Here is a 119,608-nt window from a genome sequence, read left to right on the forward strand (position 1 = left end):
CTGGCCATTAGTTCAACAGGGCCGGCAGCAAGGTACAACTACGTAGGAGCTACTGGTCACCAGGACCGCAGGGCAGGCACGTCGCCGGGCCTGTTGAACTGGCCACCACATCTGCAGTGCGGGAAGCAAGACAGCAGACTGCTATAAGAGCTGGCCACCTGGTCAGCAAGGCTCACCACGAGGCTGCTAGGACAGCGGGCAACAAAGTCTGCATTACACCAGGCTGGCGGAGAACAGCTGGTCATTGAATCTGCAACGTGGATAGGAAGACACCGGACCACTTCAACTGGCCATTAGTTCAACAGGGCCCGCAGCAAGGTACAATTACGTAAGAACTACAGACCACCAGGACCACAGGGCAGGCAAGTCACCAGGCCTCCTGAACAGCTGGCCACCACATGTGCAGTGCAGGAAGCAAGACAGCAGACTGCTATAAGAGCTGGTCACCTGGTCAGCAAGGCTCACCACCAGGCAACTAGAACAGCTGGCAACAATGCCCGTAATACACTAGGCCGCCAGAGAACCGGTGGTCACCAGGTCTGCAACGTGCATAGTAAGACACCAGACCACTTCACCTGCCCATCAGGTCCACAGGGCCGGCAGCAACATAAGATACAAGTACGTAAGAACTCCTGAACCAAAGGACCGTAAGGTGGGGACCAACACACCGAGCCGCTAGAACCACCCAGACAGCCTAGTTGCTGTGAAATGAATAACGGCGCATACCAGTTGGCACATACACTGACTCAAGATGGCATGAAAGGTCATTGAAGAGCGTCACCTAACATTACAAACTTTGCAACAAAAGTTGGCCTGGAGGTTGGTAACGAACCCTGATCCTTCAGCACAGCAACCCGAAGTTATGTACAGTAGACCTTGGAATATCCGATGACCCAAATTGGCGTGAAAGACATCAAATGCGGATTAACAAAGCAGGGCGAAGTTTCCAAAAAATGATAAGCGCAGTAAGTAGGAGCGACAATATTAAACTTTCGCGCACAGAACTATGCATAATATTATCGTTGTAAGCTTTGCGTTGTGATCGTATTCTTTTAAAACGCCCTCACTACAAAAATGCTCTCTCACGAAAAGGCATTTGGTTCAGTAGAGAAAGCAGCAGTCATAAAGGCACTAGGTAACCAATGAGTACAGGTCGCTTGCGTAAATAACTTGGAAAATATCTACCGAGATTCCACAGCTACCTTCATTCTCCGCAACAAAAGTAGGAAGATACCTATAAAGAAATGGGTAAGACGGAGACAATCTCTCCAATGACATTCACTACGTGCTTGGACGAAGTATTCAAGCTATTAAACCTGGGAAGGCTTAGGAGTGAGGATCAACGGCGAATATCTCGGCAACCTTCGATTTGTCCTGTTTAGCAACACTGGGGGGCGGGTTATAACAAATGATTGAGCACCGTAAGAGAGCGGGTGTAAGAGTGGGCTTGAAGATTAATGCGCAGAAGACAAAGATAATGATCAATACCCGGGCAAGGGAACAATAGTTCAGGATCACCAGTCAGCCTGTATAGTCTACAAAGGAATCCGTTTACCTAGGTCGATTACTCACGAGGGACCTTATTCATGAGACGGAAATTCAAAGAATAAAATGATCGGAGCGCATTCGGCAGACGTTGTGGATCCTGATAGGAAGCTCACAATTATCACTAATAAGAAAGGTGTACAAGCAATGCATTCTAGCGGTGCTAGAATATGGGACAGAAACCTGGAGGTCAACAGCGAAGTTCGAAAACAAGGAGCGCGCAAAGTGCGATGGAACGAAGAATGTTCAGTGCAACATTAAAAGGCAGGAAGACAGTGGCGTGGGTCAGAGAGGAAAGGAGGATAGCCGACATTCTAATTCACAATAAGAGAAAAAAAATGGAGCTCGGCAGGATGTGTAATACATAGGCTAGATAACCGGTGGACCATTAGGGTCACAGAATCTGTGCCAAGGTAAGCGCAGTCGAGGACGGCAGAAGACTAGGTGGGTTGTTGAAATTAAGAAATTCGCGAGCGCTATTTGGAATTGCTTGGCGCAGGACAGGGTTAATTGGAGATCAGAGGGAGAGGCCTTCGTGCTGCAGTGGACATAAAATAAAATGATGATGATGATGATGATGATGATGCTGATGATGATGGTGGTGGTGGTGGTGGTGGTGGTGGTGGTGGTGTGGTGATGATGATGATGATGACAGAATGTGACCCTAATAATTTCAGATTCGTTAACCCAAACTAATTATGCCCAACGTAGTCAAGTCTCATGATATTAGCTTGTAGCGCGAAGGAAACGAGGACACAGAAAGAAGTAGACAGGACGAGCGCTCGTCCTGTCTGCTCCTTCCGGTGCCCGTGTTCCCTTCGCGCTACAAGCTAAAATCATGTTACCGTACCAACTCGCCCAACTGTATCTTTTTGTAGTCAGGTCTCTAATCATTCTCGTCTCGTTTGCAAATGTGCGGATTCTATTCTATAATGGCCAATGGCAAGCCGGTGCAGCAGCTTTGCGCCGAATAGGCTTGCGTCACCACCGACCAGGCGAAGGCATGGAAAACTGCAATGTGCTTCCTTTTTTGCAGCTGCTTTAAATTATTCGGTACAATAATCTACTGCCACTCCGGGAATATGAGGGGCACCATATTGAGTAGCTGCGGGCAAATGTTTACCTAGGATTATATGGTAAGTTAGCGTAGTACGTCGAGAAGACGGGTTTGACTGCAGGGATGCTGGTGTGAAAAGTTGTTGTTGTTGTTGTGTTGTGTTTTATGGCACATAGGCAACTAAGGCCATCATGCGCCAAGCTCAAGGTATAGAATTTTCCGTGTAATTTTATACAAATATAACTAATCGTCGGTGCTGTTTTGTGCTTCAATAGTTAGAGTTATCTCATGATGGAGTAAGAAAAAGTAGGAACAATCGGTACTGATAAAAACTTTTAAAGGAGGTCGGGTAACCTCAGCGGCCATCCTTGCCAGAGCAAGGATCTCGAGGCTCCTAACTAATCAAATAAAATCCTCAGCCTTTTTCTCAGGAATGAGAAATGGCTGTGGTGTATGAGGTGAAATACTGCGTCATGATTTACATACTTTTAAGAAAACCAGCTTCTGTTAAAAATCTAAAAATGCTAGACATATCCACAATTGCATTATCACTCAAGAGCAGTGCTGGGTGAAAAGGGATGCATTGGTTATAAAATGGGGAAAAGCACTTTTTCCGTAGCGTTTCCAGATTACAACATGAAATTAAAATGTGATTGATTGGAAGTTCATCTCCGCAAGTGCAGATTGGTTTGTCTTCTTTCTTCAGCAGAAAGTTGTGTGTAATGTGTGTGTGACCTATACGGAGACGGCAGATAATGACTTCCTTGAAACGCTTCTGGTGCACGCATGACTTCCATTCACCTAGAACTGGTTTTATTAATTGTAGCTTGTTATTTAGTTCGCTGTTCCAAGTGGACTGCCATTTTTTCCTTGCATTACTATGCAGTAAGTTCATGCAATCTCTATAGGGCATATTTACATTCTTAATTTGCTTGCCGTAAGCTTGAGCAGCGCACAAATCCGCTCTTTCATTGCCTTTTATGCCGACATGACTTGGTACCCAGCAGAGCCTGATGTTTTGGCCTTGAGCTGTGGCTGCTGTAATGCTGTGTATTAGGTCTCCAAGCAGAGGAGCCATTGCATTTCTAGAATGAAAGGCCGTGAGTACACTCAGTGAGTCTGTGTAAATAACACTGTTGGCGAGTCTCTCATTTACTATTTTTTCTATGGCTACACAGATGGCATAACTTTCCGCAGTGAAGATGGAAGCACACTGTGGAAGTCTTACTATTTTATTCCAATTCCCCTGTACTGCTGCGCTTCCTACATAAGCATCTGTTTTTGAACTGTCTGTGTAAAAAGCTGCAAAGTTACTGTACTTTTCTTCAAGTGTGAGGAATTCTTGTATTATATGTTGTTGCGGAATTTGTTTTTTACGGAAGTGTGTTAGAGTGAAATCACAGATTTCAGGAAAATTGTACCATGGCGGCAGTGGACCTCGCCTTTGGGCAATGTTTGGCAATATGTCCAGCATGTCGAGGTTTTGGCATATCTCTTCGAAACGTAGGAGGAGTGGCCTAATAGCTTGCGGTTTGTTGTTAAACAGTGTTCTTGATGGGCACTTTGTGGCTATGGGGTAACATAGGTGTTTAGGAAGCGAACGGATTTTTAGAATGTACGAGCATGTGAGCATGGCTCTTCTATCTGTAAGTGATGGCTCATTGGTTTCTACATGGAGACTGCTTATGGGTGATGTTCTGTATGCACCAGTGGAGAGACGCAAACCTGTATTATGTACTGGATCTAGCCGTTTCAGGTACGATGGTCTTGCTGACCCATACACTATACATCCATAATCCAGGGTAGAGCGTACTACAGAGCGGTAAATTTGTAAAAGACAAGTCCTATCGGCTCCCCAGTGTTTTCTTGACAGCACTTTGAGTATGTTCAGCGACTGTGAAGCTTTCTTTTTCAAAGCATTTATGTGAGGCAGGAAGGTGAGCTTCCTGTCAAATGTTACACCTAGAAATTTATGTTCATTTTTACGGGTAGATTTATTTCGTTCAGGTGTAGGGTGGGATCTATTTGTAGGCCTCGTCTGAGTGAGAAAAGAATGGCCACCGATTTCTGTGGGGAAAAACGGAAACCATTTCTGTCTGCCCATGTTGCTAGTTTGTTTATTGTTAGCTGTATTTGTCGTTTGCATGTTGATATGTTCGAGGATGTGCAAGCTATCTGGAGATCATCTACATAGAGAGAATACATAACGGATCTTGGAATTATTTTCCTGATAGAATTCATTTTTACAATGAAGAGTGTTGTGCTCAAAATACATCCCTGAGGTACTCCATTTGCCTGAATAAAATTCCTTGAAAGGGTTGAGCCAAGGCGGACACGAAATGTACGGTTAGACAAGAAGTCCTTCAGGCAGTTCAACATCCTGCCGCGGATGCCTAGTTCAGCCAGGTCCTGAATGATCCCAAGCCTCCATGTTGTATCATATGCCCTCTCTAAATCGAAGAAGACAGATAGACAGTGTTGCTTGTGTATAAAAGCTTCGCGAACAGTGTTTTCAAGACGGACAAGGTGGTCGGTGGTGGAGCAAGCCTTCTTAAAACCGCATTGATGGACATCTAGGAGCTCCCGGTCTTCTAAGACAAATGTTAATCTGATATTCAATAGACTTTCAAAAGACTTTGCTAGACAGCTAGTCAGAGCTATGGGCCTATAGCTGCTAGGAAGGGTGAATGGTTTTCCGGGTTTTAATAAAGGAACAATAATGGCCATCTTCCAGGCTTCGGGAAGTTTCCCCGATACCCAAACTTTGTTAAAAAAATTTAAAAGTGCTTCCACAGCCGGTTCAGAGAGATGAGCTAACATATGATAATGAATTTCGTCTGGGCCAGGTGAAGTTTGCTTACCAGCGGACAGCACTCTATTTATTTCCTGAACTGTAAGTAAGTTATTATAGGGTTCATTTGTGCCGCCACTTGTCGGCAGTCTTTGTCTTTCAGCTGTGTTTTTGTATTTCAGGAATGATTCTGAATAGTGAGATGAACTGGAGACCGCAGAAAAATATTCACCCAGAATATCTGCCTGCTCTCCTATATTTGTCTGTGTGCCAGGGTCAGAGAGAAATGGAACCGTGAATGGGGAGTAGCTGCCATTTATCTTTTTTACCATCTCCCACATTTGTTTTGACGTAATTGTGCTATTTATTGAGGACACGTAACCTTGCCATGAAGTTTTTTCTGCATTACGGCGGATATACCGGGCTTTTGCTCTGAACTTTTTGAACTTAATGAAATTTTCCTGCGTTGGGTACCTACGAAAAATTCCCCAGGCTTTGTTTTGTCTCCTTTTTGCGTCTCGGCATTCTTGTGTGTACCAAATTTTGTGATTCTCTTTTACTACACCTGAAGACTGAGGAATTGCCAGGCGTGCAGCGGTTAAAATACAGTTGGTGATAGCTTCATTCAGTTCGTCTATGGTTAAATCATCTGAAACTATTTTATCTAAGCTGGCCCTTTCTTTAAAAAGTGCCCAGTCGGCTAAATGTAACTTCCACCGTCGTGGTTTTGTTGGGATGACTTGTGGTGGAGAGGTTAGGCTGATTAATACAGGCAGGTGATCGCTGCCGTATGGGTTGTCGATGACATCCCATTTAAAATCACTAAAAACAGAGGGTGAACTAAAAGACAAATCTATGCAACTCATTTTTCCCGTGCTCGGAGAACAGTATGTACTTTTGCCGGTGTTTAGGAGGCAAACATTATTACTTAAAATAAAATCTTCTAAAATACGGCCTCTCGCATCAGTGTGTGCACTTCCCCAAAAACAGGAGTGGGCGTTGAAATCACCAACAAGCAGGTACGGCTCTGGTAGTTGTTCTAAAAGGGTTTCTAAATCATTAAGTGTTACTGTTAGGTGTGGCTCAAGATATATATTGCATATTGTGATCGTCTTAAAATGGATGACAGTGACAGCAACAGCTTCGTATTTGGTTTTAAGTTTGATTTCTTGGGTTGCAATACCAGTCCTAATTACAGTAGCAACACCTCCAGACAGTCTACTTGCGTGTTCTCGGTCAGACCGAAAGACATTGTACTTGTTTAAAATGTTTTTTTGTTTGGGACCTAAGTTGGTCTCCTGTAAGCATAAAGCCACTGGGGACAGTGTGTTTAACAGTTCTTTTATGTCACTGTAGTTATTTATTAGTCCTCGGCAGTTCCACTGTATAAGGAACGACATGTTTGATGAGTGTAGTTAAAATTAGGATGCTGGTTTTCGGGGTGCCAATACTGGGGTTCTTTCTTCTTTTTTCGCTCCAGGGAGCTGTGCTTCTGCTGCAGCAGAGGCGAGTTTTGTGTTATGTCCATTGCCTCACTAGAGGCTCTGGACTTCCGCGGTGAACCCGCGGGTGTACGGTTTGTAGGCCTCTCTCGACTGGGGGAAGCCTTGCGGGTGGCCGACTGAGAGGCCGGCGCGTTTTTTTTTTCAGAGGTGCCAGAGCAGCCTTCGCTGCGTCTGTCGGGGGCGGGAGTGGCCCTGCCTCAGGCTTTGCCTGGGCGGTGGCCGAGGCCTGGTGTGGTGTGCCGCCCCTGCGCACCACATCGGCGAAATTTGTTTTTGCTCTGAATTGAAATGTTGAGGAGAGTCGTTTTCGTGCCTCTTGATACGTTATGTTTTCCTTGGTCTTGATCGTTATGATTTCTTTCTCTTTCTTCCAGGTCGGACATGATCTCGAGTACGCGGGGTGGTCCCCTTCACAGTTCGCACACAGTGGTGCAGCGGTACAGTTCACAGATTCATGAGCATTTGATGAACATTTGGCACATGTTTGGCGGCCACGACAGCTCTGAGAGCCATGGCCGAATCTTTGACATTTGAAACATCGTCTCGGATTTTGAATGTATGGTCTTATAGTTATTCTAAGATAGCCTACTTCTATGGATTCGCGGAGTTGGCTGGAGGCAAAGGTCAGGACTATCTGTCTTGTAGGTATTTCCTTGTCATCCTTTCGGATTTTGATACGATGGACTTCGGTGACATTCTGGTCTTTCAGACGCTCCAACATCTCTTCTTCAGAAAGGTTCAGGAAATCGTGCTCAGATATTACTCCTTTGACTGTGTTTAGTGAACGGTGTGTAGTTACAGTAACCCGGACGTCTCCAAAGGACACTAGGGTTGGGAGTTTCGAGTATTGTGCTTTGTCTCGGATTTGGAGGAGTAGGTCGCCACTGGCTAGCTTCGTCACCTTGTAGCCAAGGCCCAGGGCGTAAGTCAGAGATTTTGATACTATGAAAGGGGACATTTGTCGAGCTGGTTGATCTGGATCTTCACTATGTATGACATGATACCTGGGGAAATGTTCGGTTGTTTTTTGGAAGCATTGGGAAGTTATGTCCTCGGTCCGCACTCTTTTTGGGGTGCGATCATTTACTGAAAGAGGTGGAGCCATAAAGTGCGTTTAATGTTCGGTCATGATGCCAGCCGCCCACCATGGAGCCCAACAAGGGGACGGGACAGGAACTCGCAAGCGAGTCCGGACCACGCCAGCTGTACACCTCAACTATAACCAAATATGACACAACTCAGGGTAGTTGGTCAAACAAGGTTAACCCTCGCCGCCTATGAAAAGTGAAAAAACTGAGAAGAGAGGAGGACACAGGAAAGTTGTAAGAAAGAAGATAGGAAAGTGAAAGGTGGAGGGGAGGATAGGAAAAGACGACTGCCGATTTCCCCCGGGTGGGTCAGTCCGGGGGGGCCGTCTATGTGAAGCAGAGGCCAAAGGGGTGTGTTGCCTCCGCCGGGGCGCCTTAAAGGTCCAAACACCCAGCATCGGCTCAACCCCCAGGATCCCCTTTTCCCCAGACACGGCTAAGCCGCGCACGGCTACGCGCGGGAGGGTCCAACCCTCGTGTGCTCGGGTACGTGGTGTCGCAACACACCAAACGCCTGCTGGCGCAGATGCCCCTGCGGGGTGTGTGAAAAGTGTAGCCATTGAAGCAGTGCACACGAATCATTTATAAGTGAAAATTCGTTGGAAAGCAGCCTCAAATACGCGCGCATACTGTGAAAGATGGGATAGGATATCCTTCTTCGATGACGCGTAGCCATAGTGGGGGATTGGCCAAGATACAGATGGTATTAGGAAGGTGTTGGTATTTAAAAAACTGGCAAAAGTGCCAATTGAAGACGGATCAAAATACTGTTTGAAAAACTTCAGAGAATTGTCTTGAAACAGCTATGAATTCCTCCACGGCTGAGCAGACATCTCTGTCGTAGCTTCCGAGAAAGGAAGCTGTTGAGGAAGGTTGTATAAAATGAAAAAAATTTAATCAAATTGCGTGAGCGTTGGTTCTAAAACGTTTTTACTTAAGGAAGAAAAACGGCGGCATAATAAAAAAAATTATTTATGATCTCATTTACGGCACAGAATGGCGTCAAAGGGGAGGGTGCCAGACCAGCCATGTGACAATAAAAGTTTAACAATGGTGTCTGATAGCGTAAACGGGTAAAATTTACTTCCGTTTTTCTGATGTGAGAGGAATTTTTGTGCCATGGCAATAGGAGGTGTCGATATTCTAGAAAAGTTGCTGTCGCTGGGTTCAGAAAGTCTAGAGCACTTGCATATCTCCTGAATCTAGTAGTAGTTAGGTATGCTGACGCAGGAAGTAATCACAGTACCGGGTCACTGAGGGTCGCTCTCGCGACACTCTCAGCCATTTCGTTCATGTGTAATCCCCTATGACCAGGCACCCAAATTAATATAATTAAATTTATGTGGGGAAGCACTATAAAATGAAGTGTACGTAGAAGTTTAGTGCCACTATTTGTTGTGAGCTTTGTGCATAAAGATAAAGAATGCGAATAAAATGAAAAAAATTTTAAAAAATCGCGTGAGCATTGGTCTAAACATTATAATATAATTATAAATTGTAATTATAAAAGCGCTATAATTATGGCGCAACTAATAAGGTAAGGTAATAACCAAGAACTGATCCTTCCAGTAAAGCTCACCATAAGCGCCGCCGCTATGTGGCATTGGCATGAGGTGAAATGACATTCGACAATCCGTGATCGGATATCAAGTAGGCAAATCTGTATGCTTCGTTATAAGCAAAGGTCGAATAAGCATCAGCCAAATGTCAGCGCAATGTGACGCTGACATTCAGCTTCGAGGCATGCAGCTATCGCCACAAGTGGAAACTCACACGTTGCATATCCATAGCAATCCATGAAGGTGAGACAGAGGATTGAGGTGAAATACCATGGTAGTTGGGTTTGTCATGTGTTAGTATCTCATGCATTCGATTGTCTCCCGTCAGGAATAGCGTAATCATGGCCTAGGCCATGGCTTAGGCTGACAGTGTCGCTCTCGTCACACTGTCAGCCATTTCGTTCATATGCAATCCCCTACGACCAGGCACCCAAATTAATATAATTAAATTTATGTGGGGAAGCACTAGAAAATGAAGTGTACGTAGAAGTTTAGTACCACTATTGTGAGCTTTGTGCATAAAGATAGAGAATGCGTTATTATGACTGCCGTCGATATTCATGAATTTAGTTTACGTAAGGCTAACACTACAGCTAGAAATTCAGCCAGAAATACGTATAAGTAGTCAGGAATCCTAATTCAGAATGACTAGTCTAGAGCAGGAGCGAAATTGCCAATTCCAGATTTTTTTCCACACAGTGAGGCGTCTGCTGCAATGACCGTATTGATACCTTAACTCAATAAATGACCTTCTAATAGTCCATATTTAATATATAGTGAAAAATTTTGCATTGTTTGCGTAGATGTCACCATAAATTATTTGTATGCTCGCTTGCACATCGCAGTTAGGTGTCACCTCCCAAATACGTACATTTAAGGGGTTAATGTTTGTACAACGACCGGCTTTGTTGTATGAAACCAGGGCCAGTGTACTCCAAAAAATAGGGCAGGCTAGGAAATGAATATGCTTTCCAATATTCTAGTATGGGATTCGTACGTAAGAATGTTTGCACCGTCAGCAACCGAAATCTGCACAATATTGAGGGAAACCTGAGTTCTTGACGTCAATCATTATTAGCAACAAACTTCGGTAATCTGCAGCACATTCGCAGGGCTTCCCGCTCAAACAAGGCAAGGGGGCGTAACTTATAAGCTGGCCCACCAGAAAATAGCACACATCCAAATTCTAAAATGGGCCACGGACACATTTTATACATCAATAGTAGTTGGTCTCTCCGCATCCCCGACCGGCTGTTGCATAGCTTACGTAACATGCCAACTGCTCTCACTCCTTTTTTAAAAAGTATATGGTCAATATGGCCTAGGCAATTGAGGGAATCGTCATACTGCACCGACTCCACTTGAGGTATAATCTCGAGAAGGTAACATAGCAATATGTTAACGGGATTATTAAGGGGAAAAACCAATACCGAGCTATTTCTCACTTTAAGTGAAAGGCGAATGTTGTTTAACCAGCTTTCTATAGCGTAAAAATAGTTCTGTGGTCAATATTACAGGGAGCCAATACCAGGGAGCCACCGTCTGATGCATAGAAAGCAACATCGCCTGCATATACATATGTTTGTACATCTGGATGGCGAGGAACGGAACTCATCGAAACATTAGATAATGGTGGAGAAATGACAGCTCCTTGAGGAACACCTGGCGATTGATTACCTATGTTCGACGAAAATCCTCGTCAGTCGAATTTACTCTCACTTAAAAATTCACATATCCCATTCACGAGATAATTTGGAAACTCCAGATTTTGTAATATGTCCAATAAAATTATGTATTCTACGCTGTCGTAGGCTTTGGAGATGTCTAGTGTCACAATAGCACTTATATGCCTTTGGCACCGTGATTTTATTCTACTTTCTAAGTCCATGTGAGCATGCAACATTGAACATGATGGTGGGAATCCAATTTGGCAGGGACTAAGCAAGTATTTCTTCCCTACAAATTTAAGCATACAGGGACATAGCATTCTTTCAATTATTTTCACCGAATTTCAGGTTAGCGCGATTTGTCTAATGTTATCTATTGTATATGCTTCCCCATGATTTTTTGAGAACTGGAATTTTAGCAATTTTCTATGCAGACGAAGTCCATGAAAATCTTATTGATTGATCTATAATATTTCGAATGTTAGCGTCCTATCTTTCGTAGCTTAAATTTTTTAATGATCATCTACACGTATAGGCGCTATAAGGTGCTATGGGTAACGAGACAAACCGAGGTGGTGAGTTTGGGCAAAAACAAACAAAAGGGACAAATACTCGAAAAGAAATATGCGTGCTTCTCTTGTACTCGTCCATTTCTGCACTATCAGTACATATATTTTATTAACAATGAATCCAATTCGCAACGTTTTCATGAACAGCTTTATCTGGCGGGGCAGTCACAAAATTTCTAGTCATTGCAGGGCCCAGTATCGCATGAAATCAAGATACTGTAAACAACTCGAATCAAATAAACGTTTCTTGCTTCATTATCGCAAAAAGGCGAAAGGCACATTTGCATTCGTTCTCTATTCACCTGATACATTTCTAGGTGGCGGGGCAGTCACAAAATTTCTAGTCATTGCAGGGCCCAGTATCGCATGAAATCAAGATACTGTAAACAACTCGAATCAAATAAACGTTTCTTGCTTCATTATCGCAAAAAGGCGAAAGGCACATTTGCATTCGTTCTCTATTCACTTGATACATTTCTAGGCGCTAGGTTTTCACACTGTCGCGCCTGCTGTCGTCCGGCTTGAGTCATCGCAAGAACAAGCAGCCAAAAATTGCGTAGCATAACGTGGTATCTGGAGTAGCAAGGTGACGAGCAGAGAATACATCCTCCTGGTGCCTACCAGCTGATGGTTTTGTCCAAAAGGGTGCGGCACATATATAATTGTCTTATTAAAACTCAGTGGCCGTCCACTCTGTGAAGGACGACCAGCGAAGCTGTGAATGTGCGTCCCCAAATGGCGAACTGCACCCTCGCTGTTGGTCGGGCTGGCCTTTCACTATCTTTGGAAGCGGCCTGTTTCACTACCGCCGCGGGTAGGCCCGGTATTTTACTATCCTCACGATTTTTTGCCTACACGAGGACACGATAGTAGGGAAGGTAGCCAGTAGTCATTAGCAGCTTCACTGTAGAAAAACAGCGCATAAGTAATGAAATACAAAATCTCAATGCATATGGTCCGGAGTAAAATTTTGTTTCCTGCACTGTCACGCTGTTTCAGGAGCAAACAGTGTAGAAGTTGGCCCTAATTATCACATCTCCGTCCGATGCATGTCTTATGTGTAAAAATTATGCGCTTACTAAGCCTAAGTCCGAATTTGTATCAAGCGAAGCGTATATGTAGCTTGTAATGAAACACCGTACAAAGTAAGATGATGCATGCAATTCTGTTTACGTTCATCGTGCGTATCGTGCGATTCCGTGCAATTTGTCTATCCACACAGAAGTTACACCTTTAATTTTTTGAAATTTTTCAGGTTTGTGGACTATACCGTTCAAAGCGATGAAAAATTCATGAACGAAATCGGGCACACGCACAGTATCAGGCACACGCAGAGATGTCACAATGACAAAGGCGGCTTGTGCTTGTCGACGGAAAAAATGGCGACGACAGGTTAATGGTACAAATTCTGCACCTGTCATATCACAGTGGCACAAGTCCATTTCGCAGGATTGGCCAAGAATTGGCTCACAGCGAGTGGGCATAACGAGTGGATAATACAAATAAAATCAATTAAATGTGGCAATTCGTTAGGGCGCCTGTCTGTTCCAGAGTCACTTTTGAGCAGAAACACACCTTTTTATTCTCACAGAACAGACGCACGCCACGGCACTACCTTGCCGGTCCGGACACACAGGGGTTAAGCCAGTTTGCTGGCGCTTGTACTCGCAACCCACACACAAGCACTATTATATATATATATATATATATATATATATATATATATATATATATATATATATATATATATATATAAGCTCAACGAGCAGCCAGCACTGATACAGCCACTGCGTGGTCTCTTAAAAACACGACGTGGGTTGCGTTGGGACGTTATAGAGGCTAAAGCGATCGAGTCGCGAAAGCAGGTTGAGCACTCGCATTTCTTTGGCCTCATTCATCGACAATAGCAAAACGACAGCGGACGCGAAAGCGACCCACGATTTCGATTCAGGTTACATCGTCCGTTAGAGCAATGAAGACAGTCTTTAAATACGAAGAAATTCCTTAAATCAAACAACGCGAAAATAACGAAGTTAGCACGGGCGCTGATATTGCGTGTGTTAACCAGCAACTCTGCCAACTTGTCCTTCTGATTAAAAAAAACTGATAGACAAGAAACGTTTGCCACCTTTGATTCCGTAACGCATGCAGGATCTTCTGATCAGCAGCCGAACAAGCCACAAAAGCAGCTTGCCACCAGGTCTACTGGGTGCGCAGCAAGACACCACATAGCTAGAAGAGATGGCCACCAGATCCACAGGGCGAGCATCGCGGCACCAGGCTGATAGAACGGCTGGACACCAGATCAGGAGGTCGGGCACCGAGGCACCAGGTTGCCAGATCCCCAGCCCACAAAGTGTGGGGAACGCTGCATCAAGACACCAGTATGCAAGAAAAGCTGGCAAGCAGATCCGCAGGATAAACATCAACACACCAAGCCGCTAAAACAGCTGGCTACAACGTCCGCCGGGGCAGGCAGCATGACAACGGGCCGCTGAAACATCCCAGTGACCCAAGTTCGCGTGAAAGACCTTCACTGAAATGCGGCACGCTGAAAGTTGGCGTCGAGAATAATTACTTAAGGGTAGTACGTACCCAATGACACACAAAATTTAATTCTGAGCTTCTACGTCCCAAAACTATGCTTTGAATATGAGGCACACCGTAGTGCGGGATTCAGGAATAAACGACCCCCTGGGTTTCTTCACCGGGCACCCAATGGGCGGTACGCGGGCGTTCATGTACCTCGCCCCAATCGAAATGCGGCCACCGCGGCCGGGATTTGATCCCGCGCCTTCGTGCGTAGATGCACATCGTCAAAGCCACTGCGTCACCACGACGGGTAAGGGCATATAACCAAGGACCAAAGATGGTTCACTGACGAGCGGCTCCTACAGAGTGAGCCAGAATGGCGTTAAAGTTAATGTGGACGAACGCTCGCGCCTGCTAAAAATTACATCTCTGCGAGCCGCGGGAAGAGCTTACGTTTCAAACCAAACGCCGTTTGCCCTCCTTCTCGCGAGCGCCGCAACCCGAACCAACAGGAGAGTCGACGTATAATGCACAGTGAGCATACGTACACCCGGCCACAAAATATTACGGACCATGAAATCTGACAAAGAGCTGAATACCTTCGTAACCTCACAACGCAGCCTGGCATTTGCATCTAGAACCTCGACTAGAATATGCTAACACCACTGCCGCATACAATTTTACTGGCTATTGCTACATGCTGGTTGGGAATTGAGCGTTTCCTGAGATCCTGTGGTCCGTAAACTTTTGTGGCCGGGTGTACATGGCAGTGCTGTGAGGTCACTCACGGTGCCACGTGACAGAATTATTCAAAGCAGCAGCAGTTACTTTTTAGACTGCTGCTTTAATAGACCAATTAACCAAGACCAAGTTTATAGAAATAGCAAAACCTACAAACCGAATGTCTGCGTCATTTTACTTCGCACCGTAGCAAGAGAGATGTACTTTTGTTACGTCTAATTGTTCCCATGGGCAGCCGCGCGCGCGGAAGGCGGAACGTGTTTTTCTACTGTGTTCCAGCGCGCGTTCATGCTTTGATGCGCTTACGTCCAACAAAGAAAAAAAGAACCCCCTCTTTTTCCTGGGTTCGTGGCACTGAAATATTTATACCTGCGCTGCGCTAATAATGAACCAATCTGAAAAATCCATCCGGTAGAAGCTCCTTAAAGGGCACGTAAGAACTTCCGGGGTACGGACAAAACTTGCTTCCGACCTTCCTTATAAGGAAGCAAGTTTTGCTCGGTTGCTCCGATCTAAATACGCGTGAAAGGAGAATTCGTTTTTCTCAGGAGCACTTCACCAAATTTGGCGAGGTTTGTTGCATTTAAAAGAAACTTCAAATCAAGCCACTGTTGGTTTCGAATTTATTTAGGTCGTCAACAATTTCTTAAAAAGTTGCAAAAATCGAAAATCTTCAGCAAACCAAACCATGAAGTTTCTAACTCTGTCGCTCAGCAATGAAAAATATCAGAATTCGGTGAATTTCATCTAATAGTACATCTAAAGCAAACAAAATTGATACGTTACACGTGAATCTCGAAAAATTATGGAGGTAGAACTTTTGCTGGACCCTTGTACACAAGGTAACGAACTCGGGTAAGATAAAGATATCGAATTTGTCCGCTTTCATTGATGCAACTGGTGCCGTTTAAAGAAACGCGATAGCTGTTCTTGACACAGAACTATTAATTTATAAACTTCGTGCCTCCATCTTCAAACTTTCGAATTTTTCAATATCCCAACGAAATTCGGGCCCTAAATCGAAATTCTGCTTGGAACATTGACTAGAATTTAATTCTCCCAAATGCAACAAATTTTATTAAAATTGCCCCAGGGGTTACCTCAGAAAAACTTTTTTTTTGTTTTACGTGTATTTGAATAGGCCGCGCCGGAGCTAGACCCGAGCTAGAGCTTCCGCCTGAGTGGAAGCTTTACCAAAATTGGGATGCTTCCAGCCAAAACCATGTGTTCCTCATGGCTTAGCGTTACCTTGACTGCCAGGAAATCGTTACCTGGATTTCCTTTTTTCTCGGATATTTAGTCACTACAGAAAACGGTCGATGAAACACAAACGTGCAAACTTTTATTTTGCGCACTTTCCACAGAAATATTCGAACACTTAGTGAAGTAATGACTAAACTGCGATAATTCACTGTTTGCTTTTCGTAAATATTTTGTCATATCCCATTTCACAGCAACCATTGCTGACAGTGCAGATTTTATTGAAGAGTAGAGGGTAGGCACAAGGTCACCTGCTCTAAGATTCTCCCGCTCTACAGGAAAACAGCTACCCATAGCTCGTCCACAGTCACCGAATAAATCCGCTGTCGCACCAGGCTTGCTTTCATGAGCCCCCATACAGTTTCGCAGATGTTCACGACAGTGCCCTTAGCCAGCCAGATCAGATGTACTCCACGAGTTCCTAGGTGCTTTCACAATCTCCGCAGTGTGCGCCTGTGCAAGGTCATGCTGGAACACAAAATCGGCATCTGAGAAAGCGGCGAGGGCATAAGGGAGGAGCACGTTGTCCAAGACTTCGCTACAGTAGCGCTGCCGAATAAGAGCGCCCTCGATGAGGTGCAGAGGCCCGTCACCACGGCTTGACGCCGCGCCGCACACGTTCACGCAGGCGCGCCCTCTCCCGGCGAACCCCTGCACGTTGGCTGGCTCGTAGCTGCATGGAAATCACATTAAGTCCTTCACACAAAATAAAGACCGTTCGGGAAACAGTTCTTACCTCTCCCTCTTGCTCGCCAAACTCGCACGCGTTGGTGCAGACGGGTTGAAAAAGTCGATTCGCACGGGGAAGAAAACTCCGCCCCAATTATCGGAAGTCCATCAGGCGTGCGCTTCGGGAAATAGCAGCCGTGACACCTTGCTCGGTGCACGTGAGGATGGGCTTTTCCGCAGCCACAAAACTTCGCAGTCCAGCACTCCCGAGATGTCGCCGCATGGCAACAATGGGAGCGTCCCACGTCCAGCAGTTCTCGCACTTCGCTCGTGGACTGCAGCCACCAAAAACTACAGCCACCATGAGCGCGTCCTCATCCGTCGTTGCACTAAATCGACGCCGATGTGGGGCGTCGGAAACGCGGCCTTCCTTGCTGTATGCTTGTATAATCCTATTTACTCTCCATAATCCCTGGTGCGGCCTCTGCAACAGGGCACTGATGGAGCACTGATGGACCTCTACCTCTCTTCTGCAGGAACATGGGCCATGCTGACCGTTACAATACGCCCGCAAGTATAATACACACAGGTGGGAACAACCTAGCTACAGAACAAAGAATGATCTTGGGGAACGTCGGCAAAAGATATCCGCAGCAGCAGCAGCAGCAGCGGCAGCCTGTTTTATCTCAAAAGGATAGAAAGTTGGGCGAGTTGGTACGGTAACGTGAGCTTGGTCTTGGATTGTAGCGCGAAGTGACATGGACAGAGAGTAGAAGCAGACAAGACGAGCGCCCGTCTTTATGTCCACTGGTGAACGAAGGCCTCTCCATGCGGTCTCCAATTACCCCTGTCCTGCGCCAACCGATTCCAGCTAGCTCCTGCGAATTTTTTAATTTCATCATCCCACCTAATCCTCTAGCCTACGCAACGACTACGGCCTCTTGGATAATTAGCGACTCCAAAACAGCTATCCGTAACTTCACCAGAGACCTCACCTAACCTCAAGCAAACCGCATACTCTCTAGCACATCCCCATCCCGCTGCCGTCGCGTTCAGTTAATCTGGGCCCCGGGCCATTCGGACCTTGCCGGGAACGAAGCCGCTCACGACGTTGCCCGAGAAATCGTCCCCCGGACGCGTCATCCGTCATCGGAGCCGCGATTCCCCCACCGACTACCCACTGCCCAGCTGGCTGAAGACGAGGCAGTCGTCTCCTGGCGCGGGCACGCGAAAGACAGAATGATGACCTATGGTGAAATCCTCATGCATTACGGTAAGGCAAAAACGAAGTACCCACCTCCTGACAAGTCACTCAACAAGTCCCAGTCGAGGACATGGCGATTATTGCAGACGCGCACATTCCCCGCACCCTCGCTATACAGTCACATCCACCGAGACGTTTACACACCGCAATCCAAAGCGTGCGTGGAAGCTCGCGCCCACCTCGACCACATAATCTGGGCATGTGCTACAGCGACAGACCCCATTAAACACATCACCAACCCTACATTTGAAATCACCAATCCCGAGCAGTGGGAGCCCGTGCTGCTCAGCACATGCCCGGAAGCCAACTCTGGGCAGTCGGGCCAGCCTACGACGCCGCCAAGACTAAAAGTTTGGCCACCGCCTGAGGAAGGGGGTGCTCTGGCGGGGCTAGTCTCCCGGCCCCGCCCCTCTTGACCTCAGTAGGGCCATTTCATGAAGTTTTTTCTCTCTTGGTACGCATTCTGTAGCCCTAATGTTCCACCGGTTATCTAACCTACGCATTACATGACCTGCCCAGCTTCATTTTCTACTCTTGATGTAAGTTGAATATCGGCTATCTACGTTTGCTCTCTGAGCCACACCGCTCTCTTCCTGTCTTAACGTTACGCCGAACATTCTTCGTTCCATCGCTCTTCGCACGGTCCTAAACTTGTTCTCGAGCTTCTTTGTCAGTCTCCAATCTTCTGTCCTATATGTTAGCGCCGGTAGGATGCACTGATATTACACCTTTGTTTTCAATGAAAGTGGTAAGCTCCCAGTCAGGATCCGACCATGTCTGCCTCACGTGCTCCAACCCATTTTTATTCTGTAAATTTCCTTCTCATTGTCAGGGTCCCCGGCGAGCAATTGACCTAGGTAAACGTAATCCTTCACAGACTCTAGAGGCTGATTGGCAATCCTGAACACTTGTTCCCTTGATAAGCTATTGGTTATTATCTTCGTTTTTCTGCATATTAATCTTCAACCCCACTCTCACAATGGCTTAGGCTGGCTTCAGTAGAAGCCATTGAAGTGGGAGGTAACCTACAAAGGCCACCAATAGGTAATCTATCCCAGGTAACGAAGGGCCTAATAAAGAAACGACAACGAATGAAAGTGTCGAAAAAAAATTCATTCAACATGTATGCGAAACGCTGATTGTGCGGAATTATTTAAAAACATTTGCAAGAATTGGTCTCACCTCGTCTGCTGGGAAAGTTGGCCCGGCTGTCCGTCCCTCGCTCTGTTCGAACCACGAGCCACCGGAGTGTCCTACAAAAACGAGCAGCCAGCATTCCGTCAGTCACTCTGTGGTCCTTTCGAAAAAAAGCTGCGTGAGTTGCGGCCTGACGCCGGAAGCGTAAGCTACGCACGAAAGCAGGCGGGCGCTATTTCACGCGATCACGTGCGCAGACACATGGCAAGATGGCAGCCAAGAGCAAAGCAAGCCGCGGTATTGGTGCAGGCTGCATGGCTCGCTATCGCCACGAAGGCAACGTTAGAATGCAGAGAACTCGCCGAAATCAAATGGGCCGAAATAAACGATGGCAAAGACAGTGATCTGGACGATGTTAGCCTACCCACTCGGCAAACTTGCCGTGACGATGCAGGAATCCCCACAGAAAAAAAGAGAGAGTGAGGACACTAACCTTGGCCGCCTGGGATTCTTTAGCATGCGCGTGACACCTTTCGATCTCCAGCAGAAGAGAAGACGCAGGCCTTATCTGTTTTTCGCAGAACACATCTTGCGCGAAACTCAAAGGGAGGAGGACGCCGTTCTGAATTTGACTTGCATCCCCCGTACATCGGTGATAACTGATGGGCTATTGCGCGCTTTTATTGTGGCAGTTCCTGCGTAATTCTTTTTGAACGCGCTTATTCATACTCAGGTGTCTTATTTTGCATTCTGAGAGTGGTACAGCACAACATGAAAGGAAAAAAAGAAGCCGAGCCAGCCAGAAGAAGAGACCCTTTGCACGTTTGGCCGGCGCAAGGAGGACACGCCCGCGTTACCATTCTTGGCAATTACTCGTCGCGTTTTTCACAGGCGTGATCACCGAAAGAAGGTACACTCTAAAAACTAAGAGAGTGCCGGGCACTCCCTTTGAGGGAGTAGCGGCTTGTCCCATATTTCACTCTCTTTTCGAGAGTAGATCGACCCTCTTTGAGAGAGAGTAGGTCAACTCCTGTTGACAGAGTTTTGTTACTCCGCCGCAAGGGATTGCTAGTACTCTTCTGCAGAGTGATAATACTCTTCCCACAGGGAGTGCTAGTACTCTTCCGCAGAGTGGTAATACTCTCACCGTAGGGGTAATGGCACTCCACTAGACCGAGTACTTCTACTCCCCCAAACAGAGTGCAACTACTCTTCCCAATACCCTCTTAGCGAAGTCCTGGCCACGCATGCAGGCAGGAAATCAGATCAAATTAGGGTCGCTGATACACCGTTCTCTAGGCGGCTCCTCAGACTCAGTGGCCCAATTCCAAGCGGCCTTCAGAATAGGCGTGAGCAATGTTATGCAGGATTTTAAAGTCATTTTTCCTGGCTATTTGCTGCCTACCATGAGTCGTGACGGCTCGTAATCGGCCTATGCGTATGTGTCCCGAACGCCACTGCGGAGAAAAAAAAGCTAATTCACATTTAATCCGCAAATATTTTCGCATATTTCACAATCAGGAGACACACAATCTAATTAGAACACAATAGTCGACGGAATCACACACTTATGGAGAACCACATTGCTCTATACATCACGTGGATTCGAACCCACGTACACTCGCATCTATACAATTCAAAGCACACATCCTAACCATTACACCACAAAGCCACCACGCTCAGTCGTGTTGTTTTAGAGCTTATATACATAACAAATGTATTTGAGGAATCGGCTGCGGTGGTTGGAGTTTCTCTGCAGTGCGCTGTGCTGTTGTGTACTGGAATACGTTTGCGTTTGCATCATTTCCATTCCTTGCTACGACTAACGGAGGAATACAACGTAGACGACGACGTGAGAACTATTCACGGCTTGTTGTCACCCCAGGAAAATAACAAATGTGCCGTTCAGCTCACGATCGAGTGCTTTTCCAGTCCATGCATTATATGTTCTCCGAAATTACGCGGATACAAAGTATCGTGCCAACCATCCACGTATGTGAATTTAAGTCGCGCGTATACTGGTGAGCATTTCTGTTTATTTTTTCCGCCAGTTCCATTCGTATGTGGTCAACTGCGATGCCAGTACCAGGCATTTCGACGTGCCTCACGCTGCCGTGTAGGCGTTCTTTTCAGGTGCATTAGTTTAGAGTTTGGTTCAGTCCGCTGTGAGCTGTTGTCCTGCATTAGCAGCGGATCGTTAGCGTTTTGAAGAGCACGCATTCCAGCATTTGGAGACTGCTTATGCCGATAGCCGCGTCACATGCATTGGCACGCATGTTTAAATGAGTAATGTGTCCACTTGTTACGCGTGCACTGCTCGTATCCTGTGGCAGTGCTCGTTCTAAAAGCTTCGAAGACCATCTACATTCATACGTGTGTTCAATATATATGCACAGGATAGACCTGCCGGCTAGTTGGTTGAGCATTTTAGAAGAAACAGTGCAACACAAGGACGACGCAAAAACATGGACAACACCACGAAGCGCTGGTGTGGTCGATGCTTTTTTTCGTCCTGGTGTTAGCGCTGTTTCTTCTTCCACGATACACGCACACCACAGGTACGCGAAAGTTTAGGAGTATAGGGCGTTAACTTTGTTTTCCCCGTTTCCTCTCAGTGTCAATGGCACAATGCGTTGCCCGAAATAGCGCACGCTTACCCCCATATTCAGAAATGCATCATAACTTGAAGCCCATGCTTGACTTGATCTAAATGACGCAAGTCGTGAACGCACCAAAAGAAAGGCAGTGAGCGTCTGGGGGACGTTCGCACCAGGCGTCGTTTATATAAAGTCAAGCATGGGCTTTGTATTAATATACATTTCTGAATACGGGGGTTAGTCATCTACTTCTCACAGAAAATGTCGAAGAAACGCCCACCAAAACCAGGCACATTCGTAAACCTAACTAGGCAATACGAAGCTCCATAGAAAAAGAGTGGTATTAAAAGCTTTCAGTATTTTTCTTTACTCCAAAATGGTTGCGCTCTCGTGGTTTCAATGTACAGAGATGATGCAGCGTTAGCTAAAAAGCATGAATTTCCGAACTCCATGCCAAAATAAGCTTGTAAAATTATTTAGGTGCTAGAAACCAGGGTTTGTAGCGATCCTTGAAAACCCTTTATTTCTAAAATGCCATTTTCAAGGCATTGAAAAGCCTGGAATTTTTAGAAGTACTGGAAAGTCCTTAAATTTGTACACTTGGCTAGACATAGCAGACATTGCCAAGTGTTTTTTTTCCCCTTCTGTGACATTCTTCGCATGTCACAGAGAATTGTCTGTGGAGGTAATAGAAGGAAAGCGACATCCTTAATTAAAGTTCAAATTACAAAGGAGCTGCAGATACCAGTTTTAGGCACATGGAACCGGCGACAAATGTACTTGGAGGAGCAGAAGCAGGAAGCTCAACGGTTGAGGCATTCAAAGAAAAGCCGTGATGAGTAAATTGAGAGCTACAGACACAATAAAAGATCACCTTTCTCCGGTGCTGTGTTGTTCCGCGATCTTGAGCGCGCGCGCGCGCGGTGGAGAACTCCGAGTGAAAAAGTAGAGCGCTCGCTACGCGTTCCTTTGAACTGCGGCGGCCTGTTCTCTTAGAAGCAAAACGATGTGTTCTTTGCTTAGCGTGCATGAATGATACATTGCCATGTTCGGGGCCAGCCACCTACAGTTGAAGCAGAAGATCACGCTACGTTTTGTTCTCTATTGCCGCAAGAGTAGAACTACTCTCTCTCTCTGAAGGGGGAGAGTGAAAAGCACATTTCACTCTCTCCTTGGTGAGAGAGTGAACAATGCATTTCACTCTCCTCGACATTTTGCGAGAGTAAAACGACGCTTGGAAGAGTGAACCGGCCGCTTCACTCCTGCGATACCCTTCCTAGTTTTTAGAGTGTATCTGTTGCGGGGACATACAAGGCGTCACAAACTTGTCTCCCCAAGATTCAGTACACGCCAAACTGTCACCACGGTCGAGCTGCTTTTTTGCCACGTGCGTCACAACGCCGGGCACGGTGAGCGTGCCTCGAAAGTACCCCAAAACGGTAACGAAATTACAATATTGTTTGAGAGAATGCGTCACGAACTTGTCCCAGTAAGATTCGGTACGCTGGAAACTGCGTCACAACGCCAGGCACGGTCACTGCGCTTCAAAAGTACACCCCAAAAAAGTAACCAAATTGGTCACAATAACGTTGCGGGTCAGAGAAAGCTCCAAAACTTGTCCCCTTAATATTCAGAGCACACCAAACTGCGTCGCACGGCCTAACTGCCTCGCGAGTCCCGATTCCGTGCCGCAAAAACCTAAATTGCTTGAAATGCAGCCTGTGCAACAATATTTCTCACCTTGCCGTAGTTCAGTAGTGCAGCGGTGCCGTGTCGAAGTGCCGAAGGAAGGCAAGAATGCGTCGGGAACCCAACTGACAGACGACGTCCATAAGAGACCAGTCGCTGAACAGACGAACTTCACGCGCGCAGCCGGCCTCGCTGGCTTCGGTAGCGTGTCTGGCGCGTGACGTATGCATCGGCCTGTCTGGCGCGCCGATTGCACCGGTAGCTTGTTGCTAGGCGACGCAAGTAAGTCGCGAAGGTTCGTTCCCGCAGAAATCTTTTTAGCTTTAGCGGGAAAAATATTTTAAAAAACATTGCAAGTGTATTTCACATTCTTTTTTTTTTCGATGCTCGCGTACGTCAGCTAAAGGATTGGGTATACAATTTCACTCTTAAAACGGTTGCACCCTTTGGGGTGTATATTTGTCCCACAACAATAATCGTCATCTGTCTTGCTTGCGTTTCCTTTCTTGAAAATTCGGCGCTCGCTACTTTCCTGTCGAGAATGCTGCGTCACACTGATAACGCGCATGGCGTTCGTGACTGGTAAGTACCGGGCTCGCAGCGTTAAAGAAAGGAAACGCGGGCAAGGCAGATGACGATTATTGTTGTGGGACAAGATAAGCCCCAAAGGGTGTAAATTTTTCTAAGAGTGTTCACTGCTAAGCAAAATTACACCCTTTTGCCACGCAACAATAACCGTCATCTGTCTTGCTGCATTTCCTTTATTAAACGCGGCTAGCCCGGTCCTTCCAAGTCACGAACGGCATGCCCGTTATCAGCATGACAGAGCATTCTCGAGAGGAAACCAGAGATCGCAGCGTTTTCAAGGAAGGAAGCGCAAGCAAGACAGGTTACTATCGTTGTGCGGCAACTATACACCCCAATAGGTGTACATTTCTTTAACAGAGTACACTCTTAAGCAAATGTACATTTATTTTTCTAATAATTTATATACTACGTCACATCTTTCTGGACTCCAAGATGCACAGAAACTGCTAGAGATCGCACTATTCGGCAACATTACGCGCGTGACAGTACGCACTGTGAACATCAAGAAAACTGGGCGGAAACCAAAGGGATAATTGTCATCAAATTAAGTCGCAGCTTCCCGGTAGACTTGATATATGCGACTGGTTCTTTTGTTATTATAATAAGCAGCGTGGGGCGCGGTGACATCGCACTGCCTCGAGGATTGGACCGGCCCGCGTTGTGAACCACACGAAAATCCTTACAAGGTCGTGTCTATCAATATCGGCCTATCAAGCGATAACCTTCGATTACAATAGATAAGGGATTGGCCAAGCTTCGATTACGCAGTTTCCGTCTTCCGCCCAGTTTATTCGACCAGACAGCCATCCACAGAAACCGGGGAGAAGAGCAAAAAAAAAAAAAAGCTTGGCGTTAATAATGCGGATCCGCATTCACAAAGCTTCTAGTTCGTGCGTGCCGGTTGCCATTGGCCTTCAGCCTTCTTTGCGACACATTTGGCATCAAGATTAGCCAGTACGTGCTCTTACGAACAGCATTACCCTAACGCCTTCTTTAGAAATAGAGGCCCTGAGTTTTTCTTTCTTTCTTTTTTAGTTTGGCTGTGGCGTGGCGACTCTGGCTGCAGGCTTTCCAGGCTCTTTTCGTGCTCCAAGGAAGATTTCTCTTGCGAGTCTTTATCCGTAGCCGCTGCTCAACTGCCTTCGCGTTGCGAACCAGCCTCCACCCCGTCAGGAAGCGTCAGTCGTCTCGGTGCGTCATGCGAGGGTTCTTTGGCGCAGTTGTGGTCGCCGAGCATGCCGCCAACGATGGGGAGCACTGTCGTGGCGTTGCTCAGAGCGGTACTTGCGGCGACGGACCGCTCAGTAATACAGCTTGGCTTACCGCGTTCTTTGTTCACGGCCGCAGATAGCATTGCTTGCTTGCTTGCTTGCTATGCCGTGGCGCGTACTCACTACTATACCATGGCGTATACCATACCATGGCGTAGTCGTTTCACCACGCACCAACTGGCCCAGCAAACTACTCTACTATCCAGCGTTGTCCTGTCCGTTTCTACTTACTTGTGCTCGCGTCCGTACTTGCTGGAAACCGTTATATGCTCACTACTGGGGATCGCCCGTGGGATCGCCTAAGAAGCCGGAAAACAGTTATGGGAAAACGTGTGTTTCTGAAAGGAAAGCAAGCCAGAAAGGAGACAAATTTTAATCACTTTAATTGGAATTGTGCCAACTAATAAATAATAAATCACTAATGCATTGTAAATTGGAATTTTGTAAAGTTATCAATAATCAGTAAGTAAATTAACTGGGTATTCTCTCCTTGTGCCACCAAGGAACTCGCATACCCGCCCTACATGCGTTCCTGTGAAAGCAGTATGCGAACACCGAGTGCTTGGTTCTTCATGTCCAGCGCATGCGCGCCTGCTGAGATAGATGACCGTGGTCGTTGTGTCGATGATGAGCGCTGTGAAGACAGTGTACCTGAATAACTCTTCAACACACAAAATAATGAGACACACAAGGCTCTGATCTTAAACGCTGGATTTACACTCAAAGACACTGAAGTAGCCGCATGAGGAATTCGTGTAATGCAAAGGCATCTAGAAGGAAATTACTCCGCTCAAGATAACCACAACTGCCTGTAAACATGATGATGATAATGATGATGATGATGATATCATATTTAATGGCACAAGCGCACTGTGGGGGACAGGAAACGAACATAGTGGTGCTATGATAAATAAAACTAGGGAAAATAAATGAACAATCGAAGATGAGAAAGAAAAACAGACAGTGTATAATAACGTAGTCAGCCTTGCAAATACGGGAACAGCGACATGAAATTAAACTTAAAAATACCTATAGGGTAGACGTAAATAATGAGTAAGTTAAATTTTGAATAGTAATAATATTATTACTTTCAATTTGTTTTTTATGCTTGAATTTTCTAAATAGATAATTTATTGAAGGAGAAATAAATGAGTCATGAAAAATGGGAAATATATTTTGTGGGTCACACAGGTAACTTTTTGCGTCCCAGATGTAATTAGAAATGGCCCGGCAAACATTAATGTGGCTGTATCCTGATACCATTGCTCCAAGTGAGAGTAGAACAGTACTGCATAGGCAGCCCTGGATTGCGTAGCGGAATGTCCAAACTTTGTTTTCGTCGAGTACAAAACCGCCGACACGATAGTAAAAAGTGATCGATGGATTCCGGCGCATTGCAGAGGTAGCGTAAAGGGGATACCGCCAGACCACATCTGCGCAAGTAAAAACTAAGTGGTGGAATACGGCAACGGAGCAGCCTTGTATATGACACTTCGAATTGCCGGTCAGGACGCCATTTCCGGTTCCGAGAATAATTTAGATTTATTAGGTTAAGCCCGTAGGTTTTTCTAATGGGACGCTTTTTGTCTTCGGTCAAAGAAAGAAAACTGCCTACATTTAGACGCCGTGATACACCCACTTGCCGGCAGCACATATATAACTGGACAACTTAAAGAGTTGCTAGACTCTTTAAGTTGCTAGAGAATCAGCTAGAGAATGCTAGAGAATCAGCTATTTCATCAAGATGAATGTCTCGGTGACGAAGTGCACGTACAAACGGAACAAAAGTGGGGCCGGAGCTAAAGCACAAAACGTCTTCAAAGCTGTCGAATTAGAAGACGCGCTACGGGCGCTGCATGCAGAAAGAAAATATATGACGATAGCAACTCTTGTGGCATAAAAAGTAACTTTCGCAAAGCAAGAACTATTGCCTGGAGTTCGGCCTGAAAAAAAAATTAGATATAAAATACCCGGGAAACATTACGTTTTTCTTGCTTTTTTTTGTTAAGGGAAACAAAAACGCTAAGCTTTCTGGTCATTTGATTGATATATAAGGTAACAATTAAAGCTATGCTTATCTTCAGCTTGACTTGAGGAGAGCTTGCTGTTGGGCTAGTTGGTAAATGATTTTAAAGACGAAACAGAGCATGGAAGGCGACAAGCAGCAGTGTTACTGTCTTCTTCACATATTAGTTCTCACAGTGAACCACTACAAGCTTATTAAATGTGTACGAGTATTGGACCTCTAATTGCGATTAATTGCGTTCTGTGTGTCTATATCGTACACGATTGTTTTAATTTGCGCTCCTTTAAACAACTAATCAGTAAGCTGCCAGCTTAAAGCGTGCAGTCGAGACAGCTTGCGTGCATTCGCAGGCTTATTCACGCTCGGAAAAACACTTTTAATCTAGCATGTACTGCGCAAGAGAAAGCTGTACAGGGAGCTTTTCATGATGCTCTACTATTTACTCATTTACACTTTTAATCTAAACATAATATTCAAGAAGTTGATTAATTAATTAGGCGAGATGCAAAAATAATCTGAGCATCTCGAAGCGACGGCAAGCAACACTACCTTGGTTCCGTCCAGCTATGTGGCATTTGCGTATAAATCTTTAAATATTGGTGCATGATAGTTAAGAGACCCTGTATAACGTGCCGCATTTCTTAGAGGCCCCGGAAAACCGTTGCACTTGTCGACAAACTGTTACAGAGACGGTAAGCGATTGGTAAAATCTGAATGCCTGTTCACTGCCTATCTGGCCCATTACGTTACGCTACCAGGACCACGCCAAGCAAAGCTCGTAGCCACACTTCTATTCGTTCCGTGTGGTTCTCGGTCTATTTGCCAAAAGAGAACAACACAATGGAGCAGTGGGAGGCGCAGCTCGCCCGCTCCGACCTGGCAGGACAAAAGTCCTTAATTAGCCAGGTCAGGCAGGCGGCAGGGGCCAGTGGGGCCCTGGAGTGAGAGGTTCCCACCACCCCTCCTTCAAGTATTTTCCATTTCAATAAGGTTTCTATCAATCTATCGTCGGTGCGGCTTGAGTATGACCCAATAAGGCATTCAAAAGAAACGAAGTTGTGCTCGATGATCGAGAATGTTGTTTTCACCCTCTCATAACTCATAAAAGAGGCTGCGCGACCACTTTACGCACGCGCTGAAGCCAGCTCTCGTGGGAAATGAAGGGAGGAGCACTGCGACAGAAAATGTGGGTTTAGAGATGCAGTCAATAAATTGAAAAAATTAACGTAAAATGCGTAACTGATTCATTTGTCTGTTAGATCCGAGCGCGTACATATACCTTGTCGAGCGCGCAATTATGATAGGTTGCTTAGTCACCGAAACGTTCGTGCTCAGGTCACACTGTTTCGCCTAGCAAACGAGAATAGAAATAAATACGAATTACAAAGAACAAACAAACAAGAGACACTGCAGGAGACAACGCGAAACCCGCAGAAAAAAAAAGACAGCCTCACGTTAAAAAACCGCACTTATCAACCGGGTTCATCGGGCTGCCGGGCTCGCAAGCGAACGCGTTCGCAAAGCCATTCACGTTGCGGAACGGCTCGTCGCACTCGTCGCCAGTGGAGTGTCGCACTCCGTCGTGACCGCCGCAGAGGACGTAGCACGAGGCGAGAAAGAACATGGCGGTGGCGCCGTAGCCTCCGTATCCTTCGAGACTCTCGTCGTCGTTCCCGACTCCTGCGGCGTGGTAAGCCTCGAGCGATACCTCGAGGGCTAGCGTTCGCACCAGCGAGCGAAGCATCCCGCCCGAAGACCGACTCTCGTCGAAGCGGCTGGCGTTGCCGGCGCACCGCAGGGCGGAGGCGGCAGCACTGGGCGAATCCGCGTACCTGCACAAAACACATTCACTAGAGGCGCTTTTGTACCGCTTTGAAGCATCGAACTCATGGCTGAGTGGTAGCGTCTCACACTCCGGAGACCCTGGTTCGATTCCCACCCAGCCCATCTTGCAAGTTGTTTTTTATTCATGAAGTGCCTGCCGGGATTTATCGCTCACGGCCAACGCCGCCGACACCGACGACACCGGCTTTTCTGAGACACGAGCTCCTTCACGCTGTCGCCTTAAAACGTTGAAATACCCACAACGGACTCTCATCGTGTTACATTTGATGGCGTTTGCAGCACATTCATGTAGCGCGTGTCAGGCAGCCACTGTAGGTAAGGTCATGGCGGCGCATTATCTTATTATGATAGAAAGTAGGAGTACATGGTGGGAAGGTAACTATGGAAAGATGGAGCACAGAGTTATAAGGAAAATTGCGGGTAATGAAAGGTCGTGTGCATGATGAGAACAAAATGTGAAGGTGTTGCAACGGTTGCTTAAAGGGAAAAAAAAGATTGGTTAAACTTACGAAGCAAAACAATGTAAGGTATTCTCTCTCTGCCTTTGACACGCACAGCCGCCGTCCTACGTCGTATATCGTGCGAACATGCCTAAAAATCCTTTTTTGTTTCTACTGCGGAAAATGCTAGTGATTTCTGAATGTGTCATTTGCCTAGAATTTCCCACCCTAACGCGCTTTCTTTTCTAAAAACTTAACGTCTGCTCCTTACAAACACCGTTTGTCCAAGTTAAAGCGCTATAAGTGCGTCTTCTATGTTCGTATTAAGTCTGAAGGTGGCGGCACATCATAACAGGACAGCTCTACAAAGCGCTAAATAAGATTTACCCATATAGTCATTTTTGTAAATTAGCTTTTCTGGCTTCTTCAAAGGCGAATTAGGTGTCGAATCCCGGTCTGCAAAAACCCCGGAACTCAGTAACGTTGTTTACAGGCATCAGCAGACAACCGCATCCGTGCGGTAGGGCTAAGATGCACCTGTAAGCCGGCAGGCCCTTTCACCCTGTACACTGTAGAGTGCGCATATCAGGGGTGCGATCTTGTACGCGTTCCAAAATAGAGCGGAGGCGTTCCGTTCCACCGAGCCACACACGATTGGTCAATTTGAACCGTGACGAACGCCATGACGTCAATTGTTGCCTGATATCTGCTGTCAACCATTCCGCGTCGTCTGCTATCGGGCGAAGGCAATGGAACGGACCGCCCATTTCGTGACATAAAGAACGGACCGCCTCCGTTCGATTTCGGAACGCGTACAAGATGGCACACCAGATGTACGTCTGGGCAAATGCGCTTTGGCAGCACGATACACCGGGTTGGCGGCACGTAACACATTAAGCTGAAGCCTTTCGCACAACATCTACCTGCTGCAAAACGCTGATTCAGTGGAGTGCAGCCCGACGCACTGCATTATCACTCACCGAGAAGAGCCCTCATGCTCCCTACCGCGCCGCGAATTGTTGGAAGTAAACATTTGCGATGGTGCGAGAGTGGGCATGCAGAGTATACTTGCCACAATGCAAGATATTCGATTAAAGGCACTTGCAACACATACACACAGCTAGCGATCGCGATCTAGGGTTCAGACAGGCCGTACCTCTGCAAGATCATCTCGCTCAGTGCCGAAGCCACGTGGTTCCCGAGGCCTCCTTGGTTTACGAACAGCGTGGCACTCTCGTCGAACGAGGGAAACGACAGTGCGTACGGAAGCACTGCCAAGACGTCAGCTGGAAGCAAGACCGTCCACTGTTCGAACTCCATCTGTTCGGAAGCGACCCGACGATCGTGCCCGTCCGCCAGCCTCAGAGCGATCGACTGCCAGTTTTTGACCAGAGAGTCGTCCATGTCGCCCGGGTTGAGCACAGCTGCCGTTGCCTGCTGCGCACAACTCGCCGTGAGCAAGCTTTCACGCCTGACACAAACAAGCACTGCGCGTAGAGCAGCGATCAGTGTTAACCGAGCCACATGGTCATCGCCCTAAACATTTCTTTTTCTTGGGTGAGTAGGAAAGTTTGCGGCACACTTGTATCAGAAGCGAACGGTGCTGTAGCTTCGTCCAGGATGCTCCGCGCCCGTTATGTACGGCCAAGAAATTCGCGACTGGACGAACTTGTGGACACCGATTATTTCTTCGACGCAACCGAGAGAGAGTTTGATGCAGTATGTATAGAAATACGGTATGACGAAGTGTAGTTCATCGTTCACTTCACAATGGTTGTGTACTTCCATATGTCGGGTATACGATGACTATATATAAACTGGTGAATGAAACGCAGTGACCCGGTTGACAGGTTTACGTTCTGAAAATAACAATACCAAATGGGAAACTCTTTTACAAGAAGTGCCTTAGAAAGGGCCCATGCAAGGAAAATAATGCCATAAGTTTATGTCAATGGCGCTTAGTAAGTGCCATGCATTTGCTCCCGTATAATAGAGTTATTCTACACCATACTGAATTTACGGACATAGTAGTCCACTGAACTTAATTTCGTTAAGCATCGTCTCTCTGTTACCGCGCGAACTGAGCAAATCTCTACGTCAGTTTGCTCTTGGCGACATATTCTGACGTAGTTGTATTTGTGAGCACATAATTCCTCAGTGATAGATTCTGTGCACTATAGGCTTTTTGCGGGTAATAGTGCAACGTACGATGCATCACAAACGCGCTCAGCACAAGTACGACGGGAAACCGTGTCGAGCGTCAGCTCACCTTGTGTGTGCGTAACCCGGAGTGAGGGTCAAAGTATCCGAGGACCACGTCGGTAGCCGTGTCCCAGTCGCGGGCCACGGTGTACTTTAGGTCCCGGTGCGGCCATTTGTCGATTCGCTGCGCGAACGCCTCGAACGTGTTGACCACCACGCGCCGCGCCGACTTCACGGATCGCTCGGAGAGAAGCTCGTCGAAGTAGTCGCTGAACAACTGGTTGCCGCCCACCAGGTAAGCCTTGCTCAAGCAGAAGGCGCCGTGGTGCAGGTCGGCGCAGTCCTCGCTACGCGAGAACCCACCCCGATGTGAAAACATGTGCGACGGTTACGAGTGAAATAGCATCGTGTACTCATCCGACGCATTCATTACCTTGGATAATTTTAGGCAAAGGACATAAACTTCTTACATGTGTACGACGATGAGCAACACGTGAACAAGGTGAATGCAGGAGCCAACGTTTCGACAAGTGTACTTGTCTTCTTCAAGCCTTGAAGAAGACAAGTCCATTTGTCCTTGGAGAATTTTAGGCAAAGGACATAAACTTCTTACATGTGTACGACGATGAGCAAAACGTGAACAAGGTGAATGCAGAAGCCAACGTTTCGGCAAGTGGACTTGTCTTCTTCAAGGCTTGAAGAAGACAAGTACACTTGTCGAAACGTTGGCTCCTGCATTCACTTGAAGAAGACAAGTCCACTTGTCGAAACGTTGGCTCCTGCATTCACCTTGTTCACGTTTTGCTCATCGTCTTGAATTTCCATCTCCCGCATTCCCCGTCTTTTCCTTACATGTGTACGGTTCTTCAAAACACTTTGTACTTTGCAGGGGTGTATCGTTTTGACCGTTTTCACACGACATATATGTTGCCAATTTCTATTGTCAAATGCTTGAAATAGGGTAACTGGCCAGCACACGACAAAAGCTTTCAACTATGATTTTGTTAGGACTCCGGATCCACTGACGTTTATGTACAGCGTGCGATACATACGTGTAGTAAGCTGCGTGAAATTACCTTTCTATATAAAGGAATAGCGAAAGGGTGTTCACATTGGAGCCAACCTTACCTCTCTTTGCCGCTTCAGGTAAACCTGAAGCGGCAAATATAGATAAGCTATCGAAGATAGCAAAGATAGGTAAGTCATCGCTTTGCCTCACGTCATTCCTGGAACAGGAACATGCACCACACATGCTGCGGTGATCAGTCGTGCACCCGCGATCCAGCTTCTAATAAAGACATTTTCGAAAATTGGCGTTTCTGTTTGGCCTCCCTACAATGTCAATAATATTGCGCTTCATAATAGCGCGCCCTCTAGATTTGTCATCAGACACAGGGCCACCATGATGTACAACCAGAGACAGGAGACGATGCTCTTGTCACAGTTCTATAATAGACAAAAGAAAAATGTCTTTTTTTTTCGAGAATTCATTTCCAACATCGCTTAGATATATAGACAGTAGATCTGTATTCACTAAAATACAGACCCATGCTTTTGTCGTTCGTAAAGCATTGAAAATTTGTCACCAGGTAAACACAATGCGATCGATTTAAGTGCCACAGATTGAAAATTCGCAAGGCTTAGATTCCTTTGCCCACCTCGCCTTGCCTGCGCTGCTTTAATATCTCTCCTATTAACACTATACCCTAATTCCATCCAAAATCATCTCGAGGGGCATTATAACTAATTCGCACAAAAAATATTAGCAAATTCTAGCGGGTTTCTATAGTATTTTAGTAAAGCTTTAAAACGGAAACATTATTAATTTCCATTCCTCAACTCCTACTGCTGTCGACGCTCAGAAACGTCATCAAGTATGCATGATTAACGGCAACCAGCGGTCTTTTCGGAAATGAAGCAGCGTCTCCTCGTCAAGAAAGTGTTAATTCCGCGTGAATTGCCACTCAATGATGCTTCTCATCAATTTACGTAGCAACGGCTCCCCCTTGCTGCTGGACAATACCATTGTGTAGGAGGAGATCGAAATTTGTGTCATTAAACAAGGTTTCAAGCATTTCCGATTTACCGTTATGCTTCAGAAGAAAGTACATCCACATAGAAAAAAAAATACGGCAGGGGGGCCAAATCAACGTGACGTCCAAGGCCAGAAGTGCGGACAACTTGGCTTGGGTATTTGTTAACAGGAGGTGCACCGCACAAATTCAAGTCATTTGGCTGCAATGATTGACTCCTCAGCCAGCAAAAAAGCGACACGGAGTATGACTTCAAAGCTTGTGCTGCGAAAATTTGCAAGGTAAATAATTGTCACGATAGCAAACAAACACGCACAACATGGAGATCAATTTTGGCTTTTGGTCGTAGTTTCGCTGTACACTTTGGTGGACAACAATTATTTTTTTACAGGTTATGATATTTCGAGCGGCATGGTCCCATTCTCAACATGCTGAATGAGGCTCGTGATAATTATTTCGTGAATTCTCTTGCCACCCATCGTGTACTTGAAGTAAACGTTGAGTTCCGAGGCCTCGTGAAACGTTGACAATGCAGCTTCAAGCACCCACAAAATCGTTAGGCTTATAGTGCGTGAAAAAGACAAGGTCGGAAGTGAGACGTGACACACACAGGCGCTAACTTCTAGAAATGAAATGCTATAAAGCAGTGAATTGGGCTTGTTTGTAAGACATCGTTAGGCTTATAGCGCGTGAAAAAGACAAGGACGAAAGTTGGCGCCTGTGTGTGTCCCGTCTCACTTTCGTCCTTGTCTTTTTCACGCGCTATAAACCTAACGATGTCTTACCAACAAGCCCAAATCACTGCTTTACACCCACAAAAGTCTTCCTGCGCACCACTGCCCCGCAATGTGCCATGCAAACTAGGTCAGCCTGCTTCCGTGGCATAAACTTACAGGTTTTTATTTCCTCTTCTTTTTTATTTAACAATCAACAATCGACGTTTCCGACGCTCACCAGCCGTAAAAGTTGACCAGAAGCCGTCGGTTGGCGTACAGCGCCGCGGTCTGGACGGTGCACCAGGAAAAGAACGCGTGCGTGTCCCGTTCACCGCTCGCTTCCCACAGTTTCAAGAAGGTCGTCACGTAGCCGGGCTTATTGGACTCGAAGACCACGGGACCCGACCCGCCGCCGTACGGTCCCAGCTCCGTCATCCAGCGTTCCTCGCTCAATCCCGGCACCGTGCTGAGCACGTCGACCGATTCGACTGCGCGGGAACTGGTGGGGAGATTCAACGCCGCCGACAGAGGGACCATGTAGGCGTTGTCGAGCTTGACGTGGTTCGCGAAATTGACGGTCTCCCCCGCTGTGCCGCCAAAGTCCCGCCTGGAGGAAGAGTTGAGGAACTGCTGAACTACTGGGAAAATGTTCCGGCATACCTGACTCGTTAAACCAATGAAACAAGGTCATCATTCACTGCAACTTAAGTACACGGCCATCGAATTTTTGATATTAGAGTCATTTTATGTAGGTGATTCATTTAAAAGGAGACTGTTCGGCAACGCAATTTATATCACTAACGTGCACTTTAGAAACTCCAGGGAGAAGTTCTGCCACAGGTGCCAATGACGTCAGGTCAGAAAATAGAGGAAGTTATCTATCCACGCGCCAAAAAAGTCTAAAGCAAGAGCAATAAATATTTCACTCCTTCATACAGCCTTCCTTGAAGTTGACATAATGTTGACTCCAATCTGAAGCTTCCACTCTTTGCCTACTGTTGATCTATGTAATATTTGCTTACTTACTGCTTATCGCAAATCTGATTGGTTATAGACCCATTGAATGAAGCTCCCAGCCACGTTATAATATCTGCTGCAGCCCTTGCCCTATGTCACGAGGTTTTGATGTCCCCCATGAAATACAAAATAAAGAACAGATCAGTTGACCGACCTATCGGTAGCAGTATAAAATAAGTGAATATGCAGTCAAACATCGTTATAAAGAAAGGTACATAAAGAAATAATGGATATAACGAACTAAGTGAGACTGCACTTGAAATCCCCTTAGAGATTCACAGTTTACTGCATGCAATAATGAATAAAACACAGTAATCGATATAACGAAGTAACCCTGGCTTCCCCTTCAACTCCGCTATAACAAAGTTTTACTGTACATATATGCCGATCGGTCGTGCGTCGTCTCCACGACATGGAAGGCGCCGGCCATCCTCCTCTCCTACAACCTGGTTAGCCCTCGCCCCCACCTAGATAGCCTCAACAGGAAGATAGTGCGGCGGGAGAAAAAGCGTGCTGTCCTTGCTGAACAATCTGCCACAATATCTGGGCCTTCAGACGCCACACGTCTTTAGCGCTACAGCACGACAACAGCAGCACCATAGTTACGTATTACGTACCGTTATAGACATATGATAGTTGCCAGTGATACTAGCCCAAACTGTGAATGCTGTGAGGTTCCAGAAACACTAGAACATATATTTTGTGTGTGTCCCGCCTACGCGCAAGAAGGACAGCAACTTGTACTTCCATTGCAAAGATCCATGAGAGGCCGCTATCGGACGAGTTTCTTTTAGGTCCTTGGCCTAATGAAAACAGCGCAGCCTTGGTAACAAGAGCCGCTATAGCTTTTCTCCAAGCCACTGGGCTGGACGCACGGCTTTAGAGAGGCTACAACTCTGGGAATTTGTATATACGCACCTCTTCCTTATATCATCATCAATCATCAGCCCTTTCCCTCCCCGTCCCTCTTCTCCAGTGTAGAGTAGCAGGCCAGAGCAAGTTATAGCTCAGGCCGACCTCTCTGCCTTTCTGTAAATAAATTTCTCTCTCTCTCGGTTGCGTGAGAGCGCACACCCTTTGCATCGGCGTTGAAGACGTGACCACCGACAACCAACAAACCAGCACGAAAACATGCCGAGAATTAAAAGAAGCGATTCCCTCAAAGTCACAGCTGTCCTAAGAAGCCTCTCTAGAATCCACACGCTTGCCTTAGTGTTTCGAAGTAGACCTGGGCTGCTCGGACACTGCTGGCCAACTTTCGGTGCTTCTCCACGATGCGCTCGACTTCTCGGAGCGGAGCCAGTGTGACGATGGTGGCATTCGGGCCACGCCTGACGGACACGTGGAGCACGGCACTCCACCGGAGCCTCAGTGACACGTGTAGCCAAGTTCGAAGCAAATCTACGGGCTCCGAGACTTTGGGCAGTCGGGGCCAAGTTACGCCGGCACGGAGGAGAGCCGCTTTCACCTTCCATTTGAAAAGAACATGCCGGCACAAAAAGTAAATAACATACATCAGCGCGGCTATCACGAGTGAAGTAACGTTGTGCGAACGCGCAAGAACTTTTCGCCTTCGCTAAGAAGCCTTCACGCAGCAAACTGCGTAAGCGTGAAGGAGGCATTTGCGATAGCAGCGTTTCTCGGAATTCTCGACCATCACTCTCTTTGAACCGAGTCACGTACTACTAGCACAGCATTTCCAATCCTTTCAATAACTGCGCTCTAAAAACCTCACTCGACTTTCACAAGACGTGTACTCAAATGTTTTCTACGGAAGGTTGTATGCCAATCACTCCATAGGACAGAATATTGAAATGCTCCAGAACAATTTACGAGTGCCTATTTTATAGAGATACACAATGCGACTACAAGGAGCATTTGACGTTTTGTATGCATATATGATACCGAGGAATGCTATTCAATGAACTTACGGCAGAACTCATCTCACAATGAATGTCGACGGTAATGCTAATAGAACTCGAGCAATTCAGCAACAGACCCTATTGCTGAAGTTTAGTTTATTTAACACGTGTAATGACAATTCTAAGACTTTCATTGCTTTGGCTATACAGTCTAGCCCGGTTATAACGAAGCCACTTATAGCGAAATAGCGGTAATAACGAAGGGATTTCAATTTCCCATTCCCATTTTCGCATTTTCAATACATTTCGGATCCGGGTCCGGCTTTCGGACCAACCGAAAGATAATCTATCAATCAACACATTTCTGCGTCCTTGCCCAGTTGAAAAAGACAACAGGAATTCCTGTCGCAACTACAGAAATTTCTGTTGTACAACAGGATTTTTCTGTAGTAACTACAGATTCCTGATGGAGCGACAGACTTTTCTGATGTACAACAGACATTTGTTGTTGCTACTACAGAAGTACAGTCTGTCGTATGTCTGTTGTTACAACAGAAAGCTGAAGCTCTACAACAGATTTTTGTAGTACTACAGAAAAATTTGTCATCACTACAGGCACCCTGTTGTCCCAACAGAAATACTCCTGAAGTAACCCGAAAAACTTCTGTAGTGCTACAGAGAGCTGTTGAAATACTACAGAAACCTATTGTGGGAACAGGCCCCCAATTGTCACAACAGAAGTGTTCCTGATGTAATGCGACCAACTTCTGTTGTACTACAGAAAAATGTTGTTGTACGACAGAAACCTATCATTGCAACAGGCCCCCAGTTGTCATAACAGAAGTGTTCCTGAAGTAATGGACAAACTTCTGTTGTACTACAGAGAACTGTTCCACAACGGAAACCTATCGCCGCAACATATACCCAATGATGACAACAGAAGTGCACTGAAATTGTGTGATGCGACAAGCTTCTGTAGTGCCCGGTTGAAAAAGACAAAAGGAATTCCTGTCGCAACTACAGAAATTCTGTTGTACGACAGAAGTTGTTGACATTTCTTAATTGGGAGACATTTCTGACGTTACGACAGAAATTCTGATTTCGCAACAGAAGCATTCTGTCGCGACAACAAGAGTTATGAAGTCGGAACAACAGCTTTATATCCTGACAGCGACTCCGACGTTATGACACCAATTCTGACGTCGCAGCAGAAACATTCGGTCGCGACGGCCAAGAGTTCCGTAGTCACAACAGAAGCGCTTCCCGTCGCGGTCCTTTAAAATTGTATGTTTTTGCATCGGTTGTGTACACTGTACCTTTCTCCTGCGCGGTATTCAATCGCGCTTCTCTGAAGCCGGCAATGCTGACACCGATGGCACCGACACCGGTATTAAAGTCGACGTGGCGAATAGTTATAATTGTGCCGTGACGACGCGGCACCAGCAACGCCCTACCGGCCTTCTCAAAATCGGCCGCTGATCAAAATCATACCATCTGCGGGAATGGCTGCGTATCCGTTTTTTTTTTTTTGGTAAGATGTGGCACACAGGCCTGTGGACTTACATGTGCTGTTACAGTGACACATTAGTTAATTTCCCAGGAATATTTCACAAGCTTATGCGAAGCGGAAAAGAAGATTTCGGTTGTTCCACAAAGTTGCGTGAAAAGCTGTCTCGCTCGGGTCTCATTAATCTGATACAGTGCTGCCGTGAGAAGCCAGTATGCTGTCAGAAAGAACTCTCATCCACGAATGTTTATGTAGCTATTTTGCATTGAACACACGAATTATATGCGCGCTCAAAAGTGTAAAGAACGAGAGACAACTGTCGAAACTAGCAGTAATAACCCTAAAAGTCAACGTTGTCTATTTCCGAATTTCTTATTTAATATGGATATCGTACATCAAAATCGATGTTCTAGCACTGCACGATGTACTTGTCGATGGTACGAACACTCTTGCTCTTCTAGAGATGCGGCACTTGATGCGGTGGAGTGATAGCGGATCTTGGCTCTCAAAATGCAAATGTAAACATCAGCGCACCAGCACGTCGTACTATTCACATGGCCAAAACGTACACTCGAAGAGCATGTCAGGGGTGGCGCAGTGGTAAGATGCCGGGCTAGGAATCGAGAGGTCGCATGTTCGAATCCTAGGCAAGGACGCTTTTTTTAAAATTTTTTTTTTACTTTTATGTTTTTTTTTGCTAACAAATTTACATAATCTTACGGACGTCTCTGTCAATTTTTAATTAAATATTGATCAAGAACTACAGAACTTTCTACTACAGGACGTCACTACAGACAACAGAACTACAGGCAACAGAACTACAGGCAACAGAACTACAGGCAACAGAACTACAGACAACAGAACTACAGAAACAACGTCCCAAAATACAACAGACTGGTAAAATTTCCTGTTGTGTTTTTCAACTGGGAGGCGATTTTTTCCGCGATAATAAGAGCGAAATTCGGCTGACGGCGTCCTTTCGTGGCGTCGTCTGCTCTCCCGCGGAGCGAAAGGTTGCTTCACTGCATCGCATGGCACACCGATCTCGTGTTGCACCGTCCTTGATCGGCATCACAGCGTAGAGCGGTAGTCCGCACTCCGCACTCGGGAAACGTGTTCAGGGGACGCTGGACCACTTCTTTCAGCGGCAATAAATCGGTATGCCCATGTTTGCATTTTTTTTTCATAGTCCACATATTACGAAATAACGGATATAGCGAAGTGATTTCCGATTCCCGCCGACTTCGTTATAACCGGGCTAGACTGCATTCCATATACTCCGATATCGTCCTACTGTGCTCGGCCACTCACTTGCCAAGGTCGCCGATGAGCACGGAGGTGTGACGACGACTGTATGTCTCCAACGCAGTGACGATGGAATGACAAAGAGGAAATGATATCGACCGAATTACAAAGGCGTATAACGACAACGGGGGTGGGGGGCGGCAGAAAGTTAGGCGGGAGGATGAGATTAAGAAGTTTGCAGGGACAACGTGTCCACAATTAGCACATGACTGGGGTATGTGGAGAAGTATGGGAGAGGCCTTTGCCTTGCAGTGGGCGTAACCATGATGATGATGATGATGATAACGATAACGGCATGATGACGACGACACAAAGATACCCACGACATGACAACTGCGGCAAAGTCGCTGTTGAATGGCGACAGCATGATTACGTTAAAAACTCGAACAAGGTCTTAGGTGTCCCCTATATAGGGTGTCCCCTATATAGGGTGTCCCCTAAGGCCCTGTAATAACTCCATCGCGGTTTTGTTTGCCAGGTGAATACGCTGTTCACCCTCAGTACGCACATGGATTACTTCGCTCGTTCAACGCAACGTCTCTAGATAATTCCGAAACTTCAAGGAGGCCTATTTATCTTTCTTTCGAGTCTGTTACCCGCTGAACGTTTACAGTCTTATTTTTCTTCAGAAAGCTGTCACAGCATTCTTAAGCCTTTTTACTTTCGCATTTTTTGTTAGATATTTCGTAGCCGCTCATTTAACTCGTACCCTCGGTAATTCTCCTGTATACTTGATTTACAAGTGGGACCCAGTACAAGCGGCGTCTTTCGGCAACTCCCGCAATAACACTCTAAAGTTCTACGCGAAGAACCGGCACACGAAACAGGAATCTGCTAAGGATGGCACTGCCGTTACCTTCGGCAGCTCGTCGGCATCGCTGCTGCGCAAGGCGTCACAGCTGCGGTAGAAAGCGGCCGCCCGCTGCAGCGGCTTCTGCGCCTTGCGCGGAACGGGCACCGAGCGCAGCAAGTGGGACATGCGGGGCAGCTCGGACAGGAACGCCATCTGGCGCACTGAGAGCTGGTTGTGGCGCCGCCATCCGTCGCACACGAAGCGCGTGAAGCCGTCGCACGGACTCAGCGAGGAGTTCACGGAGGCCGCCAGTCGGCGCGAGTATTCGCGGCACGGTTGCGTGCGACACACGGCGGCCGAGCCGCGTCGCCTGTCGCCAGCGCCACCCCCGAAGACGCCCAGCAGCAGAAGCAAGGCGCTGCCCGCCGCTAGGAGGAGCAGAGCGCACAAGGCGGCCGCCGCCGGTTGGTTCCTGAGGAAAGCCTGCAACAGTGGCGAAAAGGGACGTTGAGAAACTTTGGGTCAATGTGATCGTCTCTATTAGGCGATGATGATGCATGGAGTTTCACGGGCATGAGACTCCGCCATGAGACATAGCGGGCATAAGACTCCTTGAGAGGCTTGGTGCGTTTCGATTTGGCCACCTCGACAAGCTGAATCGTTGCAATTAGTAGCTATTGTGCGTGTTCGCGGCGTCTTCTGCACTTCGAAGAGTACAGATTGTTCGAAAATATACGACAATAAGATTTATATAGCGCAATATACAAAGCCACAAGAACGTCTGAATCCACAAGCACGAAGATCAGACAAATGCATGTACTTCGCATCATTCTCATGGTAGGACAACGACTGTAGCGCCCGAGTTCTTTCTCGTATATTGTGGGAAACTCTATGCCCCTTGTCCTCCAAAGCCGGATCACGTGTTCTCGCCTATCCTCTCACCCCCTTCCTCCACGCAGTGTCGTTGCCGTGACTCTCGCCGCTACCGCCCACTCCGCGTTCGCCGTCCCTTCTCCCACTGTCGCGGCACTGTCGCGGCACTGCCGCGGTGCCGGCGGCGGACGCCCCTTTTATTTTATGAAAAAGAGGATAATATGGTGATTTCAAGGTAGGGTTTACAAAGCGACGCGGGCACTGCTGCGTTTCATGAAAGCGAGTGGCCTCAGTGACCGATTATAGGCGTGAATTTATGGACATCCGCACGTACTCGCACCGATAGTACCATCCTCGTTCCCTCTCCTTTCTTTTCTTTCCTTAAACCCTTTCTCCGTTGTAGGGTAGCAATCCGGACGTGTATCTGGTTGACCTATCTTTCCTTCCTTCCTTTTCATCCTCCTCGCAAGATTACGTAGCGCCAAGTGGTGTCATAAGTGTTTTCTATCTCAAGGGTCACCGACAGAAAGAACTGTTTGTGAACAAAAGCTTCGCGAATGCCTCAACTCGCGTTTGCCTCAACTATATATATATATGCCTCAACTCAACTAAGTGTTTGATTCGAGAACATTTAATAGCCGGGGGCTGATTATTTTTTAGATAGCTTACAGATGCAGCTTGTTAGCGCTATAGACGTAGATAACGTGCTACAGAAGATCGATTATTTTTTGTTTCAAGATGGGGACTACAATAGCCTCTTTCCATGCTAACGTAATGTGTACTGTTGCGCAGATGGTGTTGAAAAGAGACAACAATGATATATGTGGGTCAGGGTAAAGATGTTTGATCATCACGTACATAATCCGGTAAGTTCCCGGAGGAGACTTCTCATAAATATCCAAAGCAGCTCTGAGCTCGTCTAAACCAAACGGACGATTGTTATGCTCACTTCCACTGGACTTGCGATTCAATGCCTTACTTTCTGCATTATTCTTGTGTTTCAAGAAACCTTCAGAATAATGTTCACAACTAGAAACACGCTCGAAATGCTATCCAACGGCATTGGCCGGGTCTTCCAGACTCTCGCCTTGATCATCAACCAAGGGCAAACGCTGAGAATGTGCACCTATTAATTTCGTTACACTATTCCATACGTTTCTTTCTTGCGCATATGAATTCCCGAGATGTACTTTTGCCAGCTCTCCCTTTTCGCAATCATTCGTGTTCGCCTGCGTTGTGATTTGATGTGTTTAAAGCTTATGAGGTTCTCTGCCGCAGGAGTCACGTATGCGACACCACGCCGTTCTCCCTCCCTCGTGCTTCCTTGCGTTCCTCATTCCGCCAGAGAATGCGTCGTTTAGAAGCTGAACCTCTAGTTTGGGGAATACATATCGATGTGGCGCCAATTGAAAACGCTTCGAAGTGTGCCACTGCATCATCAATACTGAGAGAACGATCATCATTTCAGGTCAACCGCGTAAGTTGGCGAAACCGCATCCTGTCTCCTGAATCGACTTTCGATCTTTTGTGGGCAGCATACATCTGGTTCTGCCAGCTTTAGATCAACCTGAAAGCGATCACTACCGTAAGGGTTCTTTATGAAGTTCCTCTCGAGGTATGACATGTGTGCCTGATGCTTATCTCTATCGATGAGAACATTCCGCGCGCAACGCTGTAGAACGTTGGCTCTTTTTTATTAAGGAGGCAGGCACCCACAGAAAAAAAAAGGAAGTTCCCTATCAGGCAACCACTAACGTTGGCTTTTTTTTTATTAAGGAGCCAGGCACCCACAGAAAAAGAAAGGAAGTTCCCTAATAGGCAACGTCTTTCATCACCACACGTCTCCCCACAGGGTACTTTGCGCATTTAGATTTCCTATATAGGAGGATATGGGGCTTCAGAAATTCATCCATAAGGGTCTGAAATTCTGTTCTGGGCAGCTGGTAAGTGAGAGGAATGTAGATGGAAGTAAGTGGGTCTAGGTTGTTGAACAGCAGTACTCGGATGGAAGTAGGCGGGTCTAGGTTGTTGAACAGCAGTACTCGGACAGCAACTGCTTCCAGAGACGTGCAAATTTGTAATTGCCAACAGGCAACAACGTTTTTTAGTTATAGCCACAACATCCGACGAGGCGAGAGAGTCGTCGCGGTCTTTACGGAAAATGGCATAGTGCCTGGGAAAGTTTGTCTGTGCGGGTTTTAGGTGTCATTATGCAAAAAAGAGGTGAGGCGTGCAGACAGGACACAAGAGTAGAGAAGTGGACAACACGAACGCCGTCTATCAACTGAAGGGAGCACTGAGGCGAAAAATGAAAGTTGTTCACTGGCGATGTGCCTCTTGCAGTGGCAATACTTGTATAATGCATTGTAGTTAGCCCATTCTTAGTTAAAAGTTTAGGCACTCACGTGGCTTGATTATGGTTGTGAGTGTGAATACGCGCTATTTGTACAGAAACTATGGCCGTGCGCAATCGTTCGTTGGTTGTGCTTTTTCACTTTCTTTTCCTTCATCTTAGGTCGGTAGTTACGTACAACACCGTTTGAGCGATCGTGAACATACATCACAATATTTTCATCAGGGTTCGCCTGCTGACCATCTGTAAAGAAATTGTTTTGCACAATAGCAACTGGCTACAGATCTACCCTCGAGTCTGAAGAGTGGGAATGGACTGCCACTCTTGCTGTCAACTTGTCAGCTGCAACGCAGCGTAGCTCAGTTTCTACGTTCAGAGAACCGGCGACTCGTAATAATCACTTTTCGTTGCTACTGTACAATGTTCAGGGAACCTTTTCACGGTTCTGCACGAGACATGTGCCGTTAATTGCTCTCACCTCACCAACGACTCCCCGCGACAATCAACAACTAACAATGCACTTTGCGCACCTTCACACCCTTGTCAGTGAAGAATCTTTGCGTCGTGGTCGAAAGGAATTGCGACGGGCTCTGGAGGTGTCCGAATGCTTCTGCACGTTGGAAGCCATTGCGGCGTTCTCCGACATGGAGCGGTGACCCCCGCGCCCACGTCGAGGTCGACAAGATAGTGTTCCTGTGCGATCCGAACGAGAGTGGCAGCAGCTTGGACTCCCTGCGTGGCCGCTGCTTCATCCACGGTGGATCGAACACGTGCTGCTTCAGCTGCCGGGCAGACCCAGCGGAAGCGTTGGGCGTACGGGAGCCCTCCGAACTCTTCTCCGAGAGGCTGCTGTCCTCCGGAGACTCGCTTTGACGCAAAGGCGCGGGAGATGGCCTCAATTTCGGCGACTTTGACCGAGCGGTGGGAGTTTTGGAAGGCCCTCCAGTGCCAATCTCGGGCTTGAAGATGCCTTTGCGAGAATCTCGCGGGCTGCCGCGAGGCGTCAAGGCCCCTGCAGCCTTGGCAGTTGGCAGCGAGATTTTACCATTCTCTGCGGTTTCTTCGTCGGCGGCGACTTCGCCCTGGTCTACGAATTCCCGGCCCCGACTGGGCAATGGCGGCGTAGCAGCCGAATGACGCCACCGCGAAGTGCTGACGTCTTTTTCGCCTCTTGTGTCGGTGCTTGGTCTGGCGGAAGGTTCAAAGGCCGGTTGAGATGGACGCTGTTCGAGCTGGCCTGACAGAGGCGGAGTTCGCCGACCATGCGCAGCTTTGCTGTTTTGATTTCGTGACCCGCTCGAAGGCTTCGGCAGGGTCGTCGTCCTTGATGCGCGGTGTTGCCAATCAGTTGCAGGCGCGCCTTGCACGGTATCGATCGGTTCGACAGGTTCGTCCGCTTCGGAAAATTCTGGCACCGGTGTTTTGGAAACCTGTACCGGCAAACGAGAACGAACGCAGATTTTTTTTTTCATTTCATCGTTTTTATTTGTTTTGCTCAAGAAGTCATTGAAAACACAGGTACATGCACTTCCGAGAATGTTCGACATGGTTTTGTCATATTACTAATGCAAACGCAGTGGTTAGGCGAAAATATTATCCCTTTTATTTGTCGTGAATCGTTTCGCGACTGGAAGCTTGCGGCCCAGGCTCTCTTCCAAGCTAGACGTAGTGGTATTGACAGTCAACGGCGCTGGAAGACAGAGCAATTCGAGCGCGAGTAGCTCGATTCCGCGGTAGTCTATCACGAAGGCTTCGCTTCACAAGCGGAAATCGAAAGATAAATTTGTTCATTGCCTTAAATATAATTCATGTTTCTCTGATGTCACAACTACAGAATAATATCTCCGTTTTCAGGTCTTTTCTTCCAGTGACCGTGTCTGACAACGAGCCAAGTCAAGAAAGCGTACAGCCCAATGGGATGGTACTTCCATAATATATAGCATCACTTCGCACTAGCGATTTAAACAAAGTCAGGTGTCGCCACTTTCGCTTTCCCTGTCAGCGATGGCTCTCCCGCGTTTCTTTGACTGGTCACGTCACATGTGACATCATAAGTCCAACAAACGCGGCGTGCATTGTTAGGTCGCAATGTCTCCCCTACGTTTAGTGTAGCACTGTGGTGTATAATGCAGCATGACAAAGAAGGGACGATTCCTGAATATGAGTGTGACGCCACAGTGTATCGAACGCTTATTCGAGTTCACACGCTTCTATAAATTGAGACTTATGCAGGCTTATAATGGCGCACGTGTTCGATATATGAGCTATACAGATATGCAGTCCCTTGTATTCTGCCGCTTTCACATTGTATATTGCTTTTTTTTGTTATTCCTAGTTTTGCTATAGCATTTTTTCAAGCGTATGCACATTTGTTTTTCGGATGTGCAAATTGATTACTTTTCATTTTTCGGCGTGTGCTGGTGGCGGGAACAAGGGATACTATCGCTATGTATTATTTTTTCACTATAAATCCCAGTTTCTTGCCACAGTCATGCAGTATGTCTTTCTTGTGTCCTTGTTCCGTCACGCTGTTACACTCGTTTGCATATATTCTCAACACGTGTTCTTGTTGCAAATGCTCAATTGCATTAACTTGTTCATATTTACTGCAAGTACGGAGATAATAAGAGCCCCACGACGCCCTTTTCTGTATGATCACACGTCGTGGCTCCCTCTTGTTCGGTGGTTCGAGCTCGTGGTATCAGTCTTGTTATGCACATCCTATGTACCATATATAGTCAACATAGCGCGTGAGACGTGCTCAATAAATGAGTTCATGGCGCAGGTGTGCCTTTCACTCGATATATCGGCCGTCCCACTATCAGTACCAAGCTTTCTTTAAAAAAAAAAAAAGAAGCGGAGGCCGGATTTCATGTGCATGAAACCGACTGCATGTCGTCAACATCAACCTGATAAGCTTCTCGTACTTTTTGTGTTGTTCCTAATTTCATTTCTAATAAATAATTACCTGGATTTTTAAGTAATACATATTTATAGCGGACACGTCAATATTATGCGTCGGATCGACTTCGAAATCGTCACGTTCGTTTGCGACCGGCTATATCTTTGCGCGGCTCTATTTTATTTTACGCATGTTAAAGACAGCCCGCCAAAATATAGCAATGTATCACGGGACACTCGTAACACGCGCAAAAAGGAAGAGCAGCTCAAGGAATAGCGCGTCGCAAACAACCGAAATTGGTGTTTCGAACTCGTTTTAACGCCTAACGTTGACACGTCAGCCGTAAACATTCTAAATCAGAACGTCAGCTATTAATTACAAATTAGGTCAAACCACAAATTATGCGAGATACGTGATCAGGTTACTGCTAACGACGTGCAAGTGATTTCATCCACGTAGACGGCTTCCGCATTTTTTTTTTACCTTGGTGCATGACAGCTGGGGCACATTGTATCTAAAACGCATTTCGATGAAGCAAGCGCGACAACTCAACTTATTCCGCGAAGCAGAGTCTGCGTCAGTATGTCCCTGTCTGGAGAAGAATCGCACTATGGAGGAGCGAACGCATTTGGGATGGTTCATTCGGGACTTGAGCCAATTTATTTTTATTTATTTATTCAGTAATCGATGTCACCCTCTCCCTAGAAACCCTATCCTATCCCTATCCCTATCTTTAGAAATATGCACCCTGAATATAACAGGGCCCGGCGCCAAGCTCGGACTGGAGCTATCATAAAAGCCCTTGCCAACGTACCTGGCGTCACATTTGTTGATGCAGCTCGATACTGCCATGGCACACGATTTGTGGCCGTTGCCACACGCGATGGAGCCCTACACCATGCCTGCAGGGTCACTACCCCCACTGCAGAGACGGTTGAAGAAGTGGCCATCGCCCTGGCCACTTTAGATCCCACCTGTCACACCATAGTGTGTGACTCTCGCTCAGCCGTTACTAACTTCAGCAAAGGGCGTATTTCTCCCCAAGCTCTTCGCATCCTCTGCCAGGCACCACACTCTAAAGACAGCATAATCTCCCTAACATGGATCCCGGCCGATGCGGGCCCTGTCCACCCACACCTTCCCAATCTCAACGAGGTCACCCACTCCATTGCGCGAGGCCTAGTCAACCGCGCCGGAGTCACTGGAGATGAGTTGGACACCAGGGACAGTCTGACAACTTATAACGATCTCGTTAAGGCCTTTTACCTGAGTCGCCGAATCTTCCCCCCGCTTTACCCAAAGTTCAGCCGGGCGCAGGCTACCACCCTGCGTCTACTACAAACAAACACGTACCCTTCACCCGCCCGCCTCCACCTTATATTTCCGGACGTCTACACTACCCCCAACTGCCGGTGCTGTGGAATTCACCCGGCTACGCTTCCGCATATGCTATGGGAGTGCCCAGCACAGTACGCACAAACTAACACCACGACTCTCTCGTCGAGGTTGCATGAGGCTCTGCGGAGCTCCGCCCTCGACGACCAAACCTGGGCGACCCAGCACGCCCGCGAGGCGGCGGCGAGGCAAGCCCTCGACGTCCCTTCGTGGGAGGCGTAGGCCCGGCCATCATAAAGTGCTGGTTCTACAATAAAAGTTTATTCGTCCTCCTCCATGTCACCCTCACGGTCATTATTGTAGGCGGATCTGCGCAATAACTAGAATGAAAACGCAGAAGCAAAGAGGCACAGTTGTAACTTGAAGATTCTAACTAAAGCATACATCTTGCAAGGATGAGGGAGAAACGGCGCAGAGGAACAGGATACCCTGTCCCTTTCTTACGTCCTGCTCTTTTTCGCTGTTTTTTCTCAAACCCTATTAATTCTCCCTGCGTAATGACACCCATGCCTACAGACACCTGTAAAATATACAGCAGCTCCTTCTTATACTTAACGATGCATGGATTAAAGGCAACTCCTTTTTTTATGCGAAGCATATTACGAGGGCTCAACCCAGCTCCTCAGGCGCGGCGGTGACCATGAAATCACGTGACACCGTGACGTCACGACAGAGGAGAAGTGGCTTTGGCTCAACTCTTGCAAGACGGGCTGGGTGGGAATCGAACCAGGGTCTCCGGAGTGTGGGACGGAGACGCTACCACTGAGCCACGAGTACAACGCTTCAAAGCGGTACAAAAGCGCCTCTAGTGAATGCGGTGTTGCCTTAGAAACGCGCTGTTTCTAAGGCGTGCGTCTCTTGCTCAGGCGCACATTTCGTTGCCGCGCCGAATGCTGCTTTGCTCGACGCTCACCGCGTCCAATGCGGGGCGCGTAGTCGCTGCCCTGTAGCCCATTGTCTTACACCCCTTGGCGGGTCGACGGGAACGCTGTCGCGTTCCACTCTTGAAGGCGAAGAAGTAATGCATGAGTTGTTTCTTCGTCTAGCCGAACCAAATATAGCCAAGCAACAGCAGTTCACCAGGCTAAACAGTGGTTCAACAACTAAAATAAAGGCTAGTATGCTTCGCATCCTGGGCTTAACCTTACCTAAGCCACAGCCATTTTTTAATGAAGCGTCAGCATCAGTTGTTTGTGGCCTATCTGCGATTCAGTAAAGCATCAGCAAGATTTCGTAACCGATCGTTTGCCTTACCATTTGCGGTGGCCGCTCGCTTGGTCTACGCAACTGTGGTTCCTTCTTGTCAGACATGCCAACAGATTGCGATGCGAGTGCCCGCCGCCCAGTTCGTTCGTCGACTCCGCGCGCCAGGCCCTCAACGGGCGATTCCAGCAGAGCCCTCGAGTGCGGGAATGGCTGGCCAGCCGCTTTCACCGCAGCGACGCTGGAATCGTGCTCCATCGGCGACAGTGACGGCCCCACGACACCCTCCCCTGTATGGTCACGTGGCGGGTCACCCGTGTTCGGTGGAGACCTCCCCAGAACGTTGGACGCGTCGGCATCCTTGCGCTCTTCGAGCGGTTCCCGATTAGTGTCCTGCGAATCTGTGAATTTTTTTATGCCAGGCAGCCAGGTTAGGATACCCGTATACCACGCGTGTGGGCTCCTTCGTTGTTAGTTTTCGCTTGTCCGCTGGCATGAACGTGAGCAGCCCGTTTACTGGCGCCATCTTGTAGCGCAGAGTTAAATTATAGAAGACAAAGTTGTTATTGTCGAAACTAACCCTAGGCTACTTATCTTCTGGTGTAAAGCGTCGGCAGCCATGCCATCGACAGCATGTATTTATTTCATTTTAGATTGCCTTGGACCTGAATGCCTGCATAACTAAAAAAAAAAAACCTTTCACGCGTTTCCAGTTAGGAGACACCGCTGCTAACGTTGTAACCCTTTTCGCGGAGTAATTTGCCCTGGTCGAACCAGATGGCGTTTCGCCGGCGCACTGCACGTTGCCTCGAAGGCCAAAACGCACGAGTGCGAAATCAGTACCATTTCTATGCGCTACTTCGCGATCAGCCGTTGTAAATGTAACTGGGTGGTCGCTAAGGCACTGTACTCCATTAATGCTGCAAGACGTGGAACTGTAGACAGAAGACGAGTGCAGTAGCCGGCTGCAAAAAAAAAATATACTAACTAGGACATAGAGGAATGTAATGAATCTGTGTGGCCAGGTTCACGAACCGCTGCTACACAAGGAATGCCTCTTTCGCCGGCTCTTCGGCATGCACGGTTTTCCTCGAGGATGCAAAAAGAAATTGCTGATTCGCTAATGTTCGATCACTGACCTCCAAAGAAAGGACTTCGAACCCGGAATATCGGCAGGAGTGAGTAGCACTCTTTACACAGTGACAAAGGGGGTAGCGCCGCTTCCTGGCATAGCAAGCCTTTCGGACGCTGTCTAAGCGAATCCGCGAAATTTCATACTCAAACTTACGCCCACTCTCTCGACCACGTATAAAACATAAGTGAATGGGCGCCCTCTGGAGTCAATGCGCAGAAGTACGGGTGAAGGCGGCTACACCGACGTCACACGAATGTTTGATGCTGAAGGTATTCGTGACAGTCCACACTGCAAGCGATTGGTGAGCGATAATACGCATTTGCTACAAGCTATTACAAACTACAGAGCATCTATTTTCTAGACCTTGTTCGCAGCAAGAACAAGTATATAACAACTATGCACACCCAGGAGTAATCAGGCAAAATAACTAAACGACCGGGTAGCGACCAAACCGACAAACGTTACTAGCTGAGTCAGAAAAAAAGAGATTACGCTGCTTCAAAGCGATTGGCAATGATAAATAAGGAAAAGTAAAGGACACTGATGCTGAGTTAATTCAGAAACGTAAAGTCGGGATAGCTTGGAATACATTTATAGTCCAGCTTCCAGCAAGAATACCATATACACTGCTCGCACCGTTCGGACAAGGCCCAATTAACTCGGAAATTAAAGCGCTCACATGTCTTCTGAAGCTGTGGCCAAAGCTTCTTGTCATCCACCCAGACACTGCCTACGATATCCGCCGAAATAGAGGTTTCCTGATCCGCACATGGCGTCACGCCCATCCACTGTAAACACGGAGGCAATGGAGGCAAGCAATGGACGCGTCACTACGTCATCAAACATGGCGGTGATTATGGGATTGCCGTGAAAACGGTCTATGGATTAAATATGTGTAAATATTTATATATTGTCGTATTAGCTCAAGCAGCCTAGGTGATCAGTTGCAGCCCCCCGTTTCAAAGGGCATGTCGATTAATTATCATCATTATCTGCTGAGATTACGGAGCATGGAAGATGGACCGACGGTTGTGATATAGATGCATCAAAGCAACCACACATCAACGAATCCTGCAAGTGAACAGCAATATACATATACCAAGCAACAAAATCAAATTTAAAAAGAGAAATTTATGAAAGAACATATTTGCCAATATCCGAGTGATTAAATGGAAGACTCCACCGGATCAACCGGCCTTTCTGCCACGCATTAATTGACGGCGGGTAAGTAGAACGACTTGGCCAACACAAATACTACGATTTTCTCACAAGCATTTACACTCGGGTTGTTTGCTATGCACAAAACGTGGCCTTAGGAGCGCTTTTCAGTAAATACGTTTAATAATACATCCTCCGCTGTAGCTTAAAGATGAACATCCAAAATGTGAACGTTGTTTTAATGAAAAATACGGCAGACGATGTGCCAGACCGTGGATGGGAGCAACCGATACAATGAAGTCATCTCGAAAAGTACGTGCGTAATGTATACGAAACACATACACTGGGAGCCGTCGTATAAATTCGTTTCTTACCTTGGCTGTCTTGTGTGGAGTCCTTCTGCTCGCCGTTTTCGCTCTCATCGGTACTCGAGACTGCCACGTCTCGGGCATCTTGGACGACGACGACAGCATTGCCTTCGTCGGCCACTGCTCCATCGCCGTCTTGCAGTGAGACCGTGTCCGGTGGCGTCGGTTCCTTTTTCGGGTCCCTCAGGGCTCCTTTGGAGCCACGTTCGCCTCCGTGCTCAGAATGGCTGGCGGTAGTAGCGGTCGCGCAAGGCCTGGCTGTACGACTCTGGGCGACGGACGCCTCGGACGCTTCGTCGAGCGTAGCGTGACCATCGTTCGAGGCCATCTGCTGCGAAGACGCGCATGCGCTTATTCTTCCGCGTGTGCGAAATGTCATGTGCTGAATGTGTTGAGTGTCCCAGAACTGGGTGCCGGAAACAACAAAATGCGCAAAACGAAGAGCGTCAGAAATGGGAAGGCACAATTTGAGCATTGCTGCTGTTGTGTTGGTAAAGACAGGTTGGAAACACGCGACAGTCAACTTAATAGAAGCAGTGAATCTTACAATATATCCACCTGGAGTCAAAAAAGACCATCGTTCGAGGCCATCTGCTGGGAAGACGCACATGCGGTTATTTTTCCGCGTGTGCGAAATGTCATGTGTCGAATGTGTTGAGTGTCCCAGAACTGGGTGCCGGAAACAACGAAATGCGCAAAACGAAGAGCGTCAGAAATGGGAAGGCACAATTTGAGCATTGCCTCTGTTGTGTTGACAGGAGATAGGTTGGAAACACGCGACAGCCAACTCCATAGAAGCAGTGAATCTTACAAGACATCCACCTGGAGTCAAGAAAGAGTTGGTGAAAGGCTGGAGCGACATCGGTTTGACTGCACCCTACATAGTTGGGACTCCCAATAATAGATGGCCGAAGGGAAAGCAAAGCGTGTGTAGCTCTCGAGCATCAGTGGCAAGTTTCTGCTGCTGTTCTCACAATGTGAGATAGGAGAACAATCTGATGGTAACAGGAAATACACAACTTAAATGCTAATACTAAGAAAACATTCGATTACTGAAGGAAAGGAACGCATGTGCGAGTAAACAACCTTGCATACCTTTGACTTTCTTCTTCTCCCGCACTCGCCAAAGCGCCTCCGTCACTCCTTCCTTGTTCAGAGAATTACTGTAATTATTCATTATAGTATACAATGATTATCTATTTCGCTTGTAAAATTATTTTGTGGCGCTCCCTTCATTTTATACAACCACTCTATTTATCCCTCGTAGTGGGTTGAGCAATGACATCTGGGCCAAAGCAACTTGCGAGCTTTTCGGAGTTGAAATCGCCATTGAAATAGCTTTTTCGTAAGTCTTGCAAAAGGCGATGTCTCGAAGAGTGGTGGCGGGACGAATATCAACGGAGGTGATCGTGCGATAACCACTGGTTGCAGAACTGCTACTTTTTCTTCCGTTTTTATTTCGTTTTTTTTCCTTTCTTTTTGACCCTATCCGCTTATGTCATCGAAGATGATGATGATGATGATGATGATGATGATGATGATGATGATGTCCTTGATGAGTGTGGCGCTTACCCACTCGCGGGGATTGGCCAAATGTCATCGAAAGCTTCAAAAGGCAGTGACTGCATTATCTTCGTCGTCGTCGTCGTCATCATCGCCATCGTCATCCTATGTCAGCTAAGCCTCTTTCCGTACTAATTAGCCGTTGGTGTTGATTCCTTCCGCCATGGCACACAGCCGCGAGAGGGATTGCCCACACAGCGACAAAAGTCCATTTTCATGTCTTCTCAGCACAGCTGCCACATAGTCTTCATCCTCATCATAATCACCACTACGTGTTCTTTTGCCACGCATTGCCATCGCCACTAACATCGCGTGCAGTCTTCAGAGCCAAATAACGCGGCCTCGTGCGCACGGGCAGTGGTTCGGATCGTTCGTAGCAAGCGAGGATCAGCAGAGAAGCCAACCTGTATCGGATGGCCGGCTACGATTCACGGCTTCCTCCAAACCATCCACACGGACTGTGCGAGACTCCCCTCTGGGTGCGTACCGTTCCCTGTCGCAGATGGTCCCGGGTGTACCGCTACTGCTGAGATACTGCCTAATGGACTCTGCGGCCTGAGCTTGCCTCACCAATCAAAATAGTGAGCATAGTGGGTACTTAGCGAGAAGGTCTAAGAGAATTTGAGAAACCGCCCTTTAAATTGTGGACGTTCCACTCAGCGATAAAAAAACTGCTGTAAAAGAGCATTGAGCAGCACTGTTCTATAGCGAAGTAAAGAAACAAACAAAACAATCTTTCCCTCGAAGATGTACGCCAGTGTGAACAATCGATACATCAGAAACGGCGAATTTGTGCAGGCGACTTCTCGCAGGCTTCGGCCATACTGGGGGGTCTGTTTGCTGGCTGTTCGGCCAGACTGCCCGGCCACGTTTGCTGGTGCTGTTTGATTGACAGTTAATGCTGACTAGTGACCACACTGTCGGCTGTTCCCGTCGTAGCCGTACAAAATATGGGAGACTTCTAACGTGGAGCTGGTGCAATGCGAACATGAGAAACACAAATTACTGGCCAATAAAACCGCGCATATTTTAATGCAAGAGCATTATGTGCCCCATTACGCGAAAATATATAGAGTCGGTGTCGTGCCCAATAAATATTACCAAACATGGCCGACGGCGCAATGAGTATGAAATGTCAAAAATGCTCAGGTTGAGGTCACATTTCTCAGGGCGGTACCTGTAAATAAAGTAAATTAATGGCTTTAAAAAGCTAATTTTACTAAAGTTATGTCTCTGTGAGAATCGCACCCCGGGTTGCGAGACGGGCACGCGCCCCCGACGCCACGGCGGCTCCGCGGTTCTGGCTGATTGGAGGTGTGGCCTAGTACGTGCGTCATTGCATACGTCACGTTGAAAGGTGTGGCCTAGTGCGTGCATGTGTGCGTCATTGGGCATGTGACGGCGCACCACCCGGAGCGCCGCCTCGTACACTGTGCGCAGAGACCACGAAAAGAACTTTATAATGCTTTCGCATTGCCAGACGTAAGCAGTCTTAAACGCCTCTGCCGAATTGTTACGTGTGTTCGAGCGAGCTATACTCATAGACATTTCTATGACCATTCTTATGCCTGAAAGCCAAATTTCTAGACTCAGAAGGAGGTTACGTCGCTCGCCGTTGTTCGACATTTGACACCGAGCATGCCGCTCCACGACCGCTTTCACCGAAGCAGTTCAATGGTTATGAAACTGGCCTTAACAGCATATCTGTGAAGCCTTGCGAGATCTCCTTCTTTTGATTGATTCGTTAATTGGTGGAGCTTTTGATGATGCTGCTGCTAATCGAGGCTGCTCCCGACAAAGCTATTAACCGCGTTAGTCAGAAGTGCCGCTTGCACGGGACCGACGCTCTCTTGCGGTCGGGGGATGCTGCCTAAATATTCGTCATTAAAATTTTGCGCGTAAGACTGTTTATTCCGAAATGACGCAAGCAAATCGGAGGAAATGGGTGTAGCTGCCATTCTAGTTATCGCGCATCGCACGAAGTGTAGCTGAGATGGTTGTTCATCAAGGTTCCGCGCCGAATTCACCGGATGTACTCTTTACGTTCTCGTGAACGGTTAATAAAACGACGCAGTCGTTAAAGCAGGAAGCATAAAAAGGATTTTTTATGTTCTTGTTTAATGTAAGCAGAATGTGCGCAAAATCTCGTTCGCTCGTCGCAGATCTATGGCGATTCCAAAGGGTCCAGGTTATGCGCCTGGTTGCACGGTCACCCCAATTCGTTCCAAGAACGTGCGCGAAAAGTTTACGCGGCGCATCGAAATTCCAGTGCGAACCATGGGGGCATAATCGCAGTCTCGAGAGCTGACGATTCGATCCCTTAGCAATGAATTTACTTAGTGTTTCTTAACGCCTCCAAAATGATGTATTCTTCAGAAAATACGGCTCAGAGTTTCGAGAAAGTTTGTAACCTGTAGCGTAAATATTGAAGCCACTGCTGGCCATAACTACAAAAACAATTATCTATTTGCATGTTATATAGGGTATGGGTTGCATTATGGAAAGAACTGAACTAGTTGTTACGAGTGCGTGCACCGGTTAATATTGGGTGTCCTCCCCACCCTCTTTCTTTTACGCAACAAATATAAACACGACATAACAGCCTTGATACACAGACCTTGTCGAACTTCTCGTCAAACCTGGTAGTACAGGACTTAAAATACTTTTGTTTACGATTTATATCAGTACTAATGTTACTTATGACATTGTTCATGGCTAGTAGAGAGTCATGGTTACATTAAGCGTCATGTTCAAGCTTTCTTTTCATCATTACTCGTTACACACAAACGCACGCGACGTCTGCAAGTGGATGCCCAGTAAATTTAGGCTAAGGCAGTTTTCCACACCATTTGAACTTTCAGGAAATAAACGCCAACGACAGCGAACAAAAATGCCCGGTCTCAAATACACGTCACCAATACTGCAACCGCCATCTTAGGGTTAGGAAACACTTCATACAACTAGGAACTTGGCTTGACTTCGGTTCTTAGAGGGTTTCACCCGTCAGCGTTATCCGAAGATTTCTCCCCGGATGACCTATTTTCGCGTTTCACATTTTGCTCCATTTAGAGTGGGTGTTTTTTAACGACGCTCTCGATGTAACGCATTGCGATGAATCCGTTTCTCGCCGCTTTCTGCGCGTTATTTTGCCTCCGGTGTCCGCACGTTTTGCCCCCACTTATTTCGAGTAAACGCCACCGTGCAGTTCACCCATCGTTGACGTCGATTCCTCCGGTCCTTGGCGCTTTTTTTATGTGTGTGATGCGGAAAGCGAAACAGGGATCCCCCCAACCTCGTAAAACACTAGCAAAACAAAAACAAATACTGAACGGTCCGAGCAACCGTGACGACAACTTGTCCTGTCTTCATCTTGTCTTGTCCTGTCCTGTCTTCTTCCTTGTGATCGTCTACAAAGCGCAACCAATCTTTCCAAATATAATGAACCAACTTGCCCAACAACGCATTCTCCTAAAACTTAACACCAGCAGTGATAATAGGCTCGCGGTTGTCACCCCGTGCGCGCATCCCTTGTTCGCGTCAACGAAAGGAATTCGGACCCGCCGCGGTTTCTCAGTGGCTATGGTGTTAGGCTGCTGAGCACGAGGTCGCGGGATCGAATCCCGGCCACGGCGGCCGCATTTCGATGGGGGCGAAATGCGAAAACACCCGTGTACTTAGATTTAGGTGCACGTTAAAGAACCCCAGGTGGTCGAAATCTCCGGAGTCCTCCACTACGGCGTGCCTCATAATCAGAAAGTGGTTTTGGCACGTAAAACACCATAATTTAATTATTTTTTTTAAGGAATTCGGGAAGTAAGCGCGTGTCTGGCTCGGGCGTGCAGCTCGGTGATGAGCTCCTGGGCGCCCGCGGCGATGGCGGCCTCAACGATTCGTGGACGGGCTCGATGCCCCCGCTGTCTCCCTGCCTGCGCGGCACCCTGCTCGCCTGGCTGCCCTGCGCGTTCCTGTGGCTGGCTGCGCCCTTCGAGTTCTACCGCATCGCCTGCAGCGACGCCAGGCCTCTGCGATGGACGGTCGCCAGCTCCGTCAAGATGGTCAGCCTATACGCGGCCGCTAATGGTGCAAAACCCTGGTGGCGTTCTAGTGCCGAAATGTCACTGCATGGGACAGCCGCTGCGGATAGCACGAACCAGTTTCCAGCAAGAATTTTTGTTTGTTGTTGATAGGGGCATTTCGAGATGGAGGGAGGGGGGAAAGAGATAAGAAGAAGGCAGGGAGGTTAACCAGAATCACGTCCGGTTGGCTACCCTACACCGGGGGAATGGGAAAGGGGGAAAGCAAAGATAACAGGGAGAGAGAGGAGGGAAGGAAAGAAGGAAATTGCAGTGCGTTCGCTGACGTGTGTGGCCTTACAGAAATTGCATTAATAGTCACAAATGGTCGCACAAGCCCGTCGTCCTTAAGAAGCACAAAAGCGCCTTCACCGCTTTATGGGCCGACGGGCGATGGGGGCGGTGTTCCAGCAGCACCTGCACAGAAAGCGGCCGATTGTCCAGTTTTTGAAAAGCTTTGGCAAGTTCTTGTCTCTCAGGGGTGTGTCGTGGATAATGGCACAGCAGGTGGTCGATGTTTTCTTCCGTGCCACAGACATCGCATGCTCCACTGTCAGTCACTCCAATTAATGTAGAGATGTGCGCGCATAGCTGATGTAGGCGTGCACGTGAATAGGTGCGCACGAAGCCACAGTGGTTATGGGGGTTTCCATGTCCTCGTGAGACCTCTATTACATTGGCTTCAATTCTTTTCAGCGTTAATCCGGAAGCGATTAGGTAAAATAATCGCACCTAATGTGAAGTCGCATGGCTGCGGAAATGTGTGAAAGTGACTTGCTCGTATTACTGCCGTCAGCTTTCGAGAACTTCGACACTGATTCGGCGTAGGCCGCTGTGTCGTCACAGACCACTAAACGCAGCCGCGAAGAGTGTCTCGAATTCCGCGAAATGACAGGAAAATCCGGGATTGCAGCTTAAAACATGCGACACCCACGACGTCATATGAAGGAGCTTCGTAGATTTTTTTTTTTATGCAGCCAGAAAACTTTTTTTTGCCATTTTTAGCCCGAGGAGGTGGTTTACTTTGTCCGCGTACTTTGGTATGCCGCTTCCGGTATCTAACCGGCACATGTGAGCCAAGCATTTTTCTTGCTCGTGGTGTAGCGGTCTAGTTAAAACCAATTTGAAAAGCGATTAGTCCCTTGAGCTGCCTTCGGGGTCTCGGAAGGATGCTAGTGGAGCACTGCGCCTTTATCCCCTCTGGTACGAACACACATGATTGGGCAGCCTTTTCACAAGATTGTACGGGGAACAATGCATGATGAGGCAATCCGCCGGAGAGGATGAAACAGCCACCCTGAAGTGAAAAAAAATAGTTAAAAATAAGCCAAGTTTGAGTCAGGAAACGAGAGATGTCATTAGGAGGAGGGGGCAACTAAAGCCGTCGTTTTCCAAAGCGCATTGCGTACAGCTCCGAACGAGTTATGCAAATCATAGGTGCGTGGAACGGCTATAAAGACGCGTTTGCTGCCTCTGTCATTTTTTGAATTTTGGGTGAGGTAAACAAATCGTCAGCAACGAAATACCCGTACGGGGCGCTTTTGCATACCGTGTTCAGAAAAACGCAGCCTCAGAGATCGAGGTGGACGTTTCAGTTGACATTTTCGTCTTCCATTTGTTCGGTCAATTGCTGCTCCGATGACGTAGTAGTTGAAGGCGAAATCATACACACGCGACAGACGGCACTTATCTGCTTTAGGTGTCCGTGGTGTGCACCAAATTTTGTGGCCGAGCTTGTACAGTGTGTCTTTGGCTGAAGTACACATTCACTTGCCAGCTTCAGCCACTCGCAATTCGCAGGTGTTCAACAACGCGTTGGCCATTCTTCTCGTGCAGATTCTCTCAGTGGCCACTGCCACCGCACACCTGTCCTTGCTGCTGTCCGAAGACAGCCTGTTGAAGGAGGAATTCGCCGGCACCACCTTTAAGTTCTTCACGCTGGTGGGCCTCTGTTTTGAAATCATGACCTTGGCAAAAGTCTGAATCGCAAGCGCTTGCTTTGGTACTACGGTTCATTATTGGACTTCAGGTTCGTCCTCGATATTGCTTCAGGCAGCACACCCGCCGAGAGATATCTGTATTATAAACTAAGGGTCATGCGTTCAATCTTTTGAAATCATGACCTTGGCAAATATCTGAATCGCAAGCGCTAACTTTGTTACTATAGTCCATTGCTGCACTTCGTGTTCGTGCTCGATAATGCTTCACTCATCACGCACGCCGAGATATCTCTATTATGAACCAAAAATCTGTGTTCGAATTGCGATTTGTAAAGTCGAAACGTGCGCACTCTAACACGGTTCCCTCGTGGGTTCGCTGCATTTAATAGTCTAAAGGATTAAAGAAATTAGACATCATTAATTGGTAGGGAGCGGGTTTGCTGCGCCAGGAGCAGTTTCATCTACTGCCTTGAAAAAGGTACTACCGAATTCTTAGAACGCACAGGACTCCAGCACTTTTGTACCGCACTTTCTCTAGGCTTTGCCTCGAAGTACGGTTCCAACATTGCTACCCGACACTTTACAGAACCCTAGTCCCACATTTCTTTTCTTTCCGCGCGGGCTTGCTTACAGCATCAGCTGTAGTACATTGCTACAATGGAAGGGCAATCAAAACTAGAAGCTATTCGAAATTACTGTTTTTATTCAGAATCTGCACGTGTGAGCTAGGGACACACTATACTGTACAAGTCCCCGGAGAATTCTTGACTGAAGGTAATTATGTGTATTGTACAACGAGGTTTCATTATGATGATGTTGTTTTCTTCTTTTATGCGAGCAGGTACTCGCCTGTGCTCTGCAGTCGATGATGAGGGTGGGTGGCCTGAGTTCGTCGGCAGTGCAGTTCGGATTCTGGTTGCTCTTCTCGACTGCGTCGGCGATAACGTCCGTCAGCATCTACACGGATACCATGGTAGGCGTACCTTCATACTGGGATGTTGCTGGACGACAGCGTTAAAGCTAAGATTACGCACTCGCCTGTTGAAACGTGCGGCTAAAGCTAGAAAAATACACTCGAGTTCTAACATCTATCGGAACAATAACGGAGACCAAATTAAAACATATTTCGCAGCTTAATCTGCGCATTTCCTAGAAACGTCGCTTTAGACCAAAAGAAGGTGGCTCGTGGTTGCTGGATCTACGCCGATGAATGGTCGATTTTCTAAACATGGAACTTCAAGAGCAAAGCTTTTGTATTTTCGTACATCTTGATAGGAGCACTTTATAGTGGCGTAATATAGTAAACAACGTTTGTCAACACCAGCCGTGCAGTTCAGAGTAACGACTTCACGTCACCTGCCCTTTCTGTTTTCGAACACGGTGCTCAAAACCAACGCTGTAGCAAAACACACGCTAGCAAGACCTCATACGAGGCATGCTGTTACTAGAGTGTACTTAGACGTAGCAGGGGGCGGCACAAAGTTAGGTGGGCGGATGAGATTAAGAAGTTTGCAGGGACGACATGGCCAGAATTAGTACGTGACCGGGGTTGTTGAAGTATGGGAGAGGCCTTTGCCCTGCAGTGGGCGTAACCAGGCTGACGATGATGATGATTATGATGATGATTAATATTATTTTTATGATTATGATGATGACCTAGACCATATTCTAGTACACTCTAGTTGTTACGTGGCTACGCGACCCTGTGTTGTCAAGCCGGGACTCCCAATTTCCGTGCCCGAGAGCGCGTACTTTACACTGCGATATAGGCGGATTGCAAGAGTTGTGATCGACCATCAAACAAAAAGAAAGTACCCTGCCCGCGTTTGAAGGAGTTCCAGCTGCATGGTGGAGCTGTAGAGACCGCACAATCTACTGTGCTGCGTGGATGTCAGTGCGATATGCGCACTCTCGCGGCGACTGCCACCTCAACCCGCAGATTAGGGAGGTGTGATCGTCCTTGTTGACCAACCGGTCAATCAGTTAAACGGTACATGCCTTGCCCCAAGTCTACATGTACGCTTCATTAAAACTCCAGAAAGGTGTGAAAAATAGCGAGCCAATGTTTCTGAACTGTATAGATAACTGCACATTATTATTGTTTTCATTCACTCATACGTAGCCTGCATCAAAGGTAACACCGTGAAGGAGGCTAGTCATTTCACTTGTGTGTTACGGGGCCCTTAGTCTGCCTGACCTGACGTGCACCACATTTATCTTTGTAAACGACGAGCTCACATAGGCTGTTAAAACTCTCGACGTGTCGCTGAAATAATGTGAGAAATTCGCCACCCCTGCAGAACGTGAGGCACTCTGTCTGCCTAATGAGGCTATAATCAGACAGGAAAAAGCACGTTCATCTGAATAAGCGTATACGTAAAATAGATAACAGCAGCCGTGACACAACTGCTACGTGCGTATTGAGCATCGGAGAAGAGGCAGTTAGATGAGCAGTAAGGCAAGGCAGGTGACAGGCAGTGCTTCTTTCCAGTGGCTGTAAAGACGTAAGAGTGCATGGTAACAGCAGTTTATGACAATAGTTAGCGTATGATTACGGTAGGCTTAGGAAACGTATACTCTAGAGCACACAGTTCCTTCTATTCCTTACAAGATGCTTAAGAAAACTCGCAGGTTGGAATGAATAGGGAATTCCAGTGCTTTTCGTACACGAAGTGTCTGATCCCTGCAGAACAAAGTGCTTTCATGTACGAAGATTTCTTTCTAGGTAACCAGCATGGACACGCTTTATAGGCGTTTGCGAATGTGCTCTTTTAGCAAGAAGCAAACACGAGCTTGAAATCTAGCGGCTGAAACTTGATTTTAAGTCTTTCGAGTAATCTCTACCCGCTTCAGAGAGCACTGAGTTACCACGACGTTGTGCAGTAAATGAACAGTGCAATCTCCATCGCAAAATGTGGCAAACAACAATGGAGATTTGTTCTTGTACACCTAATAAATTGGTTGCAGTCAGCATAAATGATTAGAAGCCTAGCGAATGTATTCGCCTTTCGGTATTCAACGGTATGTCCTGAGCAAATTAAGGCAGGTTATACAATTCAATTTTAATCTCTTTTTTTTTCTCATCACAAAATGCGGGAGGCCCGAACAAAAAAGTGAATTTTTGGTTACTTGATTCGGGAACCCCCTTACAAGGAAAACAGCGTAGTCGCGAAGGTCCCATGACGCTAGCAAACGAATCGAAATGTGATGTCACGTTCTTAAGAGTGCACTCAGTACACCATTCACAACACTCGCTTCTTCACGGTGCAGGATTTCCGGTCGTGGTCCAACAGTGGCGCCCACATGCACGGAGTCGTGGTGATCATGTCGGCCGTCGTTCTCGTGATGAACTCGTTCGCGGACTTGACTCGCCACGAGAAGCTGGTGAGCACGTCGACGTTGATACACAGCTCCATTTCACCTCCCGTTGTTTTCTTTTCGAGGTGGTTTTACGCACGCGTGCATTCAATTTACGGGAAACGCGAGAGCCTATATAGGTATCCAAGAAATTAAGCTTGCACGAATTGACCAGCATTTCACTCTTTCGTGGCCCCCGTTTCCTTTTTCTTTTTTTCAGAAGGTGAAGGCGCCGGTGGCCGAGAGTTCCTTTCCATCGAGGATGACGTTCCAATGGATGAACCCGTAAGTGGTGTGTCACGTGACGCTACGAAACTTCTGTCTACACACAGACCGTGACGATGGGCAAGTCGCAAAGGTGACGAGACTAATTAATAAGCTGTGGCCGATTGCGCGCACCTACGTTTAGTGGTAGCGTTTAGGAGCAGTCTAATGTGACGACACGGATGCAGACGGCAAGGATGCAGACGGCAAGGATGCAGACGTTTTTTGCCAGTGCGCGTTCGTCCAAAGAGGCAACGCTTCAGTGCGATCGAATAGTTATGCTATATAGTTTGTTGTAACGCTACTGCATCTAGTACTTCGTCAAAGTTAGCACCGCATACGCGATGCGATAGCAGGACGCGGTGATGAGTCGGGTGTTTACTGCGACGAAGGTTTCACGAGGTTTTAAATCCAGACGGCACGTGCATATTTGGACAGCCGCAACTCTCTAGTTGTCACGAGCTGCGCTGGCGTTGTGTCTTCTAAATGTTGCTGCAACGTTGCGCAGTACTTGCTGCATTTTTTTTTTCGTTAAACGTAACGAAGAAACATTCGGAGACACGGCGCGAATTATTGAAGACACACTTGGATTCAATGAAAGCATGGAAATAAGCCTTTCACGGGCGCTTGAACACGTCGTAACCATTGAAGACTCGTAAATGGCCTATTCTGCAGTTAATACGTATGCGCCGCCTGAAGAAATGCCTTATACGCGTACATTTTTTTTTCTTTCCTGTGCACAGCTTGATTGTGAAAGGCTTCCGCACGACTCTGACCGAGGACGACATCCCTGCCCTCGCGGAGGAGATGAATCCATCGGCTTGCTCCAACATGCTGCTACAACGATGGAGTCCCGAGTGAGTCAGAGTGAAGTTAGATCCAGCGTGTTTTTTCTTTTTTTTTAGCTTTGCTAATAGTGCAACACTGATATTTACGCGACAAAGATGACAGAATCGCGTTTTGCTGATACGTTTTGTTTGCCAGATAGAACACGGGCGCTCTACTGGCTAAAAAAAAAAGAAGTGTTCATCGTCTCTTAACTAAACAAAAACGGGACGAATAAAACAGGGAACTGAACCCGCTAGAACCACGCGCAAGCGTGGACTTTTATTTCTTGGTAATAAACTGTTTTTTTTGCACTATGCAAATTATCAGCTCGCAAGGTTTTCTTGCAGTACCACCGCATAAACCCTGCTGTCTCGAAGTCTGATTCTGTAATGCACACTGCATTACGGCGCGCGTCGTAATCATATATCGTGGTGTTTGCTCGGAAGTGCTTAATAATATATGGGGTTTTGCGTGCCAAAACCACTTTCTGATTATGAGGCACGCCGTAGTGGGGGACTCCGGAAATTTTGACCACCTGGGGTTCTTTAACATGCACCTAAATCTAAGTACACGGGTGTTTTCGCATTTCGCCCCCATCGAAATGCGGCCGCCGTGACCGGGATTCGATCCCGCGACCTCGTGCTCAGCAGCCTAACACCATAGCCACTGAGCAACCACGGCGGGTACGGAAGTGCTTGCCAGTGGCATCCTCCCTTTAGTAAAGGTGGGCTGGCGGCTAAAGTGAGTAGTCATCAATCCTCGCAAGAAATGTAATTATGGTAAACATTTTTTTTCGTTATTTACGCACTGTACACCTGCCGATTTTGCAAGGCATATAAAATTGGGACGAATACTGGGGAAGGCACTGGAGCGCTATAAGGTAAAACTATTCCAAACTTTTCTATTCCAATTCTGCAATCAGCCCTTTACTATTAGTCAAAAACTTTTTTGGAGCACCCCCACTTAACCTGCCTATCACGCGACGTCACGAAAACCGCGACAGCTCCCCATCTGATACGACGTGTATACACATGATTTAACTGAACGAAAGAAAAATAGTTATTTCTCATTCGACTCTCTTTCGCCATTAGCCCTCTGCTATTGGTCAAAAGTTTTCGGGCTGAACCCACTTCACCTGCCTGTCACGTACGCGACGTCACAAAACCGCAAACACTCACCGCGTCGTAGTGACGTGTACGCGATAAAGATACATTACTATGCCGAACAAAACTGAATTTTCTCCGGAATAGCCGCAGGCTGCCCCGTTCCGAAAGGAATAAAAGATGGCTGCCGCCGATCGCTCAGGCACTGGCAACTCGCACCTGCCGGAGAGCATGGGTTTAATTGCGTATAACAAAACTTTTTTGCATGGCGGTGTAAAGTTTTCGAGCACTTTCGGCACGTTTACGGCCTCGTTCTGCCAACTCTTCTTTACTGGGGATCCGTTTCAGCGTCATTCTTAAGCTTCCTTTGCATGCCGCCGCGATTGTCGACGAGCTACCACAAGCTAAGTAAGGGAAAGCGGACCAACCGCAAATGCCGGCACTACGCTCTAAATTGTTTCGTTCATCAAAGACACAACAAACGCAAGTTCCAACTCGACGACTCGCGCTCTCACTGCAACTTACTTCTTATGCCTAAGTGTAAGCGAATAGCCCCGACCCATGCATTCAGTCAAACAGTGTCCAACTGCTACGCGGAATGACGTATCCTTTATCTCAAGTGCCCTAACGTGTACGGTCCCCCTGGCTCCTTGACAGGGTGAAGAGAGGAGGCCCCGAGGAAGGAAAAGAGCACGCCGACAGAGGCTCGCTGATGTTCGCATTGCTGAGGGCGTTTGCAGGTCCCCTCGTCCAGATCGCAGCGCTGGAGACGCTCTTCTGCGTCGGCATGTTCCTGCCCATCTACCTGATGGAGTAAGACTGCTGCTGTTATCGTGACACGTTTCCCAACGTCAAGACGTTAACCCCGCATTTAGCCCGCTATAAACCGCTGTAGTAAATATCACAGCTCTGAAATGGCTATGCCGTAGCAATTAAATGCAGGCTTTCGGGCACGAAAGACGGGCGACAGCAAGAGAGGACGAGTCTGCACGGTCGGAAATCAACAGCAGCGAACAGAGGGGGGGGGGGGGGGGGGGATTTGAAACACACGCGAACATCGTTGTCTAGTGAGACGCGACACCAAGTGCTATAATACCATGCATACCTTCCAACACACACGTGTCTTACTCGCCGTATACAGATTTGTTCTTCCTACCACGGTCAAGTAGATGTGTCGCTTGAGGTCCATCTCGTTGTTGAAAACGAGGGAGACGGCGTCACTCGAGAAGAACGGCACGACCCTGACACGCTCGTTGGTGTAAACTCTCTTCAAATCCAAAGCTGACCGCCTACTTTTACGCATTGTGTGTGTCATACAGTCTGTCTATAAGAAGGTCATCAGTCCTTACTACCATAAAAAAAGAAGAATGACACGTTTCATCATTTGCAGATCTTAGTGACCTTTAAGCAGCAACTTTCATGGTACGTTAACTCGGGCGACGCACAAGTTATTGAGACCCCAGCCCCTTTGTCGTTACCGGATCCTCTTGATTAGTTACAATAGTTACAATAGCTACAATAGTTACAATAGTTACAATAGCATGACTCTAATGAAATAGCTACAATACAATTGTATTGTAGCTACAATAGTTACAATAGTTACAATAGCTTGACTCTAATGAAATATCTGTTGACCCCGTACCTATTGAAGCGAGAATACGACGAGAACTTCGCGAAAAAATGGGACGCGACCACGCATCAACGACAGGACAAAACTGCGTTCGTATTTGCCGGTCACGTGCCACCTTTTCGCAATGTTACCGCATTTCCACAGTAACGCGTTACCAGCAAGCTCGGACTCAAGAGTCATTCCGTATACCACCCCTGTTTGCAGCGCCCTCATCCAGTTCGGCAGCTCGCGGGAACCCGCGTGGAAGGGCTACCTGTACGCAGTGCTCATGGCGGTGGCGAGCGTGCTGGTCAACCTGCTCTACTCGCAGGTCTACTACCTCAGCTGCTGCCTGGCGTTGCGCATCAAGACTACCCTCGTAGCTTTCCTTTATCGAAAGGTATGCGAATGACACGCGCAGTGCACAGTCTTTTTTTTTTTTGCATTGCTGGTCTCTTGCTGTGGAATTGGACTCCGCGCTCTTTTTCTAGCAACTGTGCTTCCGCTGAGCGGATCTAAAGCGGCCGCCACGTTGAACACACTTCTCGCGAATAGTTATCTTTGTCTTCCGCTAGCCGCGGCTCATCTATTCTGGGCTTCGCGATTCAGTACTGAAATACTGGCCGCAATGTGTTAGCACCTTGTGAACAAGCTAACCGAATATTTCGCGGCACTCACTACGGCCTAACAGCGGGTTACGGATTCAGTAAGAAATTACTTTCGCCTTGTCGAAGACGCTGACTTACATGGCACTCAGTTTAATTAAAAATTATGGCGTTCGACGTGCCATAATCACTATATGATTACGAGGCACGCCGTAGTGGGGGGCCTCTGATTCATTTTGACCGCCAGGGGTTATTTATCGTGCACGCAATAGCTCGGAAACCAATAGGGCCGTCGCGGCCGGAATTCGATCCCGCGACCTCGCGAGCTTAGCAGCGCGACGCCATTAGCCACAGCGCCACCACGGCGGGTGCCATGGCACTCGGTGTGAGTGCGCTCTAGAAAGACGAGACACGCTCACACAAAATGTGGCGATGGCCGATGCGTCTGGCTGGCAGACGCAGTGTTCTTTTCGAGAACGTAAAGTCGAGGGTTAGTGTTTCAGCCGCGGCAACCACATTCCGATAAGGCTTACACGATAGAAAAAAACTGCGCCTCCGCGGAGTTTCAAGTTCACGAGCGCCTTTCTCGAGCAGACAAAATCATCTGTAAGCTCCAAATTTCTGTCTCATACACACAACAGAAGATGCAAAAGTTAACAGCAACTAACCACATAACTTTTGTTTAAGAGCCAGCAACGTAGACGTGAAAGTGTCATGTACGACTGCAGAACCTTAGACACTTTTGTCGTTAGAACACCACAACGAGCGAACCATGCCGCAAATCATCGAGGAGATCTACGCCACGGCGTCCTAGTTATCCACAATGGAGATTTTCTTCGTCAACCATTCATCTGTGCCTCAGTAAATCAAACTAATGCTCGTGCTTTGTGACTTCCGGCAACAACTACCCTAACGCTAATCGTTCACGCAACCAATACATAGTGTGCACGTGTCGTCACATCCGCTGCTGTCGTCGGCTTCCGTACTACCTTCTGCCATCTCGGGGTACCTTATCAACAGGCGCGCGCATAGGCTGGCATAGGCCTATATAGGTTCCCCAACATGGCGCTGCCGTAAACCGGAAGCCGCGGAGTATCGTTGAATGACGTACGTGCATACTATGTATTCGTGAAGCCAAGGAAGACTTTTGAGCCAATCCGAACGCTGTCCCTGGCCTCTCCTCTCCGTGAGTCGCCTTGCCGGCGCGTGCCACGCGCGCAGGTGCTGACGGCCTGGTCGACGGGTGGCGAACAGCGCTCGGCGGGAGAGGTGATCAACAGCATCACGTTGGACACGGACAAGGTGTACCAGGCGGTGCTCTTCGCCGGCGAGCTGTGGGGCGCCCCGCTGCGCCTGCTCATCACCATGGCCATGCTGTGGCAGTACCTGGGCCCCTCCTGCCTCGTCGCCGTCGGCGTCGTTATGGTCGTGCTCTTCTGCTCGTTCTTCTTCGCCCGCAGGGTGCAGGTCGTTCAGGTATACGCAACGAACGGAAGTGCCATCATCCATTCAGAAGTACTCCGCCCCCCCCCCTCTCCTCTCTTTCCTCCGCAGAGTGATGCCAAGCTTGAGCCCACACGCTGTCCCGCTAGCGTGAGGTAAACGTATATGTCACCGGCGCCTCGGTACAATCATGCAGTAGCGCTAAACAAGCGAAATGCTAAGTAAGAGCACTATCGAACGTGCGGCGAAGAGCGAGGTGGCCGCCTCCAGTGTGACGCCGTTTCCGCGAAGTTGTGACCCTTTATGAACCCAGCCTTTTCGTGCCTTGCCATCAGGAGCTCGCAGTTGCCTGAGATTTCGTAGAGCAGTTACCTTCAAACGCATTCGTAAGGAGCGAGATATGAACAGAGGGGCAGTGGGCGGGGGGATGGGCGGATGGTAAATAGAACTAAAATGAGCGGACAGTGGAAAGTGCGCACCAACAATCATTTGAGTACAGCGAAATCCGCGACTCCATCCAGCGATGGAACGCTTTCACATCAGAGACGCAGAATGGAGTCCTCTGTTTCTCTTCTCAAGCATGGATTGCTAGGAAAATGCATAAGAATAATTGTCGTGTACAAGGAACTCGCTGCGTAACTCAAATGCCCAAACTGTTGCGGTGCACGAGGCGTGAGGGCAATAGTGAGCAGTTTTGACGGACAGTATTTCAAGGCAACATGTAACATCGCGTGTGGACCATATTCGAACTTTCGTACATGTTGCGGAAAGAATAAAGTCTTGATTATAGTGTGTCATACGCATAATAGTTAGTATGTTTGAATTAGCATGCGCTATTGTTATGTTCTCTAAACCTCCTATAGATTTACTTTACCTACGGTTTGTTACCGGATACGCTTGCGTCTTGAAGCTGACGTGATGTTTTCTTTAAAGGAACACTGTCAAGAACGATAATTTGTGTGCCTCTAAATAATTACTTTTCAACTATACCGGGAAAAAACTGTTATTGTAAGGACTGGCTTGGTAACACAGAAGAGACTTCATAAGGAATGGCAATGCCGCCTTGAAATTTCTGCACCAGGCCGCCGTGATGTCATGGATATTGACGGTTTTCTGCTCGAGCCTAGTTAACTTTTATTCAGCCTATGTAGACTGCATTAAATTAAAAAAGCAATATTTAGCAATATACGAGAACATTTACGGAGCCTCAAGGACTGAAATACGAGAAGGAACATTGAAATAAACATGCGGGTCGTCCCACTGACGTACCATTGATGCCGTTTTCAGGTGAAATTAAACTTATATTAAACTTATACGGTGTTTACCTTCGGTGGGCTTGTAAACAATGAGCTTCAGCTGGCACAACTAGCATAAAACATCGTTCTAGAGTTGCGCGCGTATCATGCATTGGCCATATCCGATTTTGCACGCAGACGCTTCAAATGGAGAAGAAAGACAAGCGAGTCAAATACGTGCACGAGCTGTTCAGCGGTATCAAGGTGAGCAGTTGTATTGCATTTGCTTTTACGTCGTGGCGGGGAGACAAACGGTGGAAACTTAGAGACTGTTCAGTAATATCTGTTACATAAGGTATCGTAACTAATATACTATATCCCGGAGACCCTTGTACGTAGCTCGACGTACCAAAAATGGCCACTGCGTGATCCGATGGCGACGACATGCCTTGCGTGACGTTGGCTCAATTCAATCTTAGACATTGCTTGCTACCCTTGTAAATACACCCTGTGAATAGATTTCCCCCCTATACTGTTCTTCCACCCAACATTTTTTTTTTTTTTTTAGTGGAGGTGCGGGATATGTTTCACTAAATCTGAGGATATACATCATCATATTCGATTAGCGCGTAACAGTATTATTGCTCGCATGCTGCCCATGTCCTTCTAAGCATTGTCGGCGCTATCTATTGCTGTTGCTTTAACCTCTTGAGGCCTACACGTCTTCAACTCCTTTCTGATCGGCACTCGTTTTTTTTTCTTCATCTCTCAAAGATCCTGAAACTATCTATTGATGTTGCCTTAACCTCTTGAGGCCTACACGTCTTCAACTCCCTTCTGAACGACACTCGTTTTTTTCTTTTTCTTCATCTCTCAAAGATCCTGAAACTGTACGCATGGGAAGAGCCTTTCCAGCAACGCGTGGTGGATGTGCGCAAGGCCGAGATGGAGATGCTGCGAAAGATCGCCTTCTACTTCAGCCTCATGAACTTTGTCTGGAACTGCATATCTTTCCTGGTGAGAGCCAACATGTCCAACACCGTTTAGTTTAACCTGAGAGGTCCCCATCAGTGTATTACATAGAAAACGGGAGATGGAAGTAGACTTCGGTAAATATAGCAACTCGTCGGTAAGAAGAAGTCGGCACGGTTAGTTCGTGCGGTTACCTAAGGGCTTCTACGCTGGGCGTATTAAAGTGCCGCTGTAATGCGAGTAGCTCCAATTCAGCACCACTGCCTCTTTCAGCTAGAGGAAAGGACGGTATGGAAAACAGCGCAAAAAACACACGACGCGAGCTCCAACTGCATTGGTTACTTCAGAAACGAGTGAATGCCAGCGGTAAAGCAACAGAGGAATGGTGCTTCGCTCACCGTCTCGGATTGGCTTCTTTTTTTTTCCTTCCTTCATTATTTTCTTCATTTACCATCCTTGTTGTACCGGTGTTTTCGTTACCTGACACTGCGTGGCAAATAACCTTTAGTTCTCACTTACATGTGAGTGTTACAACTTCCCTATCGAGCGACGCAATTAACGAAGGCAGTTGAGAGTAAACGCTGACGTCGTTTCTTCCTAGTCTCTAGAAGTCTTTAAGGCTGTTTTGTGTGCCCACTTAAAAAACAAATATTGCAACGCCGCACCATATTACGGATCAAGCCAATGCCACAAAGTCGCGAATTTAGTACCCGTCGTCAGGATTGGGGGCTCAATCCTATCGCTCGTGATCCGTTGTCAAGATTGGAGTCCGGCATGCATTCGAAGGTAGCTGGCCCATGCCGTCGTCCAACTTATCCACGCTGAGGACGTTGATGAAGGGAAGAACTGCTTCTAATCGAGAACGAGGAATATGGGTTTAATTACAGTATTTATATCAGTCTAACATGACTGCTTGAGAAAAAGTGCATCAGTCTAACATGACTGCTTAAGAAAAGAGTGTCAGTCCAACATGACTGCTTAAGAAAAAGTGTCCCGAGCATTCGCACCACAGCAGTTTTTAAACACTCGGTTCTCCCGCGATACACGGTGATGCGAACGTTCGTTTACTCATTGTAAACTCGCCGGCGCCCCGCAGGACAGTTTACACACACAAAGGCACCTACGGGCGAATGTCCGGAACCGACGTCAGAGGGGAGCCATTCCGGGTAGCTCGGAGCCATTCTGGGTAGCTCGTTGTCCTGCATCCCGGTCGGCGCGTGGGAAGCAACAAAAAACGGCTTTCCCGCGGCAGCTCGCTCACGCGTAGCAGATTAGGTGCGCGCTGGGGAGTTGGGGCACAATAGTTCGCCCGCCGAACTCATTCCGTCACAACGGCGATAAGGCTAGAGGATGGCGGCGGTTTCAGCACAAAGCCCGCTTCATCGAACGCATCCTAGCTGAAGCGACGGAGAGTGGAGGATGCGCGTCTTGTTCCCCGCACAAAGTCGTTTTAGTCACGCGGTGGCTAGAAGTTCGCGGCGATGCTCCCGAGATGTTGCTTTCCCCAGTCGTAACTGGGTGGCAATCTTGCATTGCAGCTCGCCATTCTTAACACCGTGTGTTGCACCGATTCGCCAGTCCAATTGTAAAATAAACAATGCGCGCTCGTCCCAGGTGTCGCTGGTGACCTTCATGACCTTCCTGATGGTGGGCTCGCACGGTCTGGATCCCGTGACGGCGTTCGTGTCCCTGGCGCTGTTCAACACGCTGCGCTTCTCGCTGCTTCTCATCCCGGACCTCATCGTCGGCTGCGTAGTGGTGGGCGACTTCGAATGCTGAACTGAGGCGGGGCCTAACGTCACGCTCCTTTGCCGCAGCCGTATCTCGGCGCTTATTGCGTTCCGCAGCTACGTAAGAGGTCGCCGGTTCGCTCCTCCGCTGTGGCGGCCCGTGCATACCGAGTGGCGCAAATTGCAGAGCTCTTGCGCGGAGTCTGGGATGCGCGGTAATGGAAGGGTTGAAATCTGGGCCAGTTGGTACATACTTGAACGAAAAAACCAGTCAAAAACACAAAGGACAAGAGAAGAAGTTCACGACACAACGACACAAAACACTGGAAGTCGTGTCCTTCACTTCACCGTCGCTCTTAGTGCCGATTTACGCTCGAGCCGCCGCAAGCCGCACGCGTGCGGTCGCGCGAAAATTTGCACGTATCCAGCACTTGTGCACAAATTACCATTTACACTGTGTGCACAGTGTATACCTTACACATTTTAAACCGAAATTCGTGCACAAGTGCTGGATGCGTGCAATTTTTCGCGCGACCGCATGCGTGCGGCTTGCGGCGGTGGGCGGCTCGAGCGTAAATCGGCCCTTACCTAGACGTTACTTCCGGAAACGAAGCTCACTCGGCAATTCTTGCTCTTCCCTACTCGCGACAGCGCCACAATATATAAAAAAAAATTATTGGGTTTTACCTGCCAAAACCACTTTCTGATTATGAGGCGCCCGTACTGGAGGATTCCGGAAATTTCGACCTCCTGCGGGGTTCTTTAACGTGCACCTAAATCTAAGCACCACGGGTGTTTTCGCATTTCGGCCCCATCGAAATGCGGCCTCCGTGGCCGGGATTCGATCCCGCGACCTCGTGCTCAGCAGCCCAACGCCACAGCCACTGGGCAACCACGGCGGGTGGCCACAATATATAGGTGACCTCTGTATACGAGTAACCTGCAGTCCAAATCGTTGTGGGTTGTCTATTATTGGTGTCTTCTTCGTATTTTTATTAGTTGTAGAATTGTAGTGTCCGCTAGCATGTCTTTAAATATGTCACCACTGGCCTATATATATATATATATATATATATATATATATATATATATATATATATATATATATATATATATATATATATATATATATATATATATGATTGATGACCACAGAAAGCCAGCAGACAATGAAGCCAAGGAAAGCATCGGGGAACTTAACTATAGTTGAAATTGGAATATAGAAGATAAAGAAAAAAATGAAAGTGGACGAAAAGATAACTTTTCGGACAACACTTAGTGGCCCAATTGATAGCCGTCGCCGTATCACAAGTGGTAGTGCAGCGCACGGGTAATGCGGAGGTTGTGGGTTCGGCTCCCACCGGCGACACGTTATCTTCATTGGTTTCTACATTCCAATTTAAGCCACAGTAACTTCGAGGCCCTCGTAATTATAAGGGTCCCCAGGGTCTCGAATCCGTCAAATCTAATGGCTTCAGGTAGCATGTGTGGGCTTACTGACCAGTTGCGTCACCAAATAGACCACGTACTCGTGAGGCCTGCGGCAGAAGGGATGTTCCCCATCCGCCGCCAAGGTTTGTGAGTGGTGGCGCTGGCTAACACTCTCAGGATTAGTTCTAGTAGTAAAACATAAATAACCAAGAAAGTGGATGGGAAAACGGCACTACAGTAGCTCAGTTGGTAAGAGCATCGCACGCACAATGCGAAGACGTGGATTCGTTTCCCACTTGCTGCCAGTTGTTTTTGTCATCCACCTTTATGTCCATTATTTTATCATTTCTTAAATTCAATTAGTAAGTACAACTAAGTTCTTCTATGTTGTCCTCGGTGTCTTTTTTTGTTGGCTTCTTTTGCTATACACTTTGCAACAGAGGGAAGCACAGGCTTCCGGTCCTTGGAGCTCCTTCTTTACTTATACCCTCTGCTTGTTTCATTAAATTTCACTGTGTATATCCCTAATGCATCTTTTCTTTCAGCAAGCAAATATGGTTTGTGACATTTATTTTGCTGGTATTTGTGCGCAGTGCAACGTCGCTATGGGCCGCATGAAAGAGTTTCTGTTGAGCGAGGACGTCGACCCCAACCAAGTGGGCAACCAGCCGTATGGGGGTAGGCCATGTTTGGTGCGCAGCTTGCGACTCTGCAGCACGCGATATATTACACCGACGGCACGGTGCCCTCCATTTCGCTCGGTTGCTTCTGAGAATAATGCGACATTTTTGCTCACGGCCAACGCCGACGACGACGCCGACACCGGCTATTCTGCGACACGAGCTCCTTAACGCTATCGCGTTAATAATGTTGCGTATTCATATTCCAGTCTCGGCGTACGAGGCGAACACCCTCGTCTAAAGAAAGAGTTGATGGGGGGATGCTTCACGTTTTCGGGTTTAATAAGCACACAGTTCAAAAAACGTTTCTCCGCTGTTACGTGCCAAGACTATGATCTGATTATGAAGACATGCCGAAGTAGAGGACAGTGAAAAGATATTGAGCACCAGGGGCTCATCAACGTGCACCTGAGCCTGCGTGCACGGGTGCTTTTGCGTTTCGCCCCTATCAAAATGCGGCCTCTATCGAAAAAAGCCGCGGCTTCTAGCTCGGCGGCCCAACTCCATATATCCAAAGAGCTACCGCGGCTGGTCAGTTGGAACGAGAACGAAAAGAATAGAGACCACCCCTCCACCCCCTTTCTTTTCTTAAAAGGACGCTGAAAAGATTTATTGAAAAGAAAGAGACCCTGCGTCTATCATATACTTTAAGTATAACCTGCTGATGTAAATTTTGGTCTACCGACTTCTGCTTGTACCTACGCATAACTCAGGCAGCCTTGCGACTGCGCGCTTGGGTTAGAGTAGCTAGTCTTTGCTGCGTTTTACTGGCGCGGTCTACTTTTCTCACGCCATTCCGGCTAATTGATTGATCCCAACACCCACGTGTCATTCTTATTGTTTTCCATTTTTTCCTAAATTTACGTAACTAGACAACTACCCACTTAGGATTGACTAAAAGTGCACAAAACTCGAGAAAAAGAGGCTCTTCGCACCTATTTAGACCGATGAAACAAACAACGAAGTCTTGAAGGTACTTCTGAGAGACTTGGTTTTGACGTCGCTTCTAACTTCCACGGAGAACGCGAAGCTCCAATGCATTTCTGCTGTAAGCTAATCTTGCATGCACCATGATGCTGTTACGCTATGCAAAAAAAAGGGAAATTAATATATATGCGTTCAGCAGGAGTGTTAGACCTGAACATCATGCTTTAGAGAAGGACAGCATGTTTAATCTAGTAAAGGTCAAAGTTCATTGTCTAAACGGAGATTAGGCTTCACTTTAGCTAAGCAAGTTGCGCAGCTGTAACGGTAACTAGTCGATAACAGCGCGCGACAACGAAAGTGTTGGTAAAGAACTAGCGTTAACGACATCAGGAGCTTTCGCAGCGCACACTGCTCTACGACATTGTGTGTATACTTTACACTAATACACACATTCTAACATCGAGACGAGCCGATTGCATCTGCACAGCCTTCAGGGTTACGTTACGTTATACACACTCGGAGTCCGCATTATAAAGCAAGTTTGAGCTGCTGCAGCACCCTCTCATTTCGACATCACTCACTCGCTTGAGACCACCAGGGTTGTGGACGGGAACATGTAAGTACAAAAAATTATCGGATTAAATTCCCCGTCACACGGTAGTTAGCGCCAAACTGTGGTTTGCGCAATTTTAGCGGCAATTCTCCAACAGTGTCTGCTTAACTGTACAAAAGTAGACGTCGCTTGGGTCCCGTGTTCGCACAAATTGTGCAGCGAAGAATGAGCGCGGCGCAAATTTTTCGAGCAACGACCGTAGCAAGCAAACGCGAGCCGAAAGTGCCCCCCCCCCCCTTTTTTTTTAGCGCACATCTCGAGGCCCGCGCACCTTTTTCAGAGGGCGCGGCGGCTTAGAATGTCGCTAACGATCCCGCAAGAGTGGCTTTCTAGACACATAGAATAGTCTTTCAAATGTACTTTCCCATTTGTTTGGCAAGCGAAGGTAGCTTACACTGAAAAAAAAGAAGTTGCAAGCTCGTCTTTCTCTCGCAAATCTAACGTCCTAGTCAAACCGCCTGTGCATCTCAACTTGATGTCAGAGATGTCAAAGTACTTCTGCATTAGGGCTGACGTTGCGTGGAAAGAGTTCTCAAAATTTTCTTCGTTGAGACTTGTGAATCAGCTCAAGCATCACTATTAGTTGATAAAACGGTATGATTATGCGAAACTGACTCACCATCCCGGCCTTGCGAAAGTGAATGTCCAGCGAAGCTGTTGAAAACCACGACTACAACTGCTGAAGGGGATATGCAATGCTTTACGGCTTTAGAGCAATGGCAGTAATGGTAATTTAGACTACTGGTAGTAATGGGAGCAATCGTAATTTCGGCAGCACGCCGCCGCCCATAGTGGTGCTGCAACATCATTGACATCAGTTGATAGGCTGGTTATTTTATATACGAAAGGCTAGGGACGTCACTACCCACGTCACAAGCTGCCGTCGCCGCGGCAGCTTGGGCAACAACTATCTTTACCGGGAAACGTATGCGAAGAAGGCTGCGTGCGTCGCATTGCACGTAGGCGCAGGAGCGCCTTATCGTCAACTATGTGGTTCGTATGCTCGTTTTGAGTTTGTGCTTGATTGAAACGTATGCGGTTCTGTATGTTGTATGCGTGATTATAGACAATATACGTATACTATTCGCTTCACTTTGCTGAGTGCTTGTAGCCTCTGCCATTGCATTCGGCGATATTCGCCACTGATGATGATAGTTTTCTGTCGGCGTTACGCCACGAAGAAATCCTGGGATCCTAGTTATAGACAGCTTCGCTGTAAAAAAAAAAAAGCAATACTAATATCGATGTGGCGATGTCAAGATCCATGAAGTCACATGAACCTGGTTTTCGGTGGGCAATACAGTTTCGCCATCTGCAATCCGTTTTCGCGTCTTTTCTGGCTTTGTAAGGTCCCGCTACCGACAACGCTGACTTTTACAGCGAAGCTTTTAAGGGTTTCCCCCAGAATCGTGTCCATGTGTCGACACAAAGCTTGAGCCTTCTCCTCCGGCGTCCGCCTCAGACGCCACCCGCGTTCGTGCCGCTGAGTACGCGCCGTGATTAGACAGTTTTAGTTACACGTACGTAGAGGCTTCACGTACGCAAACGTGAAAAGCCTACGCACCTTACGTGCACGCCATCTGAAACGCTTTTAGCTACACGTACGCGACGCACGCCAAGAGGGACCCCGTAGCCCCATCTATCGGGAAATGTGAACACGGCCGTAGCCAATTCAATCCTGTCGCCGTGTTTCGATGTGAGCCGTCTGCGCGCGCGCGGCCCGCTATCGCTTGTTCGTGATCTTGCGGAACTCCTGCACGAAGCTGTCTACGTGCGCAAGAAACGCACGCAAAGAATTGAATCTCACGTACGTCCTTGAGACGCGCGCGCGCCCGCTGCGTTCTACGCATGCGCACTGCTCACACGTAGAAGCTCTACGTACGCAAAGCCTCTACGTACGTGTAACTAAAGACTGCCCTATTTAAACAAAACGCCATTACGTGGTCCTATCCCGAAGATAGTGCAATGCCGGGCCGACCCTCGGCGGAGGTGCAGCTGGCCATCGACAGGCCCACACACACAGCTTCGCTGCTTATTCTTCTTCACAGAGTGAAAGAGCATCGCGATTTTTTTTTTTTACTGTTCCTCAGGCGTGATGCACCAGTCGCGTATTTATCGCACTCCTCTTTCGCGTTGTTTCAAATATTTCCTTTAAAGAGAACACGCAGTGTCTCGTGGCAGTCGAGAGGAATCTTCGTGCCACACCGTTACGCGGAGCGGTTCATCTTTCGTCCCCAGTGAATCTTGCTGCGTCCCAACTGATATTTAGCGCGGCTCCATTTTTAAGTGCCGTCGATACTCATTTAAGCACAGTTTCTTCCCTCAAACAATAGCCGATTCGAACGCGCTTCCTGAATAGGTTTTCCCCTCTCCTGATATAGAACAGGCTCTTCTAACTTTGTTTCTTCAGTAGAAAGGAAACAATTTTCTTATGAAAAATTTCAATATTCATTGCTTTTCGTTTCTGCTCTGTCATCTTTTAATTTTTTATTCTGTTTTATGTCACAGGCAACGTATGTTTCTTTCCTTCTTTTTGCATGTACGTGCTGTTATGATTTGCGTTTTCATGCCCCTCCTGCTTGGGCCAATCTGGCCTGCAGTACTGTTAAATTTAAAAAAAAATACCTGCAAGAAAGCCGCGGCAGCCTCCGTTTCGCAGCCGACGCGGTGACCATACGCCAGGCGTCGTTCAGCTGGCACCGCCAGGAGCGGCTCGTCCTGCAGGACGTGGACGTTCGCATCGCTCAGGGTCAGCTGGTGGCCGTCGTCGGTCAGGTGGGCTGCGGCAAGACGTCTTTCCTGTCCGCCATACTCGGGGAGCTGCGCTGCGTCAAAGGTTCGATCAACAGAAAGGTACGCGCAACTATTCTTCAATAAAACTTGGTGCTGGGCTAGTTGGTGATGCATTCTTATGATGCAGTCTTGATCAAAAATAACATACCACGCGAAGGACAAGGACAGCGATAGACGACATACACAGCGCTGACAGCGATGTCGTCTATCAGCGATGTCGTCTATCGATAGCGATAGACGACATACACAGCGCTGTCAGCGCCGTGTATGTCGTCTATCGCTGTCCTTGTCCTTCGCGCTGTACGTTATTTTTGATCATGAATTACCAACTAGCCCAAGCAACCACCCTAGTCAACTATTCTTCTGCGGTGTGTATCGCACGCGCGCGTTGTTTCATCCGCATTCGGCTGTAAAACAGCGAACTCTTACATTTAGCTGTGTACAGGTCTTTCTGTAGCAGGGGTGTTTAATGCTAGCAGCTGAACAAACAAGCAGACGAACTTTGTTCTGTGCTGCGAGTTTAACACACTGAGGTCTGTTCGGGAAATTCACGAAGTTTGTATTTGCAGTTCATATTTTGCAGACGTATCTTACGAATGTCCTACGCAGCAGTTTAACTATATTGTATTGCTTGTTGTAATAAATTCTATAAACGTACGCTCATCGAATTCTCTCTCTCACTTTCTCTCTCTTTTTTTGACGGGTCAAAAAGTATAAGGTTTATACAAAATGGGCAACATTAGCATCGGATTTGTATCAAGTTTTATACGAACGTTGAAACACTTTTGATAGAGGCACACACACACAGATATATATATATATATATATATATATATATATATATATATATATATATATATATATATATATATATATATATATATATATATATATATATATATATATATATATATATATATATATATATATATATATATATATATATATATATATATATATATATATATATATATATATATATATATATATATATATATATATATATATATATATATATATATATATATATATATATATGTATCTGTGTGTGTATTTATGTGTACTAGTAGAACCCTCCCAGGGTTCTACTAGTACGCATAAATACCCAAGAAAGTGGATGGGGAAACGCCGCCGCGGTAGCTCAATTGGTAGAGCATCGCACGCGACATGCGAAGGTTGTGGGTTCGGTTCCCACCTGCGGCAAGTTGTTTTTTCATCCACTTTAATTTCCATTAATTTATCATTACTTCATTTCATTTATTAAGCACATGCAATTTCCACTATGTTGTACTTGGTGTCAGTGTTTGTTGGCTTCTCATTATACGACTATATATATATATATATATATATATATATATGTGTGTGTGTGTGTGTGTGTGTGTGTGTGTGTGTGTGTGTGTGTGTGTGTGTGTGTGTGTGTGTGTGTGTGTGTGTGTGTGTGTGTGTGTATATATCACTCTCAGGTTTAGTTGAAGGGAATCAAGTGAACTGTGCAGCCACAGGAAAGTTAAGAAAGGCGTCATTTGGTCGGACCTTGAACCCGTTCGCGCGGAGCATGAACGTATATTTATTAGTCCTAAAAGTCATTGGCAAGGGGCCTTTACAGATAGAAAATATGCTTAGTATCCGATACTTTCAATAGCAGTGACGATAAAGAGAACGCGAATTCTAAAAGCGCGATGCTCATTGTTCTGGATGTGAGAACATGCCCGCCGACGCGCTACAAGAGGCAACAGTTTGCGGCAAGGTGCTCTGTGCCACATGGTGCAGAAGCGCGACAGTCGACATAACCAGATCACATTTCCTTTATTTCCTCAATTTAAAACGGATTCAGTCTCGCTACTTTCAGTACGCTGATACCACCATCAACAAAAATTATCAGCTTATTTATGCCGCTGTCCAAATTGAGAATTCCAGCACGCTCTTCTTTCGCGACAGAAACAAGCTGTTGGATGCATAAACTGAGAACTTTTTGTAAGGCGGCGAAGTTTCCTCCTCTGTAGCTTATTGCGAACAGTTTTTCTTTAAAGCACAGCTCTTAGGCGCCCTTTCCTGCGGAGAGCTTCGGTGTGCCTCGTCGTCGTGCCTCGGCGTAACCGAGTGAACGAGCACTGCGAAAGATGAAAGCGAACGCGGAGCGCAGCGGGGAATGAAAGACGCGAGGAGGAAAAAAATTATGGGGTTTTACGTGCCAAAACCATTTTCTGATTATGAGGCACGCCGTAGTGGGGGACTCCGGAAATTTCGACCACCTGGGGTTCTTTAACGTGCACCTAAATCTAAGTACACGGGTGTTTTCGCATTTCGCCCTCATCGAAATGCGGCCGCCGTAGCCGGGATTCGATCCCGCGACCTCGTGCTCAGCAGCCTAACACCATAGCCACTGAGCAACCACGGCGGGTTGACGCGAAGTGGAAAGCGGAGAAGAGGGTGCAGCGGAACCATGAGGTGCAAAGTGGGAGAAGCGTAGTGCGGCGACAATGGCTACGAGATGGCGCCAGAGTTCCACTGTACCAGTGTAGAGGGCGCCGTCTGGCGGGTCTGCCGGCGGCGACTGCTATGAATTGCACCTACGCGTCACCCACGCGCTGGCTCTCGCTATCTCGAGATTACAGAGGCAGTCGCGTCGCACTTCGCTGTTGAGGAGAAATTGTCCGCGACAGCCAATACAACGCGAAATAAAAACAGGTACAGAGCTGCATTCAAATTTCGCATTACGGAGTATTGCAATCATCGGTGATCTTTTTTACCTGGACAAGTATTTTTCAAAAGTAATTTGGTATTCGCATCTCAGTTTTGCTACGCCGTCGCGCGTTCTGTACGTGTTCGGCGCGCGTTTTTCAAGAAAAGTAATCCATAGCTGCCTCTCCACAGATGATAACCATTATTCTGATAAAGACAAGCACCGGTTCGGATATTTGCTTTCATAAGGCTGAGGATAGCCCATCACTCGCATCCAAATATGCCTTATCATTTCTCGCAAGGCTTTGACGAGTTTTTCACCAGTTCACTTTGCCCAATACATTGCAGTAGTGGGCAATATATTGATGCTTGCCGACAGGAACGGCCTCAGTCCAAACAAAAGCAGTTATGACGCGTCTCCACCTGCACGTTGTCGTCCATATATGCATATGCATGCAAATTCGCGCAGGGCAAAGTGGCGTACGTCGCCCAGCAAGCGTGGATCCAGAACGCCACGGTGCGCCAGAACATCCTCCTCAAGCGTCAGCACCACTCGTGCTTCTACGATCGCGTGATACTGGCCTGCCAGCTGCAGACCGACCTCGCCGAGCTGCCCGCCGGAGACCAGACCGAACTGGGCATGCGCGGAGTCAACCTCAGCGGCGGACAGAAGCAGCGCATCAACCTCGCCAGGTGCCGATTGGTACAGTTGAACGCGTCCGCGGTCATTGTACGGTTGAGTACGGTCCCTCGAGGACACGTCCTCTAAAGAATTCGAAATCAGTCCCGACGCCACCGCTGCGGCGTCCTTTCGTAGCCCACTGCGAAACTTCGGGGGCACAAACCTTAAATGCTTCCCAACCATCTGGGTTTATCAGGTGACGAACTGCGTTCTATATACCCCCAGGGCAGTGTACCAGAACGCGGACCTGTACATAATGGACGACCCGCTTAGCGCCGTTGACGCCCAGGTCGGCTCGGCGCTTTTCCACGGCGTCATCGGCCCCCGAGGACTGCTCAGAAAGAAGGTATCGGCTCTGCCACTCCCGTTTGCTTGCTTCCTTTCTACGCCTTTTTTGCTCACCACACGAACAGCAGCTATCAGTTAGACAACGTGCTCGGGGGGCCTCGATAGAACGCCACGGTTCGCGCCCGCACATCGAAGGCACCGTATTCTTAAATGTTGGACGTCCTTAATGTTGCGACGACAAACACCTTGACATCGAAGAAGGGGCTGAGCATCCAGTGTCCAATATAAAGGAGAAATGCTCCAAAGACAGAACACGCGAGCTAAAGGAAACTCTGACTTTTCAAATTCTCACCAATCTCAAATATCACGGGTAATAATAATAATATTTGGGGTTTTACGTGCCAAAACCACTTTCTGATTATGAGGCACGCCGTAGTGGAGGACTCCGGAAATTTTGACCACCTGGGGTTCTTTAACGGGCACCTAAATCTAAGTACACGGGTGTTTTCGCATTTCGCCCCCATCGAAATGCGGCCGCCGTGGCCGGGATTCGATCCCGCGACCTCGTGCTCAGCAGCCCAACACCATAGCCACTGAGCAACCACGGCGGGTGATATATCACGGGTGGCACAAGCCTCAGCACATTTGTCTATGCTGTATATAGAGGACTACGCTGCCTTTAACTGCGCGGGCGATGTCTATCTATAACGCCTGATTTGAGCGATCGGATCAGCTCCTGCGCAGCCACGCGGAACGGCAATAGCTTCCGTCGCTTCCGCCTATAGACGATCACCGTGGCTCGCACGATTGCAATCGCCTGCGATCACCAGCGAAGAGGCCACCAGGATCGTGGAACAAAAGTGAAAATAACGCCACTAGGTGCACGCTGCCCTGAAAGTGTTGCACGTTACGCGAGCCTATTATCTCTAAACACCACAGTCCACCAAAAATGTAAAAAAACTCTGCTCCAGCCTTCGCGCTGCTGGAATTTGATCGTGTCGTCTAACGACGAAAAAAAATTATGGGGTTTTACGTGCCAAAACCACTTTCTGATTATGAGGCACGCCGTAGTGGAGGACTCCGGAATTTTCGACCACCTGGGGTTCTTTAACGTGCACCTAAATCTAAGTACACGGGTGTTTTCGCATTTCGCCCCCATCGAAATGCGGCCGCCGTGGCCGGGATTCGATCCCTCGACCTTGCGCTCAGCAGCCTAACGCCATAGCCACTGAGCAACCACGGCGGGTCTAACGACAAACGCCGAGAACATTTATAAGAATGAGCCGTCAGCGACAGTGTCGTTATCACCGAGCCCCCGTCCGAAAGAAAAACGGCCGCAGAATAATGGTTTGGGAGGACGGTGAGACGAGTGCTGCTGCACGCAACAATTATTAGGGCTGGCACGCAAAACCCCATAATTTGAGAGTCGCGTGTGCCAAGATTGTTTTTCACTTGTGGCATTGCAACACTTTTGCCAGTGGTTGCAAGCGACTGCTGCTGCACTGTCCCAAATGAAAATTCTTTTTTTTTCTAGAAGAACGACCGCCGTGGGCGCTTACGCTTGAAAAACTATTCCTCCTAATATCGGGAACGCACCTCGAAACTCCCTTGGCTGCAGTGCGAACTGCCCTTCGCGTCTGTCCGTGGCACAATACACGTCCGTATTATATTGATGGTGCTTATGGAGTGATACAGGCGAGTTCCTTAACTGCCACCTCGTGTTTGTATTATTTCTTCGTGTTGCACGATTCCCTTTCACACTCTAGGCACTTCTTTCTTCACAATGTTGTGGGAAGCAGCACATGCTGTAAGTTAAACTCTAAGGTTATATTTTCGCCTACAGCGAATTCGTGTTGAAAAGCAAGGTACAAAAAAAAAAGCCCGCCAAAAATATTTGTACGAAGTGATTCCACGAGAAAAAAAAGAAAGGAGCGAATATCTGCGTACTGCCAAACGTTCTGATGCCAAACTGTCACACTAGATACGCACGCGAGCATCGTCGTGCCACGTTGGCGTATTGAACCAATCGGAGCGCACACAGTTGCCCTGTGAGCCAATCAGATTTGGCAAGATGGAGACTTCGAATATATCACGAGATCCTGACACTGCCCATCGTCGAGGAAACAAAATTAGGAGGAATCACGAAGCCATGCAGCTATTCTCGGTAGAGCCCCTCCCCGTCTTTCCCCTCTCCCCCTTTTGAGGCCTCGTGTCGACTCTTGGGAACCTGGCCTTACCGGATATCTGGGACTTGCAGAGCACTTTTAAAATTAAAAACTAAATTGTGGGGTTTTACGTGCCAGAACCACGATCTGATTATGAGGCGCGTTGTAGCGGGGGGCTCTGGGTTAACTTTTACCACCTGAGATTCTTTAATGCTCACCACCTAAAAATTTACCGCTTGGCTATAGCGTGTTGAGGACAGGTTTCCCTTGAGCCTCTCCTGGATACCTTTTTTTTTAAGTGTTTCGGAATTGTCCCGTGACAATCCTTCCTGGCTTTTAAGCTTCCTCCGCGGTGTCCAGAGAGAGAGAGATAAAACTTTTTATATTATGTCCTTGATGGGGTTCAGGGGTGGCGGGGGTCGGGAGACTAACCCCCAATCCCCCCTCTTCCTCAGACGGCAGTCAGTCCTTGCTTTCTGGCGGCGTCTTCGGCCATCCGGACGGCCCAGAGCTGCTCCTCTGGGTCCAAGCTGAGCAGCAATGTCTCCCACTGCTAGGCCGTAGTTATGATGCGTGTGTTAGTGCGGGAGGTGTTGGTGGGTGAGGCTTTGGGGCATTGCCAGATAATATGATCGAGGTCCAAAACAACACCTGGGATAATCTAACCTTTCCAATGGACAATCAGTGTCCCGTTATCCAGCGCTGTTATCCGGCACCGTTAATCACTTTCAGGATAATCAGTGCCTTGGCCTTCCAACGGTGATCTCATTCTCTTGCGCCATTTCGCGCGGACAGACTCGCGTGCTGGCCACCAACACGCTGTCGCTGCTGCCCCTGACCGACATGGTGATCGTGCTGCACGAGGGACGCGTCAAGGAGGTCCACCGGGCACCCTTTGGACAGCGGCTGTTCGAGAAAGGTCTGGCGCTCAAAGCGCTCATTGCGGCTTCACCGCCGTCGCAGCAGCCACAGCATCACGGCACCACCGACGGCGGAGCCGCCAGGGCTCCGGTCAAGGTTTCGCACGACGAAAAGTGAGCCCCCTCCCCCTCCCCTCCCCCCCCCCGGACTTCGTCTGCAATTCTCTTTGAGCTGTATCGTCCGTCAATGCAAGAACCCGCATTGACAAATTTCACCGAAGCTGCTTAGCCGTTTCAAGCGATTGTGTTTATGCAACATGCTTAGGAGTCATCTCTGGAATGAACGCGTCTGTAACGGTGTTCTCACCCATAGATTACAATAGGAGGAAAGCCTGGCTACTGCAATCGTACAGCTACTGTAGAAATCGTGGTGACGCACAAACATCTTTTTTTTTTTCGCAGCGTTGACAGGAATTTGTTGCGGAGTAGATTGTGCCTCCTCTTATTGCTCTTTGTCGTTAGTAGTGTAGAATGCTGGCCGGACAGCTAGCAATATTTCCCTCAGTTCACTTCACGAATGACACTGACAGAATTGCATCTAAACGAGAGGCTTCTGTGAAAGAAAGGAGTAACCTATAGCCGCAAGTCTACACCCCAAGAACGCACCGTGTAACCTACTGCCGAATTTACATTACTGTATCTTATTCTTCACACGTGCAGATCGTATGACGTGACGTCCGGAGACATGTCCTCGCTGTCCGTCACGATGGCCAAAAGACCGAATCCCCAAGGCACCCTTTCGGGTTACGCCAAGCCCGGCCAACTCATCGAGGACGAAGCGTTCCACGTGGGCAAGGTCGGTCGTTACGAGACGACTCGGTCACCTGCACTTGGTGGCAGGATAGGTGTGATTTAACATCCTTTCGGCTGCACTGCACGACTGACGGAATCACCGCAGAATGAAAATACCTACACCCCAGGAGCTGTTCGTAGTGTTTTTTTACATTCCTGTGACCCCATACGTGCTGTGTGTTACGCCCCGGAGAATGTTCAGCAAACGAGCCCAACAACTCCGTGCTGTGCCTCTTCGTATCTAGTACTTCGTATCTAAATACTTCGTATCTAAATACTTCGTATCTAAATACTTCGTGTCTGTGCCAGTGATCTTTTTCGCGAAATATGGGTGTGGGAAAAGGTGTACAATGTCGTCTGCGATGACCTCTTCATATTTTGTTTCGTCTTGTGAAAACCCGCACAGGTGGCAGAGGAATAAGAAAAAAAAATATTGGAAGGTGATCGACCTCCTGTTGAGGTTGATTAAAGACGAGGCCTTCCTGGGTGAGTTGGAGATGAAAATAGGGCGGAGTCACTGCGCGCGGTACTGTGTCACGTGGCCTCTCGCCTGAGTTGAGTAAAAGGCGCCTCGGACTGCTTCAATTATTATTTATCTTTTTTTTCTTTCTGCGCTATATTTGGGATTGACCCGCGCTTTGACGTATGATGACGTGTATATATTTTGAACAATGTTTTGGGCATTATATGCCAGAACTACGATCTGAATACGAAGCACGTCACAATGGAGGAAAGCGTCCGTTGCGAAAATGTCGAAGAGTGTCGGGCTTCTGTGCTAGACGTTCTCCTTCGAATCCGGCCATATATATATATATATATATATATATATATATATATATATATATATATATATATATATATATATATATATATATATATATATATATATATATATATACACACACACACACACATAAGCGGCCTAGGGAGCACACACCTAGTAGGACAACATCGTATTACTACTTACAAACAGCATACCGAAAAGGTTTAGTAACTCATGAGAACGACATTTCCTTAGAAACTATAGAAAGAAACGAAATCGATGAAGCACTTCCGAAGGTATCGTCATAGGAGGAAAGCAGGAACGATGATGGTGGACACTGGTAACTGCGTGGCCTGGCTTCGGGTCAGTGGCGCGATGGGGCCCCATGGATAGCAAGGGCAGAGGGCGTGTGTATACTGCAGTAGAGAACACTGCAGTTTATCGGTGGCAATCGCACTCGAGAACGCTTTGCGCGCTTGCGCATACCGTTACCGATCTTGCCGCTCTCCTGCGTTGTAAAGCGCTGACATGCGATGGGGGCGATGCTTTCATGTTCTTGATAATAATTTTTAAAAATGGTTGAAGGTACGGTTGCAGCGCGCCTTTGTCGGAGACAGTGACTGTTTACGGGTCGGCTACCAATTTCATTTTTTTTTATTTTTATTCCTTAACGACCCCGTAACGGGGTATTACATAAGGTATTAGGTATTAAATTACATATTACATATTACGCTAATTCTAATGTACAGTTGGTTGCAGTGAGTAAAGCCGACGATCTCTCAATCAACCAATAAGTCGACCGCTATCCACAGCAGCACGTACTGCTCTTTAATACCCCATATCACGATGAATAAGAACCGACTTGACAGCAAAATACACGCGCACTCTTCCCTCACAACGTTACTTAGTGCAAAAAGGGGTAATGTAATCGTCAAAATACCCCAGACAGAACAGCGCAGCGGAAAACAATTAATTACCCTTTAGCATGTCAGCCACAACATGCACTGCCATATAATGCAGTCGGCAATGACTGTACTACAAAGACATGTATACGCTATGAGCAGAAGGAAATGTCCGAAATTTTACCCGTAAGCATTTCTTTTGGCAGAAACACATTTACAGTTTGAACGAGCACGTAACAATTAGAAAATACTCGCTTGTTTCTGTCGCCGCGTGAGTGCAAGGAATTGGCGCTATAGCCTGTACAACGTTGTTCAGCAAGAACGCGCACGCAGGAGCGTTGAATAAACCTTACACTGCAGTTCAAGCGCTTGCATAACCACTCGGAGAAATATATCGAACGAATCAGCACCGTGTTACATCAGGTTCCTGCCGAAAATCTACAGGGAGACTAGTCAACGTAGTTTGAAGTAGCTCAAGGACAATAAGAACTTCGCAAGAAGAAATGCTTTAAAAGTTTGTAGTTCTCACCTGTTCTCCTCGCAACGGAGTAAGCCATGCAGTAGCACATGTGAAGTCCCGGGCATGCCATCTTGTCATCCGGCGCAACGTCTCCTGCTTCTTTTTTTTTCCCGTCGCTTGGAATCTTGCTGCGTTCCTTGGCTTCACATCTTTACGCAACTTCGTGCACTGCCTTCGCCGTGCCCACGCCATTCCGCAACGTTGACGGGCGTGCCGCGAGCGGGTGCAAAGGAAACCGCAACGGAGACCAACGACCACTGCCGCCGTGCGTGACATTGTGCGGCGCGAGCTCAAACTAAAAGACAGCCACGGAAAGAAAATGTGACGACGCGAAAGTGACGTTCATACCTTTCGGGATCATTTTCCTTTTACTTTAATGATTTACACATAAACAACACAGTTGCGAACAGCTATTAGTATCTTAGTTCGTTGACTAAACGCTTGAATAACCCCAGCAACCACCAGGATCGCGCTGCCCGCTCGAGTCAAAACTGGGCCGGTATTTTGTAGTGATGCCTTTTCCGATTCTATGCCTTTTCAGGCTTTTCGCGCTTGGCCACTGGTCAGAGCGACGGTCTGCCCACATTGTCAACGCGATCAGGCGGCCGTGTGTGATGGAAGATAAGAATAGCATAGAATAAGGCATAAGGCATCCCTACAAAATAGCGGCCCTGGAACGCGCTTCCTATCCTGTGCGGACGCACGAGAATCTTTTAACGCAGCAAGCGCATTTGATTTCGCCCCCGGTAGGCAGCTATCGAGGCGGCCTGCCTAGGGCTAAACCTTACTTTGAAATTCGGGCTCGATGACAAGGCAGTTTACGACGAGGCCAGGGAAAGGGAACACCACTTATCGCGGCAAGCATGCGATAAGAACAGGCTCGACGTTATCTCGACTGTTGTTTCACTTTCTTTCACGACTGTTCTTTCACGTTCTTTCAAAAAAATATATATATATGGCTGAGCCCTATAGAAGCGTTACAAACTCCGGTCTACACCTGTTTAAGACGACGTGAAGAAGTTCTGTTCCGGCTGTTGTCTAGCGAAACGTGGTCCATGCATACACAGATATGCGTTCAGTAAATGCGCTGCATTCAGCTTAACCGCACACACGCAATTTGGTAAACCGGTAGCGCTGGACAAGAATCGCACCCTTGTACAGCGGGCGACAAACGTTTTTTCGATCGCGCCCACAGACAAGGAACTCTGAATTTCGCCGCGGTGCATGCATTCAACATCCAATCGATTATGGCCAACAGATTTCCCTCTCCAGAGAGTCGTAGTGCGTAACTAAGTTCCTGGTTGTGCAATCTGTGTTTGAAAAAAAGAAAATTCGATGTTTTCATTGTGGATGTGGCCCACAAACGGTTGCCCCCAAAGAATAACGTTTGTCATGCCTTCAGCCTTAGTAACACTCTTATTAACGCCTTCTCATTTGCGTTCTTCCAATAGTTTGCCTGTCGACAAAGAATCTGTAGGCGGGGTGCTTACACACGTTGTTCCTCTCTCTCTCTCTCTCTCTCTCTCTCTCAAGCTGACCGTGCATTATGGCCGTCTATTGATGTCTGCAGGTGGAGTACGAGATTTACCGCGACTACGTGAAACGCTTCGGTCCCGTCATGTTCGTCGTGATGCTCTTGAGCTACGCTGCTTGCCGGGCGTTTGACGTGAGTGAGAATATCTCTGCGTTGCAACTCGTACGTTTTTTGGGTTACGGTCCACAAGAAATACTTGATTCGTGGCGAATTTGCCTCGCGGCGGTGCCTAATTAAATTTCATCCTTTATGGGTGAATAATAAGAGGTCACAGTGCATTTAGAAAGAAACGGTACTCGAAACAAGGCAGCCGTGATTCAACGAATGCAGATTCCCATGTCCTGAGTATGCGACGAACATTGGTACGCGGTATGGTATTTGGGGGAACGTGTGTATTTGCGTCCGCGAAAAAGAATTCTATTTTTCCACTCACTACAACGTGAGCCATTTTGATCATCGCATTCCTATTTTATTGCGGTAGTTTTATCGCTATTTTTTTAAGTTGTGCGTGCGTGCTTGCATGCTAACGTTAGCATGCGGCCACAATTAACTGTAATATGAAAAAAATTTGCTTATATCGGTAATAGTACAGCAAGAGTTTGTTCTAACCTTGTTTCCGCGTTTACTCAGTAAGAATCAAATTTTCACAAACAGCAGTGCAAACCCGCTCCCGCGCTTTCTGTGCAGCATCACAGAGGTTAGGATTATCTAATGTTTATCTGAAGAACAGCTCCAGTCAAGTAGAATTGCTCGCAGTAGCCGCGTCCGACGACTATCGACCGTGATCGCCGCGGTCACAGTCGCCCAACTTGCTCAGGTTAGGTTAATGCGCCTAATTTCGCTCGACCAAGACGTCTGCGTTCAGACTTAGTCCTTTGCTGTCGAGCTACGGGCCTAGCTCCGAGAGCATCGAGCAACACATAGCCGTTGCATTGCGGAATGCTGCATGCAAACGCCGCACTCGGTCTCCCAGGTCCTTTCGTCGGTGTGGATCAGCAGCTGGAGCGAGGAGGTCCTCCAGGTGGGCGGGAACGCGTCGCTTCCGGACAGCGGTTGGAGGCTGTCCGTTTACGGACTGCTGGGTGTGTGCCAGGGTACGTCGGCGTCTGCGTGAGGAGCGTTCGTTAGACGTTGTAGAGGGTATAATGCTGGGTGGCCGTCCGCTGATTGATTTTCTTGTGCGCACAGCTCCTTCGACATCTTCTAAGCTACCTTGTTGTTGTTGTTGTTGTCGTCGTTGTTGGTCTTGTCGTTGTTGGTCTTGTCGTTGTTGGTCTTGTTGTTGTTGGTATTGCTGTTGTTGGTCTTGTTGGTCTTGTTGTTGTTGGTCTTGTTGTTGTTGTTGTTCGATATGGTGTTACTTTGCTTTTGCTTCAGCTTCACGAGAAGGCTCGAATTATATCGAACCGCGGGTTAAGGTGCGTTGTATTGTAAAGGCTACAGTGGTCATGCACCGACAGGCGCAAAAATTAAACCCATCAGCGCTATTTTTTCCTATAGCTGTATCTCCCACATGGCGTTTGCAAACTACTTTTAATTTCTCGTTCCTACGACTTCTCGCTGTGCTCACCATGTTTGGCTATCTCAAACTTAATTGTTCGTAGCCTGAAGCTAGATCGGAAATGTGTAAGAAACGTTCAAACAAGGATAGCTAATTGCGGATACCACAATAACTACGGAAGTACTGCACGACAGAGCATTTTGCGGCGCGACGTACGGATGGGCTTGTGAAGACGTCGTGAGTTGAAATATGCGACAAGTCCGATAACGACGCGATCAAGTGGTAACTACCACTGTCTGTTAGCTTCAGGCTGAGGATAGACGCTCGGCAGGTACGGGGCGAAACTTGTTTAAATTTTCAGGAGGCTGTCCATACATTGCGGAGGCACGGCCTGGGAATTTTTTTCAACGGATTAAATTTATTAGTCCGTCCGAATCTTCCCGGCTCATACCATACCTTCCCAACTTATCGATGTCCTTCGAAAATAACTGTGAATTTACAGCCATTTTTTTTTCTCTACCGAGTAGGTACTAAAAACTGCAGACTCTTGATGGGCTAGTCGAGGTTTGTGCAATGGTGCAGGGTGGCAAATGTTATGGAACTCCTTGAAAAAAGAAAGAAACATGTCAAAAGTCCAAATATTTTCACACCCGTTCATGTACAACCATTTTCAAGTACAGGTGGCAAAAGCTTTTTTTTTTGCAAATTTTCTCGGTCCAGTTATAGCAAGCATTCCACTTGAGGCTACCTTGAAGAGCTTTTAGTGGTACAATTTATGCACATTTCAGAGATTGGGCTTCAACAGCTGCTTTTTGTAACCTTGGTATCGTTTTATACATAGATGCTAGTATTTTGAACGTGCAACTGCCTTTGGGTGTTTATCGTCTCATGCATTCCAAGCAGTGCAGTTGGCAACAACGTCACTGAACGTAGTCGGTACGAACAGCAATGACGGACGGCGCGCGCCTGCAGGCTTGGCCATCTTCTTGGGAACCTTGGTGCTGGGACTGTGCGCCCTCGCGGCGTCCGGCAGCCTTCACGACGAGGCACTCGGCCGCCTGGTCCGAGCGCCAATGTCCTTCTTTGACACCACACCGTTGGGACGCATGCTAAACAGGTTCTTAGTGCTGCACTTTGAAGTCAACGTCTCAAGCGTGCACCGTGTTCTCGCTAACTTTTGGCGAACTGCGTCTTCATATATCGATGTCCTCGACTTCGTCCAGAAGATTCGATGATTTGTTTGTAGGAAGAGAACCAATAGCCAGGTAATAAATATCGTACCTTGGCATCGCTTACCACTGAATGCTGTCTAGTGAGTTAGGTTGCAAGTCATTGCTAATGAATTAAGTAGCATCAAGTGGGGGAAGTACCGAGGTGATTACAAGCCTGTTCTGGTCCTTGAGTGACAGCAGCGTCAAGTGTCCGCCTCGGTACGTTATGCTTGACGAACACAGTTTTCACTGTTATGTATTTGGCAGAAACTTGCTTCGAAGGGAAGCCGAAAATGCAGATCCAATCAATGCCGGCAGCAAGAGCGAGAAGTGGCCTCGAAACGACACATTGGTAAAATTTTCGCGCAGGAAGTAGCTGTGAAATTCTCAAATCTATCACACGCGAAGTCACTCATACGCAGCCTGGTCATCAAGTGGCTCGACCATCCAATCACTTGAAGGTGTGAAGCCATGAAAAAAGAACAGACTAAGGGAGGAAGCGTTACGGTAACAATATTGAAACGCGGTCATGAAAAAGGTATGAGTTAGGGCTAATGAGAAATCGGTCCAGACTACAAAATAGGCAAACGGTAATATCTAGCCGCCACGAGCGTCTCGAAGGGCGCCGGAAGTAGAACGGAGAGTAGAGCGCGCAGGAGACTGCAGTGAGGACTGATCCTGTCATAGACATCACTGAAAGTTACCACGAACCGTAAAATACCTCAGAAGATACGGCAGCCATGTGCATTCTTCTTTTCTGATAGTTAATGTGCTGACGGGTCGCTATAAGGGAGGCAGGGGCGGCGTCAGAGCAGGCTGCCTCGTCAAGTCTAGCTGTCTGACATCATTGCTAAGCTCCTACAGCCTTCTACCTTCCACCATATGTGTAGCATGGACGGCAGCCATGCGTAGTGCGCCTGGTATGAACGTCAATCATTGGGAAAACTGCTGTCAGATGACATGGTTATCACATCTGTTGTGTTGCTTGCGTCACCTACTGTTTTACACCATATATCGTAAAAATCGCATAGATCCATAGATCGTAAAGCAACCACGGCCTCGCGCTGCACGCAGGTTCAGCAAGGATTTGGACCAGGCCGACATACAGATTGGTCTCGTCGTGGACTGCGTCTTGGAGCAGCTGAGCGACGTGCTGGGCATCCTGCTGCTGATCACGTTGTACATCCCGACTTTCCTGCCCGCCGTCGCGCCGTGCGCGCTTGTTTACTTCGTCGTGCAGGTGTGGGGCCAGCCACTGTTTCGGCAAAAGCGAAACGCTGATGCTTGCGAACTTTAACATTTTTCGAGCTTGTGGGCTACGGAAGTCAACGTTGCTTGACCGCCGAAGTGCCTATTCGAGCAGAAAAAATGTTGAGTGGCAGCGTAGTTTAGCGAATGATATAATAACGTTTGTAATGCGCTAGCCAAACGTTAGCGGCAAGCAGAACACATTTCGTGCTAGCAATTTAGTGCAGGTCAGCGTGGGCTTTGCTGTTCTAAGAAAGTGCACACGTACCAGTACGTGCACTACAACTTTGAAGCTGTGGTTAGTCGCACGGACGAATGACATCTAAAAATTATCTGCTTGATGCATTTACCAGAGCCGAGCGACTATTCGTGTTCGTCCGGTGCACTTTTCCCTGTTAGGGAAATTGCTGCGTCCACGGAGTACCATAGACGACAAAGAGAACGTTGAAGCAGTCTCCATGTCAAGCAGCATGTAGGCGCGTGACCTTGAACTCTGATAACGCGTGGTATTGTGAAGGAAGCAAAGAAAAGAAAATATGTGCGCTTGTGCGGCTGCACGACGCATATGATAAGGTTGATCGTGAATGTGCGAAACGTGAGACAGCTTTCCAGACAAATTAGCTGAAAGTACAACGCCTGTTTGCGTATGTTGCTCTGTCTCAGTCATTGTCTACGACGCCGCATAAGCTTCACTGTCAACAAATAATCAACTGGTTGCTTCTGCCAAGCGGCCAATACCCACACTGAGGTTTTTCTAGCGCGACGCTAACAAGGACACGTTGCTTCCAGATTCTTTATAGGAATACTCTACGCTTCTGCTTTTTCAGACATCTCGACGGTATGTGAAAAGGGGACGGTAGACGAATGATCGTAAGCCAATGGTCTGAGCAAGGTGTTTTAGCAGGAACTGCTGCATTTAAGGAAAAAAAAATCACCGCCAAAGCACTCCGTACAGATGGTTAACCAGCGAAGCTGAAACGTGCGGCCTCGTTGTATCACTGCGTTAATCCCTACGGTTAAATAAACGACAGCTTGATAGGCTGCCGGATCCTCGGTACGCGGTTGCTGCTTGCGCTCGGCTACACGAGCCTGTTCTGCCCGTGCTGCAGCATCGGCACGGCGCAGACGAGCTCGCTCCCTGTTATGCTCGCGGCGCTGCTCATCGAAAGCTGCCTGCTCACCAGGAGTACGTGTGAAGCGTGGCCTACCCATTTCGGAGCCGGAGAGAAACTGCTGCGCGCACGCTCGGCTGCGACGGAGAGCAACGACGTCATTTCTGGTGCAGCCAATCGCGCACGTCGCTCTCTTTTTTTTTTCGCGAATGCGCATGGAGTTGCGCCGGAGGAGTTTTCGGCGTACAGGCGACAGACGGACGGACGAATCGGCTAGCGATACAGAGCTTCGCTCTAAAAGACGTCCCGAGCGCAGCAGTCTACCTTTTGCTCCCAGACCTAACTAGTGTTGAATTCCAATGGCGGAGTCGGAGCAAGTTTTTCTGCTCGTTTCGGAGCAAGTTCGTTCCAATGACAGAGTGAGGGCGGGAGTAAGGTGTTCCAATGAGAGGGTCGGAGGGGATTCAGAGCGGGAGTAGCTCCGTGGAGCAGAGAAAGATGCTCCGCCAAAATCGGCGGAGTGGACCGGAACTCTGCGTGACGTATTTCCTTTGCCACGTTTGTCTGCTGGGAGGCGCCAGCGGTCACGACTCGCGAGGAAGCAAAAGCTGCTGCACGCTTGGCGAGATATCCATTCGGCACTTCTAAAAAAAACAACAGGTGAACGGCGCTGAAGAGACAATAAACCGGTGCGGCGATGCTGGGAGCAAACAGCGGAAGTACAGTGTTCTAGAGGAACACTGTAGCGGAACGAAATGACAACACGCAAGTGGGTAACTCGGCATAGAAGTTCCGCTTCCGCCTCGCTCCGGCGGCGCAGGTTGTGTTCCACTCGCGGATTCGGAGGCGTTGCTCTATGCGCCAGAGTCGAGTGCTCGCTCGCGGACTTCGTCGGCTGCTCCGACTCCGCCACTGGAATTCCGCCATGTTTTGACTCTGCGCTCAGTTCCACGCGTTCCTGCTCGCGGCTCGCGCAGAAGCTGTTCGTCCGCACGTTCCGCCAGCTGCAGCGGCTCGAGTCCGTCTCCCGGTCGCCGGTGTTCAACTGCATCGCCGAGACGGTGCCCGGCGTGCAGACCATCCGGGCGTACGCCGTGCAGCGCGCGTTCGTGGCGCTGACCGACGCCCTGCTCGAGCGCTGGATCTCCTGCGCCTTCCACCTGATGGCGGCCGAGCGGTGGCTCACGGTGCGCCTCAACTTCCTGGGCACCGCCGTGTCGCTGGTCACCGCCTGCCTGCTGGTGCACGGCCGGGACAGCTTCGGGGCGGCGGTCATCGGCCTCACGCTGCTCTACTCGCTCAGGGTGAACGGCTGGCCCGGAACCGTCCTATAGCCGCGGCGTAACTTGCGTTCCGGCTTACGGTATACCGGCTATACCTCGATACGTGGTGCGCCGTGGCCTTCCCTAACAGGCCGGGAATCGTAAAATTTTGATGTTCCCGCAAGGGCTCAGACTGGCAGTTTGAGCGGCAAATGAATTCTGTCGCTGACGCGCCTTGCGTTAGCCTCGCGTCGGGCCGACGAGTGCTGGCCTCTAACGACACTCCGCGCGCGGCGTTTACTCTGGCTAACATGTTATGCCATCTTATATTCGTTCCGTCACCAGAAGTAGTCATCCTGCATGTCAGTAGCTGACAAAATTGCAGAACATTCCTACACCGGTGCACCGCTACCCAGACAGCACGCATAACTGTTGATAAATTAATATTTATTGCTTATAAAAGTTCATAAAAAATTAACCCGAAATAAAAATATACATTCGGAGGTCCCACGTTTCACAAACGGTATTCAGCTGCTCGTAAAGTAAAAAGAAAAGAAAGTAAATGTATGAACAAGCTTTCTTTTTAAGAGCAGGTTGCATACATTATATGAACATTAGCTGTTGTGCAATGCAAGCAAAAAAGAAGAACTCTGCACAGTGATCCAAACAGGCATTTAAAGGGCCCCTGAAACGGTTCGGACAAATTTTGTAGGCGCGTAGGGTACAGCTTAAGTAGAACATTCGCACCACAATTTAAGTGAAGCGTTACGTATTAATGGAGCTGCAAGCGATTAGAAGTTACCCTCCTCCCTAGCTATGCTTTTCCTCCTCAACTCGCTCGCCGAGCGAGCGGCGCTAAGCTCCGCCTTCACTGGTTCAGCGTCACGATGCGACGTCACATCGCTCACTTCCGGTTGTTTAGGAGCACGCCCCCTCCCGCGCGAGACCTCTCCGCTAGCCGCTTGGCCGTCGACCGAGAGCTATCGAAGCAGCGTGCGTTGCGAGCATTCTGTCGTAGCGCTGAACGTGTCCGGTACTCCGCTAAAAACAGGCAAGCTGGTCATTTCGGCAAATGTCTGGAGGCATAAACTCAAGCTGCTGAAGGAACTTTAGCGTAGACGTACGTGAGCAGCCTGATCGGTCTGCACGGTCCAGACACTTGCTGGCGCAGCGCTTAACCAGTCAAACAAAGCGCTAATATTGCTCTAACCAAGTGTAAAGCATTTTAAACATTTATAAATCAACGTGTTGATGATTACACTCCTGCGAAAAATACACACCAGCAGCAAAGAATACACTTCGTTGCTGCTACTGTGTATGGTTGAGCTCTGTGCCACCAGGTGGCTGCACCGTGCACACCGTTCACATTTGCCCTTCTGCTCATCTCGTGGCTCATCCCGGCACAGTCAAGCGGCCAGACCCTGTCCCCTTGCGCTTGCGTTTGCCCTAATACTGGACTCGCGGTTTGCAGGTCGTTAGGTTTGCAGCCCACAAGGCAACAAAGTCGAATCATAGTGCTCGCGAAAAGACGGAGACCGACTCTGACCGCGGAGCTCTCGTCAAAATGGAGTACGTTGTAACACAAGCAGACGACACTTGCTGTGTCCCGGAAGTGCTGAAGTGTACTAAAAAACTATTCTTGTGTATTCTCTTTAAGTTATTTTCTTTTTACAAAAACAAAGTAACTAACATTCCAACTATTACGAGCATCATTTGTTCACCATAAAGTTGGAAAAATTATCGACCACGCGCCCTGGTCAGCCAATCAGATAGCTCGCCCATGTGACGTAATATGGGTTATTTGCATCATATGGGTAGGGGCGGCTTAAAATTCCGCCGAGCAGTGCGCTGCGATCGGCAGCGATGGGTATTTTTAAAACCTTATAATAAATTACACGCTTTACGCAGAGCACTTAGATGCATCAATTAATGATCAGAAGAACCTACTCTAACGACTCAGTACGTTTGTAGAAAATCGCCAAAATCGTTTCAGGGTCCCTTTAATAACATTATTAGTGCGCAAGCAGATATACAAGCGAAATGTTTTTTTTTTATTTGTGGAGCTCCGGAAAGTTATGGCAGATAAAAGCGTGCTTAGTTTACCGAAGTTACTTTCAACCATTGGCAAGAATCCCAGGTCTTTAGGTTTCCATTGCGTGATTGTCTTCCCTTTCTTTTCCTGCGTGTTCTCAGCTGACCGATGCCTTGAACTTCCTCGTGCGCTTCACGGCCGAGCTGGAGAACTCGCTGATTTCCGTGGAACGCCTCCACGAATACACCAAGACACCGACCGAGGTAGGTGCACGCTCAGGAAGGTTGTTCTAACGAGTCCTTGTACAATCGCATGTCGTATTGATGTCGTCGTCGCAACATTACGGGTTAAGAGACAAACTCGCATGGAATGAGCTTTCAATTCGCTGCGCATGTGATTTCGAAGCGAAAGAATACCTTCACTGAGCATTTGAGAACGTATCTCACCCCTACTTTTTCGTTATCGCGTATAAAACCTTACTTAGCCATGAGAAGATAATAGCGGGCGTGGAAAATCAACCTAATGCTTCAATATAGTTATTGCTCCAATTACCATATCTACTCGAGCGCAGGTCGAAGGCGAATATAGGGCTTCCCTATAACTTATTGAACTCGCCTAAAAATAAACAATATTGCGAATATAGGTTGACCTGTATATTTTTAGAGAAACGAAATACTGAGGTTGCATACTTTTATGGACAGTTTGCTCGGCTACTAAGCCTCGCCAGCTGATGCCACGAGCTGCATCCTCGTCGGGAACTGCCGGAGAAGTCATCCTCATCGGATGCTTCGCAGGTATCCTCGGCATCTTGAAATCCTCGTGGTGCCATCAATTGCGTTGGATATTCAGTATTTCTAAAAGCCAGCCTGGATAATCTCCAGGTTGATTTTACGGCGTGCGCAAAGACGGAACTCCATTGGCTCGCTACTACTGCGACTTTCGTTCACGAATATAGGTTTGAGATTCTATATGGTCGCAAATATATAGGTCTATAGCTCATTTCGGGTGCCATATTAGAAGAAAAAAATGGTAGACCTACATTAGAACCGGTTAGGCTTAACGACATCGACGATGCTGTGGCAAAGTGAATCTGCAAGGGCGCGAAGATTAGCAATCAACACACAGCGGCGGAGACATTTATCGTTTTCATCGTTTCTATCTCATCACTTGCGAATTTCCTTCAATCACCGGGCATTGCCCCATAATAGCGAAGTTGCTTGAGACGTATAATTCATAAATCCGCCAGTGACGACCAAGTAAATTACGACGTCGCCGAGGCCATTTGCAGGGAGCAAACGGCAGCGGTGACGTCGCCGAGGTCATTTGCCGGTACGAAACGGCAGCGGTGACGTCGCCGAGGTCATTTGCCGGTAGGAAACGGCAGCGGTGACGTCGCCGAGGTCATTTGCCGGTACGAAACGGCAGCGGTGACGTCGCCGAGGTCATTTGCCGGTACGAAACGGCAGCGGTGACGTCGCCGAGGTCATTTGCCGGTACGAAACGGCAGCGGTGACGTCGCCGAGGTCATTTGCCGGTACGAAACGGCAGCGGTGACGTCGCCGAGGTCATTTGCCGGTACGAAACGGCAGCGGTCACGTCGCCGAGGTCATTTGCCGGTACGAAACGGCAGCGGTGACGTCGCCGAGGTCATTTGCCGGTACGAAACGGCAGCGGTGACGTCGCCGAGGTCATTTGCCGGTACGAAACGGCAGCGGTCACGTCGCAGAGGTCGTTTGCCGGTACGAAACGGCAGCGGTCACGTCGCAGAGGTCATTTGCCGGTAGGAAACGGCAGCGGTGACGTCGCCGAGGTCATTTGACGGTACGAAACGGCAGCGGTCACGTCGCCGAGGTCATTTGCCGGTAGGAAATGGCAGTGATGACGTCTCCGAGGTCATTTGCCGGTACGGAACGGCAACGGTGACGTCGCCGAGGTCATTTGCCGGTAGGAAACGGCAGCGGTGACGTCGCCGAGGTCATTTGCCAGTACGAAACGGCAGCGGTGACGTCGCCGAGGTCATTTGCCGGTACGAAACGGCAGCGGTCACGTCGCCGAGGTTATTTGCCGGTAGTAAACGGCAGCGGTGACGTCGCCGAGGTCATTTGCCGGTACGAAACGGCAGCGGTGACGTCGCCGAGGTCATTTGCCGGTACGAAACGGCAGCGGTCACGTCGCAGAGGTCATTTGCCGGTACGAAACGGCAGCGGTCACGTCGCAGAGGTCATTTGCCGGTAGGAAACGGCAGCGGTGACGTCGCCGAGGTCATTTGACGGTACGAAACGGCAGCGGTCACGTCGCCGAGGTCATTTGCCGGTAGGAAATGGCAGTGATGACGTCTCCGAGGTCATTTGCCGGTACGGAACGGCAACGGTGACGTCGCCGAGGTCATTTGCCGGTAGGAAACGGCAGCGGTGACGTCGCCGAGGTCATTTGCCAGTACGAAACGGCAGCGGTGACGTCGCCGAGGTCATTTGCTGGTACGGAACGGCAGCGGTGACATCGCCGAGGTCATTTGCCGGTAGGAAAGGGCAGCGGTGACGTCGCCGAGGTCATTTGCCGGTACGAAACGGCAGCGGTGACGTCGCGGGTGGCGCGAAACCTGCGCAGGCGCCGTGGCGCGTGACCCCTGCGCCGAGCTCCGATTGGCCGCAGGAGGGCGCCGTGCAGTTCGTGAACTTCAGCACGCGCTACCGGAAGGACCTCGACCTCGTGCTACGCCACATCAACCTGGAAATCCAGCCTTCCGAAAAAGTTTGTATGCCGGTTACGTGCAGTGGACGTGTTTCAGCCTTCCTACGAGCATAGAGAGATGAAACGCCACCTAGGCCATTTATTCGCAACTGCACAAATCGCATCCAGATAGAACGCGGCCCTAAGCATGTGGGTCACAAGCTATATTGTCGTTAATTTTTCGTATGTATTATTGTGTTTTGTTTAATTCCAATTCTTTATTTTGGTATTAAAATCCTGGCTCAGTATCGCGATAGAATGAGAGCGTATCTATATGAAAACAGATTTCGTTCCAAGTAATTGATTACTGGATGGGAACAAACGCTTGCGTGGCTCTTTTCCGAGTTGTCACCATCTTTTCTGCGGTCTGACCCTGCCTGCGATCAGCGGAATGAAACTTTTGATGCTTAAAAATAAACATTGCGCAAACTGATTAATAACCACTTCAAATGTTGGCACCTCGTACTAAATTTGCACAAAATTATTCTGCCTAAACCTTTCCTTTCTATATTTTTTTTCTAGCCATATCCAATTCCACAAGTTCACCTTGCTTATTTTGTCTAATAGCCGTCATCAGGATTTTAAGCGTTAAATAAATAAATTGATGATAATGGTGATGATGATGACGGCGCACTGCTAGTTCGAGTCTGCTTTTAGTGAATTGTAATACGTTTTTGTTACATTTTGTTTCGATCGTTTTCACACTAGGTTGGCGTTGTCGGTCGCACGGGTTCGGGCAAGTCGTCCCTGACTCTGTCCATGTTTCGCATCTTGGAGCCGGCGGAAGGGGACATCGTCATCGACGGCGTCGCCATATCACGCATCGGACTGCACGACCTCCGCTCGAAGATCACAATCATCCCCCAGGTAAACAAACGGACTGAAACATGTAGCATTTCATCTAATTTTTTTTTCTTTTCGTCGTTCATAATTAACTTTACATTCTTACGCTACCAAAACTACGAACGGACTGCTGCTATATATTTATTATTGGCCGTGAAAGTTTCAAGCGAATCTCCTGTGAATCCACCCTGGGGGGCCAGGCCCTTCCTCCCCGAGACATACCGACTGATTGTATTGAGCCTGCAGCGAGCCCTCTCCACCCTATCTCCCGCAGTCTCTGTAGGCCTTTCTGGACTAGCTTTAATGCCTCCTTTCTACGTATAGCGTACAGAGAACGACGAAAGCGGACACGCTCGTAGAATATTTCGCGGTTGCACGCTTACTGGCATCGCGGACAATGGTTAGTTATTCATTATACTCCTCGTGGCCGCTATCAACCGCGCTAACAATGGGCTTAAACTTAGCGTTCTCACCCTGCATTTTGTAAGGGTTTCCTGGCTTCACATGGAGGTTTTCGGCCGACTCGCCATATAATGCTACCCATTAAAGCACTAAGTGGCGTAACCATGTGAGGGTACAGTAATAGTGCGAAATAAGCCACGTGATCACGAACAATAGCAGAAAAATTTGTCCGTGCACAAGTTGGCCTGCTCGTAAATGGATGTGCCGTCGTGTCTTTTCATCCGGCAGGGCAATGCTAAGCGATCCACTTGATCCATATTTTCGGCCTTTACTGAGATGTCCATCATTTAGCTGCCAACTCTCGTTTAGGGAGAACGTTTCTTCCCTGTTTAAAACAGGTAAACTGGGGCTGTATCCCTCGTGCTGCTCCCTGGCCTACATACATTTCTAATCTATTTACTGGTCTCAATAGGAGCCGATCCTGTTCTGCGGATCACTTCGCCTTAACCTGGATCCCAAGGGGGAACGCACCGACGACCAGGTCTGGGCAGCTCTCAACAAGGCGCACCTAAGCACATTCTTCCAAGACAAGGCCGAGAAGCTCGACTTCGTCATCGAGGAAGACGGGAAGAACCTCAGGTAAGCGTCGAAGACCGGCATTTCGGTGGTGCGTGGTACGAACATGTTCATGGATGAATATGTGTTGTTTAGTGGCGCAAGGGCCAGGTATGGCCAAAGAGCGCCATGACTGATAATGTTGTGTTAAGCGCTGATTTGTGAGTGGCGATGGTGGGATGTAACATGGCTGTAAAGTGGCCTAAAATCAATCAGTGTCATGGAAACGTAAAATAGTATATAGCATAAAATTATGACAGTCATACATGTAGTGGTCTGTGGATATAGTACGCGTGATAAGTGATCATGGAGCTAAAATGCGAGAATATGTAAATAGCACTAATGCCTCCGGGGGGCCTTTGAGCCCAAAGGCTGAGAGGCAGGTGCTTTCTTTTATTGCACCTACCGCAGCAGAAACCTCTGTTAGAGGCTGTGCTACGGATTTCCTGGGGCTATAATATGAAAACTATCTACATCTTTTAAAAATCTAAACAGGGATTCATGTTTGAAGAAAGGTTCTATACCTATAATCATTTGAGGATGGAGTGGAATTAGCTGCCGATGTGGTAATGGAAAATGCTTTTTCCTATTAGCGTCTAATTGAGTGCATTGCAGCAGGATGTGAAGCACGGTAAGTGGCTCACCACATTTATCACTCATGGGCGGATCGCCACCGGACAAGAGGTATGCGTGTGTGCTGTATGTGTGTCCTATCCTGAGTCTGCAAAGTGTTACTTCTGTGTGACGGTTCTTTGATACCGGCGGCCAGTTGCCAAGATAAGGCTTGATAACATGTAATTTATTTGCTGTTTCTTTATCCCACAAGCGCTGCCAGAAATCTCTTAGGTTTTTTCTTATTGAGGGCTTGAGGTCCATTACAGGGATAGTCGTGGAAGTGTCTGCAGCGTTCGCGTTCACGGATGTGGCTAGCTGGTCCGCTAACACGTTTCCCTCTATCTCTCGGTGCCCCGGCACCCAGCATAGGACGATATGCTGCTTAGACGCATAGTTTTTTAGCAATGCTGAGTAGAGAGAAATAATTACAGGGTTTTTATATTTCTTGACTGTTTTCAAAGCATTTACGACGCTCAAGGAGTCTGTGTATATAACTGCCTTAGGGATATTAAATTCTTTAATGTGTTTAACAGCGGCCAATATCGCGTAGGCCTCTGCTGTGAAAATACTTGTGTTAGGGTGCAGAACACCAGCATCCGAAAAGGATGGACCGACCGCTGCGTAAGATACGCCATAATTACACTTCGATGCGTCTGTAAAGAATTCAGGAGAGGAGTATTTGTGTTGTAATTCGAGGAAATTCGTTCGTATATGCGCGACAGGCGCGTGCTTTGTAACAGTTACGAAAGATATATCACAGTCTATTGGTTGCCGCTGCCACGGCGGGGGCCGTATAGCAGGGGACATAGGGTGGTATTCAAGCAGTGGAACCCTTGTTTCTTCAGCCATGTCTCTGACACGCAGTGAGAAAGGCTTTGCCACTGTGGGCCGGTTGCGAAAAAGTTGACAACTGGACAAATCGTTTATGGTGGAGAACGCGGGCCGCCTGTAAATGTATTCCACAAACGAGCGGCATGGGTTCCAAGCGGCGTGTTCCCTGGTGGAACGATGCATGCCGGCAAGCACGGAGGAACCAGAACAAAGCGTGGGCGATATTTCGCGATTCTCCTACAGCTGAAAACCTGGAAAACTTTAAACATGTCAAATCCCAGGCAAGGAGAACGCGCCGGCAAGCAAGACTAGAGAGTTGGGCGAAGTTTATATCAAGCATCAACTCGTACACAGATGAGACAAAAGTATGGAATAGAGTGAAAAAGGTTAATGGACAACAAACGTATTCCCTGCCTTTAGTGAATAGTCACGGAGAAAGCCTGGAAGATCAAGCCAACTTTCTTGGCACACACTTTGAACACATATCCAGCTCCTCACACTACACCGAAACATTCCTAAAGTACAAAACACGAATAGAGAACCAAAAGCTAGAAAGGAAATATGCAAAAAGTGCGCCGTACAATGAACCATTCTGCATAGCGGAACTGCAGGCAGCACTGAACTGCTGTAATACATCCGCCCCAGGTTCAGACCACATAATATATGAGATGTTAAAACAACTACCATCCGAAACACAGAAAACTCTCCTTTCCCTTTACAACGTTATATGGTCTTCCGGCGAGATCCCCTCTGCTTGGAAGGAGGCTATTATAATTCCAATACTGAAGCACGGAAAGGACCCTTCCTCTGTATCAAGTTATAGACCTGTAGCATTAACAAGTTGCCTCTGCAAAGTATTCGAAAAAATGATTAACTGTCGCCTACTACACTTCCTAGAATCAAACAAATTGCTAGACCCATACCAGTGCGAGTTTCGGGAGGGTCGATCCACCACTGACCATCTCATACGCATCGAGGCACGTATCCGTGAAGCTTTTGTCCATAAGCAGTTTTTCTTATCAGTATTCTTAGATATGGAGAAAGCCTATGATACAACGTGGTGGTTTGGGATATTGAAAGACCTCTCACAGTTAGGTATACACGGAAATATGTTCAATGTTATCGAAAGTTATCTGTCGAATCGGACATTCCGTGTTCGAGTGGGCACTGTTCTGTCACAGAAGTTTGTACAGGAAACTGCAGTGCCGCAGGGCGGGGTGCTCAGCTGCACACTCTTTATAGTAAAAATGAATTCTCTTCGTCTACACATACCACATAACATCTTCTATTCAACGTATGTTGACGACGTGCAGATAGGATTTCAGTCAAGTTCTCTTGCAATCTGTGAGCGACAGGTCCACCTTGGTCTTAACAGGGTATCCAAATGGGCTGATGAGAACGGGTTCAGATTGAACCCACAAAAAAGCACCTGTGTCATTTTCTCCAGAAAGAGAGGCCTGCACCCTGATCCTGAAATTGTGTTGCATGGTGTGCGTCTGCCCGTAAATAGGGAACATAAATTCTTAGGCATAATTTTAGACGCGAAGCTAACCTTTGTGCAGCACATAAAATATGTTAAAGACAAGTGCATGAAAACAATGAATATCTTAAAGGTGCTCTCACGCACAACCTGGGGCAGTGACGAACATGTTCATGAAACACAAGATCACGATACGGGCAGGAGCCCATATCGTGATAAACAGATAAACATACGTTTTGTGGCAAATAGACATTTGAACCAGCTGTACTTCTGCGAGATTTCGAAAGACACGTGTAGAAATCTTGGATGCTTCTGTCAACGGCGTTTCTTTTTTTATCATTATTAACTATTAGTTAGCTTCGTCCTGGTGCGGCGTTGGATTTCTCTATAACCAAGCTGGTATTCTAAATTGAAACCATGAATTTAGAGCTGTCAAAATGAAACGACCAACGGAAACAAGTGTTACCCTCCTCCAGAACCACTTGCGAATGCAATAGCATTGCTTTACTATGCAGGCAAACGTAATTACTTTTCTCAAATGTGCTAGTGTGCGAGTGCAGCGCTGATGCTGTTGCACTAGGCGAAAATAAGCAAGATGAGGATAATTTGGGCTATAGCCTACTTCAGATTACGTTACGTTAAGTAACGATAGGTGTCCTAGGTAAGACAGCTTAGACCCGCAAGCAGTCACAAGAGCTCTTAAAGATGCGAATACGACTCGACGCTCTCGAAAAAATAGCTTCCCGCATCACGTGCAGAAAGCTTCACCGTCTTCGTAAGCACCAGATACATACCCTCATTTCCTCACAAAAAGAAAAAGAGGAAATTTATTTAAAGGTGAAAACTTATGCCCCACGCAACATATAGGCTGCATTCGGCTGGCACACTCTTCAGAACTCGTCTTATCAAGGTGTTTCGCATTTTCATAATGCCGTTGTTGGTTTGTTTCAATATTCACGACCCGTGATTTCAATAGCTCTCATACAGCAGAGTGACATGTCTATTTTCTTCGCTGCTGTACACTGCAGTGTTTATCGCAGCCTTCTCTTTGTCGGGTTCACTCCATTCTTTCCCTGGACACCGTATATCGCCTTCACGTTTTCCTGCACAGCATCGGCCAGCACCAGCTTATCTGCCTGGCCCGCGCCCTGCTGCGCAATACCCGGCTGCTGATCCTGGACGAGGCCACAGCGTCAGTGGACCCGGACACCGATGTCCTCGTCCAACAGACCATTCGCCGGGACTTCGCCCACTGCACCGTTCTCACAGTGGCACACCGGCTTCAGACTATCCTGGACGCCGACAGGCGAGCACGAACGTTTAGAACGCAGCTCTTAAAGCGCCCGTTCCTGCGACAAGCGTCGGCGTGCCTCGGTGTCGTAGCTCGGCGCAGTTCGGCGTAGCCGAGGGAACGAGTACAGTGAAAGATGAAACCCAATGCGGAGCGCAGCGAGGGACGAAAGACGCGAGGAGGAAAGCGTAGAGGAGGGTGCAGCGGAACGACGAGGTGCAAAGCGGGGGAGGATACGGCGAAAGCGTGAGAAGAAAAGCGTAGTGCGGCGACAATGGCTACGAGATGCCGCCAGGGTAGCGCGGATCGTCTGGGAGGTCTGTCGGCGGCGGCTGCTGTGAATCGCGCCCACGCCCAGGTTAACGAGGCAGTGGTGCAACACTTCGCTCGTTTGGAACGTGCCGCACGAGACAGATACTCCGCGCCGGCCAACATATCGCGAAAAGAAAACACGTATAGAGCTCAGCTCAGATGTCGCATTAGGTAATGTCGTAATCATGGGTGATTTCTTTTTCTAATCGGCAGTTCCCGAACCTTTTTTTTTTACCGCTGTGGTTAGATTTTTGCCGTCATAAATATATTTTTCACGCGTCTGTACAAGAGGGAAAAGATTACAAAAAAATCTGGTGTAGTTTTTCGTAATATATCTAAGGCTCCAACCATCAACTCTCAGCATCTTTAAGGCAGATGGTGACTTCTCAAGTACGTACCTAGTGTAAGTCCGGGAATCGCGGTCACAAATTATTTGAAAGCTGTTCGTATGCGCACAAAAGCATGAAGCCGGCCTCGGGTGGTAGGCTATGGACGTGCGGTAAAGAGGCCTAATCGCACTGCGCCTCCACGTCTGTATATTGCCGATATCTGGAGAAAATCAAACAATTTGCGACACCATGCGTCCGTAAATTGGACAGCCCGAGTTACTGGATCGGTGATTTCTCGCATTAGTTTTTCACTTCAGCCTGTGTCTATGTCAGATATGTACCGCATGAGGCATTGTAACTCCTACAATAATCACTGGACCTGAAACGGTTAAATGCCGTTTTAGGCGCACGCTGCCGAAGCGCATTTCACGGAGTGGAACTTAGAACACTTGCTCTAGAGCGATCTTTCAGCCGCCTCATGCCCTATAGTGTGGGCTGTCCTGCCTCACATAGAGGCCCCCTGGGCCTCGTAGTAAGGAAGCATTTGTTCCCCGTGGATTCCAGAGCACGAAGGTTTCGTCTTCGAGAGAAAGAAAACTTCCGCCACCGTGAATGGCAAGTGACTGAAAAACCACAGCGTCCTACGCAAAGTTCTCGAACGCGTACGTCTGGTTGAAACTGACTTTGGCACTGCTCTCGGTATTAGAAGCTGAAACGGTGCACACGTCACCAATGCTAGATAGTTTTAGAGCGTCCTTTATTTTCGTATACGCAAGCACATTTGTCGGATTGCCTAAAACCCCTTAAACTTCGTAAAGTAGCGACACCCTTCTCCTCTGCCTTCACTCCTCCTCGTTTCCCCTCTCTTTCACGCTCCCTCCTCGACCGTGGTGCCACCTACACTGCTCGAGCGTAGCAACGGCGCCAACATGCGCTCCTCGCCGCTCCGTAGACGGTTTTCGAGCGAAAATGGCGCTGAAGCAAGGCGCGAAGGCCCACGTGATGCTATTAGGCCAATAGCGACGCGGCGTCGGCCTCGGACAGAGCGCGCGAGAAGGAGGCGGCATTCTTCAAAGCGTGGCGCTACTTTTGCCGGGTGAGCGGAGACTAAACGTGAGTGGCAGGATTGGTGGCGCCACCTGGTGACGCAGAGCTAATATTGCAGTAATAACCAGGTGTACTTTGCTTCGCTGCTGCTTCATATTATCGGTAGCGGCGTAATCACGACCTCGCCGCTGCTGAACATTTACACCAGTGGCAAAGTAGAATACTACACATTTATGACCCCACCCACCCGGCTATTTGCGTAATCCACCTCCGCACACCGGAAAACCGGACACGCCAAAGCTGTCCGTTATCCTATTCACGTCCCCCTTTAGCTCCAAGGAAGACGCAACGCCGTATACACTTTAGTTTAGAAAAATCCGCAAAAATGTTGGCATAAAGACTTGCAGCCACTCCCACAATGGCCACACTACACTAATCGGACACGCCCGCGCACATCATCGCTTGACTCCATCTCCTCCTCCCTCCACATACGCAGATTCTGACGGGCTCGAGAAAAACTAAGAAAACAAATATAGCTCGTGTACCCAGATCTGACAGCTCGTTAAAGAAACCCCAGGAGGTAAAACTTTGTAGTCCTCCACTACGGCGTGCCGCAGAATGATATCATGGTTTTTTTGCACGTAAAACCTCGCAATGTATTCGAGGATTGTAGCAGCAGAACTTAAGGGACACGGACACAGAATAAACGACTAGAGGACGCAGCAGCTCTAGACGTTCCTGCTGTTGTCCGTGTCCCCTGAGTTCTGCTGCTACAATCCTCGAAGAATGAACCAACTAACCGAGTGAAACACCCTTTTGACTCGCATTTACATTGCGACGCATGCGAAACCACACGATTTAATGTGGCCTCACAGAAGCCATCATACTTTCCGTGGTCACTAACATGGTAAATGTAAGGAACTCCGTGTTCCGTGTTGTCCAACAGGATTGTCGTGATGAAGTCCGGTGAGATACAAGAAGTCGGTGTCCCCGCCGACCTGCTGCGGAATCACAAGTCCGCATTCTACGCCATGGCCCGCGAAGCCGGTTTGGGCAGCGACGACCGGAGTTCCGGCTTCGAGCACCGGTCGTCGAAGCAGTCTTCGTCCGGGCACTGAAGACAACGCGCGTCCGACCTTGCGCGACAATAAATACCTGAAATGCCGTTCTCGTTTGCTGTGGAAATCCAGTAGTCAATTATGCCTTAAGGGCAAGTCTTTATCGCAATAAAAAAAAATCCAGTAGTCTCGGCGTTTTTGCAAGACAATCCCGTTTTAGGAAAGAGATTATCTAGTTACGGAGACGTGGCTTTACGCAGCTTTTTTAGACGACGTGAAGACAGTAACACGGATGCGAAAATAATTCGCTACAGACCTTAATGGTCGGTAGCGAATGTTAATATCGTTCTTAGTAGGCATAAAATGCACTATAGAAGGATACAACTTTTAAAAAAAAACAGCAGTTTGCAACCAAGGCACACGGACCGCGCGGGATTGTTACTCCGCCAGCCAATCACAAAAGCAAACAAAATCGTCGCCATGCGACCATTTCAAGATGGCGTCGTACTTGATACCTCCGGAGCGTCTGCTGTTCTTTAAGTCTTTTCATCGGCGGAGGTGATGAGGTGTGCAAGATACACGGACAGACAGTATGGAGTCCAAGCTGTTCACTCTTCAAAAGTCGGCGGCACAGTTTATTTCACTGCTGACCCCGTTTTACTCGTGAAACGTCACTACCAACTGAAGTGCAGCTTGACAATAAATAGTTTCAGCGAAGCATGCGTTTTATTTCAGTTCAGCGAAGAATTAGGCTTTCGCCGTTCCACTATGATAGACAAGTGAAAGCGTACAAAATTACACGCTTATAAGTTTATTTCTGTGGTAACCGCCTTATTTAGGTAACAGGGAAAGTTTGAAGTCCGAACTATTTGCAGCCTCGCGGAGGAACGGTGGCTGGCGGTTCTGAGGGCGTGGGCGGGGCCTCACTGCAGACTTTAGTTGTATCCGACTATAGGCGGTTGCGAGTTCGTAAGGAATCAATTCTGATGTGGCGCTGAATTCGGAATTCCAAACCGCTTTCATTCATGTGCCCAATGAATTATGCGAAATTTCAACCCTACTTTAACCGATGCGCGCGGCATGAAATCAAATAGTTATTTTTGAGTAAAACAATGAACGGTCATTTGGCCTAAAAGCTACACAAGTAGTTTGACTATGGCCCAAAAGACCTTGCAAGGCAGTAGCCCCAGGGAACTATTAACAAGACTCATGCAAACACTACGAAAGTCTACGTACTGTCAGTATTCTCAGGTGAGAGAGAGAGAGAAACAACTTCATGTAATCGCCTGCAGAACACCATGACTAAATGGCGCCGTGGCACGGACCCTGGCGTCTTCTCAGCGGGTGGTCTCTACTCAACTCCAGCGCGTGTTACTCCCGTGGTCGGTCGCCCTGAGGGGCAACGTTCCGTCGGCTTCGCTCGGCCATTGTCTTTCAAGAGCCGCCGAGACCTGCTGAACGGCCCAGGATTGGCTTTCGTGGTCGTAGCATTCCGCTGCAGCCGCGAGTCGCGGAGGAATCGTACTTGTCGAAGCCTCATTGGGGAACTTGGTGCAATCCCATAGGATGTGCGTCAGGGTGGCCCTCTCCCGCTGGCACACGCGGCACACATCACTCGCATACAATTTCAGGTATAATTTCAGGTAAAATCTTGCGGACTTCGCGGTAATGGCAGTGTGTATTTCAGTTGAGTTTGCGCTCCGCAGTTCTTTCTGCAATGTGCCTCCTTCAGACCCCTTATTTGTCAGGTGAAGCTAACCCAACCTGTCCTACATTGGGCATAAGCTTGCGTCATTCTTGCCGAAAAGCAGCCGTGACATGGGCGCAGTCGCGCGGAATGTCAATACATGCATTATCTCGCCTGCTTATTCCGTGCTATACAACTTGCAAATTAACGCGGCTATGTGCAGTATGGCGTTCCTGTAGCTCGATCGCCCACATAAGTTTGTCTTGCCGAGGAACGTAGCGTGGCGTTAAACGCAATAACCATACGCTACTGAACAGCGAAACAAGCAACTCTAAGCTCTCCTTCGGCTTTGCACTTTTGACTTCATTTCTCCACATGCGTCTTACGAGCTGCTGAGGAACAACGAACATGCGAGATTTGTTTCTTCTGTACATGATTTGTGTCCCTGCCCCCCACTCCATGCTTTCAATTGTTGTAGAAGAGCATGAGTCACCGAAAATCTTACGCAACCGCACTGCTAATACCAGGCCCGAGGGCTGGAAAACAGGTAGTTAGTGGTGCGAAAGCCCATCACGGCGGATGCGAGTAGAACTGGCGCGAGTATGCAAGAAAATGGAGGCTGACAAGAATAGTTAGGAAGTCAGATGCGTTTATACGTACAATAGGGCACGCAGTCACAAAATGCAAAAAGCGTAAAATACACTAAAAAAGAAGGGGCGGGGGAGATAATCGAAAATAAGCCGCGACTCGGCAAGCCATCGCAGCTCATAGTTTTTACAAAAATCGTATAGAAAGCTATAGTCTCCACGTGACAACAAATTTCAGGGTGCTAATAAGCTCCTTTGTCCAACACGGACGGCGTCTCCTATAGTGTTCCGAAGCAGGAAACGATTCCAATACATGTCTACGAAGAAGAGTCGTCTTCCGACTGCTGGCCCGGATCGCCCGTCGCGGCGCAAGCAGACGACGCCGTCGCGTACGCGGATGCCCAAGCCGACCTCGCCGTCTCGTCGAACAATCCGGCAAACGAAGGCGCGGGAGGGTCGACCTGCATGGGGGCGCCACTGGGTCCAGCGGCGCCATCGCCGCCCTGGTGGACGCCGTCGACGTCGTCGTCCTCCTCGCTTCCGAGGTCGCTGAGGCTCAGCCTGGCCAGCGCTTGGCTCTGTCGGGACACCTCCTCGTGCGAGCGGCGGCGGCGAGGCATGCCCGAAACGGTGGCCGTCACCGCTGCCGTCCTGCGCTGCATTCGCGCCGTCTTGGCGGGTCGGGAGTCGGGACCCAACCTCTTCACGGGGCTCGGCCTGGCGCCCGAAGAAGAGCCGGCCTCCTGCCAGTCCAGCTCCGATATCCAGGCCGGCCGCCGAGTGTCACCGCCTCTGGGTGAGAGCGGAGGCGGCTGAGGCTCCGCACCGCCGCCTTGTCGCTTGGTGCTCAATAGCCTATGCAGAAATTAAAAAAAAAAGCGGGGAAAACAACAGCTATTCTTTCCGTACGACGAAGTGAGGAACCGCGTGCAATACCGGCCTTACACGTACGACGAACCTCGTCAAGGCATATATATATACATTCGCCAATCTTGATGGCCGGAAACACTGAAGTGTCATCCATGCCTCTGGGTAAGCAGGCACAACGTTCTGTCGAACGTCTGTCGAAGTCTCGTAGTTTGTACAGCCCACGCAGCCGCATTTGCTGATCGCGGTGTATCGAGTGACAAAACTATAGGGCCAGAAAATGGAAAATGATCATACGATATATTGCGAAATAATGCAATTTTCTTGCAAGTAATTTACCATATTAAATGCGGAATGTACGTTTTACCTTCCTTTTTCTATTTTACAATACATTAACTTCTCGCCAGTGCAAGTGCCACATGAATTAGCGGGCGCATGTAAAATCGCTTGCTGCTTTTATGTCGTGCAGAATGGCGCTTCTGGCGTATAGGCGCGCCGTCTTGTCCCGTGGTCGTTATTTCGTTGCGTGTTTGTTCAATCAGTGGCCGTGTGCTTCACCCCGAATTTCGCATGATTTCCGCACCCCGAATTTCGTTTCAACCCGAATTTCGCATTTCACGGCAAATGCTAATACGGTGTGTTAAGCATCGTGCATCTGTACGCTGCTGCATCGGACGTGCTGCGTCCGATGCAGCACGTCATCGTGAAAAATCACATTTTCACGTGCTGACGTCATCGTCAGCACGTGAAAAATGCAGAACGTTACAGACACATCGCCTAGTGTTCGTTAACTCCCTACAACTTGCGAATGCACTACAGGAAGTAAAACAGGTAGGTTAGAAATGCGTTTTAAGTAATATGACGCAACGCTGCCTCGCCTGATAACGGTTGATGTGCAGTAAGGTTTTTGCGCAGAAGTGTATTGAAATAATATTCGCAATAGGACTCGCGTAGATTTTTGTTATGTGGCTGTGTTTGCCGGGCCACTCGCCAACCATAACTTTTCATCCACGAAACATGATTACTTGGTTCTGTCATGTATATTCGGTGTTATCGTTAGGCGAATAGCTCGTTTCTAATCCTCTCTGACACTCATTTATCTCTATATATTCCCTTGTATTCTTAAGTAAAAAAGCATGGTTTAAGACACGCTCGCGAGTTGGCAAGGTGAAAGGAACAGAAGAAAAAAAAATAAGGTTGTGTACCGGTCGAAAACGGCGGACTTCAAGGAAATTTAAACGTAGGCGCCAAGGCGCATAAAGTTATGATCAGACTTTCACCTCCAGTCGTGACGTACAAATGAAGTTGCTACACACCGCCATTTTCTACACACTTGGGCTCCTATGGAATACTATGTAATGCATAGCAGCGCTTCAAGGAATTAAATGCTTAAAAAGAAAGGAGTAAAGCGAAACAGAAAAGGCGCTAAACTTCAATTGTATTCCGAGAACGGTGTCAGAAGATAACAAACGCACATGCGTGCTACAGTACTTAAAAAAAATCGTAGCAGCCTGTAAAACAGCTTGATCTCATGCCCAAAGAAGATAAGCAGGAGTGTCGCTGAGGAAGTTCGTGATGTAAAAGGTCTCCTACAGCTCTCGCACCAACAGATAGTTCTGCCAATTATCTTGGTCCCACGAAGCCGTGGGTCCCATTGGCAGGCAATGATAGTGCATGATCCCGAGCTCGGTCATTGACACAACATCCAGTTTGACGTACCCGTCCCTTCCCCCGCGACAGTATTACTCCACATACGACGCCAGTCGCCCATTTCACGAAATGTGTGGCGGGCTTCTGGCATCACATCGGCACCACGCACGTTGGCTACGCCGTGCCTATTTGTGACTAAGATTAAATTTTAATTATATTATGGGCTTTTACGCACCAAAACCACTTCCCGATTATGAGGCACGCCGTAGTGGGGGACTCCGGAAATTCTGATCACCTGGGGTTCCTTAACGTGCACCTAAATCGAAGTACACGGGTGTTTTTCGCATTTCGCCCCCATCGAAATGCGGCCGCCGTGGCCGGGATTCGATCCCGCGACCTCGTGCTTTGTGACTAAGATTGTGGGAGGGCCCTGGACATGCGGCACTACAGCAGGCTTGCGTCCTCCTTAAACAGAGCTGGTAAACTCTTGCTTAACACCCTTTATCATTTGGAGGAGGATTTCCGAGACCGCTCCCGTAGAACGGGCTCTCATACCCGACTGTAACTAGCCCCGCCAATTGGCTACCGGAACTAGCCGGCATGGTACGAGAACAGAACTTCATATAGGAGCAGATTGTCATGCTGCAATATAGCATCGGCCCCTGCCAGCAAAGATGTACATACCGTGAAGCCTGCACGTACGAGAAGCACAGAAACATAGGCCTGCTCATTGTAGAGTAAAAGGCCAGAGGCACGTCATTCAGGCCGACCTCTCTCCACCTCTCTGCCAATAAAGTTCCTCTTTTGGTAGTGCTATGACGGCGAACATAAACAAACAACCCTTTTTTTTTTCAACAGCGGCAAACTAACCTTTTGACGGGGCTCTGCTTGGGCGTGGTGCCTGGGGAAGGGCCGCCCGCGGAAAGGTCCCGCTCCGTGAGCCAGCTGCGCAGCGGGTATTCGGCCGTCTTAGCTGACAGCCTCGACCGCGGGGGGCGTGGTTTCTTACCGTCGCCATCTTGAGAGGGGGACACCCTGCGTCAAAGAGCGGCGCGGCTATAGTACATCTTTACACGCCGCATGCGTCGCGGTGACCATGGCAGTAGAATAAACATCTCTCAAATGTTAGCGAAAGACTAGAAGCACGGGCAGCTAGTAAGCGACAAAAATCGGTGTTCACAGAAGTACATAGCCCTCGGCATGCTTCCTTATGCGCGCTGAAGCGCTGCAGACAAATGAAGACACGATATGAGGACAGTTGTCTACAGAACGAAGTCCGACTATAACTTGCACCGTCTATCGGTTGTGCGATTTGTGGGCGATCTGTGCTAGCGCAGGCGTTAAACTTTAAGTGGCTTATTGGCTGGCCATAGTCTAGCTTACACATAAAAGGACGAAGGCTAAGCTATCAGCGCCAATTACAGTAAAGCGTAAGTGGCACGCGCTGCCTAAGAAGAAAAACAACACTCACTACACCAGCCTAACGAGAAAGGCTTGAAAGCTGGGTAACCCTTCTCATATACCACGGGGAAACTACTTACTTTGTCATAGGGAGGCAGTAATGTTTCCGACGCAGGTGTTCTTCAGCTAAGTGTTGGGCTACATGCGGCGACACCAACAGGTCTGGCTCTGCAGTCTACAGTGTGCCCGTCGCGGTCGAGCTGCTCGAGAATTACAGTTGCATCACTGCTTGCTTGGCTCAGATTTAAAATATACTTGCGTAGACGCCTCCAACAGTGCTGAGTTACCGCTCTGGGCAGTGACCGACGGCGTCGAACACAATCGCAGTTCATCTGGAAAAATTACTCTCCGATTTGAGCGGGGATCCTCAAATTCTTTTAGTTATCTCGCGACGTTTGCCTCCTTGCCACTGTATACGCACGTTCACAATGCCATCATTGCGATAAACGGGCAACCGTCGCCACAGTCGGTCACGTGGCTTCTGAGCGCAGTGTATCGCGTTCGCGCAGAACGAAGTCTGCGTCGAGAGCGAAACCTCGCAGTGAATACGAGTTCTTACGGTTTGGCGCCAAGATTCATGTCAGGCGCACACAACTAGATTCCGCCATGTAAGAACATGCAGGACGGTGACAATAGACGCTTAGTGCTACCAGATGGCGTTCGCAGCTGCGGGCACAAAGCTGCAGCATTCTGAGTGTTCTCGCAGCAACGAATCGTGGCCTCCGAGATTGGCGCGACAATGCTATCTTAACATCTCGGAAGTGGTGCACTGCAGACGATACGTCCTAAGTGCATAGGCCTCGCGATCTCACTTGCTACATTTCGTAGATTAATATACGTGGCGCCAAATAAACAATTTAAAAGTTAATTAGCATCACACGGTAATTAATCAATTAAACACATTGAGTTCTCCTAGAAGCAATGGCCGCCTCATCTGGTAATTTAGATCAAGGGTTAGAACTGTGCTGTCTGCCACAGACCATTTTTTTTTTAATTTAGGTGCAGCTAAAGAAGAACAACACTGTTCGAACACCCTGAAAGAACACCAGGACAGCCCTCGCCGCTTTCTCCTCTCCACCCGTCCCCACCTTTCATAACTCGTTTCCAACTTCCCACCCTCCCTGCCCTGCACCTTGGAGAGAGCTGTACCGCTTTCCACCGCAAGCGTTACACCCGACACTGTTGCCACAACATGTAAGACACGCAACCCACGTTGACGGTTCCAGTCATCTGAACCCAGCGCCACAACAGCACCGAAGTTGGGCTCCGCATACGAGAACTCTACCAAGGAGTCGTTTACAAATAAAGTTGCTCTTTTCTTTTATCTCCGCCGTCACTTTACATAGTTTTGCATAGCTGCTCTGTGGATTGTGGCGTCTAGAACATATCATGCAAATGCTTTTGATATGGATGTATGTACACTGCGAGCTGACGCTATCACTTCCTCAAATCAATGAAACAAACTTACCGTTAGGCCAGGCTACGTCGCATATTCTCAGTCCTTGTTATAAGTTGTCTTCGGCGCTGCTGAGCAGGGCAGTGTCTCCTGCAAACAGGTAATCGATGAGATACTCCCTGGCACACTAAGCCTAATCCTTCTTTCGAACGGATTTTGCAAGCGTGCAGTGAACAGCATTGGAGACATCCTATTTGCTTGCTTAACGCTCTTCTTATCGGCATTTGTACACTTGTGAAGAACTTCGGTAGCCTCTGATATCCCTGTGGATACCTCCTAAGGCATGCTTCATGTGCTCCTCGACTACACAAGGCCTGCATGACCGCTGGTATATATGCTGTATCGAAGGTTTTTTTAATAATTTATGAAAGCCATATAGCAAGATTGGCTAAATTGTGAAGGCAACTCAAATGCCTGGTTATTGACATGAATATGTTCCATTTCTAACGGCTTTCAGTTCATTAGGTCCACTGAAGTGTTGTAGGCCAGATTTATGCCTAATATTACTCTTACCTAAAGGCCCTCTCTGCCAGAAGGTGTAGTTACGTACAGGGGGAGAGAGAGAAGCAAAATTCAAATGAGGATATAACATTCAAAATGCAAAAGCAAAATAAGATTGCCTTTCTGAATTTTTCGCTCACAGCCTACGCCGCCGACGCCGACTTTTCTGCGACACGAGCTCCTTAACGCTCTCGCGTTAAAAAAAGTAAACACTGCAATTGTGCACTGCATACACTGCAATAAAACACCTCAAAAACAGGATACACGGCCAAAGTTCATTAAAGAAGTATACTGACACGAAAATTCTGTGTCCCCTTTTATTGCTTTCTTTTTTGGCAGCTGCCGACTCTATAGTTATGGTACGAAGCCTCAATTCCTGGAGAACAAAACAGATGAATAATTAC

The 119,608-nt window shown here is 47.9% G+C and overlaps 3 protein-coding genes across 6 annotated transcripts; 1 reads left to right on the top strand and 2 right to left on the bottom strand.

The window, feature by feature from the left end:
* Nucleotides 1-27,585: 27,585 nt before the first annotated feature.
* LOC139049897 (uncharacterized) lies at nucleotides 27,586-53,740 on the bottom strand. Of its 2 annotated transcripts, none has more exons than XM_070525771.1 (10): nucleotides 53,474-53,740; nucleotides 52,669-52,993; nucleotides 50,053-50,402; nucleotides 45,032-45,931; nucleotides 41,339-41,758; nucleotides 37,017-37,276; nucleotides 35,030-35,398; nucleotides 32,110-32,389; nucleotides 30,997-31,277; nucleotides 27,586-29,387 (listed from the first exon to the last, which is right to left on the bottom strand). In XM_070525771.1, exons 1-10 carry the CDS (start codon nucleotides 53,522-53,524, stop codon nucleotides 29,006-29,008), a joined length of 3,618 nt encoding a protein of 1,205 aa, XP_070381872.1. In that variant the 5' UTR covers nucleotides 53,525-53,740; the 3' UTR covers nucleotides 27,586-29,005. The 2 variants fall into 2 exon arrangements, with proteins under 2 accessions (XP_070381872.1, XP_070381873.1); XM_070525772.1 differs by lacking the exon at nucleotides 53,474-53,740 and adding an exon at nucleotides 53,210-53,228 and having other exon boundaries at nucleotides 52,669-52,990.
* An 826-nt stretch (nucleotides 53,741-54,566) lies between these two features.
* LOC139049896 (multidrug resistance-associated protein 1-like) lies at nucleotides 54,567-111,134 on the top strand. 3 transcript variants are annotated; one of them, XM_070525768.1, is made up of 30 exons: nucleotides 54,567-54,704; nucleotides 58,068-58,280; nucleotides 60,135-60,239; nucleotides 61,080-61,211; nucleotides 63,509-63,622; nucleotides 63,816-63,880; nucleotides 64,603-64,716; nucleotides 66,448-66,603; nucleotides 67,625-67,799; nucleotides 69,226-69,480; nucleotides 70,881-70,946; nucleotides 71,562-71,699; nucleotides 73,269-73,412; nucleotides 75,409-75,493; nucleotides 79,695-79,888; nucleotides 82,980-83,203; nucleotides 83,418-83,538; nucleotides 86,441-86,679; nucleotides 87,226-87,361; nucleotides 91,113-91,208; nucleotides 92,050-92,170; nucleotides 93,550-93,694; nucleotides 94,863-95,028; nucleotides 97,126-97,452; nucleotides 99,604-99,705; nucleotides 102,050-102,193; nucleotides 102,881-103,039; nucleotides 103,890-104,056; nucleotides 108,070-108,264; nucleotides 110,884-111,134. In XM_070525768.1, exons 1-30 carry the CDS (start codon nucleotides 54,639-54,641, stop codon nucleotides 111,053-111,055), a joined length of 4,536 nt encoding a protein of 1,511 aa, XP_070381869.1. In that variant the 5' UTR covers nucleotides 54,567-54,638; the 3' UTR covers nucleotides 111,056-111,134. The 3 variants fall into 3 exon arrangements, with proteins under 3 accessions (XP_070381869.1, XP_070381871.1, XP_070381870.1); XM_070525770.1 differs by lacking the exons at nucleotides 54,567-54,704; nucleotides 58,068-58,280; nucleotides 60,135-60,239; nucleotides 61,080-61,211 and having other exon boundaries at nucleotides 63,516-63,622; nucleotides 67,625-67,675; nucleotides 67,731-67,799; XM_070525769.1 differs by lacking the exons at nucleotides 54,567-54,704; nucleotides 58,068-58,280; nucleotides 60,135-60,239; nucleotides 61,080-61,211 and having other exon boundaries at nucleotides 63,516-63,622; nucleotides 79,681-79,888.
* A 2,180-nt stretch (nucleotides 111,135-113,314) lies between these two features.
* Nucleotides 113,315-117,704, bottom strand: LOC139049898 (uncharacterized). The gene is made up of 3 exons (XM_070525773.1): nucleotides 117,328-117,704; nucleotides 116,657-116,821; nucleotides 113,315-114,124 (listed from the first exon to the last, which is right to left on the bottom strand). Exons 1-3 carry the CDS (start codon nucleotides 117,333-117,335, stop codon nucleotides 113,587-113,589), a joined length of 711 nt encoding a protein of 236 aa, XP_070381874.1. The 5' UTR covers nucleotides 117,336-117,704; the 3' UTR covers nucleotides 113,315-113,586.
* Nucleotides 117,705-119,608: the final 1,904 nt, after the last annotated feature.

This window comes from Dermacentor albipictus, chromosome 9 (assembly GCF_038994185.2).
Source record: "Dermacentor albipictus isolate Rhodes 1998 colony chromosome 9, USDA_Dalb.pri_finalv2, whole genome shotgun sequence".
NCBI classification, from domain to species: Eukaryota; Metazoa; Arthropoda; class Arachnida; order Ixodida; family Ixodidae; genus Dermacentor; species Dermacentor albipictus.

Bases quoted from the DNA above. Each gene is read 5' to 3' on its own strand.
- LOC139049897 (XM_070525771.1), bottom strand. From the start codon at position 53,524: ATGTCGCTCCAGCCTTTCACCAACTCTTTCTTGACTCCAGGTGGATGT. The intron at 45,932-50,052 runs GTAAGGCAAACG...TTGCCGGTACAG, and splicing joins GCGAGCGGCCACCGCAAATG to GTTTCCAAAACACCGGTGCC. The intron at 32,390-35,029 runs GTGAGCGTCGGA...GTTCTCGCGTAG, and splicing joins CTGGTCAACTTTTACGGCTG to CGAGGACTGCGCCGACCTGC.
- LOC139049896 (XM_070525768.1), top strand. From the start codon at position 54,639: ATGGCCGGCTACGATTCACGGCTTCCTCCAAACCATCCACACGGACTG. The intron at 66,604-67,624 runs GTAAGACTGCTG...CCCTGTTTGCAG, and splicing joins CTGCCCATCTACCTGATGGA to CGCCCTCATCCAGTTCGGCA. The intron at 83,539-86,440 runs GTATCGGCTCTG...TCGCGCGGACAG, and splicing joins GAGGACTGCTCAGAAAGAAG to ACTCGCGTGCTGGCCACCAA.
- LOC139049898 (XM_070525773.1), bottom strand. The intron at 114,125-116,656 runs GTTAGTTTGCCG...ATTTCTGCATAG, and splicing joins AAGCAGAGCCCCGTCAAAAG to GCTATTGAGCACCAAGCGAC.